The sequence below is a fragment of the Microcebus murinus genome, chromosome 2 (assembly GCF_040939455.1).
Source record: "Microcebus murinus isolate Inina chromosome 2, M.murinus_Inina_mat1.0, whole genome shotgun sequence".
Taxonomy (NCBI): Eukaryota; Metazoa; Chordata; class Mammalia; order Primates; family Cheirogaleidae; genus Microcebus; species Microcebus murinus.
In genome coordinates, this window is record NC_134105.1 from 61,004,040 (window position 1) to 61,148,218 (window position 144,179).

The following is a 144,179-nucleotide window of genomic DNA, read 5'->3' on the forward strand; positions in this document are numbered from 1 at the left end:
CTTTTTGTGTCTCAGAGCTACTGTGATCAGACTATTCAAATGTAAGTTTATTTTCTCTCCCTTTTATGTACACAAAGATTCTTCTATATATAATAAGTTTTCCTTCTTCATTTATATAGTATACTAATAAAAAGATCAATGAAAATAAAGATTCAGAGCTGGCAAAAGCTTCAATATAATTTAACTGGGGGGATAGTGCAGTCAATCCTTTGCCTGTGAAAGTATGTTTTTAAAGGATAATATTTTAAGTGCAAAAAGAAAAAACAAGTCGTAAGGAATATTAATTTTAGGAGGTTTTATTGTGAAGGAAGAATTGTCCTCTTAATGTTACAATTATAAACAAAATTATAAAACATATTTTTGCAATGAGTAAAGATAAACGTATACGTTATTAGATAAAACAGATAAAACACATAATGGTATCCCCTGGGACATAAATACTGAATTTTCAGGCTCCCACCATCCACCATCTGCAAGAGTTTAAAAAGAAAAACAATATTTGAGGTTGATCACAAAGCACAATCTCAATACTATTTCCAGGATAAAAAATCAATGATGGGGATATGAGCTCTTGTGTCTTATCAGAGACCAGAAAGGGGCTTCTACCCTATGGCATATATCAGTCAGACATGAAGGCAAGGCCAGAAACATAAATTTTCCAAGCAGGTCATACACTTTATGGGATTCTCCTTAGGGAAAATGTAGATCTAGCACTAAGAATGGGCAAGGTTTAACTTAAACAAAATGAAATAAAGTCCTTGTTGGCTGTCTCTTTCAGTTTCAGGTGGAAACTGAAAAGGTGATGACCAATTCTAGATAACAGAATGCTGAGGCATGAAAAATAATGGGGTACATTTCTCTTGAACAGTTAATATGTGAAATGCCCAAAGATCTAAAATCTCCCAGATAAATGATGCCAAATAAGTTCTCAAAAACTGTCAGCACAATAGATTAAGAAACCAATTTTTCATCTTTGCTTATAATTAAAGCTGCAGGATTTCATGAGTGACCAACAGTAAAATATTAATACCATTAATGAATAAACCAAAGGAAAACTATGGAAACAAAGTAAGTGGTCCAGCAATAGAAAACTGTCAAATAAATTACTATCCATTCATACAATGGATACTATGTAGTTATTCACAATGTATTCACAATATACAAAGACAGAAAAGGCTGATAACATATTGTTAAATGAAAACAGAAGTTAAAAAAATGGTATATTCTATTAGGTCATTAAATATTAAATGTCTAATTTCTAATCCAAAGTGTGGTTTATTATATCTCAAACAAGAAGCAGTACAATTAATCAAAGTATGGGCCTAAAAACTATGGACGCAGTTTTGCCATCTTAATGGTAGCCTGTTTATGCCAGCAGCAAAGAAGCCTAGAGAGCAAATGGCAATGAAATCTTGAAAGGCGTTTTCCACAGCTTGTTGAGAACTGAATATTTTTCCTTGCAAGAAGTGGTTGTCAGTTGGTGCAAGGTCTGGTGAATATGGTGGATGACGGAGAGTTTACAAGTCCAGCTTCTGTAGTTTCAGTAGTGTTGTTTCTGAGACATGTGGTCCAGCACTGTCTTGCAAGAAGATTAGCCTATCTCTATTGACCAATCTTGGCTGCTTAATTGCAAGCATCCCCATCATTTTGTCTAATTCAGCAGTCCCCAGTGTTTTTGGCACCAGGGACCGGTTTCATGGAAGACAATTTTTTCATGGGGCCTCAGGTGGTGATATCAGTGAGCAATGGGAGAGGAGCAGCTGTGAATACAGATGAAGCTTTGCTCACTCACTTGCTTCCCTAACCCCCGCCCGCTCACCTCCTGCTGTGTGCCTTCCCATCCCTACATTTCCTGGAATTTATGGAAGACAATTTTTCCACCAATGTGTCAGGAGACGATGCTGGAACTGTGCAGCCCAGGGGTTGGGGACCACAGCAATTGGTTGTAGTAGACATCCCCTGTAATCAGTTGACCAGGTTATATGAAGTTGTAGTGGATAATACCAGGTCTGGACCACCAAACAGACACCATTAGCTTTTTTTGATGACTATTCGGTTTTGGACTGTGTTTCGGCACTTATCTTTATCCAACCATTGTGCCAAATGCTTGTGATTGTCAAAAAGAATCCATTTTTCATCACACATAACAATACAATGTAGAAATGGTTCACCTTTATGTCATGACAGCAAAGAAGGGCAAGCTTCCAGATGACTTCTCTTTTGATGCTCATTTAATTCATGCAGAGCTCATTCATCTAGCTTCTTTACCTTGGCAATTTGTTTCAAATGGTCCAATATTGCTGGAATAGTAAGGTCAAAGTTTGCTGCTAATTCACATGTAGGTTGAGATGGATTCACTTCCACTACAGCTTTCAGCTCATCATTATCCACCTTGGTCTCAGGTTGCCACATGGCTCATTTTCAAGATTAAAATCACCAGAATGGAACTTCTCATATCATAGACGTACTTCTGCTTTCATTAACCACATTCTTCTCAAACACTTCGTTGATATTTTGAGCTGTCTGCACTGCACTGGTTCTATCTACAACAGAACTCATATTTGAAAATAACACAAATTTTTGATTTATCCATGGTTCCACAAAAATTGCTAAAATTTCACTAAAAAATTTTGAAAGATAATCAATCTCAAGCCAAAACACGCATTTACAAGACTAAGTATGTACATTCACAATAAAAATAAAACAAGAAGTGTCAAAGTAAAATGTCAGAGATATCAACTGTCGAACTTAGTACTTAGGGAAATTGGACATTTCATATTTAATAATCTAATATTATGATGCCTAGTTTGGGGAAAAATATGTGTATAGATAAAAAGATTGGGAGGACATATAGAAAATCATTAACAGAAGTTACCTCTGTTAGTGAGAATTTAATGTCTTCAGAATTTTTTCTTTTCCAAATGAAAAGGAGATAAGACAAAACTGTGATTTCAAAAATGAATCAAGCAGTATATTCTGATCTCATTGTACTACTTGTTTTATAACATACAAAATGAAAACCTGAAATATATTTAGTGCCATTAATTAATTATATTAATAATTATTTTTAAGTTATAAAATCAATAGTTTGTTCAAATTTAACCTCCTTATACTTTTTTTCCAATTCACATAGAGCAATGCATGTTTAAAACATATAATAACATAAATTTTTATCCAAGGCTGTAGTCTTCCATGCATTCTTCTTCATACATCAAGTCTAAAAAATGAACTTCATATGCTTGATTCCGTAAGTTTTGAAGAAAACCATGATAATGAGTGCCCACAATCCCAGAATAAAGCCCCCAGGAGGATGCCAATCTTTCGGCTTCGGTTTCTGCAAAACAAGGATAACACGGTAAATTTAACAATAGGCAACTAATTCAGCAATGGATAAAGCAAATATGATGGACAAGAGACATCTCACTGTGTTTTAAGGGGGAGTAATTTAGCCAAATAAAATGTGTTGGAATAGCAACCATGATAAAGACTTCAAACATGGTAAATACCCCAAGAGTAAACTAACTGGCTCATAAGAAAGATCAGTTTCAGCTCACATCTTGTTTCCTCAAAGGGTCCTCCCCTGACTACCCAATCCAAACATTTATCCTCATCCAAATCATTCAGTAGCCTAATAGTCCTTCTTGCTTTGAATTTATATATTTATTAGTCAGTTTCATCTGTCTCTCCTATCAGGCCGTAGATCTATTTTGTTATACTCCCAGCAATGACCTGTCACAGTGCCTGGCAAATAGGAAGCAGAAGCACTCACAGGCCATACAGAATAAATCAGTGGAAGAACAAATGCTATCCAACTCCATTCATTCAGATATTCAACAAACACTTGTTTGGGGGCCAGTGCCTTTGGTCATGTTTCTCCCTTGAGATAGAATGTTCCTCACCCTATGTGTCATGCCTGTACAAAACTCAGTTACTTGAATGCCAACTCATCCAGATTCTCTCAACTGATATATTTTCTTTGAATTCTCACAGTACCTAATCTATAACTCCTTCTACTGTTACTCCTATCTACTATTATAGTTATCTTTTTCATTTATTCCCCTGCATACTTCCTGGGGTCAAAGTCCATCTGAGCCCATTTTACATTCCCTTTCTCCATTGCCCACCCCAAAACACATAGCCAAGTGTCTTGTATATTTCTTTGTCCAACAAGGACCAGTCTTCCCTATTTAGATGTCATTTAAACAGATTGGTCTTCCCCATTTAGTCATCATTTTAACAGCTACATTATGGCCCTGTAATTGTACGTTTGTGACAATGACTTCTTTATGAGTCTACTTGCTGAATTACTGGCCAAAACTGTAAAAATAGTTATGATATGAGAATCATGTTTTAGAGTAGACCAGATGGAAAAGAAACTGTAAGCTAAAATTTGCTTTAGTCATCACATACAACTTTCATCAATTCAAAATTAACTTGTCAAACTAAAAGACAGAAAGCCACCTTAATATTTTAATTTAGATCACAATACTAGAGTTTTTGGAGCTTTTAATCAAATGCTTAATATGAACTGAAATGATAATATTGTTTAAAGTGGTTACATTCCATCTTCATTGCTATGTCTACTCTCGCCCTCTACCACTCCTTCCAGAAAACTCTGCAAAAATTTACCCAAAAATATCAAATCCAATTTTTCTCATGTTACTTTTCACTCAAGAACCTGCAATGGCTTCTGATCATATGTGTGATAATAATGATGACAAAAGTCCTTGTCCCCTAGTATTTTACAAGATAAGTTCAATGGTTCTCAAACCATGTCAAATAGCAGAGCTTTTGGAAGTCGCTGTGCTTTTTGTACAACACTGTGACAAATCTTTAATTCCAGTAGAAAATCCAGAATAATATAAAGCATAGTTATACTAAAAATAGGTAATATAAATATCACAAGCCTGTGTCAATGAAAAAATAAATGAGTGAACTAAACATGACTGACTCCTGCTCAGTCATGTTTTTATCCACTTTATACTTAGCTTTTTTGTCCACTTAGTGTTTTTGTCTACTTTGTCCAACTAAACATGACTGACTCCTGCTCAGTCATGTTTTTGTCCACTAGTTTTTTGTCTATTTTATTATCCACTAGTGAAACAATTGGTAATTCACAAAAAATGACTGAAAAAGCTTAAGACCAGAAATTATTTTTCTAGTACTTAGAAAGGATTACCATCATTCATTCTTAGTGGAAGCACACCTTTATACAACAGCCTGTACATGTTACAGGAGAGCTCAGTTTAAGAGCACTAACCTAGTTAGGGAGATAAGATTCTGATTATCCCTAACAACTATAGGAGTCTCTGATTTATGTGGCATTTGAAAACACACGCTTAGGTTACTACTGTAGAAAAGTTAAATAAATGTTGTCAAAATCTGGCACTAATGTAAACTCATATCTGAGGAGAACAGGCTATAGACAATTGTTCCATAAACTAAATTCATGAACTATGGTACTAATAAAGTTCGGGAGATGTTTATACCAAGTCATTTTTTAAAAAATCGTGAACATTGCTTAAGATCTATCATTCATCAGAGATTATAGAATAAATCACATAATTAATAGCAAACCTTATTTCTGCAGCTATAGAAACTCTAGATACTTTCCAATGAGATGGAATCCCTGAATTTGTAATTTTACCATTGGATCTCAAACTTACTGCCAGAAACAGTTACCAGAGAGATAAGGCAACTAAGGAAAAAACAGCATCTTTGGAAGTAACTACTGTTTCTCCAAAGATCTGACAATTAGCCCTGGAAGCTATTTTGGCCTATTATTCCAAAGGCTGGCTTGGAGAATTCTGGAGGTACTCCTTTCGGTCCTTCACCCTCCTTGACGGGCATATGTCCCACATTTAGACCACAGATGGCCAGGAGACGACCAGAGAAAAAAGCAAAGTGCTAGAGCTGTGGTTCCCCAACAGCAAACTTTAGAATTCATAACAGAGGATGATAGAGTTCCCTCTAAATCTCATGTTGAAACTGATCCTCAATGTTGTATGTAGGGCCTGGTGGGGGGTGTTTGGGTCATGGGAGCAGATCCTTTATGAGTGGCCTGGTGCCCTCCCTGTGGTAACGATTGGGTTCACACTGTTAGTTCATGTGACAGCTGGTTGTTTAAAAGAATGTCACACCCTTCCTTTCTCTCTCGCTCCCTCTCTCACCATGTGACACTCCTGTTCCTCCTTTGCCTTCCGCCTTGATTGGAAGCTGCCTGATGCCCTCACCAGAAGTAGATGTTGGTGTGATGCTTCCCATACAGCCTTTCTTTATAAATTACCCAGCCTCAAGTATTTTCTTTACTGCAATGCAAACAGACTAACACAGAGGACTAAGAAATATATGTAATTACTCTAAAATTATAATGGAATAGTTGTCCAGGATTGGTGGTTCAGTGGTAGAATTTTCACCTGCCAAAATTATAATGGAATAGTGTATTTATTCACATTATAACACTGCACAAGCTAGCAGAAGCAGTAAATCTTAGCCTCTCAAAACTGCTGTTTGCAGTTACTATGTTTTTTATTGTATATTCATGACAGCTTTTTGGTTAACAAAAAATGGAAAATGCATTATTAATTAAATGTATTTTGGACTCAGCTTAAGATGGCATCTAAATAGAATCCCCCAGTCCAGCCTGTCCCGCCTTCTCACCACAATCCATACAAAGGCACAGAAAAAGACAACAGCACAGCCTACCAAAATTAAGTTAACCTCTGATGAGAAACTTCAGATAGTTTCACCATCTGAAAGTCCCAGAAAACCAGGACTAGAAACAAATGAATGGTGATCCCAGTTTTCTGATTGGTACACACTATGAAAAGGATAGTTCTGCTCTGTGAAACACAATAATTCTGTCAGTTGAGAAAGGGACTTTAGCTTGCTCCCTTTTCCTGACTGCTGTTTAAGAGATACAGTGCTTATGTAGTGGAAGGATAGCTTTAAGGCAGCCAGAGTTGTGTAACTCATTCCCAACTCCCCAGTGGCCTACCACTTTAAATACAATTCCCAGTAAAGAACATGACAGAGGGGCACTGAAAATGGTTCACTGTATCCTAAAAGTTTCAGTATCACATGAAAAGCTATGCAGAGAAGGGAAAATAAAGGAAAAATCCTGTTAGTAGAGCATGTTAAAGAAATATGTTTTTTCCATATATTTCACCTTTTTAAAGTGCCCCAAAACCAGATGTAAGTGGCATGGTAGCAGATAATCCTAGTTTAGTTCAGCAAAGCCACATTTATGAATGTTTGCCACTCATGGGACCATATTACAACCTATTCCTCAGATACATACTTGAGAAGGCATTTAAACTTGAGTGGATAGTGAAAAGAACCCCACACTCTGTTGGCAAATACCAAAAATGTCCCAAGAAAAAAGAAAAACCACTGAGGGCTCTATGAGGAGAAACACTCTCACACATGAGAAAGAAATTACATCTTGAAAATTCAGATAAGATATCTCTGAGTAAAATTTAATAAAAAGCCAAAAGATTATTTTAGAAAATTTTTATTTGGCATAGATTTGAATAAAGATATATAAGTAACCAAAAATGAAAGAATGCTGTAAAAAGAATTAAAAAATACAAAGACAACAGGCTGAGATAAAAAGGGAGCTGGATGACACAATTTTATAATAGCAAATTAAAATCCACATTGACGAGGAACAGTGTTCTAAGCACATCTTTGAGTCCATCCTTTAACCAATTATGTTAGACTGCTGGCAAACATGGCCCAAATTCTTCATACTTCCCTGTGTCCATACTCTTTGCAATGTGACTTTATAGCAGCTCTCATCAAGAGGTAGAATCTATGTCCCTACCCTAGAATCAGCTGGTCTTGTGACTTCTTTTGGCCAACAGAAGGCAACACAAATAATAGTGTCCCAGGTCTGATTATAGCCTCAAGAGGCTTTGCTTGCTTCTGCCATCAACATGAGAAAAAGTCTAAACTTCTGGAGAAAGAAACATTAACTAGAGAAGAGCTAAGGTACCATCAGCCAATAACTAAACAGCTCCCAGAGGTAAAACTACCTAAGTAATCCAGAGTTGACCACAGACTCATGAGGGAGCCTAGCTAAGAACAGAAGAACTGCCTAGCTAAACTCGGCCTAAACTGCCAACCTACAGAATTATGAGCTAAATTAATGATTGATGTTTTAATAAAGTCACTAAGTCCTGGAGTGGTTCATTATGCATCAAAAGTTATGGAATATATCCACAGATGTGACAATTTAAAGGAAAAACCCTGATCCTTTATCATCGTAAGAAAACAGAAAAAGGTCCCATCTATATACATGTAACTTCAGGTTTCTGCAACAATGGCATAAGTCAGAACAGCATGAAGGGCAGCGAAACAATCTCTTGTCCACCATGAACTTTGCTGGGGTAGAGAAGGTCCATCAAGATAATCCCCTCTGACCCTCCTAGAATGAGAAATCTAGCCCTGTTATCCGAGAAGTCTGAGCTAAATTCCACAAAGTAGACTTCCACAGCCACCTGTCTCACTTGAACAGTGTTTACCACTGGACTCTGATAAGGCCATCTAAACAAAATACCTGCTCTGCTATCTTCTAGAAGTAAATTCCATAAATGTTGTCACTCTCCTACTTTAAGAGAGGCACAGCCCTGCTCACCTCTAGCTCTCCCTTATAGTCTTCCTAGAAACAGAGAGAACCCACCAGCATCATGCCAGAAATTGCTCTCAAGAAAATGAAGTGGGAGAACCTCCTAGAGACTAACTCATCTAGCTTCCCTCTAGTTTTCCTCCTCCCAATTGAAGTCTAAATCTGAAGTTTGGTTCCTTTCCTTTTGAAGTTACCATTTAATAGTCATTAGACATTGTCACCATGCTGGAGAAAGAACATTGCCCAAGATCTTTATACACCATATCTAAGGTAAATTTGCAAAGCAGTTAATCTAACCCAGGATAATCAAGGATGATTTGTTTTCAACTATGATTTTAGTTTTAAAGGAAAGTTGACCATAGTTTTCCCTTAACCATGATTTTAGCTTTCCTGTGACAAGAATATCCACTATTAACATTATTAGTTAATATTATTCTGGAATTTCTGGCTAATCCAGACATAAGTTTTAGGAAGGAAAAGTAAATTTTCATTTATTCATAGATATTATGATTAGATATCAACAAATTCTACAAAATCAAGTCTTCTAATTATTGAGAATAAAGTGCTCAGATTTCAGGTATATATTTTTTAAAAAATCAATATCCTTCACATATTTCAATAAAATGAGTCAGAAAATAGAAAAAAATTTCATTCACAACAGCAATAAAAAACATAAAGTAACTATAATTACCCATAACATGAAAGGTAAGGTAAATAATTTATATTACTCTAAAGGGAGAAGTAAACAATCAATAATATAAAAAAAAGATATGAAAATGCTAAACAATAATGTGGTTCTGATAAAAGATTAGAAAGATGAATAAAACAGAATAAAAAATAGGCAATCAGCCCAGTATCTCAGAATTTAGTATATGATAAAAGAGCCATGACAAATCAATGGGCAAGGAAATATTATTCTTACTGGTGCTCTAACAATGGATTAGATTTGAAAACAAAATTAGTTTTGTTCCTAACCCAACACTAAAACTAAAATACACTTTACATGGTTTAGAATAAATTTAAAAACAGAAAGAAAAACAAAAGAGAGAGAAAATGTAGGAGAATCTGCACAGTAAAGGGATTTTAAAGCCTAAAAGCAATGAATGAAAACAAAAAGGTAGAGAGATTTTAAAATGAATTTTTTGAAAGATCTCTATTTCACAAGGTATATAAATCAAATTAAAAGGCAAATAAATGGAAAAATATGACAGAAAAGGGGATGAATGCAGTACATGGTCTCCTAAAAATCAATAAAATACAAAGGTTTATCAATAAATGGGACATAGAAATGAAAAACATCACAAATTACAAATGGCTAGCACTTTAAAAATTCATTCTTCTTAATCACAAAAACTATTAACTATTTCTTCCTCTTTTTAAAATTAAATTAGTACATGTTAATAAGGATGGTCAACTTCTTGGGGATGTAATCCACTAACATGTTCAGAGGCCTTTAATGTTCATCTCATTCCTAGGACCTGTAACACTTCTAGAATCCCTATTAAGGAACTCAGAAATGCTAGCAAAGGTTTTGCACAAAGATTTTCTTCTCAGTGTTATCTATAATAAAAAATGAGAAACAATCTATATAAACATAACACAGGAAATATTGAATATCCACATATTAGTCAACAAAAATGTTTTCAGACAATTTTAATGATTTAGAAAGATGCTTACACTACAATAATAAGAAAAGGAAAGCAAGATACAAATTGAATATGAAATATGATCTTTTTCTATAAAAATATTCAAAGGAGGGAAATATACTAAAGTCTTAGTAGTACTTCTCTGGGGGAAGCAGGATTATAGTGGTTTTAAATCTCTTCTCTATACTTATCTATACTTTTGAAAATGTTTTCTACAATGTGTATTATTACTTTAGTTATTTTTGGGGGGAAGGAGAGTACACAGGAAAAAACTTGTATTGAAAGAGTCTACCTAGAAGAATCTTCATATATTCTTTTCCAAATCAGGAGAAGCACTGCAATAATACTGTTTAGCACTTGATATCCTTTTAAGAAAAAGTAATATGAATAGCATGACAGCAATATAATAAAGTGCTTTTTCAGTATGTGTTTAATGATATTGCTGCCATATAACAACATTACTGTTTTTAAAATAACTATACATAACATTTTAGACATTCTATAATAATTTTATGTACAATCAAGATCAAGTGACAGATTGGTATAATTATTACATTTTGTACTAGAGCTGCATTTGAGGTAAGTTCATACTAAAGCACATCTTGTAATTTCATTTGTGTCCATTAGAGCTTCTTTAAAAAATGACTGATTTTATGTAGTTAAGGTATTCTACTGACTGCTATTAAATACACTCCTCTTTTTTTCTTAAACTTTCACAATAACAGTTAAAATACAGAGGTGAAAGCATTCATAAAACACTGCAATGTGTTATGAGCAAATACATAAAGGCTTAAGGGCCACCCTATTATTGAAATGCCTAGTATTTAAAATTAAAAAGATAGGTAGCTAAGCAACATTGCACTTCCAATTGTGAACAGCATTCAGTTTCCCCTTTCATGTTGCTAAGAGAACATTACCATATCACTTCAAAATAGTTAATAGAGCACAGATCTAAGTATTAAAATTATGTAAAAAGAGGAAACTCAGGATTTTCAAAATTACACATATTTATTGGGAAGCAAATGGAAAATTCCCAAGGTTTCTTAATGTATAATGACCATATCAGTTCAGTTAAACTATATTTTAAGGAAATAAAAAAAGTAAAAACAATATACTACGGTTATAGTAATAATTACTTTAGAAAATAGCTGTTTTCAACTATTTAATCAGTGGTAGCTTATTAGTATTTCCAGTCTATCTAAATTCTTTATGTAAAGTATAATTTGCATTCTACAAATTATATTACCATATAAGTCAAACTGTGGTAGGCAGAATTCTAAGATAGCCCCTTAGAATCTAAATTCTAAGATTCTCTCGCCCTGGTGTATATGCCCTACATAATATTTATCCCTTGAGTGTGGATAAGACCTGTGAATATGATGGGATATCACTCCTGTGATTAGGCTGCATCATATGGCACAGATAAAGGGATTCTGAGGATATAATTAAGGTCCCTAATCAGTTGACTTTCAGTTTTTCAAAAAAGAGATTATGGGGCAGGAGGGAGTGCCAAGGTAGGAAGGAAGGTGTAACCTAATCAGGTGAGCTCTTTAAAAGAAGGCCTAGATATGAGAGACAGAAATCAGACAGATAAATATATTAGAAGCAGTTAAGATGCTCTCCTGTTGGTCTTAAAGAATCAAAGAGCCACATTGTGGAGTGGACCACAAAAAAGAATGGCAGACAGTCCCTAAAAGTTGAGGGCCTGAGTCCTATAATGACAAAGAACTGAATTCTGAGAATTAGTAAGCTTGGAAGAAAACCCTGAGCCTTAGATAAGACTGCAGTCCTGGTTGACACCTTGATTAAAGCCTTATGTAAGACCCTGAGCAGATGACCAGCTATGCCATGCCTGGAATCCTGACACATAGAAAGTGTGAGATAATAATGGTTTTAAATCACAAAGTTTGTTTGTTATACAGCAGTAGAAAACTAATTCACAAACTTGACAAGCTTGGATAAATAAACAATATATTAACAATACATAAAGCTATTTATTACATCTGATACCTATTCCTTCAGTGGAATAACCCCTGAAGTTATGATATTAACTTTATGTTTAAAAAAACAGAAATAAAGAGAATGAAATAGTCTAATTTGTCATACTATTTCATACCTATTTATTCTCTAAGAACTAGCTCAAATGTCACCTCCAAGTGAAGTCTGTTCTTATAACGTAGTAAGAAATAATTTCTTCTTATCTGGGCACCAGTGATACTTGGTTAGACTTCACATACTGATTAAGTTATGAGTGTAATTCTACTACATTTTGATCTGTTTGTGATACCTATTGCTGAACCTGATCAAGCTCTCACAAGTTTTCAATACAATATGGTAATCAATTTGTCTTAGTCATATATTATTTTCCTTTCCAAAAAAGAAATATAAAACATTCAAATACAAATATTGTATATTAAATGCTAATTTATTAGTTTATGTTCTTGGAAACAGTAAGAATTACAGTTATCGACATAATCTATTTTAGGAATCCATAGTGAGAAATCATAATTTTAAAAATGCACAAACAATTTGAAGTTTGAAATAAATAAATCTATTATTTAGCTCTTAACTATGAAAAATAACCCATAGCTCTCTCAAATAGTAATGAAGTTTCATTTAGCAATAGAGTCTATCTGCATCTGTTCAGTTATGCTTCCACCCATGAAAAAGTAAACACTACAGGAATTATCTGCTCATCCTGAACAATTAGAAAATGAAACGAACAGTAAGGGAGTTTCAGACAAGTAAGATGAGTCCTTTAAATTGCCCCAAGCTTATTGCCTGTAGCCAGTTTCCAAGCTGTAGCACAAGGAGGGAGATTCAAACAGGGCCTGGCAGTCTTGCTGAGTTGAAGAGACACAAATTAGAATTCAGGAAGGTTTAGATGGTTACAATTTGCAGGGTAGACTACTGGAGAAGAGGGAGCTACACAAAAAAAGAAACATAAAGGTGCTCCAGAGATCTGCAGAGAGGTCTTCTTGAATTTTTGGCAGAGTTCTAATATGTGCATGCATAACAAGAAACTTACTATAGCTAATAGAAGAAAAAAACAAAGCCAAACATAAAAAGGCCAAACAATTCCCAGTGCTCATTCAGGGATGGGGATAGTTCATATTCGTACTTACAGAAGTGGACAGAGCTTATACTATACAGAGAATCAGGTCACAACTTATAGTGAAGCTAAATCAAAATAAATCAGAGATAGTGGTGCTATCTCAAAAAAACAAAAAAAAAAAGACTACTATGGATCTGCCTAAAACAACTTAAATGCAATCCTTGAATAGATCAAACTGATCCTAAAACAAAATTTATCACTCACTATATAAATAAAATAAAAATCCAAAATCTAGCCGCTAACAATAATAAAAATAAAAATACAAAAAAACAAGGCATGCAAAGAAGGAAAAAAAAAATGACATAGCCAGGAGAAAAAGCTATTAATAGAAACAGACCCATAAATGAAAGAGATGACAGATTTAGTAGACAGAGATCTGAAAGCAGATATTTTAAATTGAATGTAAAAAAAAACAAACATGAACATATAAGGAGAGCATATAGAATATAAGTAAGATCCATATAAGATCTCAATAAATAAATAAATATAAGAAATGAAAAATACATTGAATGGAATTAGCAACAGATGGGACACTACAAAAGAAATATCAGAGAACTAATAAAATAGCAATAGAATTTACTCAAAATGAAGCACAGGCAAAAAAAAAAAAAGGCAGAGAAAGAATAAACAGAGTCTAAGTGAGCTACAGCACCACATCAAGCGGGATAACATTTGTGCAATCGGAGTCCCAAGTGATGAGGGAAAAAAACATCTAAAACAAATAACAGCTAAAATTTTTCCAAATTTCATGACAACTCTAAACCACCAGATCTACAAAGCTCAATACCAAGCAGAAGAAACACAGAAAACCACACACAGGGACATTGTAATCAAAACACTGACAAACAATGATAAAGAATATCTTAAAAGCAGTCACAAAAACAGAGATCTGTAAACTACAGGACATGTACTGGCCACCTGATTTTATAAATAAAGTTTCAATGAAACACAGGCATGCTCATTCATTTACATATTGGCTATTGCTGCTTTCATACTACTTCCAAAAGTTGAGTAGCTGCAACAAAGACCATGTGGTCTATACCCTACAGTATTTACTATTTGCCCCTTAAAGAAAAAGTTTATAGACTCCTGCTACAGAGGAACAAAAGAAAGACTGATTGATGATGGGCTGGTCAGAAACCATGGAGGCCAGAGACAATGCAAAGGCATCTTTAAAGTACTGAAAGAAAAACAACGATTAACCTTGAATTCTAGGGAATATGTACCAAGTGAAAATCCAAAAGGTATATTAAAACTATATCAATCTTATGGAGTATCAAAAGAAAAATCACCAACATAACAATAATGAATAATATTTGTTTTCAATTGTCCAACTATTCCTAAATGGGTAAGTAATTTTTAAAAAAATTTTTAAGTACTATAATGACCTTTTGTTACTTTGCTGTTTAAACAAAAGGTAAATTCCAACTCCTTGTTTTTATGGAGAATTTCTATAACTTCTTTAATGTGGTCTCCCAAGAGAATAATCACATGCTTTCCAGTGTTAAAGTCTGAAAACTGGCATCTTCTCTTTTGAGATAGTCTGAAGAACAAATCATTAAGCCTCTCCCACTGTGCTTAAATGAAATCATTCTTAGGAGAAAAAAAGTTAATTTTAGTCAAATTCATTTTTTTTTGGAACACTATTTGCTTATATCAAAGATCATGAACTAAATTCTTTTAAATTCTTTTACTAAATTATGTAAAGTTTGACAAAGTATTTTTAACAGAAGTAGTCCCTTTTAGACATGATAATCAACATAAAAATGTTGAAAATTGTACAAAAAAAAACAAATATTATAATTATTTTTCCCATACTCCACTTATAATGATCTTTCCCATGCATAAAGGCCTCTGTGGTTTAGTCAATGACAATGCTCTGAAACAGATCTTTTCTACTTCTATACTAGATGAAGACAGCAGGTTAAGGTTTATGGTCTATAACAATTATTATTTTACTTTATTTTTGGCCAAAACAGCCAACTAAGATGTAGAAGTAGTAAAATAAGAAGTGTGACAGCTCTAAAAATTAATTGTTCAAATATCAATTAAATCTACTACTCTATCATGGGCCTTAATAATTTTAGTTATAGTAGATAGAGCTATTTAGCAGGAGGAAAATTTTAATTAGTGCCTAATTTATCCACTTATAATTATTACATCTCTCTCTAGCAATGTTACAGACTGAATAACACTACTTAAAAGTGTACATGTTTAATTATTTCACAAGATTAAAATGTCTATTGGCACATTTTAAACTAGAAACCCCTTAATTAATCAAAATTAGGTAACATGGATACTATTCTGTTTTCACAAGGTATTAACCTTGGCTATAGAACTAGTAAAAAAAAAAAAAGACAAACAAGACCAGCCTGGTGGCTCACACCTGAAATCCTAGCACTCTGGGAGCCGAGGCGGGCAGATTGCTCAAGGTCAGGAGTTCGAAACCAACCTGAGCAAGAACGAGACCCCCCTCTCTACTATAAATAGAAAGAAATTAATTGGCCAACTAATATATATAGAAAAAATTAGCCGGGCATGGTGGCACAGGCCTGTAGTCCCAGCTACTCGGGAGGCTGAGGCAGTAGGATCGCTTGAGCCCAGGAGATTAAGGTTGCTGTGAGCTAGGCTGATGCCACGGCACTCACTCTAGCCTGGGCAACAAAGTGAGACTCTATCCCAAAAAAAAAAAAAAAAAAAAAAAAAGGACAAACAAAATCAAACAATTAAATACATTAGACACTGATAAATATATCTGAGTGTAGATTAAAGTAAAATAAATAATCTTTAAAAGAAAAATCTGTGCTTGTCTAAAAATGATCAGAAATTATAATCTGAGAAAATTAAAATAATAATACACAAATTACACACTAAACATGATTAGTGCAATGAAATGAAAGTTAATCCTCAATGTTAAAAATGTGTAACTAAAGATATTGATTCCTTTAATGTAAAAAATAACTTTTCTGGTCTATGTATACCAGTTTCACTGTGAATAATAAATTTTAAAGTGAATGATAATCCCAACTCTTAACAGGAAGCACATTAAGGTGATTTCAGGTCAATTTAGATGACAGATTAAATAACTCCTGGTTATACTATTTCGATCAGTTGCAAGTCAGTCTCTAACTATATTGCCAAGTATATTGCATGTAGCTGAAGGGAACTATGTTTAATATGTCTAATATCTAACAGTCAATTAATATCTAAACAGTCAATTTCTGCATCTATATAAAAAGAGATCCCCTGGGGCTTTATTTTCTTCTTTGTCCACTGGTATTTCTAGTACTGTTTTTGGTAGATCCCTAGGTTTGACTGATGACAAGTTTATTAAGACGGGCATATAAAAATGACAGTCATTTGATAAAAGCAACAGAGTATTTTCCTCAATTCCTTTTCTTTTCTTTTTAAATTAATATGTTAATTTACCTTATTACAATGTAAATTAAACCCTTCCCACTAGAAGCATAGGCTGCACTGAGCATGAGTGGTATGATTCTGTTTCCTTCACTGTGTAATGTACTTTTCCTTCCCTGTACAGTTTCTCTACATTAAAAGTAGGTAAAAATATGTAGCTAGTGAACTAACCAACGAGCATCACTTCTCCATTTCTTGAAGCTGGAAAAGGGTCCACTTCCTCACTTCTAGTACTGTTTACTTGAACCCCTAGAAAATTATTTATTAAAAACCAATAATCCGGCCAGGCAAGGTGGCTCACACCTGTAATCCTAGCACTCTGGGAGGCTGAGGCAGGAGGATCGCTCAAGGTCAGGAGTTAGAAACCAGCCTGAACAAGAGCGAGACCCTGTCTCTACTATAAATAGAAAGAAATTAATTGGCCAACTAAAAAAATATACAGAAAAAATTAGCCAGGCATGGTGGTGCATGTCTGTAGTACCAGCTACTCAGGAGGCTGAGACAAAAGGATTGCTAGAGCCCAGGAGTTTGAGGTTGCTGTGAACTAGGCTGATGCCACGGCACTCTAGCCCGGGCAACAGTGTGAGACTCTGTCTCAAAAAAAACAAAAACAAAAACAAAAAACCAATAATCCTCTACCAAAGCACATTTATGCCCCTAATATTATGGTCTATACTTTACCTTAAAACAAGTACAGCCAGAAAACCTAAGAATACATCAGAATGGAATACAGAAAAAGAAAACATTCTTCATATTTGGCATATTTATGAAATTGCAATGAATTTTAAAAGATCAAAACTCAATTTAGAACTGCCATTATGACTCAGTCATGGTACCTGCTAATAAAATGAAAATCTATTATAAAGTATATGTTAACAAGTGTTTACTATTCATAAAAAATATTTTAAAAGAAGAAAAAAATTTCTAATATATTCTTTGTGAAGAAGCACCAAAAACTTTTCTGAAAAAGCCTTTTGTCTTAGTAACTGTGATGAAGAAGCTGTAACACAAAGGGAGTAAAGTTAATTACTACCAAGTATCTTAATATTCAAAGCAATACAAAGGGTCAAATGTCTAATATTCATTAGGGATGTCTGCTTTCTAAATGTGATGAACTCTAAATTACTTTGACTTGTGAAATAAATGTGTACTTGTCTAGTTGTTTTTAATTACTGACTGCTTTAGCTGTGTATAGATAGCTAATTCTCAAGTATTCCAGGTCCACTTATAAGTTAATGATCATTAAGGCTCTTTGACACTCATTTTTTCTTACAACTTTGGACATTCCACTATTTATTAGGCTGCTCACAGTAGTGGGGAACAGATAAAAAATTAGTACATGCAATCTTCAACCACTGAGTGAGTTATATTCTAAACATTCTCTTTAGCATCATTTGTACAGAAATAAAAAATAATGTCCTTAAAGATCATGTTATAAATAGAGGCTAGATTATCTGGATTATTCACAAAAGCTTATTAAATCCTTAAGGTTGCTGAACAATCTGAACTAGATATGGTACACTTCCGAATAAGTAACCACATAGCAAAAACTTTTCTCTCTTTTCAAGTGAGTAATATGTAGGTAAAATTTTAAATAATCAAAGCTAATTTAAGGCACCCTCCCCTATCACTTTTTGTAACCATATCCCTTCAGATCTCTACTTTCTCAAATCCTCATTGGGAAGCCAAGTAAAATTGGGGTGAAGAAGGAAATCAGAAACAAAATTTTGAAGAGGATGACTCTTTTTTGGCCATTTTATAAAGAGATGGATACTCATCTACTAAAGAATATTGAACTAAATCTGTTGATATTTATTCTTCCAAAATATGTTTTCAATTAACCAGAACATACATTACACCTGTTGACACCTCATTCATAAAAGTTTCTGGGAACAAAATTCTTTGTAAGAAATTTTAAATGTTTGTAAGGAGAATGAATGGCACAGTAGTTAAGAGGATGGACTTTGAAGTCAAACAGACCTAGAATGAAATTCTGGCTTTACCATTTATGAGATAGACGACCACAGGCAAATTATTTAAACTCTTCTGAACTTCAGTTTATTCACGTGCAAAGTGGAAATGATAACTTCTTCAATGGTACTATTTTCTGATGACGATTATGATCAATTGTGAAATATGATGTTTTGTACCTGTTCACAGTTGCACAACAAAAATGGAAAAGAGCAGATGCCTCCTCGTCAACATCAACTACTACTCTCATTTTTAAAATCTTCATAAATTGGATGAAAACAAGTATCTGTTTTTGCTTTGGAATATCTATGATTAGTGACACACTTTTCATTTTTATCATAAAAATTTAATATATCAGAAATGATATAATGATAAATTTATAGATGGGCCAAAAATTTTCAAATTTACACCAAGTTGATGAAACATCATTATTGAAATATTGATTGTTATTTTCAAACAGCTTTCCACTTTCATTTATTCCTCAAGAAGTGACATTCTTAGAAGTGATTATCATAAGTTAGAACATGAAAGCTGAAGTTAATTTATATTAATTTAAAAACATATCCCAGTTGATGTACATGACCTTCAAGAAGTTTAATTTTCATTACTTGCCTTATAATTGGAATAAAAATAAATGAACAATATATTACTTTTCACTAGACATTAGTTTTAAAGTTGCTATGGTCAGGGAGAAAGGTCTATAAGATTTTGAAGCAATCTAAATCAGTTTCTAGGCAGAGAGAGTAATACGGATTCAGCACCCTTTTGATGAGTTTCCAGATATCAATAATTCAATAGGCTCATTTTTTAAAAAAGGTGTCAGAGATTTTCTACTTGATAGATATTTCAGTCAATCTTTAGTAAAGTTTAGCTATATTGGGGTAATCATTACTGCAATTTTAAAAAAACATTAAAATACCAAAATAGCTATAGAACAAAATGAAGAGTTAATGATAAACAAGGACAGAGAACTAAAAAATTAGCCTAATATATGTCTTTAATGACAGGAGCTAGAATTGCAGAGCTCAAGACAACTTTTCAGAATGCAGAAAAGTGAGAAGAGATTCTCCATTATACATATTTTGAAACATCACAATTATAACAGTAAGAGGCTAGATTATACAAATAACAGGTTCAATCGACAGACACTGCAAATAACAACCTGCAAATGGTCCTCATCCTGATGTGGTACTGTCTTCCACAGGAGGGGAGGAGTTCAGAAAAGGTGAAGACATTTTTTTGGTGTCACAATGGCAACCAATATTTGGAAGGGCCAGAGATACCAAACATCCTGCAATGCACTGCCCAGTACTGCACAATAATAGAACTAGAACTGTCCCACCCAAATACCAAGAGTGCCCCCAAAGAGAGACAATGAACACACCAGGATACCATATGAATTGGTTATACTGGAAAAAATTATGTCTAGGACTAAAAAGGAATAACAAAGAACAGATGAAACAAGACTTTGCAAGATAATCTATGTTTTAAGTGAAGGCCTAGCAGGAGATTCTAGTATTTCTCTCCAAGAAACTAAATCTGTAATGGATACATAGCTCTCGACTTTATGTGGCTTGTATAAATAAAAGAGAATAGTAAGGTTACACTCTACCATGATCACGTACAGTGTGCAGAGAAGCATTAATAAATAGAAACCTTGTAACCTACTAATCTTATCAAAATATTAAAGGATTTGTAAGAGGCCTTGTAGCTGAAATAAGGGATCTAAAGAAAGCCTGGAATATGGGTAAGAACACAGTGGGGGAGGGGAGAAGTAGATAATATTTCTTAGCCAAGGCAAAGTATTCATTGGTATACAACAGTTGAGTAAGTTGAAGTTTTTAAAGCATATGTGGGTTTGTGGCTTTGTTTACACAGACCCTTTGCTGTAGTAGAGGGACCTGAATTAATGAAGATAAAATTGTCTCGTGATGTTCAGTCCCAGAATTGAATCTCTCGCACATCTTAAACCCCAGGTGAGCATCTGCTAAAAGGTCTGTAATCCAGTTGCTTAAATCATACGTGTGTGTGTGTGTGTGTGTGTGTGTGTATGCTTGCTTATTTTAGGAACAGGCCCCAGATAATAAAGATAAATTTACTTTCATAAACAGAAAATAATCCTCAGAACCAAGAACAGAGAGGCTGCTGAGAGGTTTAAATTCAGTACTTTGTATTTACCAAGTTCATACCATGCCTTGTTGCTATCATAGCATAATGTAGTCACCATATTTATGTTGCAAATTTTTGTTAAATATTCAATTGTTTCATTATGTAACTATTCTTTGAGTTGAGCCACAAAATATACTCTGATAATATATCTTTTCTTGTACTTTTGTTCCTGAAATTAATAGTTACTTCATTATCCTGTTGAGTTAATTTTCTATATGGCTATAACTAAATCTCTTAAGTTTAAAACTTCTCTTTGCATGATCAAACACATCAAGTAATTCATCATCATTCCACTCATCACAGACATCTATCTTGAAGCTCTCCATTGTCCTGCTCCAATCTGTACTCTTTATCCTTTAAACTTCTACACAACTGTCACCCCAAAACTCACTTCACCATCAACCTGGAAATTTCACTAACATCTCACCTTGATGGAACAATCTCTGGTGTCCTGGATGAAATCTTTTCAGGTTTTTTAGTTTACTCTTTCGTTTAATGAATCGTATCTCCAGTAACTTCTTGAAAAAGATGAATAGGGAAAAGATAGCTACTGAGGCTTAGAATGTCTTTCCTATGTCATGATACTTAAAGGATAATTTGGCAGTGAACAGAACCTTAAATTGGAAATTATTTTCTCACATCGTTTTGAAGCCATCATTCCACTGCTTTCTTGTTTGAAGTGTTGCTATGGAGAAGTCTGATGACATTCCAATTCTTATTCTTTTGGTTGTGGGCTTTGGGTTTTTTTATTTTTATTCTTGAAGTTTTTGGAGTTTTCCATTTTTTACTATTCTAAAAATTTCAAAATTATGTTCCTTGGTGTATGGCATATTTGCTACTCATTGTTCACTTAATGAACCACTGAGTTCTGGAAAAGTTTTCTTGTTTTATTTCTTTAATATATTCTCTCCTCCATTTTCTCTGTTCTCTTTTTCTAGTACTTCCATTAGTCAGATGTTGCACCTCATCAGTTATTGTCTAAAACTGTGAAGTATCTGAAATTTTGCCCTATTTCCAAGCTCACAAGCTGGCCTAGCACAGTTTCATGGATACTGGCAGAAGACATGAGACTTTTGGGTCAAAGAAAAAGAACTTTATTATTCAAGGTAACTTGAATAATAGCTTCATATTTGTGTCAATAAGCTTCATATTTGTGTCAATTCCTCTTGCATTTCAAGTCCCATGGCGGCAATGCAGTGGTGGGCCCAGGTAGATGTTATGTACACAGTAGGTTTAAATAACAGACAAGGAATCCCAGATTAGAAAACCTCAAACCTTTTTATAAGAGCCTGCAACAAACCTGTCCAACTTTGCTCTGTAGAGATTATCTTCATTATATTGGAGAGCAGCCAAATCTACCCTTTACCTCAGACAGAGTCACTATCTCTATCTTTCAAGTCTGTTCACTATACAAACACCTTTGACAAGACAGTCCAGAACAAAAGGCTCTTAGTGACTCTGCTCACAAGATGTAAAGAAATGTGACAGACTCATGAAGAATTAGCTACCAACAATTACTCCTCTAATTTTCTTAACTTTTTCCTCCAATTTTCCTTCTGTTTGTCTTTCTGTTCTATCTTGTTGAGGAGGAATTTCCTCAACTTTGCCTTCAAACTTTTCTTCTATTGAAATTATTATTTCTACTCATTGTTTTAATTTTCAAGTTTTGCTTGTGTTCTGAATATTTCTTGTGGTAAGTATCCTGTTTCATAAATAAAATACCTTCTCATTTCTTTCTGAGATTATTATTGTTGTTGTTACTATTGTTTTTGTGTTCTGTTCCTACCATTGTCCATGTTTGCTAAGTCCCCTTTTTCCATTTGTTATTTTGATCTTTCCCTTTTGTAAGAATACATTCCCCAAAAGTCTGATGACTCTTGGTTGTATCTTCATAGTTAAGAGTGAGGCAATAAAAAGCTGATCATAAGCTCTTTGTACATTAACCAGTGGGCTTATCAACCAGTGGGCTTACAAATGGGGTAAACAGACTGGGACATGGCTATGAAACAGGGGTGCTGCAAATTTCAAAATGTACACAATTTTTATATTAGAATGGAAATTTCAGGGAGGAATTGTCCAGTCTTCTGCCTAATAAAATGTAAGCCTGAATGTCAGTGTTCTGAGAGTGAAATAGAAGGAGAACACTTGGGAGGACAAGAGGGAGCTCTACTTTGGACCCAATCTCTGAAGTGCCTAGTACCTACCCTTCCAAGGTTCTGTAGTACAAACTGGCTTTTTCTTACAGGGCTCTCCATGATGGAGGGTAGGGCTAAGCTTTTCCACTCTGCTAAATTGGTTATCATTTGTCCAATGGTAACTTTTTCTTCTTCCAAATTTTGTTGCTGCTCTCATCCACTATTTCTACTTTTCTATTTTTTTTGTCTTTTGGGGTTTATATATTTGATGTCTTTATTCTCATTTTAGTAGGGTTGTTAGGAAGGAAAAGAATTCACTGCATTTTCAGCCTGTCATGTTTAACTAGTTTATAAATGTATTTACATATTTTGGAACAAATTATCAAAATGACATCAATTTGTACCAATTTATACTCTCCTCCAGTAGTCACAACTGAATATTATTACTTTTCATATCTTTGCTAATCTAAGAGATGAAAAAATGGTACTTTCTGGGTGAAATAAACAATTCTTAGATCATTAATGAACACCAACATGTTTTTATCAGTTTACTAGCCATTTTTGTATTTCAACTTTTGAGGCATGTGTAAGTTCTTTGTGTAAGTTCATTGGGGTGTTCAATTTTTTCCTTATCTCTATAGCTTTCCTATATAGGTTTCCTTATAACTTTCCTATAAAAGCTCTTTATTATAAGGATATAAATTCTGTAAGAAAAATATTTTTCCACTTAAGTATCTGCCTTTGCATTTTGATGTAAACAAATTTTACATTTTTGCAAAGTCAAATATATCAATTTTCCTTTGTAGTTTTTGCTACAATTTTCATGCTTAGAAATCCTTACCTATAAATATTTGCCAGTACACTTTTCTAATGTCTTGCTTTTATTTTTCACATTAAGTTATAATCCAATTGGAATGTACTTTTTCCATGTGTTAGAAAGTAAGAAACTAGTATTCCTCCCTCTTTAATAGTTAATCAATTGTCTCAGCATCATTTATTGAATAATCCTTTAATTTCCCATTGATCTCCGATGCATCTTTATCATTTATATAAACCATATACATATTAGGGTTTCCAGGTTCCCTAGGTAATCTACCTATTCTGCTCATATATGTTCTGCTCTACCTACCTATATGATCTACCTATATTTTTGTATTAGTGTCACCTTCCATATCTAAATAGTACTGGTTTGAATATTTTAATATCTGCCAAGGATAGCTAAAACTGACTCTTGATGCAAAGTGAAATAAATAAAAAGACATGCCTTCTGCTGGTTTTGGGGTTGGTCTGTTCTTTTTTTTCCAGCTCTTTGAGATGATTCATTAGGTTGTCTATTTGTGATCTTTTTAACTTTTGGATATAGGCATTTATGGAAATGAACTTTCTTCTCAGGACTGCTTTAGCTGTGTCCCACAGGTTTTGATAACTTGTGTCCTTTGTCATTTAGTTCAAAGAATCTTTTGATTTCCATCTTGATATCCTCATTTATAAAGTGATCATTCAGCAGAAGGTTGTTTAGTTTCCATGACTTTGTGTAGAAATGAGAGTTCCTGTTACGGTTGATTTCTACTTTTATTCCATTGTGATCTGAAAAGATACATGGTATGATTTCTATTTTTTTAAAATGCTTGAGACATGCTTTGTGTCCTTGGATATGGTCAATCTTAGAGAATGACTCATGAGCTGATGAGACGAACATATATTCAGTGGTTTTGGGGTAGAATGTCCTGTAGTCAGGCCCATTTGTTCTAGAGTTCTGTTTAAGTCCATTATTTCATTATTGATTTTCTGTTTGGAGGAGCTGTCCTGTGCTGTCAGTGGGGTGTTAAAGTCTCTATTATGGTGTTGTTGTTTATCCATTTGTTTAGGTCAAGTAGAATTTGCTTTATGAATCTGGGTGCACATAGGTTAGGTGCATATATATTTAGAATTGTTAAGTCTTCTTGTTGAACTGTACTCTTCACCATTATATAGTTACCTTCTTTGTCTTTTATTACTTTTTTTATTTAAAAACGAAGTTATCTGTAATCAGCACCGCCACGCCAGCTTTCTTTTTGGCTTCCGTTTGCTTGAAACATTGTTCTCCACCCCTTTACCTTTAGTCTAACTGCATCCTTGCAGGTTAGATTTGTTTCCTGAAGGCAGCAGATACTTGGTTTGTATTTTTTCATCCATTCGGCCAGCCTATAGCATTTGAGTGGGGAGTTGAAGCCATTTACATGTATTGAGATAACTGACAGGTGGGACAGATTTCTGTTCATTATGTTGGGTTGAACTTTGTTGCTTTGTTTTGTCTCTTGAGCCATTGTGGTTTCTTGGCTTTGATCTTTAGCTTTTGAGTAGATTTACATTTGTGAGTGTTTACTGTACTGATCCGTGGGTAACACTGTTTTGAGTACTTCTTTTTTTTTATTTTGAGACAAAGTCTCGCTTTGTTGCCCAGGCTAGAGTGAGTGCCATGGCGTCAGCCTAGCTCACAGCAACCTCAAACTCCTGGGCTCAAGCAATCCTCCTGCCACAGCCTCCCAAGTAGCTGGGACTACAGGCATGCGCCACCATGCCCGGCTAATTTTTTCTATATATGTTAGTTGGCCAATTAATTTCTTTCTATTTATAGTAGAGACGGGGTCTTGCTCTTGCTCAGGGTGGTTTCGAACTCCTGACCTCAGCAATCCGCCCGCCTCGGCCTCCCAGAGTGCTAGGATTACAGGCGTGAGCCACCGCGCCCGGCCTGTTTTGAGTACTTCTTGAAGGGCTGGTCTTGTCTTGGTGAATTCCATCAGTCTTTGCTTATCTGACAATGTCTTGGTTTCTCCTTCATATACAAAACTTAGCTTTGCAGGGAATAAGATTCTAGGCTGGGCATTATTCCGTTTCAGAAAAGTGAGAATGGGGCCCCAGTCTCTCCTTGCTTGTAAAGTCTCAGTAGAGAAGTCTGGCATTATTCGGATTGGCTTTCCTTTGTATGTTACTTGCTTCTTTAGTCTTACAGCTCATAGAAGGGCCTCTTTGGTTGATATTTTGGTTAGTCTGATGACTGCATGTCGTGAGTCTTCCTGTTTGCATTGAATCTCCCGGGGATCCTTTGAGCTTCTTAAACTCAAGAAGGCCTGGGAAATTTTCCTCTATTATATCTTCAAATAGCTTATCCAACCCTTGAGTGTTTTCTTCTTCCCCTTCGGGTAACCCTATAACCCTCATGTTTGGATTCTTCACATAATCCCACATCTCTTGTAGGCTTTGCTCTTTTCATTAAGATCAAATCAGAACTAAACAAAATTGATAACAGGGAAACCATACGGAAGATTAACAAAACAAAAAGTTGGTTCTTTGAAAAAATAAACAAAACTGACACATCTTTCACTAGACTAACAAAAAGCAGAAAAGAAAATTCTCTAATAAGCTCCATCAGGAACAATAAGGGAGAAAGTACAACAGATGCCACGGACATACAAGATATAATTTATAAATACTACGAAAACCTCTATGCACACAAACTGGAAAATGTGGAGGAAATGGACAATTTCTTAGAAACACACAGCCTCCCTAGGCTCAATCAGGAAGCAATAGAACGCCTGAACAGACCAATATCAAGTACTGAAATTGAAACAGCAATAAAAAACCTTCCTAAAAAGAAAACTCCTGGACCAGATGGTTTCACACCTGAATTTTACCACACCTACAAAGAAAAACTGGTGCCCATCCTGCAGAAATTATTCCACAACATTGAGAAGAATGGAATCCTCCCCAACACATTTTATGATGCAAACATAACCCTGATACCAAAACCAGGAAAGGATGAAACAAAAAAACAAACAGACTAATATCCCTTATGAATATAGATGTAAAAATTCTCAACAAAATCCTAGCCAATCGAATCCAGGTGCTTGTCAAGAAAATAATTCATCACAATCAAGTGAGCTTCATCCCAGGGATGCAGGGATGGTTCAACAATGCAAATCTATAAATATAATTCACCATATAAACAGAAGCAAAAACAAAGACCATATGATCCTCTCAATAGATGCAGAAAAAGCATTTGACAAATTTCAACACCCTTTTATGATAAGAACGCTCAACAAAATAGGCATAGATGGGGCTTACCTAAAAATGATACAAGCCATATATGACAAACCCACAGCCAATATCATACTGAATGGGAAAAATTGAAAGCAATCCCACTTAGAACTGGAACAAGACAAGGTTGCTCACTATCTCCACTTCTATTCGATATAGTGCTGGAAGTCTGTGCTACAGCAATCAGAAAAGAGAGTGGAATTAAGGGCGTCCAAATGGGAACAGAAGAGATCAAACTCTCACTCTTTGCTGATGACATGATATTATACCTAGAAAACTCCAAGGATTCAACCAAGAGACTCCTTGAATTGATAAATAAATTTGGTAAAGTCTCAGTATACAAAATCAATACACAGAAATCAGAGGCATTCATATACGCCAACAGCAGTACAAGTGAGAAGCAAATCAAAGACTCGATTTCCTTTAAAATAGCAACAAAGAAAATAAAGTACCTAGGAATATATTTAACTAAGGAGGTAAAAGACCTCTACAGGGAGAACTATGAAACACTGAAGAATGAAATAGCAGAGGATGTAAACAGGTGGAAGAATATACCATGCTCATGGGTCGGCAGAATCAACATTGTTAAAATGTCTATACTACCCAAAGTGACCTACAGAGTCAATGCAATCCCTATCAAAATGCCACCATCATTTTTCACAGATATAGGAAAAATAATTTTATGCTTTGTATGGAACCAGAGAAGACTCCATATAGCAAAATCAATCTTAGGCAGTAAAAACAAAATAGGAGGTATCAATTTACCAGACTTCTACACTACAAGGCTATAGTAATTAAAACATTTTGAGACTGGCACAAGAACAGGGACATTGATCAGTGGAACAGAACAGAGAACTCAGATATAAAACCATCCTCATATAGCCAAGTAATCTTCAACAAAGCAGACAAAAACATACACTGGGGAAAAGAATCCTTATTCCATAAATGGTGCTGGGAAAACTGGATAGCCACATGTAGAAGACTGAAACAAGACCACACCTTTCACCTCTCACAAAAATCAACTCATACTGGGTAACAGACTTGAACCTTAGGTGTGAAACTATTAGAATTCTAGAGGAAAACGTTGGAAATACTCTTCTAGACATTGGCCTAGGCAAAGAATTTATGAAGAAGACCCCAAAGGCAATCACAGCAGCAACAAAAATAAATAAATGGTACCTGATAAAATTAAAAAGCTTCTGCACTGCCAAAGAAACTGTCAAAAGAGTAAACAGACAACCCACAGAATGGGAGAAAATTTTTGCAAGCTACACATCCGATAAAGGGCTGATAACTAGAATCTATTTAGAACTCAGGAAAATCAGCAAGAGAAAATCAAACGACCCTATCAAAAAATGGGCAAAGAACATGAACAGAAACTTCTCAAAAGAAGACAGAATAATGGCCAACAAACATAAGAAAAAATCCTCAACATCTCTAATCATCAGGGAAATGCAAATCAAAACTACAATGAGATATCACTTAACTCCAGTGAGAATGGCCTTTATCAAAAAGTCCCCAAACAATAAAAGTTGGCGTGGATATGGAGAGATGGGAACACTCCTACACTGCTGGTGGGACTGTAAACTAGTTCAACCTCTGTGGAAAGCAATATGGAGATACCTTAAAGCGATACAAGTAGATCTACCATTTGATCCAGCAATTCCACTACTGGGCATCTACCCGAAAGATCAAAAGTCACTTTATGAAAAAGACACATGCACTCAAAGACACCTGCAACACAATTTACAATTGCAAAGTTGTGGAAACAACCCAAGTGCCCATCAATTCATGAGTGGATTAATAAAATGTGGTATATGTATACCATGGAGTACTATTCAGCTTTAAGAAACAATGGTGATATAGCACCTCTTGTATTTTCCTGGTTAGAGTTGGAACCCATTCTACTAAGTGAAGTATCTCAAGAATGGAAAAACAAGCACCACATGTACTCACCAGCAAATTGGTATTAACGGATCAACACCTCAGTGGACATATAGGAATAACATTTATCGGGTGTCGGGAGGGTGGGGGGAGGAGGAGGGGATGGGTATCTACAAATACAATGAGTGAGATGTGCAACATTTGGGGGATGGTCACGCTTGAGGCTCTGACTTGAGGGGGGAGGGAGGGCATGGGCAATATACGTAGCCTTAACACTTGTACCCCCATAATACGCTAAAATAAAAAATAAAAATAAAAAAGACATGCCTGACTAGATGAGACTAAAGTGTTATAATAACAACAGCTAAATTATAAATATATTTATTACTGACATTTTCATTTTTTGTACATTTCTAAATATATCACTTCAAAGAAGTTTAAATGACATCTATGTTTGAAACTAATACACTACTAATACACTACTAATAACTACATACATATTTTCTCTTTTTAAAAGACTTTTGTGTCTATTTTTTAAGTCACTGTCATTTTATAATTCAATAAACACTACATGGTGCTAATCAACTTTTAATGTTTACAAATTAAAGGGAAATGAACCTACTAATTGTAAAAAAAGAAAAATGTTACCTGACTTATCTGCCAGTGATTCTTTTTACAAAAAAAGAAAAAAATACCAATTTTCCATAAATATATCAAATTATATTCAAAAGTTTCAAATCTTAATTCAAAATTCAAGTGCTTTTTTTAAAAGTATTTTAATTTTAAAATTTATATCTGTGAAGTAAATGTAAAGTTTACTTACATGGAAAAATCATCCACATGTCTCTATTTCTGTCTCAATAAGACAAACTAGTTCTACAGAACTAGTTTACCTCCCTATCTGTTTACTTCCCTTCCTAGTTTATTTTTATTTAATTGGATTTATTTTTGTTTACTTCCCTTCCTAGTAAACAGATCTAGAGAAAAAATAATTACCTTTAAAGGGAAATTATCAACATATTCATGCAAAGTCAACCAAACCACTTTCTTTGTATATATTTTTCTGCTATTTCTACATAATATTCTAAGTCCTAAGAACTTAATAAATCTTTAAAGGATTAGTTGTACTTTCATATATAGTAATGTCCTTTATAATAATAATTGCAGTTTATATTTCTCATGATTTGTACTTTTATACTTTGCTACAGGACCACTAGATTGCCTAAATAGTTATATAACGGATACTACAATTTGCATACCTTTTCAGGAATGTTTAATAAATTCTACCATTGTTGGCTATGAAAGGAGTCTGAGTACCATCATCAGGTTTGTCAATAAGCTCTTGGTGACCTTTATAGAGATCCCTTAACTCTTTGCTTCTCAAACAGTGTATGTCAAAAAAGCCTAAATTCAACATCAACAGTCATCATACTTATCCAGTGTCTACTATGCATTAAACACTCCATTTAATTTACTGTTCAACAAAAATACTAATAAAATTAACCAATATTTGGGAAGAATTCTATCACCTTGACTTACTAGAATGAAATAGAAGGAAATATGGAGGGAAAGGAGAAGAAAGAAAAGTGAGAGTCAGAAGACAGAAGGGAGGGGAAGCTAAGGAATGATACCAAATGACGAGCTGGTCTCTACCATTACCTACTTTGTTCTCTTCCTCTAATTTTGCCAGAGCTATGTAACCATGTATGGAGAAATGATGTGTCAAGTATTAACACATGTGCTGTGCACACTAGCCATCTCAGTGGTTACCCGAATAGATGCCAATCTAAAACTATACAATGTAACAATGTATCTCAGTGGAGGAAGACTGGATTTCTTAGTGCCATGAAGCCATGTCAACTATACCCTATACCTGAGCTGTGATTCCATCATCCCAGGAAGAAGCAGAAGAGGGAGAAAACCCTGGGTGTGAGTGACTTTATCTAAAAGTGACTTCATTAAATTTTCTGCTCTCAGGAGGGAAAGGAAAGAAGGTTAGTTGAAAAGAAAATAAATCCAATTTTAAAAAAATAAAGAAAAGCATGCATTTGCTCTATTGCATTACGGCTCCTGAAAAATCATACTCACTCTATCAAGTATGCTGAGGGGCATTTACATTGTTTCCAGTTTGTTGTATCCACAGTAAGGCTGCTATAAATATCACGTACTGAGATATTTACATATGACCACTTTTATTTATATATTAGAATCATGGGCTAGATTCTCATGAGTGCAACCATTGTGTAGAAGAGTGCATATATAGACACTCTTCTACATATGATGGGGTACCTGTAAACCCATTGCAAATTGAAAATATTGTAAGTCAAAAATGAATTTAATACATTTAACATATCAGACATCATAGCTTTGCCTAGTAACCTTAAATGTGCTCAGAACATTTATGTTAGCCTACAGTTGGGCAAAATCATCTAACACAAAGACTATTTTATAATAAAGTGTGGAATATCTCATGTAATTTATTGAATACTATCCATTACATCAAAACTGCTACCATTTCACACGACAGTAAAGTTGAAAAATTTTAAGTCAAACCATTATAAGTCAGGGAGCGTCTGTATATTAAATGTGAAGAGATGTTGCCAGTTGGCCTTCTAAAAAGGTAGGAATAATTCATATATCTGCCCACAATGTACACAAGCATTTTTTCCTAGCATCTCTGCCAGAAACGGGTGGTTTTAATTTTTAAAATATATTTATTGAGATAAAATTACATACCACAAAATTCACCCTTTTAAAGTGTATAATTTGATGGTTCTGGAATATTCACAGAACTATGCAATTATTACCACTAAGTTTAAAACATTTTCATTACTCCAAAAAAAGAAACCCTGTACCATCAGCAGTCGGTCCCCCCTCTCCTACCTCATCCCAGACCTCAACAACCATTAATCTATTTTCTAGATTTGGCTATTCTGGACATTTCATATAAATGTAACCATACAATTTGTGTTTCTTGTGATTTGCTTCTTTCAGTTAACATAATGGTTTCAAGGTTCATGCACATTGTAGCATGTATCTGTACTTCATTCCCTTTTATTGCTGAATAATATTCTGCTCTATGGATATATTAATACTGTATTTTCCTAATCTATTTACATAGTTGATGAACATTTGGGTTGTTTCTACTTTTTGGCACTTAAAAATAATGCTGCAGGCCAGGCGCAGTGGCTCACGCCTGTAATCCTAGCACTCTGGGAGGCCAAGGGGGGCAGATTGCTCGAGGTCAGGAGTTCAAAACCAGCCTGAGCAAGAGTGAGACCCCCGTCTCTACTAAAAATAGAAAGAAATTAATTGGCCAATTAATATATAGAGAAAAAATTAGCCAGGCATGGTGGCGCATGCCTGTAGTCCCAGCTACTCGGGAGGCTAAGATAGTAGGATCGCTTGAGCCCAGGAGTTTGAGGTTACTGTGAGCTAGGCTGATGACACGGCACTCAATCTAGCCTAGGCAACAAAGCGAGACTGTCTCAAAAAAAACAAAACAAAACAAAACAATAATGCTGCAATGAACATTCATGCACAAGTTTTTGTGTAGATGCATGTTTTTATTTCTCTTGGGTATATACCTAGATTGGAATACTGGGTTATATGGTAACTTTTGTAACCTTTTGAGAAACTGCCAAACTGTTTTTCAAGGTATGATATTATATCAGTTTGATGAGCATTAAATAATGTCATTGAATTTGTAATGTGTACTTCCTTACTGAGATTGAGGCTTTTCTCTCATTGATTGGCCTTTTCAGTTTTTTTTTTTCTAAATTGTTTTTCATCTCTTTTGTACTGTTTTCTACCGAGTTATTTTGTTTGCCTTTTATAAACTTCAAAGAGTTCTCTGTACATTATATTATACATATGAGCCAATTTACTGTTATCATCTTTGTAAATATATTTGTCTTGATTCTAACATTTGTCTTTTAACTTTGTGGTACCTTATATCATATAAAATATTCCATTTTTATGGAACTAAATATATCTTTGGGGTTTTAGTGTTCATTAAAGTTCTTCCCTACTTTCAGATTAAACATGTAGTTGTCTATATGTTGTTCTAAGATTTTTAGCTACTTATTTATTTTACATTAAATCTTTAACCTATACAAAATTTATTTTGTTCATAACATGAAATAGAGATTTAACTGTTTTCCTACTGAAATAAAATATCTTTATCATATATTAAATTATCAAATATAATAAAAATTTTTTTTAGATTCTCCAAAATTCTAATGCCTTTTGAACTACAGGTTAAGACTACCTATTGCTTGTAAAATCAATTCAGTAGGACTTACTTGCCATTTTAAAAAATACAAAACAGAATTGAAAAAGAAAATAAAGTATATCATGTAATAAGGGTAAATGAGTCTTGAAAACTTCTATTTCTGTCTTATAATACACACACATATTCATCAAGGATCATTATGTATGTACAAAGTATGTCTTATTGTGAATTAGAATCCAGCAAATTTGAAATCTACTCCTCCATTGTGTTCCATTGATCCCTTCATCTACTCCTCTGTCCACACCATAGTCACCTGATTATAGTTGCTTTAGGCTAATGTTCTGAAATCCAGCAAAGCAAGTACTTCTCTTACATACTTTCTTTGGTTATTCTTGGACACTTGTTCTTCCATATAAATCATATAGTTATTTTTTCCTAACATTAAAAAAAACTTGTTTCCATTGTAATTAGAATTGCTAATTTGGGAGAAATTATACTTTTATCATATTGTTTCTCCCTGTCCACCATCAAGTAACTTGGTATATCTTTCTGTTTCTGAAACATGGCACATTTGCATGATTCTTATTATATTGGTCCTATGGTTTCCTTGTTAAACTTAATTGTAATTATTTTATAGTTCTTTTCATTGTTGGACAGAAAATTTTTCCCATTACCATTTCTATGTGTTTATTGCAAATATAGAGAAGCTATCAATTTTATTTAGCTTATGTCTGGCTATCTCACCAGATTCTCTTATTAACTCTATTGTTTATAACTTGAGTCTCCTGCTCAGATGTACAATCATATTTGCCAGGGCTGCTAGAAAAATGGTAAATAATTTGACTGTACAAATGACAACAGTGAGTATCCTAACTAGCTCCTGATTATAAAAAGCAGTTTAAATATCATACACAAGAAATAAATTACTCAAATGATTGGGCCTCATTCCTCTCTCTTGTATTTCTCAAGTTTCTCCTCATATTTTGGCCTCTACCCCTTCTTCCCCTTCAGAAGCCTCCATCTCTCCTGCAGTTTCTAAATTGTACTACCAGTGAGAGTCCTTGGCTTCTGATGACTGGGTGGTAGGGATGAGAGGTGGTCCTGTGTTTCAAGGTACCCTAAAAATATATATGTATCCATTCAGATATATGCACACATGGTACAAGGCAAGATGATGAAAGAAATATTAACAAATCAACAATGTCCAGAAAGATAATCAAATAGGACATATAAAACATGTAAATAAATAACTTTATTTTAAATAAAAATGACACATGTTCCAAAAGAGGTATAGGTAAACTATAATGCAAATACTTTTCATAAAAATAGTAATAGGTGGAGGTTAGTTATTAATATATATTATACTAATGCTATAATTTAGACACATTATAGATCAAAAGATTTTATGGAATTGGCTGAACCTAATTATTACCTGCATTACTATTCTCTTAGGGGAAAAGTTGATTTCAAATAATGCACTTATCAGTGAACTTCTGGCAACATAATTCGTGTTTAGAGACCACTTGGACAGGCCAAGGGTAACAGTCCCTAAGTTGCAATACTATCAAAAAAGGGAAGGAAGCCAAAGAAATAGTCATGAAAGTAAACAGACAACCTACAGAATGGGAGAGAATTTTTGCATCCTATGCATCCGATAAGGGACTGATAACTAGAATATACTTAGAACTCACGAAAATTAGGAAGAAAAAATCAAATAACCCCATTAAAAAGTGGGCAAAGGACTTGAACAGAAACTTTTCTAAAGAAGACAGAAGAATGGCCAACAAACATATGAAAAAATGCTCAACATCCCTAATCATCAGGGAAATGCAAATCAAAACCACAATGAGATATCACTTAACCCCAGTGAGAATGGCCTTTATCAAAAAATCTCCAAACAATAAATGCTGGCGTGGTTGCGGAGAGAGAGGAACACTCCTACACTGCTGGTGGGACTGCAAACTAGTTCAACCTCTGTGGAAAGCAATATGGAGATACCTTAAAGCGATACAAGTGAATCTACCATTTGATCCAGCAATCCCATTGCTGGGCATCTACCCAAATGATCCAATGACACTCTACAAAAAAGACACCTGCACTCGAATGTTTATAGCAGCACAATTCATAATTGCAAGGCTGTGGAAACAGCCCAAGTGCCCATCAATCCAAGAATGGATTAATAAAATGTGGTATATGTATACCATGGAGTACTATTCAGCTCTAAGAAACAATGGTGATATAGCACATCTTATATTTTCCTGGTTAGAGCTGGAACCCATACTACTAAGTGAAGTATCCCAAGAATGGAAAAACAAGCACCAGATATATTCTCCAGCAAACTGGTATTAACTGAGTAGCACCTAAATGGACACATAGGTACTACAGTAATAGGGTATTGGGCAGGTGGGAGGGGGGAGGGGGGCGGGTATATACATACATAATGAGTGAGATGTGCACCATCTGGGGGATGGTCATGATGGAGACTCAGACTTTTGGGGGGAGGGGAGGAAATGGGCATTTATTGAAACCTTAAAATCTGTACCCCCATAATATGCCTAAATAAAAAAAAATAAAATAAAATAAAAAGAAAAAAAGAAAAAAGAAAAAAAAAGGGAAGGAAAAGGAATAGATGAAGAGCCTAATATTAACAATGACCTTTCCTGACTACTCTTTAATTGAAAACAATTAATTTTATTCAACAAAAATGAAAATAAAATAAATTACTATCATGCAAAATTTCTTAAAGATAGAAATTTAGTAATATCAGGTACTACTGAATTTTAATATAATGTTTACAGCTCAGGATTGAAATTAATACAGGCTTTTATAGTGTCAAAAAAAATCACAGTCTAAAATTTTCACCAGGGTCAAAAATTTTCATCTTTGAATTCACACAGTGTATAAGAGCAAAACACAGATGTTACATAAACTAGGTAGTTTATTGGTTCATTCATGCTATAAAAATATTACTGACATTTCATCTGGTCAACCATCTTATAGGTTAATTCTTGTTTCCCCTTTCTGATTTTATTCTAGGTGAACTGTTCTGGGCAGATTCTATTTACCTATTCTGAGCAAACCACAAACTGTTTCATTGCTCACTCTTACTGTTAAGAACATATTGACTTGCTGCCTGCTCTGCTGTTTAATTCATTTATGCTGAGAGTCAGGCATGAAGACAGAATTTTAAATGTGACATTTGCAGACTGTTAGGTCATTTAAGCTCTGACAACACTAGGGAATTCCTGACATATAAACTGGACCTGGTTACCAAACACAGATGAGCTTCCCAAAGGAGCAAATTTCTGACCATTTTTTGTAGTTTCTCACAGAATTTTAATACTAAATTTTAATGTCAATGAAAAAATATATATAGCTAACATTTTAAAGTAAAAGCCTCTGTTTCTTTTAGTAAAGCTCAAACTGGCACTTCTAATCAACATATATGAGCTAAATAAAAATTCTTTTGATTGAAAAAGACATATGAAAAGACTCACAATAACAATTAACATTCATAACAATTCTAAGGAACTCTGACATTTAAGGGCTTTTAAATTTTCCTATATTTATAAGGTCCTGAAAAATCTGTTTGGTCTCTAGTCAATAGATCATTTAAAATTATTAGATTCTGGACCAACAGGGCAGAGGTTATATGCTGTCAAAATTACAGTACAAAGTCTAAGCTTAAATACTTATAACACTGTCTTCTCTAAGATTTCAGTTATGCAGAAGGACTGCTAGAGTCATTATAATTGGAAATGAACCAATTGCCCACATGACATGTAGAATTATACTTTATAAGAGCTGATAATAGGGTGAGGTAGAGGATGCAGGACAAGATTTTCTCTTTTTGGCTACTCAAAAAAAAATTACACCATATGATATTTTTTCAGCTCTTTTTTCTTGTCACTTGTAACAAGTACTATATACAATGGTTCAAAATGAAAGTTTTCTGAAATTAAGTTTTATTGTTAAGTAATGCACAAAAGATAATTCTGATTTTACCCTGTATTTTACATAAGGAAGATTTCTAGTGTTACATAGCAAGTAGCCTTTTAATAGTGTGCTTTGAATGAGACTTTCAACTATAATAGGTGTAGTCTAAATAGGGACAGACGGCCTAGAATGCCTTTCAGCTATAGCATATTGATTCTGAAAAACCTAACAAAAGCAATTACTTTTCAGAGATTAAAAATCTTGTTTCTTTCAAAAGAATAAAATGGAAAACAAACCTGGTGTATTATCTGAGCTACAGGAAGTTGTTCAGCATATTTCAGAGGTTCCATTAGTTCTTCATCCATCTGATTGTCCTTAAAACTGGAAAAAAAAGAATTAAAAAACATAGAGATAAGGCCAATACTATTTTTAAATATGAGAAATATTTAAATATGCCAAATATATTAAAACATATATTTTGTGTAAGTTTTTTAAATAATCAGTATTTATCAATAATCTTTGAAAAACCACCTAATGAAAATTTTTAAATGACATGACTATAAATATATTCATACTGCATTAAATTACTATGTAATAAGGTTAGCTAACATCAGCCAATGTTCTCAGATCCTGTCTTTCTCTGAGACTTAAAATATTTCAGAACTCTCGGTTCGTAGACGGTGCTTTTTTATCATAGCCTTTAAAGGTCTTCATATGGCTCCAACCACATCAAGCCTCATCTCTAGCAACACTTTCTCTATGTAGCAGTCTATTGTTTCAGCCATTGGCCAACCCCGTAGGAGGCCTTGCACCTCTGGGACTTTCTTATGTTCCCCATGTTGTTATATCTGTTTGACCAACGACCAATTCTCTTCTTTGTTTATTCTTCTTTCAAATATATTAATTTGTTTATACACATCTATGTATATATATTTTTTACATCCTTGAAGACAAAAATCATGTCTTATTCTTCTTTGTATATCTATAAAATAATATTTACATATAATAAAGATTCAAATGTTTGTTGAGTGAATATAGGAATAAAATGAAATAAAAATTCAGAGAAGTTATTTTATCTGGAAAATATTTTTTAATATTTACATTTACAATGAGATGCTAAGTTGACATAATGCATACCTGATGCAAAATAAAATAGTAACTGCAGAAAACAGAATTAAAAATACAATCTTCTCAAATTAAGAAAATTGGATAAAATGTTTTTTTTAAATTATTGACCCTTTCAGAAATAGCAAATAAACATTAGATTTCAAGATAATAAGACTTGAAGGTATTTAAACTCCCTTTTTCCTTTTTTCTGTAAATTATACATCATCTTATCAACTTAAAAATTAAAATTTAAAAACCTAAACTTTGAATTATCTTTGAAAAATAAATGAAAAAAGACTGGTCTAAGACTCTAGGTTGCAGTTATGCAATCTGATGAGAACTTTGGAATCTTTCTCCAAGAGAAAGATGGATGTACAAATGAAGACAAAATTTTGCATATGATTTAAGAACATCAAGAATATCTTATCTAGGTAAAAGTTTGTAGATACCTTGCAGAATTAGCATAAAAATAATTAATTTGTGGGAATTTTGAAGATTCTCACTAATGATAAAAAAAATGTTTCAAAATACTATGTTTCATAAAGACAGACAGTAAAATGGTGGTTGTCAGGAGTTGCAGGGAGGGAACAATGGAGTTATTTTTTAATAGGTAAAGTTCCAGTTCACAAGATAAAAAAAGTTCTAGAAATGGATGGGGGTGATAGTTACACGATAATGCAAATATTTAATGCCACTGAACTGTATACTTAAAAATTGTTAGAATGGTAAACTTCATGTTGTATATTTGTTATGGGCTGAATGGAGTACCCCCACATAATCCTCAAAATTCACATTTTGAAGCTCATAACCCCTAGTACCTCAGAATAGGATTATATTTGTAGACAGGGTTTTTAAAATGATAATTAGGTTAAATGAGGTCATTAGATTTGGCCCTAGTCAAATATGACTAGTAGCCTTCTAAGAAAAGATTAGGACACAGAGACAAAGTAAAGACCACATGGAGACATCGGAGGAAGATAGCCACCTACAAGTCAAGGAGAGAGGCCTTAGAAGAAATCAATCCTGCCAACATCTTCTAGCCTCCAGACTGTGAGGAATACATTTCTGTTGTTTAAGCCACCCAGTCTGTGGTACTTTGGAATGGCAGCCCTAGCAAACTAATACAGTATATTTTTACTTCAATTAAAAATAAACTAAAATAAATATTCACTGACCAAAAAAATTCACATTGCTTTGAAATATTTTACAATGTATATTTAAAATGTTGATCTATATTATGTATAAAAATCACATATACAGCAAAATAAAAAAATAGACAATTGGACATCAAATTTTAGAACTTTGGTGTTTTCACTTTCAAGAAAGTGAAAAAACAATCTACAAAATGGGAGAAATATTTTCAAATCATATAACTGAAAAGGGATTTATATCAAAAATATATAAATATTATAACTCAATAATAAAAAGAAAAATAACTGAATTAATAGTTTTTTCTCCAAGAAAAATTCTTAAATGAAAGGATCTTCTGAAAGGACATTCTTAAGTGAAAGTGACATATTTTTATTTCTTCTTTACTGTGGTTTACAGTGGGGAGAATATAGTGACTATTCATGCAATTTTGTGCCACTACCTTTATTCCTGTTAAGGCACCAGCAGTTTACAATAAGTATCTGCTAGAAAAAGCAAAGATTAGATCATTGACAGTAATTCTAAGAGTATACAGAAGTATGAAAAAGTTACTCTTAGTTGGTTATTCCAAAGATCTAAAGTAACAATGTATAAGATGGAATACATTTTACTCACAAGAATATCTCTTGGTCAATATAAAAGATATATTTCTTTAGGTATGCAAAAATATTCAAAATTTGGCAATTTGTTTTGAGTAACTTTTTAAAATGCCAAGTAGTTGTTATGAAAAATTCCAAATACAGTTCTACATTTTTTATATTATTTTTTGCTGGCCTATCTGAAAGTAAGTTGCAGATATCATGACAGTTCATATCTAAATATTTCAGCATTTATCAACAGAGGGTATGTCTGAAAATTTTCTTAACTGTAGCATTTTTTCAAAGTCACTCAAAACGCAACTCACAAGTAATCTTGGGTATCACTATGGACACAACAGTTTTTTCCTTATTCAATGTTTCACACTCAGTTAAAATGATTAGTCATTTTTAATTTTTTAAAAATGTCTGTCCATTGATTTCTTGCTTTATGTTGCTATCAAGAAGCCAAGTTGATTTTCTTTGCATTTTAATTATTTTCATCTTAAATGTATTTTTCATTTTAAAATTACTTATTATTTTTTGGCTTAGAGGTTCAAAGGCCTTTTTCCCCCTTTTATTTTAAGGTCTAACATTCTTAACATATCTTCAGAGTTGGTTGTTCTAGATCAATTGTCTCAGGTATATAGGAGATAGGATTTGAATTTCCATATTGAAATTTGGATATTTCCATATTTGTAATTTCCATATTTCAATATAGAAATTCAAATCTCATTTTATTTCAAAAAAGGTTTTTAATTCTAATTTAAAATACTTTATCTGTTAATTTTCTGTTTGTTCCTTAATTCTAGGTGTTGAAGTAAATATGTAGGATCTTCCCTATTGCTTTCTTTTTCTCTCTCTTATTTCATTTTCATTTTCTTGACTCTTTCATTTCTATTCTTTACGTCTCTTACTGAATTTCTGGAATACCTATCTTCCTTTCAGTACCTGGTAATTCACTTTTCATTTCTGAGATGAGTTTTATGTTTTTTCATCATTTTCTTTTAAGAGTTCAGTCAGTTGCTGTGGCACACTTCTTCCTCTTGTTTTTCCATTTCAACTGTGAGTTTTTGCATGTCTGACTCATGGTGTCCTTTCATAATGCAATTGCTTGTTTAGTGTAGGTTATTCATGTTCCAGTATTACATTTCAGACTTCCTCGCTTTTTCAGTTTTCTTTTATTCCTTTCTTTTTATTTTTGCTTCCATTCTTTGTGTGTATTTGTATAATTTACTGAGAAAGTTTGATTTTAATTTTCTGTTTTATAGTAACTTTGTACAGATGCTGGCTTCTTTTTTCTATTGAGAATTATCTGCATTGGCTTTTTCAGCAATAGCAAGTTGTCTTGTGATGGAGAGAGAAAGACAAGTTGGCTTATTAGATTTCTCAGTTCAAGAGCACCCTCTTCTGTGGCTACTCTGAAGTGTAGTTTCTTTAATAAATGGTACTTTCTGAGGCAGTAGAGGGACAGGATTTCTCTTTAAAAAAAAAAATGCTATCTTGCTTCTATAGTGCCCTTATCTTCAGCTGCTTTCTTCTTTGCTTTCCCTACCAAGAATCCATGGGACACCTCACCCTCACCCCACCTCTTGCATTCTGTATTCCAGAATTAGTACTTTCCCAAGACTATCACCTAAGGTCACTCGTACCTTTCTAAGCCTCATCTTTCAAATCATCAATAGGCAGAGCTCTGATCAATCATAGTCCACGCTTATAGCATAATTCAGACAGAAAGAACTACAAGTGTTAATTTCAATTTACATGAGCAGCCATTCTAAGGTAACCTAGAATTTTTCTCTTAAAAAATAATAAAATCTCTTTCTTAAAGTCATCCTAGTATTCCTTTTATTTAACTGTTTGAGTCTTTTCAGGGACCCTCCTAAAAGAAATATTTTTTCCATTATATCTTTCCAAGGTCCTTCATTAAGAAGATTTATTTAAATAATTTAATTAGAGAGTAATTTCTGCATGGAAAAAATCTGTGAATTCCTTAATTTTCTGTAATATTTTTTAACACAGTTTTTTGTAGAAAACAATAAATGGAATTTGCTTACTCTATGAAAGGATTTTGGATCTAATACAGTGATGGTACCATCTCAAATGAAAAGAAAATTAAAATACTGTCCAAATCCTCTTCATAAATAAAATACTGCTGGCAAATTATGAAGCATATGAGTTTAGTCTTTACTATCCCCTATGTTTTGTGCATCCTTTTTCTCTTTCACAGATGTACAGTACCTCAAAAATCTTTTTTCTCTGTGCTACCCAAGCCCTCCTGAAATAACACTGTACAATTATTTACTGTGCTTATACAAAAGGTTATCTCTGATTCCAATAAAGTTTTTGTTCTATAATGCCATATTGAGATCAGATTATTTGTGTATAAAATGACATAGTTTACTGTGGGCTGAAGGCCAAAGTATGTCTCCAAACACTAGATAACCACCCCGCCCCAGAAAACAACAGGAAAGCAAAAACATTGTGCTATGTTAGATACAAACTAAACATTAAGAATATCAATAAATAATTCAAGAGGCCGGGCGTGGTGGCTCACGCCTGTAATCCTAGCACTAAGGGAGGCCGAGGCGGGCGGATTGCTCAAGGTCAGGAGTTCGAAACCAGCCTGAGCGAGACCCCGTCTCTACCAAAAATAGAAATAAATGAATTGACCAACTAAAAATATATATACAAAAAAATTAGCCGGGCATGGTGGCGCATGCCTGTAGTCCCAGCTACTCGGGAGGCTGAGGCAGTAGGATCGCTGAGCCCCGGAGATTGAGGTTGCTGTGAGCCAGGCTAATGCCACGGCACTCACTCTAGCCTGGGCAACAAAGTGAGACTCTGTCTCAAAAAAAAAAAAAAAAAATAATAATAATAATTCAAGATACATCATCTAGAGTAATCTAAAATCATTAGGAAGAAATTCCCTAAACACACCAAAAACAGGAAAGTAGCTCAATAGTTAATATAACCTCTTGAACATGATAGTGTAAAAGAATTACTTGAAACTAAAGGAAATATAATAGAGGAATCAAATTAATTTCTTATTACAATCTATGAAAAAAAGTTATTCCTTAATAACATTTTTTAAAATTTTCAAGTAGTCATGTAATTGATAAAACATGTGGTGAAGATATGACAAACCTGAATATTTAAAGATGCTCTAAGAGAGAAAAGAACTCAAGTTTATTGATCAAAAGGGACAAATACAAAATGCTATTACAAATCCAGAAAGGTCTCAAGAGTCACTAAAGATTATTTTTGTGAAGACAAGCTATACAGCATGAGGAAACAATCTAATGCACCATCTCCCTTGAAATGAGATCCCCCTCCAAAACTCCCTGCATCACTGTTCTTCTATTATAATTAAAAAACTTGTGAGAGAAGATATGAAAACATAACTTGGTTATAACCTACTTTAAAGAAGCACATGGAAGATGGTGAACCAGGAGAAAGAGATGTAATATGAGGTAGAGAATAGAAAGTTAACTCTCAAGAGAACTAAGGTTGCACTAATTTATGACCCGACTGTTGAAATGTATCTTATTTACTGTCAATTTGCAATGTAGTATAAAAAATGCACATACCAGTTTAAAAAAAAAAAACTTCCCAAGTAACTCAGTAAAGCTGATGTAATAAAATCACAGAAAAGCAGACTCTAGTCCTCATTTGAGACTACAGAAGTAACCTCGTCTGGTAGAAGCTATAGTCACACAACCAGCTAAATTCAATGCATAAGGAAGCTACCTTTGTACAGTCAAGACAATTCTAAAATAGTAGTATGTATTGGAGAGGAGGGGAATCAGAGCCTCTCTTTCAGGGTGGCATAATACGTTGCATATTTATTTACCTATAATGAACCAATATCACATTATTTCAATCACTAGATGTTTCACATAGAAAGTCCTGGTGTCAGAGTAAATGCCTCTCCACCAACACTACCCATACTCCTTAGTCATCTAAATGTCTTTAGCTATATTTGTTCCTTTACTAGTCCACATGAATTTGATAACTAGCTTGTTAAGTTCCATGAAAAATTCTGGAAGGGCAGAATACAGTGATGAATAAGACAGCATTTCTGGAGTCAGCTAGCACTTCCACTTATTAGGTGTGTGACAAGATACAAACCTCTGCATCTGTAGTCATATGTAAAATGACTATATACTTCACAGTTGTTTTGAGGATTAAATGAGCTAATATAATAAATTCAATTCCAGTAGTCTCATGGTAGAGTCTTTGAAGTTTTCTAGATATAAGATCATATTGTCAGCAAAGAGCGATAGTTTGACCTCTTTTGCCCACATTTGGATGCCCTTGATTTCCTTCTCTTATCTGCTTGCTCTGACTAGCACTTCCAATACTGTGTTGAATAGAAATGGTAATAGAAGGGAACCTTGTCTGGCTCCAGTTCTAAGCAGGAATGCTTTCAATTTTTCCCCGTTCAGCATGATATTGGCTGTGGGTTTGTCATATATAACTTTACCATTTTTAGGTAAGTCCCGTCTATGCCTATTTTGGTAAGTGTTCTTATCATAAAAGGGTGCTGAAATCTGTCAAATAACAGGAACACTCATACACTGCTGGTGGGACTGCTAACTAGTACAACCTCTGTGGAAAGTAATATGGAGATACCTCAAAGAGATACAAGTAGAATTACCATTTGATCCAGCAATCCCATTACTGGGCACCTACCCAAAGGAAAAAAAGACATTCATAAAAAAGGCATCTGCACTATAATATTTATAGAAGCACAATTCACAATTGCAAAGATGTGGAAACAATGCAAGTGACCATCAATCCATGAGTGGATTAATAAACTATGGTATATGTATACCATGGAGTTCTACTCAGTCACAAAAAACAATGGTGGCCTAGCACCTCTTGTATTATCCTGGATAGAGCTGGAACCCATTCTACTAAGTGATCCCAAGAATGGAAAAACAAGCACCACATGTACTCACCATCAAATTGGTATTAACTGATCAACACTTAAATGCACATACAGTAGTAACATTGATTGGGTGTCGGGCAGATAGGAAAGGGAAGGTGAGGATGGGTAAACACCTAATGGGTACAGTGAGCACCATCTTGGGGGATGGACACGCTTGAGGTTCTGACTCGGGTGGAGCAAAGGCAATATATGTAACCTAAACATTTGTACCCCATAATATGCTGAAATTAAAAAAAAATAAAATATATTTTTAAAAGGGAGGAGTTCCTGATTCTTATACCTCCTATTTCTTCTTCTTATCTTACTCCATTAGTTGGGATTATGCATTGATGATTAGATGGAATTATAGCATGTATTCTTATCTTGTCCCTGACTTTCACTGACATGCTTCTGTAGTTTCATCCTAGAGTATAAAGTTTGCTGCTAGCTTCAGATACATTCCCTTTATTAAGTTAAGGTAGGTCCCATTTACCTTTAGTTTCTAAGCCATGTTGCCTTTTAAAAAAATTTTTCCACTTATTAATTTTATTTAAATATTTTTCTATCTATTGAAATAATTACAAAATATTTTTAATTTAATGTATTGATATTATGAAACACATTAATATATTTTCTAATCCTAATTATTCCCACAATTTTAAGATAATTTCTATTTGGTCGTGAAGTTTACTTATACATTATGGGATCTGAATTTTATCTAAGATTTGTGACCTTAAATTAGGTTGGCTATATCGTTTTTTTTTTTTTCATTCTCTCCTTGTCTAGTTTTGGCTTCAAAATTATACTAGTTCAATTGAATAAGTTAGGTAGCGAGCTTTTTTTTTTTGATTCTATTCATATATGTCAGCCTCAAACATTTGATAAATGTCATATGTAAAAACCATCTAAGCCTACTGTTTTGTTTGCAGTTTGGGAGAAAAAGGCAAATATTTTTTACTGGAAGGCTTGATTTATTTATTTTAATTACTTTTTTCCTAAATCCCTGTAAGTATTACTTTAGCCAGATCCCAAATGATATTTATATTCTTATACTGAAGATGTCTCGTATAAATAGCACATTTTTCAGTTGTTTTTAATTTAAATTGATTATTTGATTCTCTCAAATATGGTACTTGGTCCAAGTATATTTAATGTAATAATTGCTATAGCTGGTTCTATAGCTATTATCAATTTTCTATTTCCCATCTGATTGAAGTTCCTTTTTCTTTCTTCTTTTGAATCAACCAAATATTTTATTGAATTTGTTTTCCTCCATTAACTTATAGACCTATTTTTACCATTATTGTAGCACTTACATTGGACATTAAAACACCCAACATTGACTTGTTAGTCTAATTGAACTGATCAACACTGTCATTTCTCCAGTAACATTAGTACTTTACAACACTTTAATTCCATTTATCCCATCTTTGACATTATTGTTGTCATATATTTTAATTCTACAAGTATTTTTAAACTCAACAAAGATAATTTTTATGTGTGTGTCCCATTAATATTCAATTATTTTAACTGATGTATTTATCTATTCTGGTAATCATCATTCCTTACTGAATTTTTTTGTTTCCCTTTTATTTCTGGCTGAAGAATTCCATTTAGTTTCATTTCTGGGGCACTGTTAACAAATGCTATCTTTTTTTGGTCTGAAAACATCTTTATTTCACCTTCATTTCTGGAGGATATTTTTGTTGTATATAGAATGATAGTTTAGAAGTTTTCCTTCCTTTGGCACTTTAAACATGTCATTTCATTGTTTTATGGTTCCCATGGTTTATGTCAGTATTAAAGATAATGTGCCTTTTCTTCTGTGGTGGGCTTTTAAGATTTTTCTTTGTCTATGATTTTTCAGCATTTCATTATGATGTGCCAAGTTGTGGTTTTCTTTCTATTCATTCTGCTTTGGATTAACAGAGTTTTATTAAATCTATAGTTTGATATATTTCATTCGTTTCAGAAAATTTTTACTTGTTATCTCTTTAAATATTACTCCTTCTTCCCTATTTTCAGTCTGTTCTCTAGTTTGGGATGCTGTTTATACACAAGTTGGACTGTTTCACTGAGTCTAATGTGTCTCTTATTCTGTTCTGTTTGTTTTCTGTGCTTCAGTTTAAGTATGTTCTATTGCATTATCTTCAAGTTCACTAATTCTATCTTCTTCTGTATCCAATTTGCTGATCAGCCATCCATTGAGTTCTTAATTTCAGATACCATATTTTTCATTTCTAGAATGTTCATTATTTTGGATATACTCATATTCTCTGGTGAAATTTCCCATCTTTTCAAGAGAATATAGAAAATACAGGAATATTTTTCCTATTTTCTTAAACAAATTAAATGTATTTATTTTAAAGTTCTTGTCTGTTAACACCACATTCTGGATCACTTCTGAGTCTGTGTGTGTGTGTGTGTGTGTGTGTGTGTGTATATATATATATATATATATATATATATATATATATATATATATATATATATAATTTTTCCCCTCTTGATATATGGTCATAGTGCAGTTCTAATTTTTGATTGATGTGTGTGGGACACTGTATACTTAAAAAAAAATTTTAAAGCTATAGACAATGTTATTTTCCACTTGAGAAGGTCAAGTGACCTTTGCTAAGCAGTTAAGAGTGGTGCTCTGGTCACTTTAATTCATTGAGGGACTGAGCTGAATTTAGACCACCTTACAATTTTGATAGGTCTCATTCATTACACCTTGAATTTGTCTCTATTCTAACTGTGGAGCCTTTCGAGGTTTTCAATTAAAAGCTTGGCAGGTCTTTTTCTCCTCAACACAGAGAGACTAAGACTACAGGAAATTCCACTATGCTTTTCAAAGGTCTCTGGCTTAGATTTTTGGCCTGTTGTCCTAAACTGCTTCAGAATCTGGCATTCCAACCTCAGTGAACTACCAAAAGCTGTACTGGTCACTCTGTTCCCATCAGTGACCGTTTATCAAAGGCCAAGCCCAGAGTTGCAGCCTTTGGCACAGAGTTGTGCAACTTTTTTCTGCAAAGGGCCAGAGAATAACTATTTTAGGCTTTCTAGGCCATACAGTCTCTGTCACAACTAATCACTCAGCCACAGTATGAAAGCAGCCACAGATAATATTTAAATGAATATGGCTATTTTCCAATAAAACTTTATGTTAAAAAACTCAGCAGGCCAAATTTGGCCCATGGGCCAGTCTGCTGACCTCTGCTTTTGCCACACCCAGAATCAGCAAGTACACCCAAGAAAAAAGTGGCTGTAAACTCTTAGCATCAGTTCACCACAATCTCCAGGCTGTCAACTCTCACCTAGTGTGTTCTTAGGGAACTGTCATCCTGAAGATCTTTATCTATTCTGTACCAAAAGACTAGTAAATTCAGCTCTGGCTTTCAGAAGTTGTTTGCTTAGCAGTTTAGTTTTCCTTTAGTTTTAGAATTTGATAAATATTTTGAAAAGGAAATTGGTTATATAATTGACGCAAACATCTTGAAACGGAAACTGTTTTTGTGATTGACAATTCTTTCAGGTTAGCCTGACACAACCACCAAAAATTGTGCTGGTTTCTCTATCCCCCAGCAATGGCCCACTGCATGGACCAAGCCCACGTTCTCAACCTTTAGCCTATTCCCAGAACAGGCAAATTACTACAGGAGAGAAGTGGTACAGATTTTCAGTCCATCTCTAAGAATTTTTCCCAACTTTGGATTTTTAGTTTCTCAGTCCTCATTGCTTCTGTGTTTCTCTGGTATCTTTTAAAATATGATTTTGTCTTGGTGAGATCTCATAAGCCTACTGCAAACTATTTTATCCCACTCAGAAGCAGAAATTGTGTCCCACTACTTTTGATATTTAATATTTTCATTATCACTCAGTTCCGAGTGTTCTTAAATTTCCATTAATTTTTTTATATTATTCTAAGAATTATTCAAAGTATGTTTTTAACTTTCTAAACCATGTGTTTTAAACATTTTTTTTTTGCTATTGATCATAACAATTATATTGTGATTAGAAAAAATATTCCTTAAGATCCCAGCATTTTACAGTTGTTAAGATTTGCTTTTTTAGCCTAATATGGGTCAATATTTGTAAATACTACATTTGGTCTTAAAGAGAATGTTTATTCTCTAATTGTTAAATCAGATTGAGTTTGTTAATTATGTTGCTCATACCTTCAATTTCAAAACTTTTGGGGGGATCGTTTAATATGATATTGAAATCTTCTATTACAATGGTGAATTTTTTTTTAAGAGACAGGGTCTCACTGTGTTGCTAAGGCTGGAGTGCAGTAACATAATCATAGCTCACTTCATCTTTGAACTCCTAGGCTTAAGCTATCCTCCCACCTCAGCCTCCAGAGTAGCTGGGACTATAGGTACGTGCCACCACATCAGGCTAATTTTTGGTTTCAGTTGTTTTGTAGAAACAAGGTCTGTCTATATTGCCCAGACCAGTCTCGAACTCCTGGCCTCAAGCAATCCTCTCACCTCAGCCTCCCAAAGTGCTGGGATTATAGGTATGAGCCACTGCACCCAGTTTAGTGAATTTATCCACCTCTTTTTTTAAGTGTATATAAATTTTTGTTTTAAATATTTTGTGGGTATATTACTATGTAACTAAAAGTTTAACATGCTTTTCTCTTCCTGATGAGATAAACCTTTACCATTAATCTCCCTGTTCATACTTGATCATGTTCTTTCCTTAAGTCTATTTTCTCTAATATTAATATAACTACATAGGCTTTCTTTTGGTTAGTAGTTGCCTGGTAATCCTTTTACTTTCAGCTATTTAATATCATTGGTTTTTTTGTCTATAGTTATATTTCTTTTTTATCCTAATATGATGACCTCTATTTTAAACTGCTCAGATTAGTTTATTTATTTTGATAAATAACATAATTATAATTATTTCTGCCTTCTCATTTTATAATTTCTATTTGTCCAGTTTTTTCTATATTTCATCTTTACTCCTTTACTGCCTTCTCATTGATTTTTTAATTCCATTTTTTCTCTTGTACTGTTTTGTCCTCTATTTCTATTCATTTATTGGTCATTTTCAAAATCTAAACAGCATACTTATCTGTAAAGCTATTAAAATTTACAACCCTTTTCCTAAAACAAAATGAAAGCTTCAGAATCCTTTAGCTGAAGAGGAAGCAATCACTTCCTCTTCAATTACATAACACTATTATTAAATACATTAATACTTTATCTTCCCCAAATATCACCATTGTCATCAACTTTTGGGACCCTTACCTCTGCTATGTGAACTTACCCAAGATAATTTCCTGGAGGATAAGGGACCACATGCCTTGCTTAGGGTTGCTATCAACCTAGTATCACTTCAGCTGAATTTCTCAACTTAAGATGTCTTGGATCAAGAAGGAAATTACAACCCTAAGTCATGTGAGAGCATGAGAGCATGATTGTGATTATATAGTCTCAAAAAAGCCTCTTCTCCATTTTCCCATCTGTAGCCAAAGCAAATCAGAGAAATTTCCACATTTTCTTCCTCTAAAAGCTGCTCGTTTTTATTTCAGCCTACTCTTTGATTAAGGGTAAAGCTTTTTACACAGAGGTCTTAAGCCCAACTATCCATAACAAAGAGATTCATAGTCTTTTGTTCCTATCCTCTGACAAAACATATTTTTACTCTAAACTCTATTTCTCTATCAGTAATTATCATTTAGGCAGCGTTGCCTTCCACATTCCCTTAGCACTTGAGATTTTGCTCCTTGCATATTTTTCCCCAATTTCCCTATTGCTAAGCAGAGCTTCCTATTGAGAGCCACTGTTCAGCAATGGGCTCCTGCAAATACTTTCTGCACACAGATAAATGGGCCAGTAGCAGGATAAGTCACATGGTCTCTTATATTTGAATCAAGGTACAGTTGGACCTATCATGGGTTAGACCAAGAAGGAAATTACAACCCTAAAGCATGTGAGAACCCTAACCAGGAAAGGAACTCCACCCATTGATACTCTTTTTTAACAGCAAATCTAAGCTGCCCTTGCAAAAGGAGACTAAGAATCTGAGTTTGTTGCCAACTCGGGAAGTTACATGTTTGCTACCAACCAAAAACACTACAGGAAGCTGAACCTGTGTAGTCCCTTCCACTGAATAAGGGTGTTCTACCCGTTCTAGTTCAATCTTTAAAGAGCTAGCAATACTATTCAACAAACCATGTTGTTTGTCTGTACACATCTACTTTCTTGGCAATTCAGCTAAGTATTTAAAAGTGCTTTTTTGATCATTTATAGAGTCTAGGTGTCTTAGAAGAGTTTTTAGAAAAGTCAAGTCAGCAACAATTGCAAACATGAAGTCAATTGATAATTCTTAATTATTAACTTCAAATCATCTCTTTAACTCATTTATATTAATTTCTTATTCTGGGAAAAGTGAAATATTACATTTCATTCTGAATATTACAGGATATTCTTTTATTGAGAAATGTTTCCTTCTGATGAAATTTGAACTATGAATATCAAAGGCCATTAAAGTCAGGTTGTATTTTTACATCTAAAGTAAAAATGGGATTTCTTATATTCAGTTTTAACTTGCTGGCACAGGGCCACCCTGGCACAAGGGAACACAGCACAGGGAAGAAATCTGCCGGTGCCCATGGAGGAAGCACTTAGACCAGCCCAGCCAGAGGGAAATCCTCCACCATGAAAACCAAGTTCAAGCTAGCCCCACCACCAGCTGACAGAAAGCAGCCTGGGGCCTAGACTAAATTCATCAGGCAGTCTGCTGCAGTCCTTGGGCAATTCCTGCAGCTGTGCTGGCTTGGAACTAGTGGACTTGGATGCACGTGACCCAGAGAGACACCAGCGGCTACCACCAAGCCAGTGCCTCTCACTCCTCCAGGCAGCATGGTCCAGGGAGAGTCTTCTTCCACTTGGGGAAAGGAAAACGAGGAGCTCAGAGGACTTTGTTTTTCAACTTGAGTACCAGCTCAGCCACAGTAAAATAAAGCACCAAGCAAACTCCTGAAGCCCTTGAGCCCAGGCCTTAGTTCCTGTATGGTATTTCTGGACCAACTCTAGGCCAGACGGAAACATGCTGCCCTGAAGGAAAGGACTCAGTCCTGGCAGGATTTACCACCTGCTGACTAAAGAGGATTTGGGCTTTGAATAAACCTCAGAGGTAGACAGGCAACAGCTACCACTGGCTTTGGGTGAAACCAGGCTGGCTTCAGGTGTGACCTAGCACTGGTGGGCCATGAGGAAGAGCCCATGTCACTCCTCCTGCAATTCCAACAGCCCGGCACAAAGAGTGAGGGAAGAGAGTGACAGACTTTGCTTGGTAATCCAGGGAGTTTTTCTGTATCTTACCTAAGTCCACCAAGGCAGTACCACCAGGAATCTACAAGAGTCACAGCATTACTGGGCCTGGGGCAACCCCCAGCGCTGATATGGCTGCAATGACCACAAAGACTTAGATCACAACACTCAATTCCCGCTGAATATCTGAAAAGTCCTCTCAAGAAGGATGGGTTCCAACAAGCCCAGACTGTGAAGATTAAAATAAATACCTCTTTAATGCCTAGATATTAACAAGCATCTACAAGCATCAAGAACATCCAGGAAGACATAACCTCACGAAACGAACCAAATAAAGTACCAATGCCCAATCCTGGAGTGATGGAGATAAGTGATCTTTCAAACAAAGAATTCAAAATAGCTGTTCCTGAAGAAGCGAAATGATCTTTAAGACAACACAGAGAAGGAATTCAGAAGCCTATCTGAGAAATTTAACAAAGAGATTGAAATAAAAAAAAAAAAGCAAGCAGAAATTCTAGAGCTTAAGAATTCAACTGATGAACTGAGAAATGCATCAGATTCTCTCAACAATAGAACTGACCAAGCAAAAGAAAGAATTAGTGAGTTGAAGACAAGCTATTTGAAAACACACAGTCAGAGGAGAATAAAGAAAAAATAATAAAAAAGAATGAAGGACACCTATAAGATTTAGAAAATAGCCTCAAAAGGACAATTCTAAAAGTTACTGGCCCTAAAGAGGAGGTAGAGAGAGAGATACTGAGATAGAAAGTTTATTGAAAGAAATAATAACAGCAAATTTTCCAAATCTAGAGAAAGATATCAATATTCAGGTACAAGAAGGTTCTGAAATGAATTACAGATTTATATTATTAATATAAACGTTGTCCTCCTTTTGTTTTACCTAACAGTTACAATCCTAAAGTGTTATATATAAATCACTCTTTTAAAAATTGAATTGACTTTTCCCCACTGATAAATTAGAAATAAAGGTTGCTTTATCTTCATTACTAATTAATAATATATAATCACCACACACTTTGTTTTTTGACCCTTCAATTTCTTAGTAAAGTATTTAGTAGTATGCAAACTAATATCTAAAAACATGCCAGAGAGTGGTAATTCAAAAGTATCCTATAGATTTCCCTCTTTCATGGGTAAAATTCCATACTGTTGGATTTCTTAAAGCAAAACAATTTACATATAATGAGAAATTTTTACCATTCTTTTTGAAACTGACAATTCAATATCAAAAGTCTTTTTCTCTTTTCAGTGTTCTGAAGATATAAATATCATGATTTATTTGAAGGTATAACCTACTGTAATCTCCAGCATTTAAAAAAAATTACTGTTTCACATGTACAAATATATAATGCTACTGCCATCTTCTGGTAATACACAATTTCCCAATTCTTTCTAGCATTTCTACAAATGAGAATCCTCTAGATATGAAATAACTAATTTATATTAACAAAAGTAGAATAGATAATTTAAGCAACTGCTAAAAATGTAGTACAAATAGTATTCTAGCAATAATCAATTTTTATCAGTGCATATGATAAGGTCTCTCAATAGTACTAAATACATTGTGTACTTTGAGGCACAGAATTAAGTGCTTCATAAAGAAAATAAAAATTATCTTAATAACTGCGTGAGGTGATAGACATGTTAACTAGCTTGATTGCAGTAATTATTTCACAATGTGTACATATATCAAAACATCACATTGTTCACCGTAAACATACATAATTTTTATTTGTCCATCACACTTCAATAAAGCTGGGGGGAAAAAGAAAGTAAATGAGAAAGAAAAGGTAAATAAGATCTCCAGAACAGTAGTATAAACACATTAAGTCCCTTTCATGGCTAGAGTAGCAGAAAAAGAAATAACTGAAACAACAGGAAGAGAGCACTGCCTGCATTTCTGGTTCCTGATTCTAGTCCCTTACTAGGACTTGCCCTTAGGTACCATAGAACATAGAGTATCTATATAACAAATATTGTTACGAGACTAATGCTAGATCACGTTGGATTCTATTATTTACAATCCAACTGTTTTAGCTAATGAATCATATAATACAAAGCATGAAGTTAATGGCTGTGGCAGCAATTGACTGATCTCTGACCTTCTGTGTGAGGTCAGCACTTCCTTACCAAGCCCTGAAAGAGGCCTACTCTAGTGTTTATAATGTAAACTGACCTTGATGAGGCCTTATTCACACCATGTTGGAGGTATATAAGAAATATGTAAGAAAAGAGCCAAGTCTCTAATTTCCTGCTTGAGTCACAGATTTTTACTGCTAAAGACTGCATTAAAAGAGAAGGAAATTCTAGTATTACAGAATAAAATTACAATGAAAAATTGAGAGTCTAGTACCTAAATTTAGGGTCTAACGCAAAATTTCTTCTAGCCCACTAAGAATAAAAACTAAGTGTTTATAGTTCATAATGTCCTAGATTCCATTTTTTTCCTAAGGTAATTCTATAGAATTTAGACTTCTACAAATTTGATAAAAGTAAAATATGCAATATTGTTACATTCACAACCTGAAGGATATCTTCCCAATACAAAAAAGACACAAAACTAGTAAGCTACATAGAATGATCACTAGCTTCTAGAGGATAGAGACTGTTTGCATACTTATCCAAAGCCAGCCTATGTATATGCCAAAAAAGCAATTTAGAATCACGTTATCTAAGCCAAGTGTATTGCAATAAGTCCTTATTTTACCTCATCTGCTCTTGCAAATAAATTATAACACAATTAGTAAGACATATGCAGAAATAAAGTATTGTTATTAACCATATGACTTTAACTTACTTAATATATCTAAGTTTCAAAAGACATAAAAAAACAATTCTTATTTCATATAGGTGCTCCCAGTTGGTTTTATATACAAACGTTATCCATCATATCTGATTATGGTCTAGTGTACTCTACTGCATAAAATATAAAACATGGACAATCTGAACCAATGGATTCCATTGTTTCCCTAGTATATGTAGAAAGTAATATTTTAAAAAGTATAATTGCTAATTTTAATAAAATTATATTGATATTTTTAACTTATAGATTTGAAAAAGTACAAATACACTCTAGCCTATAATTTCCTTAATAAAAGTTTTTTGTCATATCTCTTTATGATATACTTTTCTCTACATAAACTTCTGATTCCCATTCATATTTGTATGTAAATAGTACCTACATGTGATATAATATTTGTAGCATCCATGTAAAAATTCCTAGAGCACACTGGAAACTTAATTTTCATAAATTATTAACAATTGCATAAAGCTTGTTTGTCTTAGGAAACCATCTGGTAAATAGCAGTATCATAAATAAAATTTATTTACAAACACTAGAGGGTGCTCTAATTCAACAGTGCTTGGTATCTGGCTTTCATACCTAAAATAATTTTATCCTTGATTAAATTAAAACAATCTTTAGTGCTGAACATTTTTACTTTTAAATTAATATATGCAGATAATTTAACAGCCAAAATTCCATTTTTCCCAAACATACAATGAAACTTAGAATTCCACTGAAATTTTTTTTAGTATAATTATTAAATACTTAAACAAAAAATAAGTACAGCAGTATACAGATGGTCCTTGCCTACAAAGGAAATTGATGCAATGTTCAGATGACTAAGAGAAAGTGAATCTTATCTTTTGTAGGCTTAAGTTCAAGAAAAATTATAAAATGAATTTGGTAAAAAGACATAGTGACCCTAAGTATTCAGGTATAATTTACCATTTTACAAAGGTAATTTGAAAGCTGGTATTTAAACAAGGAGTAAAAGTGATATTGCTACAGGATCTCAGCTGCTGTCCTAAAATAATTTTTAAGGCAATAGCCATAGGAAATTGGAAAAGAAAAAACTGAAGGCTTTGAATATTGAGACAGAAAATAGTATCAATTCTAACTCTTCATTAGAAAAGTATTTTGTGCTAGTTTTCTAAATTTATTTCTACAACATTCATAAGCTCAATTACAATCTTTGAAATTTTCAAAACTGTGAAAAATTTGTATATTGCCATTTGGCAATCCATGACAGTTCCCTGAAGTATGAGTTTCTAATAGATAGCACTAGACAATCACAAATAACAAAATTTGATAGCTAGCAAAATATATTGTTACATATTTCAGGAAAGTGGCTATTAACAAAGCCATTATTTAATCTTAATAACATATTTTACCTTTAAAAATGGTGACAGAAAAAAAAACAGAACATTATAAATATTTCTAAAGTTATAATACTCAGTCAACAAACTTCTCTCAACCTCTTTCTCTCACAAACATGCACACTCATTCATTGCTCCCTCACATGCAATCCACTCCCCAAGAAGGGAGTACCTGGCTTATACCTCTCATCCCTAATGAAGTATCAAGAGGCTCAACAGAAAAATGGCTCGGAGATAGTCTGTTATGGAGAAAATTTTAAGCCATTTTAGCAAGTCTAAAGTTGCACTACTAACATTGTATTTTGGAGCGCTAACATAATCCTAATCATAATTTTAGCTTCCCACTAATATTTATAAGTTTTTGCCCATAAATCTTAAAAGCGTACAGCCTACATAAAGTGAAGATTGAGTGGAAATATGTAATTTTACTTATAAACACCAACTTCCATCTCTTAATATAGTGTTTCATACAAATTTACAAATTGTGAAACTAGAATATTCGATTCAAATAATAGTTTAAGATAAATACCTGCTTTCCATTTCTGAATGCTGTTGTAAACTAATAGTCTCTGTTGTAATTTCTACTTTCCGTACACTTCCAAAGAAATCAGTTATCAGGACATTTTTAGGATCCCTCTGAAAAAGATCAGTGCGATGTCCAGGAGTAGATACACACAAACTTTTAGGACATACCTGAAACTGAAAAAAAAAAAATAATACATACATGTTTACCTACACACAATTTTTATTAAATCCAGTAACACAATACAATAGACTATAGTGTGTTTATAAAGCTCTCCCAATCTAAAGAAGCTACTAGTTCTAAAGATTAAAGTTTCATTCCTATTGTAATGATTGGCATTCTAAGAAAACTACACAGTCATTAGAACAGTGATAAAAAAGAAAGGAAGCGGCCATGGAAGGAAAAAACAATCCCTTTCTTGAATCATATGCTACAAAGTGTATTCTGAACCCTTAAATCCTCCAAGAGCTCTCACTCAACACTAAGACAATAGAATTGCTTTTTTCTGTCTCTATATTCATCTCAGTGGGTACTCTAGTAGTTTTTAAACATTTTGTAATCATGACCCTTGATTTAAACTTTGAATTCAAATAAAAGATTATATGGTAGCCCAATATGTAAAATACATTAAAGTAGAGCTGCCTTGAATTGCAAAGTTGAAGTATAGCCTCCCTACTGTACATCACCCTTGCCCTCTGCTGTAAACTTATATGTCATTTTAAAACCAAATAACTTTCTTACTATATCCATGATGAAAATAAACTCAAACCACCTCAACACATACTCTAGAGCTCCAAAGAATACAGTTTAAAAACTACAACTTTACTGTAAAACAGATGTCTTAATAACTTTTGTGTTAACCTTATCCCTGATACTCCACATCAGTGAATTACCAAGGATGGACACATATTCATTCACTCAGGAAAGCATAAAAAGTGTCTATTACATATAGGTCACACTGCTACATCCCGTAGAGGATATAAGGATTAATACGATATGGTCCTGTCCTCAAGGATTTAAGCCTAGTTAGAGACGAATAAACATAACAAGGCAGAAAAAAGACGACAGGTTCCACTTCAGAAAAGGATAAACTTCTTATAGTTTAAGGATGGGGAAAAAGATAGTGGGATTTAAGCTATTTTTTGGAAGGAAAAGCAGGATTTACAGATGGAAAATAAGAACGTTCCTGATAAAGGAGCAGTTTCAGAGATGTGTAAAGCAAGTGACTTAATTTGGATGAAGCACAGGATATGTGAAGGATAAAACTGAAGTCTCAGGTATCTGAAGGCCTCTCTGGCATTCATTCATGTATGAGCCACTTGATGAGCTTTATTAGGTACCAGTAGAAGAAAACAGAAAAAGCAGAGTCAAACGAGCTTGGGAAACACTAAATAGTATTATCTTCTTCTTTACTGCTAAAAGAAATATACTTCTACTTATTATGAAATCATTCCTTCCTTTCTTGTTTATCATAACAATCTGATTTCCTTAGCCTAAGCAACACAATGACTCACAGGCCCTTCATTACTCACTTTAATTTTCAATAATTCCCTTCACATACAGAATGTCCACACTCTTGCCAGGGCATATGTTTATTACCAAAAATAAGAATCATCTATTAATCCAATTTCTGTGCGTCTGCAGTTCGTACTCTAAAAGTATCCTACATTTCTTTCTTCTCTTCCTTCAAGCCTGAAAACTTACCTCTTCCAATAAAAAATTTAATCACTAATCCCGATATATTTAAAGGAACCATACAAATGTGCATTGTTGTCATGTTCCTTATTTCACTCAGTAAACATTCAATGAGCATCTACAAGTATTACGTTCTGTGGATAGTAAGATATGGAAATATCACAGACATAAACAACTATAGTGGAATACTAAAAGTATAATAAAGGCACATGGCAAGAACATTACCTGGAGAATCCAGAGACTTCATATAACAGGTAATACTTTATAAATGTGCTCATCAACTGTTACCAATGACATTGTAAATTTTTAAGGGGCTAAGCACCAGGTTTTCTAATTTTGCTGCTCCTGAAGCACCTAATATAGTACTCTGAATATAGCTGATAGAATTTTACTATATACATATAATCCAATAGAAAATAGATATTATTACACAATTGATCTAGCGATATGTCAAATCATGTACTAGTAAACTGCAAGAAAATGGATCTTTCTTATTGACTAGGATTAAAACAGCCATCATTAAATTTTTAAACAGAGGTAATAGGAGAAGATATTAGTGAGGAATGTTTAATAAAAACTAATAGCACGTATGAGCAATTAAAAAAACATTACTTTTCTCAGTCCTTCCTGTATAATTTCAACGAAAAGTATTTTTTAAAACCCATTGACTACAAGTGTGAAGTGCATATACTTTAAACTTTTGAGACATCATGTCATACATTACATAATATACAACGTAAAATCTACATATGAGAATAAATTAAGTTAATTAAAATTTAGGTGATTATAATTTTCTTAGTTAAAATAACATCATAAATTTTGTTTTAATATTCAAATTCATATCAAGATTTATTAAGCATCAAAATATGTAATCTTCAAAACAAAGTAATTATATCAAATTTGAAAGACTACAGTAGTTTTCAGAATTTTGCAGTAGAACCCCTTTAATAAAACTTAAGTTTTTTAGGTAAAAACTTACTTAAAAGGTTTCTATGTAATAAAAGTAATCAATGCAAAGTAGCTTGGCTGAAGAACTAAAGCACAAAGCCCTTTTCTATTCAGTTTCCCCTTCATTCCTAAGCTCCATGAAGAAAGGAACAGTGCCTGCCACTTTCATTAGGGATAGCCAATGTTTGGCACTCAGCAAACACTCAAGAAATCTTTATGAATGAATGAACGTGGCATAAATTAATTGAAAAAAGAGTGAAAGTCATTGACGCATAATAATTATCCAGTATGGAATTGTTTCAAGTGTTTATTATGCCTACTTTCAATAATAGCAACTCCAAAGTAGATTTAATTTAAAAGATCAACACAGAAAACTCAGGGGAAAAATTTTGGACTAAATTCCAAAATCCATGTCAAAAGATTATACTAGAAGTTGTAGAGCTCACAAAAAAATGTAAAGAAAGAGACTTCTCTTCCAGAAGCTACAAATTAAGTGATGATTGACACAATTAGCAAGGTCAATAAAAGAGATACTGTGATAAAACTTATAAAGAGAAATATAGTTCAACGGAGCCTCTGAAAACATAAGAAATTACAACAGGGAAGAACTCAGGAAGACTTGCTGAAGGAGGTATGATCTTATTTGACCCCTAAAGAATAAGTAGAATTTCAAAAGGGGAATCTAAAAAAAATTACATTTCTGGTAAAGAAAAGAGAATGAGCAAATGAAGGAAAACAAGAAAGTACCTCAAGAATAGCAAGTTATTGGGCTAAAGCTTTAAGACTCTTGTGACAAAGGAAAATACTAATATAAAGGTAGATTCAAAACAATCTAAAAGGCCACAATTCAATATATAAAACAGTACCCTCTAGGAGTAAAGGGATTAATAGACTTCATTTTTCACATTATGGTTAGCATACCTATGTGCTATAATAAAATCAAGCGAATACTTACAAGGTCATTCATATTGGTTTGGCTAGCTGGATTAATTTCTTCCAAAAATTCCAAGACATAAAATGTGTATCTATCCATAAGATGGACTCCAATAGCAGGATCAGGCTGATGCTATGAAAAGAAAAAAAAAAAAGTATATGTCTAATAGCATCATTATAACAAAATGTTTAAAATGTAATCAAAATTTCCTTCTAATGTGTTAAAAAGTCTAAGAATATGAAATAACAGATTCATAAAACATATAAGTGATTTCTGAAATGTCTACACATTCCATAGATACTGCAGTTTACAAATGGAGAAAATGTACCTACCGAGAGTGAATCTTCTCCTACTTGGCTACTCGCTAGAGCCATTATGTTAGGAGAATAAAATCGCTCATACATGGATGCTCCTTGACAAGTATCAATAATAAATAGTAGCTCATTGTACCTGAAAGAAAAGTGATAATATCTCTGACAAGAATCACATTGTTAATCACACATTGACTAATATTTCTACAATACTTCCATAATATAAGATGTTTAAATCATATCTTAGCCATTTCATTAGCTAAAATTTGGAGAATTTTCAGTAGAATCTCCAATAGAAATTTGACATTAGAAAAGTTAAAAGTATAAATCTCTCCAAGGAAACCACCTCAACAGGGATTAGTTGTTATGCCACAAACTAGCTGCTCCACCTCTTTCTTCCTCCCTTGTCTATGCCACATGATTCAGAATCCAAATGAAAATTTAATTCAACACACACTTATTTGTCACCCATGCTGTCCTAGAAACTGATTAGGTTCAGGGGAAAAAAAATATGACTTAGTTACTATACTCAAAGAGCTTTAAATCTAATCGGAAGGCAGATAAAACATATAACTCAATTGGAATGTGATAAGTATTACAAATATATATTGAGTGCCTGCAATGTGCCTGATACTATGCTGGGTATACAATAATCTCCGCCCTCATGAACCTTACTGTCTTATAAAGTCAAAGTGCTACCAGCATTAAGAAAGGAATAGAGGAAACTGCAAAGAAAAGCAGGTCTGAGAAAGGTAATGCCTGACATAAGCAATGAAGAGCGAACATTATTTTATATAACAGAGAAAGGAAAGGAACATTCCAGTAGGAAATGTTCCAGTAGGAAAAAGCACCTAATCTTAAAAAGTATAAATGTTTTGGAATAGTTCTAAGTAGTTAGGATTGAGAGAATCAGAGGAAATTACTTTCAAAAACTTAGAGTAGGTAAATTTCTAAAGACTCCCATATGAAGTGTGGATCTTGTAAGTTTGGAGAAGCCACCAAAGCTTTTTGTTTTTTTAATGAAAGAATAACATAATCCAATATCTACTGTCTAATAAGCAGGCTAGCTGGTGAAGGTAAAAGTAGGGAGGAGACACATTTTCTGGGAAGATTTTTTTCAGACACTGGGTCTAGGTAAACAGCTAACATTGCACCTAGAAAAGAAAGCATTAATCTTGACCACAATATCCAAAAAGGTGATGGGAGTCACAATTAATATGACACATTTGTTCTGAGGCAATATCTGTGGAGGGCCCTAAGGCTCAGAAGTATCTAAAGTTATGAGAGGCAGTATAGTAAACAAGAAAGCAAGCTCTGGAATTGGACCACTTGGACCTGAATCCTAGCTCTGGCACCACAAGCTGCATAAAGTTTGGTAAATTACTTAATCTATCTGTGCCTCAGTTTACTCATTTGCAAAAATGAAGATAATGACAGAATCTACCTTATAGAGCTGCTTTCTCAACACTTCCATGCATTCTGCTTATGCTTGTATTTCAACATTTATAATATTTATTTTGTAACACAGTTGTACACATATATCTCTTTTCCACTAGATTTTAAATACTTTGAAGACAATAAGCATCATATTCCCCTTTGTGCCATATGTATAGAAGGCAGCCCATAAGTGTTTACTGAAGGTAATCAAGTTAAAAATAGTTCTATTGCTACTTTAAATTCACTTACATTCATATATATGAAAACTTCCAACTAAAGGAATGCTTACCAAGGATTACTAACAATTTATCATTCTTAATGTGAGTTAAGTTCCAAGTTTTATGCTAATCATTAATTGCAGTGATTTTTTTCCAAAAGAGAATGAGCTAGGAAGAACAGGTACAAGCTGAAAAATAATCAAATGTTCAGAATCTCCATAAATAATAGGAAATTTGGTTAGAGGGACTTATTTCCTCTAAAAAGGATGCTAATTAACATGAGATGTGATCTTTCTTCATGTTATATATTAATGCTTAGTTTTTCATTTAAAAATAACTCAGTTCATAGCCAGACATGGTGGCTCATGTCTGTAATCCTAGCACTCTGGGAGGCCGAGGCAGGAGGATAACTTAAGGTTAGGAGTTCAAGATCAGCTCGAACGACATAGTGAGACCCCATCTCTACAAAAAATAGAAAAAAAAAAATTGGCTGGGCATGGTGGTGCCCACCTGTAGTCCCAGCTACTCAAGAGGCTGAAGCAGGAGAATCACTTGAGCCCATTTCAGGTTGCAGCAAGCTATGATGAGGCCACTACACTCTAGCCTGGGCAACCAAGCAAGACCGTGTCTCAAAAAAAAAAAATTTTAATTTAATTTAAACAAAGAATCTCCGTTCAATGGTAATAACCAATATAAATTTAAAAGCATGGAAGAAATGATTAAAATAAGTTAAAATCTCATAAAATAAAAATCATAAATCTACTAACCATGCGAAAATCAGGTATCAATATATCTTATGAAAAGAAGCCATTTGCTAATTACCGTCTTTTCTGCCACATTTGTTCAAAAGCATCTGCAAGTTCTATGTTGGTAATTTCTTCAGAATCTTGAAATTTCAAGAAACCATTTCCACCATGTCCTTGTAAAAAAGTCAAAAAGTAAAATAGATACATTTTTAAATGTCAGCTTCATATGTCTAGATATAGTTATTTCATTCACTGCAATATTTCAACATCACTTATTATTTTATACTCTAAAATACTGTGAAACAAGTAAATTTAATTTTCTATTATACCAATTTAAAAAAGGATGAACTATATAAAAAATAGCAGATATAATATCTATAAGAGTGTTTCTATAATTCAATTCCAGAAACCCGCATTTACAATCTTTCATTGGCTCCATTATGACCTCAGAAATGAGTTTCCATGCATAAAAGCTTTGTAAATACCAAGCAAATATTTTTGGTGAAAAGAAGTTGAAGATACTAGCTAATCCCATGGTATGCTAATAGTCTTCACAGTATATACTTAGAATGCTATCACTACTAGAAAGCATAGTTCTCACCTAAAAATCAATGTTTTTACTACCACAGAGAAGACCAGAAGATTGTGATATTTAGTGTGCATGCGAGAGCCAATCTGCCGGATCCGAACACTAACTATGCCACTTACTGAATGTGTTACTTTAGGCAGATAATTTAATCTTTCTATGCCTCAGTTTCCTCAGCTGCAGAGTGAGAAATGTATTAGCAAGAACATTATTAGCTTGCTTACACAGCTCCTTTGTACAGATTTTTAAAAGGTATCTCCACTGGGCATCAAAGTAGAAAAAACTATCTATTTTAGTGTCCTTCCCCCCAGATATATGCAGCACTGTGAACTCACAAGTATTAATAGTGACTGTGCCTTTGTGGAAGGAAAGGGGGAAAAACTCCTTCCTCCAGTTAGATACAACCCTGTGCCGGGGCACACAGTTTAGTAAGTGTAAACACATACTAGATTTCAGCTCCCACTTAACCCCCTAGCCAGATGCTTATGTGCACTCTATAACCCGCACAACTATATGTGGCAGCCCTGAATATCAGCACCTAAGTCACTGGGCTGCTGTGAGAATGAAATGAGTTCAATATATACAATGATTTAGAATATTGCCTGATGTACAGTAAGCCTCAATAATCATTAGTTATTATCATTTTTATTAACATATTATCACAATTATTAACCTTCCTATTCTCTTCCAGATGTTAGTAACTTTCTTCTGTAATTTAAAAAAGGATCAGGTAGTAAATGTTTTAGGCTTGTGAGCCATATGATCTCTGTCACAATTGTAGTTTGAAAGCTGCCTGATGTGTAAATAAATTGATGCAATTGTGGTCCAATAAAATTTTATTTCCAAACAGGCAGCCACTTCATTGACCATAGTTTATCAAACTCTATCTTAAACTACTAGAATTTGTTCCATGCCTGAAATTATCCTAAAAGAATACCAAGAGAATATGAAAAAAAAATTAATTCTTTAATGTAGTACAACAAATAAAGCTAAGCTACAAAACTGCATTTCACTTTATTTGCCACAAAAGCTTGAAAATTTCTTGTAACTTTCAGATAAAGTAAAATGAAAACTTTCCTGACTTCCTTAAGTCTATTAATTTATAAAGTTTATAAATTGAGTTTTGAAAGTTATAAGTAAATGTAACATGATAGATTAAGAAAAGTCACTAAGTAGGGATCATTAACTGCCCTGCTATGTGACATTTAAGAATCATTCTCATCTGCTTTATTTATCATCAGGTGAATGGAAAGCCTTCTGAAAAATTTATTTTATATCTTTTTATCAATATCATATTTACTGACTACTTCTATAAGACAGGCAATGGTGATAAAAAGAGGAAAAACATAATCAATGATATCCTAGAATTCAAAGTATAGTGAAAGCAATAGATACCCAAACAAGAAAGGAATAATAAGTTAAATGCTATGATAGAAACTAACAATTAATATAAGAGTACAAGGAGAAGAGCTCACACTAGCCAAGAAGAAAAGTGTTTTTGTATAGAGCAATTACAGATGCATTATTCATACCAGGACACTTCTAAAGGAGAAAAGAGGAGATATTAATAATTATACTTGGATAATAGGCATAAACTATTATATTAATACAACTGTCCCAGGAAATTGGAGACTTAAGTCACCCTGAACTTAGAAAAGGAATCATTGAAGAAAGTGACTCCTGAGCTAACACTAAAAAGATAAGGAGTAATCAGATATGCAAAGCGGATTGAAAGGACACCATAAGCAAAGGCAACAGCTTAAATAAATGTCTGGAGGACAGAACAGTCAAGTGCTTAGAAGGGAATTAGGAAAAGTGTAAGAACTAAGACTGAAATTAAATAATATGACTAAATCGTAAAATATATTATATACTATTATGTATAATTTACATTATAACTATATTATATTATGGAGCACTTTATCTCCAATATTCCTCAAAGTATAGTTAAAAGACTACTATATCTCACATCTGGGGAGTATATTCAAAATACAATTTCATGAGCCCCACCCCAGACCAAAACTGAATAAGAATTTTAGAAAAAGGCCTAAGTATCTACATTCAGGCAATCTTTATGCACACTAAAATTTGAGACTCAATGGAAAACCATTATTATAAGGTTTTCAGGATAAGAGGGACAGATCTGTAATTTCTATTAAACACTTTAGTAGGATGATTCACAGGAAAACAAAACTATATGATGCTATAGCAGGATACTATGTAAAAGGTGATAAACTTTACCAGGGCAATAGTAAAAAATATAGAGATAAGAAAATAAGAAACAACACAAAATGATATACTGTTTGCAAATATCATTTCAAGTAGTTCTATATCATGGGAAAATAGACCTACATGACAAACTATTTTAACCAAAAATCATTTTATGTATTTAAATTTCTTTCCATGTGGATTTCTTTTCAAAAAGAGTTTCAATATATTCTACCATCAAAATTTCAAAAATTATGGAATTACCTGTCATATAAATTAGAATATTGCTTCTGTCATCAGAAAGAAGACGTTTTGACCGAGGAGTACTAGGTGGGATCCTGCCAGTTAATACCCGCAAAAAATTCTCCACAGTTACCTGAAAATAAATTTAAAAAATCAGATGAAATAGAACCTGGCGAAACTTAAAAATTATTTTTTACTTTCAAAAACATTCTTTCTTCTCTCTCTACATATTACTCAGCATAAATTGAAAATTAAAAGACAAAAAGAATTATAACTCAAAATTTGTGCATTTAAACATACAACTCAGATTAACTTTACTTCTATAAAAAAAAGTACTAAAAACTAACAAAGAAAAAACACCTTGGAGGAAAATAAGTTAATTCTAAATTAAAAATTTTAAATGCTATGCAAAGTATTGCCTTTAAAAATTACCCAAAAGCTTAAAAATTATTAATCTGTCTACATAGGCAATTCTTTGGGAGGATATAAATTAAAGGAATTTGTAAATAAAACCAGCTACATCATTGTAGCTAACCTGTGCATCTACTTACTCAACTATAGATTAACAGATTAACCATGAAAGAAAACAGTTCCATATATAATTCCCCACAATTATGTATCTTTAACTTTTGAATATCTTTTATTACTTAGATTTCATTGTATCTTTAACATATAAAAAAATTGTAGCACTTTAAACTAGATTTCCCAGTCTGGAATTTCTAACCCTCTGAGATTCTCTGAAGGCATATTTAAAGTTATGAGGGTAAAATACTTATGTAAAGTTAACAGCTAAGTCATATATTATGCATTTCTAAATTTAAAAAGTAGAAAATTATCCAGATTTCTTATTCATCTTTTTCCTAGATCACGGGTGTGTAAATGTGTAGGTATACGTATGTCTCTAAGCTGTTTTACATTCTTCCTAGAAAATAGCAAGATGCTAATTGTTTTAATAGAACTTTTTGTTAGCTAACAAAGAAGGGAAATTTTGGATCTACATTTTGAGATGACTAAATAAACAAGTAAAAAGTCAAACATTCATACACATTTAATTCATTGAACAAACATTTTTGAGCGCCTGACATAAGCTATAGGTACTTTCTAGGTATAAGTTATATAAGATGTAGGCCCTCAAGAAGCTTAGAGCCTAGGAGGAGATAGATGTGCTTTTAAAATTGTTTCAAAAGAGGTCTGGGAACACAGAGGAAACTGTGTCTTACTCTTGGTAGGCTTCATAAAAGGGGAAGGATTATCTAGGAAGACTTCATAAAGGAAGACTTCAAAAAACATTTTACCATCTATTATATTTAAAATAAATTTTCCAAAGCAGAAAATATACTATAATGTCATTTTTATACTTATATTTTAATTTTTAATCATATGCATAAAAACACTGGAAATTTATTAAAAGTGAGTTATCTCTAAGTAGTGGAAATATTGTGTGAGTTTTTTGTTAGTCCCTGTAATGTTTCCACAATTAATATAATTACTAAAAATACTAAACTTGAATTTATAGATCAAATATAAAAAATATATTCACTGTAAAATACATTTATTGTAAAAGAAAACTGATATATGAAACCTCACCAAAGTAATACAGAAGCCAATATAAAGTTTTTCTATCCTAGCTACATATATAAAATGTTCATGTTTGAATATTTCTACTCATACATTGTTTCCTTAATATGAACTCTAGAGACAGAATTATGTCAAGACTTCAGTGACAATTAAGTTTAAGGAAAAAGAATATGATAGTTCTGTTCTACCACTGGTTATAGAGCTTAAAAGTAATGACATTTCAAGAATGTGGCTAGATTAAACAATTTACCTCATAGCTTCTGTAATCCACTTCCACATCATCTCCATACACATTTAGTTCCATATTCTTGTGACTAAACACTGTAGCTGGTTTGGGATTTCTAGGATTGCATGCCATATCATCTGCAAGCATTAGGACAATGTGACTAGGAAAAAAAAAAAAATTCCAGTAAATATACTATGTAAATAAAACCAAAAGTCAAACACAAATTTTATTTATATAATGTAGCAATTATAGTCATTCTTTTCCTCATTAAAAAATAACTAAATTTCCAACTAAATATTTAGAAGGACTTTAATTATTTTTTTCATATTCTTATATAGTATATATTTTAAAGTAGAGAAATTACAGCAATTTGGTACAAACTTAACAGAACTTGAGGGTAATAACTTAATTTTTTCCCAGTAGAGTATACTTTTTACATCAGATAGGAAAGGAAAGCTAAAGAAGCTGTCTTCCCAAAGAGTTAAAAAAAAAAAAAATTAGTAATATTTGTCATTCTCAAGACTTATAGTCCACATTAAACTATGATATTGTAAATAATTTAATTTTCAGAATCCCAATGCTTAAGTAAGAAAACATGTCATTTATCAGCACGTGCAATCAGTGTAGCACAGGTATTATACAATTACTCCTCACCAGCTCTACTCTATCTCCCTAATGCCAGCCACCATCATATCTCTTGACTAGATGCTGAAATAGCTCCCTACCTGGCTTCCTGCTTCCATTCTCATCCTCTTTCAGTTTATTCTCCTAAAAGCCACCAGAGTGATATTGCTTAAATAAGTCAAATTACTAAATTTTCCCACTTAAAACCTTCCAAGGACTCCCCACTATAATTAGAGTGAAACAGAAACTCCTTCCATCATCTAAAAGGCTCAATTAATCTGGTCTCTCTCTCTCCAACTTCAACCCCTATCAACCACATTCACCATGCTCCCTCCACACTGGCCTTTTTGTTCCAGGAATATGCCAACCCTTTCCTGCTTCAGTGGCTACTAACCAAATTTAGACTTCTCTTCTTCCAGATCATAACATTCCAATCTTAGCTGAGATACTCTGTCTCATTATGTGTTTTATTTTCTACATCACAGCTATGAGTCTGAAATCCCCATCATCTCCTACCACCACCCCATTAGGATGTAAGTTCTCTGAGGGTAGAAGCTGTATGCCTCTTGTTTACCACTGTATGACTCAGGCTAAGTAATAGAGCCTGGCATGCAGTAGGTACTCAAAAAATAATTTTAAGAGAATGAAACATTTTCACTTTTACACATAATTTCTTTAAGAGGAAATTATAAAATCTATCTTAAATACTTCTCATCTTGATTCCACCATTAAAACTGGTGAACATGAATCAGGAAATTTTCTATTCTACCATACACTTGAGCTTCCCAAACAGAAGGGAAAAATTAATGTGGCATACGTAATTAGTTTGGCAGGAGACAGCAAGAAGAAAATGTTCTGCTGCATATGGTCCAAATACATTAAAGTTCAAAACTGAAACATTATGATTTTTCTTGAAAATTGGCTAGATTTCTCCTTTGAAAGCATTCCAACCCTGCCACATTCAAAGATCAGATCTTCAGCTGTTACTGATTCATTCTTACAGAATGGTGAAAGTTATTCCTCTTAAAATGACAAACATATCTTCTCTTTTTTATAGCTTAAGGAAATCATCAATTTACACTTAGTTATTATATTATTATCACTCATTTTTTTTTTTTTTTTGTAAAACAAGACTGAACTGACCTCCAAATGTTGATAAAAAATAAGCATCATTTTAGGCCAGGGGGCCTAAGTTCACTGTCTCTCAGATCGTTGGAGGGCCAGCCAGACTATAGTTTTAAAAAAACTATGAACAAATTCCTATGCACACTGCACATATCTTATTTTAAAGTAAAAAAACAAACCGGCAAAAACACCTGCATGTGGCCCACGGGCCACAGTTTGAGGATGCCTGCTTTAGGCCATATGTTTTGTTTAGGGTTAATTCCATTCTATGAAACTACTTATTCAATATCTATACAATGTCAATATCAATCATAAAGAAAGTAATTTCAGCTTAAAAATCATAAATTTGATCATTATTTTTCCCAGAGATAATTTTGAGCCTCAACATAAGTATTATGAACCTCAATTAACATAACCAATATATCATAAAAAATCATTATATTTGTAATAATGTGGATAAATGAGAAATAAGTAAGAAAAGCAGAATAGATTTCAAAGTTTTAAAAGTCCAACTATGTATTCTAATTCACTGTTTCTGAAACTTAAAAAATGTTTAGAACTCTTTTCTGGAGAAAAAAGATTGTCACTTGCTGCAAGTGTTAAGTTATTTTTATAATGGTACTTAAATATAGACTTACAAGTAAACTACTTAGGCTTATCGTTCTTATAAAATGACAGAATCAAGAGAAAATTATAAATTATGCTCTAACAAAACTACCAAACTAATAATACTCTAAAAGCATTAATTCCATTTGAAAGATGACGTTATTTTCCAAAAATGAAATGACTACTATGTTTAACAGAAGAGTTTCAGGTCTGGTTCTACATTTAATTTTTTTTTTTATTTTGAAATCCATACTACACATATAATTCAATGATATAGGAAATTTTTTTCACAAACGTATGTTGTACAATATTCAATTCATAATTTCTAGGCTCTGTTTACTGTTCAGGACAATCAGATTTTATATTTAAGTAAGCTTTTGCCAATAAACATTCGTTGAATAGCAGTTATCATGAGATCTCACTTGACTCCTTAAAGTGTCTTTTTCACTTGAATTATCAGACTAACATCATAGCAGTTATTTAAATCTGCAATGAATGGGTATTAAAGCAATCACGAGTAAAATCAAGACCAAAAAAATCTACATTAAAGATACACTACTATGTTCCTATAAATAAAAATAATAAGTTGCTTTGTATCTTACTATAATTAAGACAAACTCCCCAAAATATATCTCCCATCAATACAAGAATATGATATTCTTATAGTTTGGCAAGCCTATTCTACCATGCATAATGACTCAACTCTCACACTTTATTCTTTTCAAGCCCCTGCAAAACCTGCGTCATAGGGGGGCGGAGCAACATGGCGGACGAATAACATCGCTAGACAGAGTGTCTCTGCAGAAAAGACAGATACTAGCAGAAATTAGAGGAAAGAAGCAAGAAGACGAGCATACAGCGCACAAGGGCCGGAAGGAGGGGTACCTGAGACCCCGGGAGACTCCACAGGAGGAGGCTGCGGAGGAGAACTGGAGGCTGAGACCACCGGAGCAGCCCGGAGACCAGCGGCAAGGGTAGGTGGATTTGCTGTTTCTTCTCCCCTGCATTCGAGACTGCTGGTGGGCTGCCCAGCGGGTGGAGAGACCTGCGGACACCAGCCCAGAGACCGCCACCACCTGCCAACGGTGAGCCTGTAGCAGACATGGCACCAGGTTCCCAACTTCCTCCGGGCACCTCCGTGTGCACGGACCCGAGCCGTGCGGCAGGAACCATATTGCCTCCTCCTCCCCTCCGCCGACCCTACCCGCGGCTGCCCAGAGAGACAATACAGCCACCAGCCGGAGGCACCTCCAGGGAACGGGACCTTCCCGTTTGGGACCCTACACCTGACTCAGGGAAACTCAGACTGTGAGCTCCCTACCCACCCGCCCTCCCAGGTGCTGCTGGCACCATGTTACCAGGAGAACGGTGCCGACTCAGAGGCTGAGAGACATAGACCCAGCTTGGGCTCCCTGTGGGTGAATTGGGACCGGAAATCCTCTCCCTGGTGGGGATACAGTTGGAACTCTGGGACCCAGAGGTCGGACCTGCAGACCAGATCCCCTGCACCGAGGGCTAGCATTGCCCGGCGCACAGAAGGATTATACGTGAACAGCCTACTGAGGTGTGTGTGCCTCCAGGGGCGGATCCGCATCCTAGAGGGCCCAACCCAGGTGGCGTTCTTGTGCAGGGAACCTCCCCGCCGGCATCACAGTCCGGGGAGGCCTGATGGCTTGTGGTCTGGCCTGCTGGCAGAGGCCCAGGAGTAGCTGCAGAGTTGGGGAGGGTGGAAAGAAGCGAGGCCCGCTCCAGACTGCGGGTCTCAGACAGCCCCACCCCCACACACAGACTTTCTGGCTGAGCAGGACCATTCCAGCCCCGCCCTGACAGCTTTCCCTGGAAGCAGAGAACAGAACTTTGACCCCTGCTAACGGCCTGAGGGCAGGCTTACCCAACCCAGCTCCGCCCAGAACAAGAGCTGTTAACAGGACACAAAATCAGCAGTATAGCCTGTTCCTCCAAGCAAACACCACCTACTGACAGGGACGGCATCTTGCACAGCCTTTCCACGGCACCCACTGACTCAATATACAGGGAGTGGTCCAATTTCACCCACAGACACCACCTAACGCCTCAGAAACTAAACAAGGTGTGTGAATACCCAAACAATAACCTAAGGAAAGAAACAACAACTGATCGACATGGGAAGAAATCAGCGAAAGAACTCAGGAAATATGAAGAACCAAACGGAAAACACACCCCCAAAGAGGAGCACCAGCCCCCTAGAAACGGACACCGACCAAAATCAGGCAACCAATATGACAGAAGAGGAATTTCGTATGTGGATCATAAGAACACTCACCCAGCTGCAACAACAACTCAATAACCAACACCAAGAAACCACAAAAAGTCTCCAGGATATGGGAAAAGAAATAGACACAATGAAGAAAAGTGTAACCGAACTCCTGGAAATGAAGAATCAATTCAAGGAACTACAAAATACAGTGGAAAGTCTCAAGAACAGGGTAGATCAAACAGAAGAAAGAATCTCAGAGCTTGAAGATAACATCCTCCAATTAAATAAATCAGTCACAGAAATAGAGCAGAGAAACAAGAGAAAAGAGCAAAGCCTACAAGAGCTGTGGGATTATGTGAAGAAACTTAATGTGAGGGTCATAGGGTTACAAGAAGGGGAAGAAGACAACACTCAAGGGTTGGACAAGCTGTTTGAAGATATAATAGAGGAGAATTTCCCAGGCCTTGCTCAAAACCTTGATACACAAGTTCAAGAAGCTCAGAGGACCCCTGGAAGATTCAAAACAAACAGGAAGACGTCATGACATGCAGTCATCAGACTGAACAAAGTATCAACTAAAGAGGCCCTTCTAAGAGCTGTAAGACAAAACAAGCAAGTAACATACAAGGGAAAGCCAATTCGAATAACATCAGACTTCTCTAATGAGACTTTACAAGCAAGGAGAGACTCACTCTTTTGAAACAAAACAATGCCCAGCCTAGAATATTATTCCCTGCAAAACTAAGCTTCGTATATGAAGGAGAAATAAAAACATTCTCAGACAAGCAAAGGCTCAGAGAATTCACCAAGACAAGACCAGCCCTACAAGAAGTACTTAAAACAGCGTTACGCACGGAACATCATAATAATAACCCAGGAATATAAAAACAACCAAAACCCAAAGATATTAAAGGCCAGATATTACAATGGCTCAAGACAGAAATCATAGCAACAACATCCAACCCAACAGAATGATCAGTAATCTACCTTACCTATCAGTTCTCTCAATAAATGTGAATGGCTTAAACTCTCCACTCAAGAGACATAGGCTGGCTGAATGGATAAGAAAATACAGGCCAAGTATATGCTGTCTTCAGGAAACACATCTAACCTGCAAGGATGCATATAGACTAAAAATAAAAGGGTGGAGATTAATATTCCAAGCAAACAGAAGCCAAAAGAAGGCTGGTGTGGCAGTTCTAATTTCAGACGATTTAGTTTTTAAACCAACAAAAGTAGTAAAAGACAAAGAGGGTCATTATATAATGGTGAAGGGCACAGTCCAACAAGAAGAGATAACAATTTTAAATATATATGCACCCAACTTAGGTGCACCCAGATTCATAAAGCAAACCTTACTGGAGCTAAGCAAATGGATTAATAGCAACTCCATAATCGCTGGAGATTTCAACACCCCACTGACGGCAGGAGACAGATCCTCCAAACAGAAAATTAATAAAGAAATAATGGACTTAAACAAAACTCTAGAACAATTGGGTCTGACAGACATCTACAGAACATTCTACCCAAAATCCACTGAATATACGTTGTTCTCATCAGCTCACGGGACATTCTCTAAGATTGACCATATCCTAGGACACAAAGAAAATCTCAAGAAATTTAAAAAAATAGAAATCATACCATGTACCTTCTCAGATCACAGTGGAATAAAAGTAGAAATCAACCCTAACAGAAACTCACATTTCTACACAAAAACGTGGAAATTAAATAACCTCCTACTAAATGATTACTTCGTAAATGAAGAAATCAAGACGGAAATAAAAAAGTTCTATGAAGAAAACGACAATGGAGAGGCAAGTTATCAACTCCTCTGGGACACAGCTAAAGCAGTTCTGAGAGGAAAGTTTATCTCCATAAATGCCTATAACCAAAAGACAAGAAGATCACAAATAGACAATCTAATGAAACGACTCAAAGAGCTGGAAAAAGAAGAACAGACCAACCCCAAACCCAGCAGAAGAAGTGAAATCAACAAGATCAAATCAGAACTAAACGAAATTGAAAACAGGGATGCTATTCAGGAGATTAATAAAACAAAAAGTTGGTTCTTTGAAAAAATAAACAAAATTGTCACATCATTGGCTAACCTAACGAAAAGCAGAAAAGAGAAATCTCTAATAAGCTCCATCAGGAATAAAAAAGGAGATATCACAACTGATCCCAAAGAGATACAAGATACAATTTATGAATACTACAAAAATCTTTATGCACACAAACTAGAAAATGTGGAGGAAATGGACAAATTTCTAGAAACACACAGCCTCCCTAGGCTCAACCAGGAAGAAATAGATTCCCTGAACAGACCAATCTCAACAGCTGAAATAGAAACAGCAATTAAAAATCTCCCTAAAAAGAAAAGTCCCGGTCCAGATGGCTTCACACCTGAATTTTACCATACTTACAAAGAAGAACTAGTATCTATCTTGCAGAAACTATTCCACAACATCAAGAAGAACGGAAACCTCCCCCACACCTTTTATGAAGCGAATATTACTCTGATACCAAAACCAGGAAAGGATGCAACAAAAAAAGAAAACTACAGACCAATATCCCTAATGAATATAGATGCAAAAATTTTCAACAAAATCTTAGCTAACCGAATCCAGACACTTATCAAAAAAATAATCCACCACGACCAAGTGGGCTTCATCCCAGGGATGCAGGGATGGTTCAACATACGTAAATCTATAAATGCAATTCACCACATAAACAGAAGCAAAAACAAAGACCACATGATTCTTTCAATAGATGCAGATACATGTCTGCTGTAGCCAGAAAAAAAAAAAAATAGATGCAGAAAAAGCTTTTGACAAAATTCAACACCCTTTCATGATACGAACACTTAAGAAAATAGGCATAGAAGGGACATACCTAAAAATGATACAAGCCATATATGACAGACCCATAGCCAACATCATACTGAATGGGGAAAAATTGAAATCATTCCCACTTAGAACTGGAACCAGACAAGGCTGCCCACTATCTCCACTTCTGTTCAACATAGTGCTGGAAGTCTTGGCTACAGCAATCAGACAGGAAAATGGAATCAAAGGTATCCAAATAGGGGCAGAAGAGATCAAACTTTCACTGTTTGCTGATGATATGATATTGTATCTAGAAAACCCCAAAGATTCAACCAAGAAACTCCTGGAACTGATCAATGAATTTAGTAAAGTCTCAGGATACAAAATCAATACACAGAAATCAGAGGCATTCATATACGCCAACAACAATCTAATGGAGAACCAAATCAAAGACTCAATTCCCTTCACAATAGCAACAAAGAAATTAAAGTACCTAGGAATATACTTAACCAAGGACGTAAAAGACCTCTACAGGGAGAACTATGAAACACTGAGGAAGGAAATAGCAGAGGATGTAAACAGATGGAAATCCATACCATGCTCGTGGATCGGCAGACTCAATATCATCAAAATGTCTATACTACCCAAACTGATCTACAGATTCAATGCAATACCTATTAAAATCCCATCAGCAAGCCGGGTGCGGTGGCTCACACCTGTAATCCTAGCACTCTGGGAGGCTGAGGCGGGCGGATTGCTCGAGGTCAGGAGTTCGAAACCAGCCTGAGCAAGAGTGAGACCCCGTTTCTACTATAAATACAAAGAAATTAATTGGCCAACTAATATATATATAAAATTAGCCTGGCATGGTGGCGCATGCCTGTAGTCCCAGCTACTCAGGAGGCTGAGGCAGCAGGATTGCTTGAGCCCAGGAGTTTGAGGTTGCTGTGAGCTAGGCTGACGCCACGGCACTCACTCTAGCCTGGGCAACAAGCGAGACTCTGTCTCAAAAAAAAAAAAAAAAAATCCCATCAGCATACTTTACAGATATAGAAAAAATAATTTTATGCTTCGTATGGAACCAAAGAAGACCCCGAATATCAAGAGCAATTCTAGGCAACAAAAACAAAACGGGAGGCATTAATATGCCAGATATCAAACTATACTACAAAGCTGTAGTAATTAAAACAATATAGTATTGGCACAAAAATAGGAATATTGACCAGTGGAACAGATGTGAGAATCCTGATATAAAACCATCCTCATATAGCCATCTAATCTTTGACAAAGCAGACAAAAACATACGCTGGGGAAAAGAATCCCTTTTCAATAAATGGTGCTGGGAAAACTGGATAGCCATCTGCAGAAGGCTAAAACAGGACCCACACCTTTCACCTCTCACAAAAACCAACTCACGCTGGATAACAGACTTAAACCTAAGGTATGAAACTATTAGAACTCTAGAGGAAAAAGTTGGAAACACTCTCCTAGACATCAACCTGGGCAAAGAGTTTATGAAGAAGTCCCCAAAGGCAATCACAGCAGCAACAAAAATAAATAAATGGGACATGATCTAACTACAAAGCTTCTGCACAGCCAAAGAAATAGTCATGAAAGTAAACAGACAATCTACAGAATGGGAGAAAATTTTTGCATCCTATGCATCCGATAAGGGACTGATAACTAGAATATACTTAGAACTCATGAAAATCAGGAAGAAAAAATCAAATAACCCCATTAAAAAGTGGGCAAAGGACTTGAACAGAAACTTTTCTGAAGAAGACAGAAGAATGGCCAACAAACATATGAAAAAATGCTCAACATCCCTAATCATCAGGGAAATGCAAATCAAAACCACAATGAGATATCACTTAACCCCAGTGAGAATGGCCTTTATCAAAAAATCTCCAAACAATAAATGCTGGCGTGGTTGCGGAGAGAGAGGAACACTCCTACACTGCTGGTGGGACTGCAAACTAGTTCAACCTCTGTGGAAAGCAATATGGAGATACCTTAAAGCGATACAAGTGAATCTACCATTTGATCCAGCAATCCTATTGCTGGGCATCTACCCAAATGATCCAATGACACTCTACAAAAAAGACACCTGCACTCGAATGTTTATAGCAGCACAATTCATAATTGCAAGGCTGTGGAAACAGCCCAAGTGCCCATCAATCCAAGAATGGATTAATAAAATGTGGTATATGTATACCATGGAGTACTATTCAGCTCTAAGAAACAATGGTGATATAGCACATCTTATATTTTCCTGGTTAGAGCTGGAACCCATACTGCTAAGTGAAGTATCCCAAGAATGGAAAAACAAGCACCAGATATATTCTCCAGCAAACTGGTATTAACTGAGTAGCACCTAAGTGGACACATAGGTACTACAGTAATAGGGTATTGGGCAGGTGGGAGGGGGGAGGGGGGCGGGTATATACATACATAATGAGTGAGATGTGCACCATCTGGGGGATGGTCATGATGGAGACTCAGACTTTTGGGGGGAGGGGAGGAAATGGGCATTTATTGAAACCTTAAAATCTGTACCCCCATAATATGCCTAAATAAAAAAAAAGAAAATAAAAAGAAAAAAATAAAAAAGAAAAAATAAAAAAAAAAGGGAAGGAAAAGGAATAGATGAAGAGCCTAATATTAACAATGACCTTTCCTGACTACTCTTTAATTGAAAACAATTAATTTTATTCAACAAAAATGAAAATAAAATAAATTACTATCATGCAAAATTTCTTAAAGATAGAAATTTAGTAATATCAGGTACTACTGAATTTTAATATAATGTTTACAGCTCAGGATTGAAATTAATACAGGCTTTTATAGTGTCAAAAAAAATCATAGTCTAAAATTTTCACCAGGGTCAAAAATTTTCATCTTTGAATTCACACAGTGTATAAGAGCAAAACACAGATGTTACATAAACTAGGTAGTTTATTGGTTCATTCATGCTATAAAAATATTACTGACATTTCATCTGGTCAACCATCTTATAGGTTAATTCTTGTTTCCCCTTTCTGATTTTATTCTAGGTGAACTGTTCTGGGCAGATTCTATTTACCTATTCTATTTACCCCCATAATATGCCGAAATAAAAAAAAAAAAAAGGAAAAAAAAAAGTCAAAAACCACAGGCTGACAGGAAGAGTCATCAGTAATAGACATATCACACTGGCAAATTAAATGAGGGTAGAGCTAGCTAGCTATAGGCTCATATATTTAAAGTCACAAGTGCCTTAGTATAATAAGATAATAGTTAACATTTATTGAACACTTGGCATATCTCAGGCACTGTACTAAGAAAATAAGCATATTACAAGCTTTTTATGAGATATATATTATTGTCATCTCTATTTTACAGGTTATAAAACTGAAGCACAAGTTACATAATATGCCCCAGATCACGTAGCTAGCAGGTCGTGAAGTCTAATTTCAAACCCAGATTTATTTGACATGAACTTTTGCTTTTAACAACTCTGCACTACTCTGAAACTATGTAAACTGGCATTTGAAAGTATTTAATAGAGTACTTTGTCTTATATTGATAACTTAATTGACTGAGATGATTAAGTTATATATATGTGGCCTCATTATTGCTGTTTAATATTTTTGGCACATAACTAATGTAAAACAGGCTCTTGAAATGCTGAATGTAACCATCCAGAGACCTTAGCAAACTCTCAAAGAATAACACTGTAACATATAATTTCTCCTATAAATGTAGCAAAATATAACCAAAAACTTTCAGAGCCACTTCAGATATAAAAATAAGAGAACAGAACTTCAAAGAGATGCAGAGGCTAATATCCTAGTCAGCCTCCACTCAATTTCCCAAAGCACCTAAGTCCTTTCTACAGAAGGGCACTGGGGCTACAACCTGTTGCTGGCCCTTCTCTCATTAATAGTTCTTTTCAGCCACGAAGCCTGCCATTTCATTCTCAACCACCTGCACCAGTAGCCTACACCTTAAGTCTTCGCTGTTTCATCTCTACTTCCAAACAATCCCCAATATTAACCATTTTTCCTACAAATGGGGGAGGGGCAAGTAGCAGAGATGCCCCACTCACTACCTTCCCCTCTCCCCTCAGGGTTAAAATCAGTATTGTATAGACACCTTCTCCAACTCTTTCTTCCTTTTTTCATTGCTCAACTCCCCAATAACTAGAGTACTGACTTAATCAAGCACACCAGCCTCAAGACTTCAAATTCAAATATATGTATTACATTACCAAAATTACAATTTACTATATTTCCTGAACATTCTGGGTAGCTCACAAAAAGAATCAAAATCAGGAACATCACATTTTCATGAATGCCACTGTAAACAGGTTATATAGGAAATATATAGAAAAACATATAGGAAAAAGTTTTTTAAATCTTGATACATTGCAAATAGTCCATCATAATGAAAACTACCATGTGCAATCTTTCATATATTCTCATATTTAACAGAAATTTTACTCTTGTTATTTTTCCAGTAATGATCTGTACTGATCTAGTCACTCTCCCTAATTCAATTACTTTCATAAAATATATTTTGGATTCTTGCTTAGCACCAATAGATTTTAATAAAATCTTTGGAACATCTTTAGAGTGCTATAAGCAATTTCCTAGGACTTGACCACAATGCCTGAATTATACACTTTGCCTAAAAAATTATCTGCAAACATCATTAATATGCCTTCCCTGGTACATTCCTATCCTCAAATAGCAAGAAAATCAAAAGGTCTTCTCGGTTTTCTCTAGGCATTAAGCAAAACAGCTAAGATATTGTTTTCATTAAGAGAACTTAGGGCGGGGGCGGGGCTAGGACGCGGCGCGCGCTGGAGGACGTCGGGGGGAGCGCGCGCCGCCGCCCCCGCAGCCGCCCGGCCAGAGTTGCTGGTTGTGGGGTTGCAGGAGATGGTCTGACTGAAGGGCTCCAGGCGGCGTGTGCTGCTGTTTCTGCTGTCGCCGCCGAGGCCTCCGTCCGCTCCTGGTCATGAGAGGAGACAGAGCCCTGAAGCAAAGAAATCTGGATCAGAGAAAAAACATTTAAAAGCCATGCAAGGCAACCGTAGCCTGCTACACAGTCCCCCAGGACCCAGAAGCAGTGAGGATGCCTCGGCCTCCCAGTGTGTCCATACAAGATTGACAGGAGAAGGTTCTTGTCTTCATTCTGGAGATGTTCATATCCAGTTAAACTCTACACCTAAAGAATGTGCTGAAAATCCAAGCTCCAGAAATATAAGGTCAGGTGTCCATAGCTGTACCCATGGATGTGTACATAGTCGCTTACGGAGTCACTCCCATAGTGAAGGAAGGCAGCCTGATGATACTGCCACGGAGTCTGGAGAACATGGTAGTAGCTCCTTCTCAGAATTCCGCTATCTCTTCAAGTGGTTGCAAAAAAGTCTTCCATATATTTTGATTCTGGGTGTCAAACTTGTTATGCAGCATATAACAGGAATTTCTCTTGGAATTGGGCTGCTAACAACTTTTATGTATGCAAACAAAAGCATTGTAAATCAGGTTTTTCTAAGAGAAAGGTCCTCAAAGATTCAGTGTGCTTGGTTACTGGTATTCTTATCAGGATCTTCTGTTCTTTTATATTATTCCTTTCGTTCTCAGTCACTTTATTACAGCTTAATTTTTTTAAGTCCTACTTTGGACTATTTGAACTTCTGGGAAGTACTTTGGATTGTTGGAATTACAGACTTCATTCTGAAATTCCTCTTCATGGGCTTAAAATGCCTTATTTTATTGGTGCCTTCCTTCATCATGCCTTTTAAATCCAAAGGTTACTGGTATATGCTTTTAGAAGAATTATGTCAGTATTACCGAACTTTTGTTCCTATACCAGTTTGGTTTCGTTACCTCATAAGCTATGGGGAGTTTGGTAATGTAACTAGATGGAGTCTTGGGATATTGCTGGCTTTACTCTACCTGGTACTAAAACTTTTGGACTTTTTTGGACATCTGAGAACCTTCAGACAGGTTTTACAAGTATTTTTTACACGACCAAGTTATGGAGTAGCTGCCAGCAAGAGACAGTGTTCAGATGTGGATGATATTTGTTCAATATGTCAAGCTGAATTTCAGAAGCGAATTCTTCTCATCTGTCAGCATATATTTTGTGACGAGTGCATTACCTTATGGTTTAACAGAGAGAAAACATGTCCACTGTGCAGAACTGTAATTTCAGACCGTATAAACAAATGGAAAGATGGAGCCACTTCATCACACCTTCAAATATATTAAATGTATAAACTATTAAGGGCACAAAACACTAATTTCAGTTGGTTACAGTGACTACTGATAAAGGCATTAGTGTGAATTTTCAGGACTCGAAGGAAAATGTTACCAAACGGTTTTGGCATATAGTTAAGACTTCAGTGTGTAGTCCATTTCATCAAAAGATAAAATGAGAAAACTCTGTTTTCAAATGTATGTAATGTTGAACCTAATGTATATGCAACATTTATTCTATCCTAATTATTTGACAGGTAATTGCAGTGTTAAATTGTGTTTTCTTGTTGATGCTACCAAAAACAGCAATTTGAAACTAGAACTCATGGTTTTAGAGAACTCAGGTATTCTTTCCTGACATTGTTTTCAGAATAAAGAATATTTTTCATAATATTTTAAGATACATAGTATCTGAAAGTAGAATTTTATTTAGCATTTTTATAATTCCCATTCTAAAAATTCTTGAAATTTTCATAATTTGTATTTTTAAATGAAAATTCTAAATGTTATATTTTACCTGTAACAATCAGATTTTCTAAGATTTATGAGGATGATATATTTTAATATTGTATTATTCTCTGTAGTATTAGTGATCATTGAGAATAAATGATTTAAATTCAAAAAAAAAAAAAAAAGAGAACTTAAATGTCTATGCTTCTTCTAAGGTAACACTTTTATCATTTTTTAAATATCTATTTGGCAAAGGCTAAAATATAAGGACCCAACACTGGTAATGAAGAATACTTTGCCATTTGCTCTACTCTTTAATTTGATCATAAAAGTAAAGTAGGACAAAATCAATGGGGAAAAATGTAGAATGGGAACTGTCACAGACAAAAATCAAAGAGTAATTAACTGGAAAATATTAATAAATCTCAATTAAATGTAATTCAACAATGTATTTTTAAAAACACAATATAACGATATTGACTCACATGAATTTGATTTAACCATTCCATATTAAATTGTCCAGGTACTTAATATAAAATTTTATCCAAACTATCAATTTTGGATTCCACATTCCTATTAAAATTATGGAAAAATACGATTAAAGGTTAAGGAAAAATGGAAACAAGATTACAGAATTAACCACTGAACTTCATTTCCAGGGAGTAAAATAAAACATTGACTTAAATTGGTAAGATATATATCAAACAATATAGAACCTCTAAAAAAAAAACCTCCAAACATAGAATTTTAGTAGAGAATCAAAAACAAAAGAGAAGGCAGAGTTTGAGACTAGATAAGAAAATTTTAAAATTCATTTCAGTTCTAACATAGAAGTAGTGATTACTATTCTATGATTACTATTTATATTTAAAATTTAGCCACAATACACTAGAACTAATGGGATTAGAGTACAGGATGGTGGAAATAAATAAATACAGAATGAGTCCTAAAATATATTTAGGACCACAATACATTAGTCACAAAAAAAGCTTCCTAATAAGATCTTATCTGATTATCCTTTTTTTTTCTTCAGCAGTCCTATGTGATTAAAAATTGATAGGTTAGGTAAATTAAGCTCTGATTAATATGGGCTTTATTCTCTAAAATAACACATCTGAATTTCATGATTTGAAGCCTTAAAGATGGATACAACTTTAAATGCATAAGTTAATGTATGGGCATAAGGATTTAACATCAGGGTATCTTCTACTGAACTCAGTAATCTCCTACTTGTGCTCAGGCCAAATTCTTGGAAACCATTAATATGAAACTCTGTGAAATATCTTTTCTCCAAAGAAATCAAATTCTATTCACAAATGTTAATTTCACTCTTGAAAGAGGCAGATAGATGACAGAGAAAGAACATTGTTTCTATAAATTCTCCGTTAAAAGTCCTCAGAACTTTCTCAGAAATATTTATTATTATTACCACTTTCCATGGTGAAATGTCACGTTATCTCTGACTTATTGAGGCCACTCCCACTGCCACCCACTGAAGCACTTAAGTTTTTCCTGAGTGCTATAATTGACTCCCCTACCTTTTTCTCTGCCCTGTATCTGCACTCAGTTAAAATCACACAAATTGGCAAGTGTATACTCAATAGCATAGGCTCTTAACACACACAACTGTCCAGGACTTTCTCTTTCAAGTCAAACAGGTTGTCCTTAACAGTGTGGCATAAGCGTATATATGTGTGTATATGAGAGAGAGTGAGAGAGAGAGAGAGCTCCTCCTAAACTATTCTCTTCGGTCCTTCAAATGACAACTCAGATATGAGGGAATGAGACTTACATTGGGTGGGCAGAATATCCATTTTGTCTTAGAAAGCCTCAAGTCACACTGGAGTTGGGATCTTATGTAGCAACTCCATAGATACGGTTTTCAGGTTCCCTAAAAGGAATAAGCCCACTTACAAGAATCATCACATTCAGAAAAGCCAAAGATATGTCTTTCTCCTCAGGTTTTTATCAGTTATTTATCCTAGTCCAATTGCAGTCATGTACTCAATAAGGGAACGTTTTTACCATAAGCAACATTGCCTATCTTTATCAGACATTCATGGGAACAAAGTTATAAAGTGAACAGAAGTCAAATTCTTATGCAAAGCTTTGTTAATCCTTTATCACCTTAATTCCAGTTATTCTTTTTAATTGCAAGGCATCGTGAAAGCTAGTTCAAGAAAGAAAGATGAGTATTAAAATGGCAAACAATTTTATGGAAATTCAAGAGTAAGGCTTTACAGATTAGACCTCAAAAGTAGTTCTAGATATATCAACACACAATCTGTGGAACTTCACAGACTCCAGTGCTTTGCCACTATGTGAGACTCAGTTATTTCGCAAGCATCTGTTTCTTTCTCCTTCCCCTACTAAAGGCTTATTATTCTTGTCTAGTCTGTACACCACTCATCACTGAAAATGTCTCAACTTAACAAACATGTACCTATTTATGACCTTTCTTATGATAATTAAGATTCCACAATAATAATAAAACTAGCATTTAGTACCATTAAATTAATGCCAAGTCAGATAATGCTAGACCAATGCAATTAAAATAATTAGAAAGCATGATAGGCTGATTCAAGAGATTGTATAATGAAGCAAGGGAGAAGGGAGCTAGAAATTACTGTTGGGTCAGCCGATCAACAATATTCACCTCACTGAGGTATTACAGATAAGGGAAATAAGACCAAGAGAGATTAAGTAATTTTTTCAAGATTAAAAAAAAAACTAATAGTGATGTTTTCAGGCCATTTCCAAGTTTATTAAAGGCCTGGTGATATAGTAAGAAGTAAATATGAGCCTCAGACACAGCAAAGAATTGCCTTATGTGATGGTAGTCAGAACTGAGAGTGCCAATGTGGTCACTTCCCTATTCTGGATTCCTCTGACCTGTCTGCTTTCTCACTCTCTGCAGGCTGTGCCACTGCCAAACTTCAGTATCACCATAGTGAGAAGTAAGGAAGTAGACAGAGGGGAGCTGTAGTCAGTCACTCATGTCCTTATCTCATATATCCTTTGTATTGCTTCTTTGTTGGTTTGATAGTAACCTGTACCAAAAGCAACACAAGTAAAGTCATCTTTCTTGCCCATTTCTGAAATTAGGTCAGACTTCACTAACAGAGTCAGGATTTAAACTAAAATTGTCTGACTCTAAAGCCTATACTCTTAAAAACTTGTTAACTGCCTCCCATCTAAGTTGTAATATCCATATGTTTACACAATCCTTGAGAGCACCTAATTTTTTACTGGTTTATAATTTATTTTAAAACAACCATTAAACAAAGGTATTTAACAAAAGCATTACAAATACTGAGGAAACCAAGTTATTGCACATTCTGACATAAATACTAAATGTAAGATGCCAAAAGGTTCACTTTATTGGGGGTACCAAAGTGAAAATGTAAATAATTCACTGAGTTATCCTCAAATTGAAATAAATGGACAGCTCTAGAGAAAGCTTATCACAAGGGAAAGCTCTGAAGATAGGCTACTATAATTTTGGTAAAGTTATTAAATTATTATTCATAATAGTAAATCAAATATATTAAGTTACACAAACATCAACTTCATAAGGCATATGAGCATTTATCTTTAATAAATTGCTTTCACTTATCCTTTTTATTATTTCTTTTATTTATACTAATGAATTGGGGAACATAGTATAATATAATCACTATAACAGGATTCCAGTATTAGGTCTGTTGCTATGTAGTTGCTGACCTTAAATATCAATTAACTTCTGAGGAACAGATTTTTCTCATGCATAAAATAAAGTATTTTTCTAGACTACTAACGTTGAGGTATTTAAAGACTATTTTCATTGCAAAATTTTTAAACATTAAAAGTTTCTAAAGATTAAAAAGCATTCTAAAAGTACAAAGATATAAAAGGATGAAAACTGTCATTGTAGATTTTATGGTTATGAAAAAAAGAATATATAGTCAAATTACTAGAATTAATAAGAGTTTGGCAAGTTGCTAGAACAATAGATAAAAACCAACTGCATGCATAGCAATAAAAATTAGAAAATGTATTTTTGGAAAGATAGCATTTATAATATCAACAAAAAATAAAATAACTTTAAAAATCTACCAAAGATGTTTATGGAGAAAATTAATTATAAAACTTAATCGAATGCTATTAAACACATAATTAAATGGAGATATACCTTATTCATAAATTGAAAGATTTAATATGAAAAAGAAATCCCTTCTCACCAAATTAATCTGTAAACACACTGCAATGCAAATGAAAATCCCAACAGAAATTTTTAAGAACTTGACAAATTGATTCTAAAATTAATACGGAAGAACAAGACCACTCTAAAAAAGAACACAGTCAAGAAAATCAAGTTACTGGATATAAGAATAGTGACAGGAGTCAAGACACTGTGGTATTGGTGAATAAACAGTTTTCAACATCCCAAAACCTTCCTATGTATTGATAAATCAATAAAGAATTTCCCCTATCATCCATGGAGTGGTTACTCCATGGTCTTCTGTCTTGCAAATTGGTCCTACGTACTATCTAAACATAAGAGCATGAAAGTAGTGGCCAAAATGCTCCTTTTACTTTGTCACTAGTCTCCTCAGAACACATTTCAACTTCCTAACTAAATGTTTCCCTATTTAAGATATTATACACTTCTCCACCAGGATCATTATGTGGAGTGACAGACAGATCAGCTGCCAATGTGTGACTAAAATGACAGATTGTTCATGATACATAAGTATCCATATTCAAACATTATTATTTATATTTTTAAGGAGTATATGAGAAAAAACTGTTGGGAAGTGACAAGGAGACAAGAGAAAGAACATTCAAAGGCAAGAGTTAAAATTATCTTCATAATAACTACAACTATATATTGTAAATTATTTACAAAACACAGTTTCTATAGTTCCAGTCCTTTTGTTCATAAAAAAAAATGAGGCAAAAATCATAAAATATAACAATATATTAAAATAATATAAAAATCATAATAGAACAAGTTTAAAATTGTATATATTTAATTATTTGGAAAATTGTATAAACTAATTATAATGGCTTAAAAATAAAATCAGTGATCTCCCTGTACAGAGTAATCTATGAAGTTATACATAGTAAAACAAAGAAAAGAAAAAATATATCGCTAGGAAAGCAAAACACAGGACATGCTAGGTGTTCTAGGTTCCAGAGCATTTCTCTTATATCACAGCTATCTCCTCCTCTTGAAATTAAAACAGTTAATATTTATATAGTATTTAGAGAATTCTTTCAATATACATTACCTCATTTTATGAAAATCTATAGATACTGGTATAACATATACACTCATTTAAATATGTTATTAAATTCTAGCTGGGCTAAATGGTCAAAAATAGAAATGAGAGTGACCAAATATTGTGACACAGATGTCCCAACTAACTGACAAACGACATTGTGAGCTGGAATTAACAAAGCAATACTTAAAAGCCTGAAGCCTGGCTGAAAATTTTGGATTTGTTGGAAAGACAATAGAGAGTCACTGCACATTCTTGATGAGAGAAGTAAAGAGATGAAAGCAGTGTCTGAGAAAGATAATTCTAACAGTTGTGTGCAGGATGAGTTGGACGGAAAAAGAGACTAGAAGCAGAGAATAAACAGCCACAAAGCTGCTGAAGTACAGAAGCATGTACTATAGCTACAATGTATGCTGAAGGACAGAAGCATGAAATACATGAAGCATAAAATAATAAAGACTTAAACAACAGTAAAAACTTATAAAACAAAATAAGAAAATGGGAAAGTCGAGGGGGCATTCCTTCTATTTATTTAAATAATATTAACTATTTTCACAATCCCCCAATCACTACATTCAAGACACAGATACACATTTCAGAAATTAGTAAGATATTTAAATGACAAGTGTACATAAAATTATACCCATCTCCAAAGATTGTCCTAAGAATAAAATGAGATAATGTAGATTAAAAGAATTCTCTTTTGGTTGGTTTAAATTCAATTCCCTGCTTCCAAAAAACCATAATAGCCATGCCCTTTTCTATATTATTTTAATGAATTATTATACAATAAGATTGCTGAAATATCTTACAAATGCTCCTTAGACAATATATAATGTTAGCATGAAGAGCAACAGTCAAAAGCTACATTACCAATATGATTTCAAAAACAATAGTAACAATTACTGATATTTTTTTAATTTACAAAAATATTACCAGAATTCACATAACTAACCAAATAGCTCCCACTTCTAATATTTATTACTTGAGAAAGAAATTAAAAGGGACAAGAGATGAAAAGTAAAAAATGTATCCTGAGGGAACTTAAATGGTAGAAGGGTAGGAAATAACCATGGTTGAAGTTAACTTGTCTTGGGCAAGGCTCTTATGGACGTCTATCTCACAGAAAGAAAACAATTTGAGGTGCCCTGGTAAGACTGCCACACCCATGCATCCATAAGTATGAGTTAAGGAATAGTCTATAAAATGATTGTAGAGAACTTTTAGCTCAGTAGGGTTTAAGAAACGAGATTAAAAGAGAATACATATTGCCTTTGCCCCACCGGAGTCAGAGCTCCAACTGTGTCCATTGCCCAGACAGTGCACACCGCATACATTAGGTGTGTATATGCCCATCCATTCCTCTCTCCTCCCTTCTGCTCGACACCCGATGAATGTTATTACTATATGTGCACTGAAGTGCTGATCACTTAATACCAGTTTAATAGTGAGTACACGTGGTGCTTGTTTTTCCATTCTTGGGATACTTCCCTTACTAGAATGGGCTCTAGCTCTATCCAGAATAATACAAGAGGTGCTAGATCACTATTGTTTTTTGTGGCTGAGTAGAATATACCACATTTTATTAATCCACTCATGGATTGATGGGAACTTGGGTTGTTTCCACATCTTTGCAATTCTGAAATGTGCTGTTATAAACATTCTAGTGCAAATGTCTTTTTTATACAATGTCTTTTTTAACTTTGGGTAGATGCCCAGTAATGGGATTGCTGGATCAAATGGTAGTTCTGCTTGTAGCTCTCTGAGTTATCTCCATATTATTTTCCACAGAGGCTGTACTAGCTTGCAGTCATACCCACAGTGTATGAGTGTTTCTATCTCTCCACATCCATGTCAACATTTATTGTTTTGGGACTTTTTGATAAAGGCCATTCTCACTGATATAAGTGATATCTCACTACGGTTTTGATTTGTATTTCCCTGATGATTAGAGATGTTGAACATTTTTTCACATGTTTGTACGCCATTAGTCTATTTTATTTTGAAAAGTTTCTGTTCATATCATTTGCTCACTTTTTGATAGGGTTGTTTGATTTTATATTGCTGATTTTCCTGAGTTCTATATAGATTCTGGTTATCAGCCGTTTAACAGATGTATAGCATGTAAATATTTTCTCCCATTCTGTAGGTTGTCTGTTTGCTCTCATGGCAGTTTCCTTGGCTATGTAGAAGCCTTTTAATTTCATTAGGTCCCATTTATTTATTTTTGTTGTTGCTATGATTGCCTTTGGGTCTTCTTTATAAATTCTTTGCCTAGGCCAATGTCTATAAAAGATTTGCCAACATTTTCTTCTGGAATTCTTACAGTTTCAAGCCTTATATCTAAATCTGTTATCCACCTGAGTTAATTTTTTTTTGGGGGGGGGTTTAAAAAACTTTATTCCAAACAATTACCCAAAAGTATGTTAACTCTGAAACATTTAACAGATTTCACTTAACTCAGTCACAAAACTCAAAATATTAAACAAAAATAGCTTTATGTGCTTAACTACTTTTAAAAATGAAATTTTAAGAGGAAACATGTAGACACTCCCATATAATTTGGGAACCATTAGGCAACAATATTAAGCAAAAAGCACTAAAAACTAAAAATTCTCAAATTTCGAGAGAATGCCTGTTCAAGTCTTTGATATGCATTTATTTGCACATGAGAAAGCAAATATTTTAAAAGAAACCAGATTTGAGTGCTTACCCTTTCTTCACATAATCTGTCCACCCTTCATTTTATGACTGCATACCCCTCACTCTACCATACTTCTTAGTTCAACATGATTGGCTTCACTGAAGTAAGCCCTATAGATCCCATTTCATATATCCCATCTACTGCCATCATTCCCTTACATGTTTGCACAGCCTTATACCAAGTATCACCATTGTAATTGAGCTGGGGAACTTCAGGTATCCAAAGGCAACAATATATACACAATAGTGTTTATTGCACAGTTCATAATATGTAGCAGGTGATTACAGAGCCAACCATATTAAGATGTGTATCAATCAACTATTTAGACAAAAATATCAACTTCATCTCTAAGCACAAATGAAACAAAGACACAAATATGCCACCATATAAAGGTTGTATTTATTCTGTGGTGCAGTCCTGAAGGCTCATACCACTCTAAGCATGTCAAATACAGAATCTATAATATTTCTGGTAGCATCAGACAAAAAGTATGACACAGAAGTGTCTTGCGCTCATGAGCTGTTTGTGCCACATATGTAACAGAAAGGCCACTTTTAAAGCTTTTCAGATAGTTATTCAATCGTGTTTGCCTTTTCAAAATTATTACCACAGTAGTTCACACTGAAGGTAAAAACAATAGTTAGAATTTCTTAATAACACATTTTGACTTAAAGTTCAAAGTTGTTGGTTACAAGTTCTGTTCAATTGTTTTGTCAAATTTAAGAAGTCTATAGGACAACACAAAACCATCTCTGGTAATGTATTTGCAGTTTGGTCTTCAAAAGCTCGTAAGCTGTTTTTCTCTTGAGTTCTGCCCCTTTGTCATATGCTTGGGTTTTATGAAGACTATCCATTGTAACTGCTGAGAGCAGAGAAGCAAGACATGGAGTAAAGTAAGCTTGAGAAATCCCGGGGCTTAGGGGCCTTTTCCCTGGCTGGTCCTGGCCATTTATGTTCCAATACAGAAGGTTTAGACTGTTTCGAGAAAAGGAATCATATGTTGGGTATTAGGCTCCCTATCAAAGGCCATCAGATGGACAGCTATTTAGCAGGTAATTGGCCTACAGTTCTTGGATAATGATTTTAAAAAAGCAAAACAAAAAACCTTAAACTTTCCCACTGAAACCTTTTATTCTGTTTTTGTTTAAGGAAAACAGCTTTGCCCATAACTCACTGTGGCCTGGACTTAAGACACCAACTTGTAGTTGGCCAATTAGGAAAGAGGCCAAACTGCATTCTTCTTAGGCATTCAGTTGATAAATGGCACTTAACTGATGATTTTTTTCATATAATCTTTAACAAGAACTCATAAGTCGCATTGATTATGCCCCAAGAGATGAGGGACTGATGGTAATTCAGATGGGCACCCCTGAAAAGATTTGTCACTTTCCTGTCCCGTTCTAGCCAGATTTTTTTGAAAACCTTGGGGAAAGACTGAAATTCCCCACCAATCTGAGACTGTATGCGAGTTTTTACAACATTAACTGGAAAAAACAAGAATCCCAACATGGCACCCAAAAGACCTCCACAGATAAAATCGTTGACCAAATTAGCACTGTGAGACGCAGATTCTCCTTAATGGGACCTCGAAGGCCAAAAAAAAGGACATTGCTGATTCCATTGCGGAAAAGAATGGGCACCAAGCCTCGATAATACTCTCTAATTCCGTGGTATTTTAGGGCCTTGAAAGCCTGGTAAGTGTTTGTAAATTTGTCATGATGCTTGTGATCTTGAAGCAATGTCTGAACTCTTTCTAATGGAGTGAAAATTGCTTCTGTTGTCCCTGCCAGTACTGCTGCCACGCTGCGGGTTGCAAACTCCGGAGCACTGACATGTTGCGGAGAAGGCAGGATAAATCCTCATACAGACCAAACATAAGTGCCAGTGTGGTTGTTTTTTGCATTAACGGGGGAAGCATTCCACGATATAAGTTTCGAAATCCATCCCTCCTCAACTGAAGTATCGCATCCCGGGTTTTGATGCCATATAGTTGTTGCCGAAAAAGGACCTTCTGAACAGGAAATGTGATTGCTACATTGTTGAAAGCTGCACAGCAGCCACACAAGTAATGCTTCATTTCACCAAAATTTGTAATGTGAGGTGATACATCTTGTTTTGAAGATTTTAGAATTGGTGGCCTCTTGTCATGAGCTTCTGAATCCATCATGTTGCTTAAGATTTTTATTCTTCATGAAGAATTTTTTTTAACCTGTAATACCATCTGGGCTTGGTGTTTTGCCGGATGACAGCTTTTTGATAACTTTCCCAATTTCTTCCATTGTTATTGGTCTGTTAGGTTCTCTCTTCCGGAGTCAATATTGATAATTAGATTTCCGTTCTCCAGGCGTCCATTTCCCCAACCCATCGCCCCAGGCGTCCCTCAAGACCGGGAGCGAGCAAGCGAGCCCGCAAGCCGGCGCCCGTGCAGGCGCAGACCCTGAGTTAATTTTTGTGAGAGGTGAAAGGTGCAGATCCTGTCTCAGTCTTCTACATGTGGCTATCCAATTTTCTAGCATCATTTGTTGAATAAGGCTATTCTTTTCCCCAGCATACGTTTTTGTCTACTTTGTCAAAGATTAGATGGTTATATGAGGATGGTTTTAAATCTGGGTTCTCAGTTCTGTTCCATTGGGCTATGTCTCTGTTCTTATGCCAGTACCATGCTGTTTCAGTTACTATAGCCTTGTAGTATAGCTTGAAGTCTGATAAATTGATGCCTCCCAATTTGTTCTTTTTGCTTAAGATTGCTTTTGCTATCTTCTCTGGTTCCATACAAAGCATAGAATTATTTAACCTCAACATTTGTACCCCCATAATGTGTTGAAATAAAAAAAATTTTTTAAAGGAAAAAAAAAAGAAACTAATAATAGTAATGATGGTGATATCTTGGGAGGGACATATATATTGAAATTTTTCTATTATCAAACTTTGAGCATATAACCATGTCAATAAAAACAATAAATAATAAATATTTCAGCACCAGAAAAAATAAATAAATAAATAATATGCAAGTCTTAAAAAAATGAGACTATAAACAAACAGTATTCATAAATGTTTCCTTTCTAGTCTAGACCAATGAAGTTCCATTTAGCTATGGTTCTTTAGCACACTATTCATTCACTCATTCATTCTGCACAATATACCAAAGAATACACTGTAGATGAATACACAGTATTACATCCAGATCCAGCCTTGCAGCAATGAGATCAACACATACAAGTAAGTACCATAAGAGAAGTATAAATATTATTTCTTTAGAGAATACATAGACTGAATTTGAACATCAGAAAACTAGAAATGAGGGAGAAAGAAAAGAACTATAGGAGAAGAGACCAGAGTAAGGCAATGGACAGAGACCAATACAGGGATTAACAAAAAGAAATGACTAGAGCATAAAGGATTGAAATGAAAATATCAGAATGTCAGATTTGAAACTAGACTGCAAAAAGCCTTGAGGATAAGAGATCTGAACTTTATTCTGCATACATATTTTATCAGAAATAAAAATTTCTGAATAAGGAGAGATGAACAATAAAAGCTTTAAATTAGGAAAATTTGTCTTACATAATGATTGAAATATAGAAAAATAGTGTCAGGTAGATTCAGAAAAGCTACTGGATTTAACTATAGAAACAGTGTATCAGTTTCTATAGCTATGTAGATTCTATAGTACATAATAGTTTATGTAGTAAATAACTAACTATATAATAGTTTATGTAGTATAGGGATCACTACATAAATTCACAACCACTCCACCAGTAGTAGAGCTAAATCATATTTTAAGAAAAATTATATAGACATTTTACTCCATGAACTTAATCTTATGTACTCAGACACCCCTCCAAAAAGGAAGAAAAATCTCACACAACTTAATACTAAATGCATTTATTCCCCAGAGTAAACATGAAAGGGAGCTGATTCTACATTCCTTCAGTTCCCATGTGCCTCTCACAGCATGAAAGACACAATTCTAGTGTTATAGATATGTATATTTTTCATATAACATGGCTCCTAATCATAAGTAAGTCACTTTATCAAGTGCTCAAAGAAAATAGTAATCCGTTCTAACACTGCAGGAAAAACCTGGTGAGGAAAGACAATATTACACTATAATTTATGTGCTATTTAAGAAAATTTCTAGAGTTATTTTGGCTGTACTTTTGCTTCACATACTGACTTCAGAACCTAATCCCTGCTTAATGCCTTTCTCCTCCTCATCTTAATCATATTAAGCATATTGGAGGTAGCTAAACAGGGACTTAGTCCAAAACAATTATTTGAGGGCAGAAAATTGCCTAAAGATAGAGAAACATTTCAGGAAGCTAAAACCAGGCAAATAAAAACAAAATCTCCAAGGACTGGGTAAGGTTACAGAGAAAGTGTGGGCACAAAATGCAAAATACCTCTCCTGAATGGAGCTTAGGTATAAAATTGATAATAGTCAAGTTGGAGAGCACTTATGAAGGTCTTGTGTGTCTTTTCACCTTTCCCTAGAACCATTAATATCCCTTTTTCCTGAGCCAATATTTTGAAATAATATTATAAAATTCTGACACCTATTTATTAAAATGTCTTTAATTTAAATGTCAGATTAACATGCTTTAAAACTTAGACTAACAAAATTTAGGGGATATAAATATTTTTACTTTTAAAGTACAAAGTTTAGAAGTAATTTTAAAGTTTAAACGTTTAAGTGTTTGCTTTGAACAACTGATAAAATATTTCCAAGTCACGCATTTATTTATTTATCCAACACCTGCTGAGTAGAATCTTTTCTATTGATTTCTATTCATTCAATAGCAAATGGCTTAAATCACCAATTGCTTAAATCCCCAATTGACTCCCTTAACAATGACTTCATACACAGAGATATAGACAAGCAATCATTTGAAACAAAAATAAGCTTTTAATGAAGATTATTCAGAAACCTAGGAACAAATCTACTAAACCTAATATACAAAATACATCCTATTGCTACCTTCTATCTCTAAAAATTCCCTCCAAATCATACTCAAACCATTTAAATGTATCTTAATGATTCATAAAATAGACAAAGATTAATTTGCCAATGTAAAAACTATTGCCAAACCATGCATAGTCATTCTCTGGAGTTGTATACTGGATAGAAAAGCAAGAGTAGTTAAAAACTAAAAGACTAACCACATAGACCTATTTGAGAAGAACCAATTGACCAATAAGAATTATACCCATGTACTTAACAAATGAATCTTCTTCTCATACTTAATTTAATGTAATTTTGAAAATAGAAATATTAACTAGTTGCCTTAATTTTCAGATTAAATACAGAAATTATAGTATAGATTTATCAGTTTCTCAGGCTTAAATGATCTATTTACAAGGAATATAACTATGTTTCCTGAGTCATTCACTGCTTCCTTTCTGTTCCTGCAGCACTTTATATATATCTCTATTTGTTTTTGCTGTGAGTATAACACTTGAATCCTGCAAGTAAGGTACTGTTATCACTATGTAACAGATGAAAAGACAGGCTCAGTATGGTGAACCAAAATCATCACTAAAGTCAAATTTCAAACTCATATCTGATTACAAAGTTCTTTCCACATTGCTTCACAGGTACTAAATGAATCAGACCTAAATAATTGAATTGACTACAGTTTCTTGCTAAAGCTGCTTTGGTAGCAGCAAAAGCAAATCTATCACAGACAAACCAAATGTAGAAGAAATGGTCTGGATAAAAGTACAGAGGTGCTGCCTCACACTTGAACTCCCTCCCTACTAGCAGGAAATTTCCCACTTTATGAGTCTTCATATAAGGCAGAGCCCATCTTCCTACATAGAAGCTAACAATGCCACATACTCATTCTTCCAGTCACCCTGTGACACAGACATATTTGCTTAACCTAGACTCTGCCAATATGGCATTCTCACCTAGGACTCTGTAAGAGTTAGAGACAGTAAGAAGTTAGGACAGCAAAGTTGGATTTTGGCAGCAGGAGACAGTAGCAATATCAAATTTCCAAAGGCAACAGTAGCAGCTATGCAATGGTTGAGTCTAGCCTTTAGCAATATGCAACCGTATTATTGTCACCAGACTGGTTTTATGCCATGATTTTTAGCTATGTCTTTTCTGTTATCTAGTCTTCCTTGTTCCTAACTACTTAAGACTACATTCCTACCAATTTGGTGAACTAATCAATATGCTTTCAAAAATCACTTTTCTGCTTGAATCATAACTGTATTCTGTTCCCTGCAATTAAAAACCCTGAATGAGGTATCTAATAATGAAATAAATAACTCTAAACAGTTATTTTCTTTTTTGTTTTTTTATTTTTTTTTGAGACAGAGTCTCACTCTGTTGCCTGGGCTAAAGTGCCATGGCATCAGCCTAGCTCGCAGCAACCTCAAACTCCTGGGCTCAAGCAATCCTCCTGCCTCAGCCTCCTAAGTAGCTGGGACTACAGGCATGCACCACCATGCTCAGCTAATTTTTTTTATGTATATATTTTTTAGTTGTCCAACTAAATCCTTTCTATTTTTTTAGTAGAGACAGGGTCTCACTCTTGCTCAGGCAGGTCTCAAACTCCTGAATTCAAACCATACTCCTCCCTTGGCCTCCTAGAGTACTAGGATTATAAGCATGAGCTACCACGCCCAGCCAACAGTTATTTTTTTAAATCTTTTTTACCTCAGTATTTGATTGTTCTTTTATATAACTTGCCATTATGGTTTTAAGTTAACATATAATTTATACACAGTGGTATATTCTAACAACAACAACAAAAAAAACCTTCAAATCAGGTTTACCTTTTTCAAAAACAACATAAAAATACAAATATATAACAATCATCTAACAGTAATCTTTACTGAGTTTCAAAGTTAAGCTTCATTAAGGTTTCTTACCTGTCAGGAATACCGAGCCTCTTGACACTTCTATAAACAGAAAGAGTATTTGCAACATGTCGATAATTAAACCAGAATCGGGATGTACACACCTAAAGTATTAAAACAAAAATATTATTTTTATGCATCAAAATAAACCATGAACTTACAGAGTATTTTTCTTTAATTAAGATATAGAGATGTCTAAAGAAAGAACATGCCATAATTCAGGCTTAGAAATAGCAAAGAATATAGAGAATTGTCAATAAACCACTATCCCTAAAGAGAGGTCATTTATAACTAGTACTGAATTAATAAAGACCATTTTGCTTAAGAGAAAACAAATCTTTGGAGAATTTAATCAAATACTGAACCAATTCTGTTACTCTCAATTTCTGTGATTCTATAACATTCCTATTTCTAAAAATTAAATTCTTTAGAATCAAAGACAATGCTCATAATATCTTCATATAATAGAAAATAAAATTAGCCACACTGGGTTATATTTGTTTCACTATGGGTTGTTTCCTTAGTTGTAAGAAATTTAGGACACAGGCTAAAACATGACATACAATGCATTTTTATATGCACATAAGAGAATATATTATAAAGAAGCTATTGGCCAGGTGTGGTGGCTCATGCCTGTAATCTCAGCGCTTTTGGAAGCCAAGGCAGGAGGATTGAGAGAGCCCAGGAGTTCCAGAACAGCTTAAGCAACATAGGGAGACCCATTTTTATAAAACAATGGAAAAAATTAGCCAGGCAGAGAGGCCTGTGCCTGTAGTCTCAGCTATTAATACTTCAGAGGCTGAGCCATGAGGATCACTTAAGCCCGGAGATTGAGATTGCAGTGACCTATAATGCCACTGCACTCTAGCTCAGGCAACAGAGCAATACCCTGTCTCAAACAAAAACAAAAAAGAAGCCACTGAACTGAATAGGAAACTAGAAACAATTCAAAGAAGTTTTACACTTAAGAAAAATTTCCTAAAAATATATTAACAGTGCTAGGAAAATCTAACTCCATGACTGAAAAGTTAGTGTTCTTGGGGATCCATTTTAAGGTAGGTAAACGTTGGTAGCACACCAACCTGCGATATGCCTGTTGCTATAGTAGGTAGAGACAATTTTGAGAATATCATAAATGCTCTTGTCCTTGCCAAATACAAATGAACTACATAGTTGTTGTTTTTTTTATTAAAGTTAATTTTCAACCTGGAATCCAATAAAGAAAAGATTAAAATTTTTGACCACATAAAAAGGTAAAACTCCGTCTGTCAAAAATACCATAAAATCTTAACTTAAATAAAAAACTCAAAATAATATAAGAGATAATTTCCTTAATTATAACTCTATAAGAAAAAATGAACAATCTAACTTTAAAAATGGATAAAGAATAAGAGCAAGCGTGCCATAACAAAAGTACTAAAAATGGACAATGAAATTCTTAAAGATGCTCACTCAACTTCAGTCAATACAAACTAGATTGGTAAGTATCAAAACGTCTGAAAATTCACAATACTGGCAAAGGAAATAAGCTCACTGATGGGAATGTAAATTAATATAAACTTCTAAGAGGGTAATCTGCAACTTACATCGAGTTTAAAAACGTACATATCTTTTGATTTAGCTCAAACAAGTATGCAAAAATATGTATTTAAGACTTTTTACTATAGCATCGCCTATAATAGCAACAACCAAAATAAAATAGCTGGAAACCAAATTACTGCCCATAAGGAGCAAAACACCTATAGAGTTCCCTAACTTGAAGCAAAAATAGTTTAAACAATTTATATCTAACTTAGTCATAATAAAAACCTGTATTTTCAGTGCACATTACCATATACAAAAAGGCCTTTTTTTTGCATTTATCATATTATTTAATGAGCATAAGCCTGAAAAACTACCCTCATTTTCACCAGCAATTTACTAGACAGAAAATTAAGGTTGAAAAATAGAAGGGATCAGGATTACCACATATTCACTGAATGGAATACCAAAAAAAAGCGAGTTGTAAAATGCATGTGGTATGACCCATTCATCTTTTAAACTGGGAGGAGGAGTAGACACAAATGTGATTACACACACTGCATATTTCTGAAATTATACACAAGAAACTGTTAATAGAGATTATTACCACTAGAAAATAAACTGAGGGTCAAAGAGAGGTACAATAACTTTTCAGTTTATACTGTTCCTCACAATACTTTTCTTTACCATGACTATGGATTATCTTTATAATTTATTTTGTTAAACAGAGGCAAAATGTTTATACCAAGCAGATCCTGAGATGAAAATGGAATCCAAATTTCCTTATATCTATCTCTGATGGCAAGTTTTCTCAGTCATTTCACAAGAGCAAAGGGGCATTTCACTTACCTCTGGCCATCTAATCAAGACTAAAAATAAATTAATTCAAACTGGGGGGAAAACTAGATTTTTCAAAAATTTGAATTACATAACATTGAAAGAAATGCCTTTTTAGTGCTTTCAATGGGAACTGGGCAGATTTCATAATTTTCCAGTTAAGAAAGCACAATTTATTCAAGTTTCATTATGCTAATATGTAAAACATTGGGTGAAATATGAAAACTGCAGCTGTCATGAAACATTCAAGTTTCTCTTTTTCACCCTCTATTTGTCATCTGAAACCCAGGTTACTGAGATTGGAGAGGGGCTTGGTTAGAGGTCTCCCAGAGCAAGGAAGCCTTTAACGTGTGTGTAGGGATGAGCTCTTTGGCAACTGGTAGTCAGTGCACAGGCAGTTATTCCTTCTTCTAAGAATCCCCCATAGAGAGAATACTCACAGAAAAGCCCTTAGTTTCCTGTAAAGTAAGTTTATCCTCTCAGATTGGTGGATCATGGCCTGGCTCCTAACAGTTTTCCTCACTTAAAAATAGTCATCGAAAACCTCTCTCCTTATCTCGAGCAGCATTTGTTCAATTCCTTCAGAAAATCTCTCATGAGGGGTAGCATACAGAAGGTATTCTTTCTTGGAAAACAAGAAAATGAGCCCTGAACCCATGTTATGCTATTCTGTTTAAGCACAATACTATTATGTTTTGAACAAACATAAGAATAGCAACCCTGTTTACTTCTAGAAACCTATAGATAATTACGTGCTTTTACAAAATGATTCTCAATAAACTTACAAGACCGCAAACATTCAATCTACCTTTGGCTTTATAAAAGTTAATTATAGTTTTATATGTTTATTCTGCACTTTTAGTTGAATTCCTCTACCCACCTTCTTTATATTCCCACTATATTTTTACCATTTGTGTTCCCCAGTTGTCTTTCTTTTCCCACATGAGTTACTGGCTTTGAGATGCTGTACACTGCTCCCTTTCTTGCCTTCCTTTCCTGCCTCATTGAAACTATTCTTTATTTCTTCATCATTTCCTCCAGTGAACTCATGTACCCATTTTTTCCTTAAGTCAGACTTACTATATCTTCTAATCATATAAATGTCATTAAATGAAACTCTAATAGTGAAACTATTATCCAAATATTTTCTAAGTAGAGGAAAAATAATTGATTATATGTATTCTATTTGTGGAATTAAAAATACAAATTTATGAATCCAGACAGATTAAAGATGGTAATTAACACCAAGGGGGGGGAAGCAGAAGAAAAAAGTATGCCAATAGGCAAACCTTACTAAGAATCAAGACAATGCAAATTAAAACAAAATTTACTAATAATGTGTTTCCCAGCAGTCAAAAAGAAAAGATAAAAATTAATAATGCACAGTTGACTTAGATTTGGAAAAAAAGACACAGCCTTTCTGGAGGGCAGTCATGCTCCATGACTTCAGATTCTTATGCCTAGGAATTTGTCCTCAAGAGAAAATTAGTCAAGTTCACAAAGGTGTATAAATAAGCATGTTCAACACAGACTTCTTAACAATATTGAAAATTTTAGAATCTAAACACCCATGAACTAGGGGTTATGGTATATTCATAAAACAGAAAACAAGAAAGCCTTTGGAAAAGATTATATGTCACCATACCTACTGGCAGGGAAAGATCCCCAAGATATGGTAAGGAGTTATGAAATAGCAGGTATAATATAATCTCAGTTATGTAAAATCATATACCTTTGTATCTTTATGCTTGTATATGAAGAGAGAGAGGGCTAGAAGAATGCTTACCAAAATATCAACTCTGGGATATGGGACTTGAAGACATTTTCCTTGTCTTTTTTTTTTAATTGAGATGAAATTCACATAACATAAAATTAATCTGTCATCTTCTAAACTATTCTGTGGAATTTGAATTTTCTATAGTGGTCATTTGTTATTTTTGTAGATAGAAAAAACAACTGAAAAAATAAAAATAGCTTACATAGAGAATATCTATAAACTATTATAGATAAGAAATACAATTACTAGTTACAAACATTAAAATAATTCTTTTATAAAATGCTCCCTTTAACAATCGCACTCCTGATTTATTCTTATATTCATTCATAGATCACCGCCTGACAGATATATTAAAGGCAAAGAATATTACTAGAATATTATTAGCTGATACAGTCAATTTAAAATATAGCCAAAATGAAGAATTTCTGTTGTAAGATATATAAAAATAAATTTTGTTTTCAAAAACTTGATTCACAAATTTCTCAGACACATAGCCATGTGAACAGCAAGGTTTCTCTTCATAGAATATACGTACCAAAACGGCCCAGTTGTTTGTATGGCCACTTCTAAAGAATTGTTCTGCTTGATCCTATTAGTAAAATAAAAGCAAAATGATTAGAAGAAGTTGCCACAATTCCCAGATAAAGTCCAAAAGGACAGTTAAGACTCATGGAGTTTTTATGGTTGTAATAACAATTACCTAAGTTTATGAAGATTCTTGTATTTGATTTTGTGGACAAAATAAAGAATTAAAAGAGCTTATAGTTTAAAATACTATAAGGAAAAAAGCCTTGAACCGGAAATCTAGAGAGTTGGGTTTCAGTCTTACCTTAGACACTGGTTAAATTGAGTAACCTTGATTAAGATACTTAACTTCCTTGAGACTCATTCTTATGCACGAAAAGCAATGCCAACCCTACATCCCTGTGCTATTTTAAAGGACTCTAAAGATGTATGTGCAAGAGTTTCTGCTTTAAAAAATTGTTAAGCATGAAGCAAATGAAAGTGTATTCTATAAGTCACAACTTACTATTTCTCATCGCCTGAGATTTATTAAGAAAGTATTATATCAAAATGGTGATATAGCATATCTTGTATTATCCCGGATAGAGTGGGAATCCATTCTACTAAGTGAAGTATCCCAAGAATGGAAAACAAGCATCACATGTACTCACCATCAAATTGATATTAACAGATCAACACTTAAATGCACATATAATAATAACATTCATCAGGTGTCAAGAAAGTGGGAGGGATGGGGAGGGTATGGGTATATGCACACATAATGGGTGCAGTGCTCACGGTTTGGGGGATGATCATGCTTAAAGCTCTGACTTGGGTGGGGCAAAGGCAATTTATGTAACCTAAACATTTGTTTCCCCTGTAATATGTTGAAATAAAAAAATTAAAAAAGATATATACCCAGAAAAATAAAAAAAAAAGTATTATAGAAAGTATGTTCAATAGAGAATATACAATTTGTCTGTTCAATAGATTTAACAAGGCTAGTGATATAGTTTGGATATTTATCCCCTCCAAATCTCATATCAAAAGTTGATCCCTGATGCTGGAGGTAGGGACTTGAAGAAGGTGTTTAGGTCATAGGGATATATCCCTCATGATCAGCTTGGTGCTATCCTTTTAGTAATGAATGAGTTTTCACTCTATTAGTTCACATGAGAGTTGGTTGTTTGAAAGACTGTGGTACCACTCCCTGCTCTTTTGCTCCTACTCTTGTCATATGACACACCTGTTCCCCTTCCCATTTTGCCATGACTAGAAGCTCACTGAAGCCTTCACCAGAAGCAGATGCAGGTGCCACGTTTCTTGTACAGCCTGCAGATAAATAAACCTCTTTTCTAAATTACCCAGCCTCTGGTATTCCTGTTTGTATAACAATGCAAATGGGACTAAAAGAGTTACTATTTAAAATTGCAACCTCACCCCACTATTTTCCTTATTTATTTTCCTTATGATTTATTTTCTCCATTTTGTTCATCATCTTCTTACATTATGTATAATTAACTTATTTATTATTTATTATGTATTATGTATGTATTTATTATTTATTATGTATATTGTTAATTATCTGTCTCTCCCCTATTGGAGCTTACATCCTATTACATCCTTACATCCTAAAGAGGATGTAAGCTCCAACAGGACAGGGGTTTTCATTAGTTATATTCACTGATGTGCCCCAAGTAAGTATTATACATAGTAGATTTTGAATAAATTATTTTTGAATGAATGAATACATTATCCAAATGCCTTTACTAGAAGTGAACAAAGCAAGAATCTGTTGTAGAAAACTACATGGTGTAGAAAACTTTGAAACCAGGTTAAAAAAAAAAAAGAAAACTACATGGTGGATAGGTTCAGAATAAGGTAAGCTGGTATTACATAAAGTTTTTACTATAAAACTATAATAAAAACTTTTTTATTGTTTTATTTGTATAGTAAAATAGAATTTTACTATAAAATCTCCTTTTAGGGTATACTCTGATAATCTCTCTATTAAAGTGATCACTCACTTGAACTTTGCAAGATGAAAATGCTTATGCCAGAAACTTCTTAAAGATTAATATTTAATATCATATCTTTTATCCCCATGAGTTTCTTGTAAGAAACACCATTCTCCCTACATCCTCAACCATCCTCAATCCTTATTACTCCCTGAACTCCCACAGATGTCTTTTTAATCCTTTAATCGCTTAATAATCATTTCTGTTGATTCTCTAAAATCTCTGCAACTATGCTAACTCACTCCTTAATATTGGTCACAATATTAAACATTAATGATAAGGCAAATGTGCTAATACATCCATAAAGACTGTTGAGTTTTTGCTGGGGGTTATTATTAAGGGGACAGTTTTTAAACATTTCATCTCAAACACAGCCAGGTGTTCATCATATGCTTCTAATTTTCCATTCAGTCTTAAAATTGTGAATGACTTATTTCATGTCTTGATTGTACATATAACAACTAATATACTTCCTGCTAGAATCTCATTCAACATCCATTGCTACCATATGCCAGAAACCATATTTGAACACACCAACGTATCTGATTGAGGACATCCGCTAGCATTCTGCCATGTTTCACTAATCTGTCAAAGTAAGTCTGAATTATTAATGTATTTGTCATCTCAAGACATTAAAAAGTTCCAATACCATACTGACACCTAATGAATATCATTTTGATTATATATTAAAGTAATAGTGTATATAACCCACTCCCAAACATTTTAATTACTAGATCAGTCAGAATGCCTGAGTTCAAATCTGGTCTCTATTACTTACTAGCTGTATAAACTTAGGAAAGTTGCTTAATGTCTCTGTGCTTCCATATCCTCATCTATAAAACGGTAATAGTATTCTTTGACTCATAGAATGTAGGAATAGTTGACTAGTTAAAACTACCTAACAAATGTTAGCAGTTTTAATTTCTAGCCAACAGGAAAATTTCAGAGAAAAGGAAATAAAAAATTCCATGCAAATATGTTACCTGTGTGTGCGCACCTGCCTATGTGCACACAGTCACACAGAAACCCAACTATATGCTGCCTATAAGAAACTCACTTTACCTGTAAAGATACACACAGACTAAAGGTGAAGGGATTAAAAAAAAAAAGATATTCCACACATATGGAAAACAAAAATGAGCAGAAGTAGCTATACTTAAATAAAATAAACTTTAGACAAAAACTGTAAAGAGAGACAAGGAGAGTCATATAAGGATAAAGGAAGCAATTCAGCAAGAGGATATAACAATTATAAACACATATGCACCCAACACTGGAGCATCCAGATATATAAAGGAAATATTATTAGATCTAAAAGGAGAGATAGACACCAACATAAAAATGGGAACTTTAACACCCCATTCTCAGCACTGGAGAGATTACTTGAACAGAAAATCAACAAAGAAACATTGAATTAAAACTGTAGTATAGACCAAATGTACCTAACAGACATTTATGGAATATTTCATCCAACAGTGGCAGAATACATATTCTTCTCATCAGCATATGGAATATTCTCCAGGACAGACCATGTGCTAGGCCACAAAACTAATCATCAAATTTTTAAAAATTGAAATCATATCAAAAACCTTTTCTGACCACAATGGAATAAAACTAGAAATCAATTAACAAGAGGAACTTTGGAAACTGTTCAAATACATGGAAATTAAACAACATGTTCCTGAAAGACCAATGAGTCAAGACAGAAATTAAAAAGGAAATTTAAAAATTTCTTGAAACGAATGAAAATAGACACATAACATACCTAAACCTATATAATACATGTAGAGGGAAGTGTATAGTAATAAATGCCTGCATCAAAAAAGTAAAAGGATTTCAAATAAACACCCTAACAATGCATCTCAAGGAACTACAGAAGCAAGAACAAACCAAACCCAAAATTAGTAAAAGAAATAATACAGATCAGAGCAGAAACAAATGAAATAGAGACAAAAAAAATGAAAATACAAAAGATCAACAAAATGAAAAGTTTTTTTAAAAAAATAAGCAAAATCAACAAAACTTTAGCTAGACTAACAAAAAAACAAAGAAGATTCAAATAAGTAAAATCAGAAACAAAAAAGGAGACATTACAACCAATAGCACAGAAACACAAAGTGTCATTAAAAATTACAAACAACAATATGCCAACAAATTGGAAAAACCTAGAGGAAATAGATAAATTCCTGGACACACACCACCCACCAAGACTGACCCAGGAAGAAATAGAAACTTTAATCAACCAATAATGAGTAATGAGATTGAAGCCGTAATATAAAAAGTTTCCCAACAAAGAAAAGCCCAGGACCCAACCTCCCTAAATTAAGTAAAGTTGTGGGGTACAAAATCAACATACAAAAATTGGTAGTCTTCCTATACACCAATAACAAACTAGCTGAAGAAAAATCAAGAAAGCAATCCCTTTACAATAGCTACAAAAAAATAATAAAATATCTAGGAATAAATTTAACCAAAAAGTTAAAAGAACTCTATAATGAAAACTAAAAAACTGATGAAAGAAATTAAAGAAGATACAAAAAATTGGAAAAGATGTCCATGTTTATAGATTGGAATAATAAATACTGTATTGTTAAACCACACCACCTAAAGTGTGGTGTGTATGACCACACCACCTAAAGTGATCTATAGATTCAATGTAATCCCTATCAAAATACCAATGATATTCTTCACAGAAATAGAAAAAACAATCCTAAAATTCAAATGGAACCACAAAGACCTGAAATAGCTAAAGCAATCTTGAGCAAAAGGAACAAAGCTGGAGGCATCACATTACCTGACTTTAAAATATACTATAGAGCTATAGTAACCAAAACAGCAGGTACTGGCATAAAAACAAATGCATAAACCAATGAAGCAGAATAGAGAATTCAGAAATAAATCCACAATATTTACAGCCAATTTATTTTTGACAAAGGTATCAAGAAAATACATTGGGGAAATGATCAAGTCTCTTCAATAAATAGTGCTGGGGAAACTGGATATTTATATGCATAAGAATGAAATTAGACCTAGATCCCTATTTCTCACTATATACCAAAATAAACTCAAAATAGATTAAAGACTTAGTGTAAGACCTGAAACCATGAAACTACTAGAAGAAAATATAGGGAAAACACTTCAGGACACTGATCTGTGCAAAGATTCTATAATTAAGACCTCAAAATCATAGGCAACAAAAACAAAAATAGACAAACTGAATTATATCAAACTAAAAAGCTTCTGCATAGCAAAGGAAACAATAGAGTGAAGCGACAATCAGAAGAACAGGAGAAAATATATGCAAACTATTCATAAATAAAGAATTAATATCCAGGCCGGGCGCTGTGGCTCACGCCTGTAATCCTAGCTCTTGGGAGGCCGAGGCGGGCAGATTGCTCAAGGTCAGGAGTTCAAAACCAGCCTGAGCAAGAGCGAGACCCCGTCTCTACTATAAATAGAAAGAAATTAATTGGCCAACTGATATATATATAAAAAATTAGCTGGGCATGGTGGCGCATGCCTGTAGTCCCAGCTACTCGGGAGGCTGAGGCAGAAGGATCACTCAAGCCCAGGAGTTTGAGGTTGCTGTGAGCTAGGCTGACGCCACGGCACTCACTCTAGCCTGGACAACAAAGCGAGACTCTGTCTCAAAAAAAAAAAAAAAAAAAAAAGAATTAATATCCAGAATATACAAGGAACTCAACAGCAAAAAAATCAAGTAACCCAATTAAAAAGTGAGCAAACAAGTATATATAAAAATGCTCAACATCACTAATCATCAGGAAGCTGCAAATCAAAACCACAATGAGATATCATCTTACTCCAGTTAATATGGCTATTAACAAAAAGACAAAAAATAACAAATTCTGGTGAGGATGTAAAAAAAAAAGGAAGTCTTCTACACTGTTGGTAGGAATGCAAATTATTACAGGTATTACGGAAAATAGCATGGAAGTTCCTCAAAAAGCTAAAAATAGAAGTACCATATGATCCAGCAATCTCATTAATAGGTATATATATCCAAAGGAAAGGAAATCAGTATGTCAATAATATATCTGCACTCTCAGGTTTATTGTAGCACTATTCACAATAGCTAAGATATGGAATCAACCTATGTGCCCATCAACAGATGAATGCATAAAGTAAATGTGGTACACACACACACACACACACACACACACACACTGGAATACTATTTAGTCATTAAAAAAATGAAATCCTGTTATTCACGGCAACATGGAAAAGCCTGGAGGACATTATACTATTTATTTTTCAGAAAAAATAAATACTGCATGTTCTCACTCATATGTGAAAGCTAAAAAAGTTGATCTCATAGAAGTAGAGAGCAGAATTGGTGTTATTAATGGCTGGAAAGAGTAGAGTGGAAAGGAAAATAGGGAGAGGTTGGTTAACAGACACAAAATCATAGTTAGATAGGAGGAGTAAGTTCTAGTGTTCTATAGCACTTTAAGGTAACTATAGCTACTGAAAAAACACAATAAATTATTGCTTACTATAGTTCTAACATTTTGAATGTTACCAGCACCAAGAAATCATAAACGTTTGAGGTGACAGTATGTTAATATTACCAATTTGATCACTATACATTATATACACATATCAAAATATCACACACACAAAAGTATATACAATTATTGTGTTAATTTAAAACAATATATATATATATATGAGAGAGGCATTGCTTAAAAAGAATGCAACATTAGTCACAATGTATTTCTAGAGGCTTGTAAAATATCATTAACAGATTTTAGAGTACATAGGCATGTGACCCTCAAGGTCAATATTTGCTAGAATATGATTTGCTGTAGTGATCAAAAGTAACTCTTATTTTAACTACCAGCAGAGATGAAAAGAGACTGTGTGATCTCTTTGAAATTACTATGGTTAAGATAAAATACACTTAATATAGCAAGTTAATACCACAGTATTTCATATCAAATGAAGATATAATGGGTCTTTTATTGTTAGGCATTGTGCCTGGTAAACTGTTCACAGTATAAATATAGAATAATAACCTGAAAAAAGTATGTGTAGCATATATCAATGTGTGTGTGTGTGTGTGTGTGTATACATGAGGGTTGTCTGGAAAGTATACAGCCATGTAATATGAACACATTTTGTGTGTATGTGTGTGTGTGTATGTATATTTTACCCCACACACACAACCCTTCTAAACAGCTGCCTACTTGCTGAAGAAAGCAAGGTGCTATAGTGGATAAAGCACTGGTTTGGGGATTTGAAGACCTGAGCTAAAACCTGGTCCTATTCCCCAGCTGGCTGTAAGACTGGGGTAAGTCATTTAGCTCTTTAGACTTGACTTTCTTCATGTAGAAAATGAGAATTGACACAAATAATCTCTAATATACCTCCACCTCCAAAATGCTTACTTCATTAAGACTTCAGTGAAAAATTTGAAATGGCAAAACTTTCTTGTGATTGTCCAGACAAGATAGTTACTTTAAAGTTATTCATTCTACATACAGTAAATGGAGTACCTATAATACGCAAGGTACCATGTAATGTACAATGATATAAAAATCACTAAAAAGCATGCTGTTTTTTCTGAAGAATTCCAGAGTTCAATAAAGACAAGCATGCAAACACATTACACTACAACGTAACATTCACAAATTTATCACAATCATTGGGCATCTGAGTGCTCAGAATACAATGAAGGGCAAAAACTGTCATAGTGCTTACCTTCAAAGAGGTTATTACCCAGTTGGATAAACATGCATTAAGCAGATAAGGGCAAACTATAAACCCTATAAAGCTGCAGTCCCCAACTCCATACACCCGTTAGGGAGCTCCGCCATCCCTTCTCCCTCAGCTCACACCCGTGGAAAAACTGTCTTCCATGAAACCAGTCCCTGGTGTCAAAAAAGTTGGGGACCACTGCTATAAAGGAAAGACAAAACCATATAATAAAAGAGTATAATAAGGGGGCCTGATCTGGTCAGGAAAGTTTCCCTAAAGAAGTGATTTTGGGTTAAGATCCAAAAGTTGAAGAGAAAAGAGAAGACAATTCCATACAGAGGGAATTCGGGCCCTTAACGGCAGAAGGCAGCTTAAAGATTTTGAGAAACTGAAAAAAGACTAGCATAACTAGAAGTATGAAGAGAAAGAATTGGAACTGTAGTCAGGGGCCAAGGTATGCAGAGCTTTGTTTGTGCATCATGATGAAGAGTCCCTTCTTTATCTTTAGGACAACAGGAAGATGCATACGAATGAGTGACATGATGAGATTTGCATTTTAAAAAGTTACTCTGGTTGCAGCTTGGAGAACAGATTGGAAGAAAAAAAAAGAATGAGTCAAAGCAAACCAGTTAGAGGACTTCTGATCTCACCTTTAAGTAAGAGATGGTGGAATAAGAAATAGCACAAAGCATACATAGTGAGTGAGTGCTACAGTAGCAATATACATTATACAATATACAATTAAAACATTAAGGTAAAGGTAAGAAAAAAGAAAAGGCTCTACAGAGGTTATGCTTTTACTACATCTTATTGAATGAACAGAGGAAACAGGATGCATAAAATATGGTAATGTGAAAAAGCACAGCAATTGTGTACCTACAAAAAAGAGTAATGGTATCCAAAATGAAGCATACAAGATAACACACTATAATAAAGGGTGAAAACAGTAGAACTTCTATTTATTCATATTATGTAAAAGATATGCTATATATAAACATTGAATCTATAAATTAACAGTAATCATGAATATTTATAAAGGGTATGCGTAGTATCTTTTTTTAACTGACAAGGTGTGTATTCAAAAAGTTTGAGTTCCACTGGTCTAAACTCAAGGTGCTGGAGACAAGAAGGTCCAAAATGGAATACTAGAAAAGTAGCCAGGGATAAGATCATAATGCTTAGACTTTATTCTGTATGCGATGGAGAAACATTTAAAAGATTTAACCAGAAGAAGAATCTGATCAGGCTTACATTTTATTAAGACTAATATAGCATTAAAATGAGGGAATATGGAAGCCTAGAGGAAACAAGATATAAGAATTGCAATAGTCTAGGCAAGAAATGATCAGGGCCTGAATTAAGCCAGTGTAACTGGAGTGCTGAAATCAATTTTAAGAGTTCAGAGTTCAGATCACAGAATTTAATGAATTAAAATTGGCATTAGTGAACTAGAATTAGAAAGTGGAATAAAGAGAGGAGTTTATTAAAACTCCCAGGTTTCAAGTTTAGGAGCAACATTTCTGGGTTAAGAAATGCAGGAGAAAGGGGTTATTTAGCTTTTCACAGTCTCTTTAAGAGAAGGTGGGATAAGCATAAGATAAAACAAATGTCTGTTAACTATCCTGGCCCCTTAGCCAGATGGAAATGGAGACCTGAAAATGATATTAGAGATAGTAGAAGTAGACTTAAGAATTATCAGAGAAGAGGGGATAGTAAAAGCAGACCAGAATGTTCTGTGCCCATGTTAAAAAAAAAAAAAAAATAGGAGGGGGACGCTGTAGATAAGTCCAGGATAAAACACCGTTCCTCATTTGACACCTATCAAATGAGAGTGTTGCAGTTCGTAGTAAGAAAGTATATGCTAACTCCTGTGCTGACATTTCACCTGCTAAGGACTGCCCACAAGCAGGGGCAAAGGATCAAGTCCTCTGCTGTTTCTGAGGATTTCGTTCTTTTAATTTATCGTTTTAAAAAGCTGAAACAGACCGACACAGTCCTATTCGATTCCACTGACACCAGCCCCACAGCCCAGCCTGGGTCTGACGACTCCAGGTTTCCCTCAGCTGCTGTGTATCTGACGTCTTCTGAGGCGCTCACAGCCACGACACAGCCGGCCTCCCAGGGTTTTGTCATCAAAGAGCCTGACTCCTACCTCGATCTGACTAGCTGCAAAGCTGCCGAAGGACAAGAGCAACAACGCTGCCAGGGCAGTGAAAGCCCGGCCGAGGCAGTAGGTGGCGGCCATGTTTGCCGGCTTCAGGCTTCCCGCACCTGGAGGGGCGGAGCAAGTGCCGTAAAGCAGAGCGGCGGGTTTTTTGTGTGTTTTATTTTTTGCGACGTCGCCCCACCTCCTAGAGGCCGCCCCTCGCTAGACTTTAGAAGCCAGCGCTTCTGGTTAACTGGTTTCCTGCGTGGCTGGGACAAAGTATGCGTACTGTATTGACCTTTTATCTTTAACTGCATTTTCAATTTTTGTATTGTAAAATAGATATAACGTTTAAGAAAAAAATTTGAAAGGTGAGGGGGAAAGCATATGATCCCATAAACTTTTAAAAGTTATTTTTTCCTTTATCCCTTCCCTTCCCTTTTTTTTCTTTTGCATAATGCTGCCAGTTCTCGGCATACATAAAGCTGGTGTGGGGAAAACAAGAGTTTTTAAAAGGTGATTGATTAGATAAGTTTCAAATGGTAATCTGGGTGAGTGCTGCAACTCTTAGGCTTGGGGCCTACTACATCTTAAAAGGTGGAACACGGGAAAGTTAGTTAAATTTTTGTTTCTTATGTAATTATGGAGCTAAACCTATCTCAAAGAAACAAGGATCATGTATATATGTTCCACCATTATATTGAATATATGCGTTCAATTTAAAATCTGCTTTTCATCTAGTGTGACATAAAGGTTTCCATGCTGCTTCATAATCCTCATAGTTTTAACGTTTAATGGTAACGTGAAATGCCGCCCGTTATTGATGCCCCAGCCAAAGCAATTGTGCCTGAACTGGACAATGCGAAGTTTTTAAGTTTTACTATGAAAATTATATTGTGAAGAGTACCTTTGTGCATTTGGCTTTTTACATCTGTTAAATTATTTTCTTTGAATAATTTTCCTGGAATAGGAATCTGGGTCAAAAGAATGAAAAATATTTTAATAGCTATCCATGATGTTGCTTTCCAAAGTATATAAACTTACAGTGCTATCAGAATTCACAATCTGACACCAAATTATGCCACTTTTTTCCTTTAAATTCCTTGGTATAAAATGTTACCTCAAGGTTGTTATATTTGTTCTTTGGTTACTTTCAAGATCTGATGTTTTTCTTGTGTTTCTAAACATATATGTATGTCCTCTGGTGTAAATGTTCTGTTCGTATATTTAGTTTTATGTATGAATTTGATACTTTTATAAAGAGACATTAAGCCCTGCCATATTTCATCCTATTGCCCTCTTCTTTTGTTTCTATTGCATTTTGAGAGAGGTTTAATGATAGATCAAGGGTGGGGAACTCTAAGGCCGCAGGCTCCCCCACCCCTGTGCTAGGTAATCAAATTTTCCATTCTGTGAAGCCTAGAAACTTAACACACTACCAGAATGTCTTCCATTTATTCATTAATTCAACAAATATCTGTAGGATGATAATGTACCAGGATATTGCAGCAAGTAATACTTAGAAGGTTCTTGCTCTCATGAACCTTACATTCCAATAACGAAAGCAGACAATAAGATAAACAAAGGCAATAAATTCACAGTGATACAAATAAGGTAAAATAATGAAACTGAAAGGAGAAGGAGACACTACTTTAGTGGGGTCATCATGGAAAAACCTTTTATAGAGACCTTTGTAATCTGAGACCTGAATGACAAGAAAGGGCTAACCATGCCAACATCTGAGGATAACACATTTCTAATACTTATTTTAGTTTTTATATTTTTAATGTTATCTTTAACTCTTCAACTATCTGGAATATATTTTGGTACAGGAATCTCCATTTTATCTACAGGGGATACTTTCTAAGACCCCCAGTGGATGCCTGAAATCTTGAATAGTACTGAACCATATTATATACTATATTTTTTCTATATATACAATACCTTTGATAAAGTTTAATTTGTAAGTTAGGGATAGTAAGAGATTACCAACAATAATATAACAGAACAATTATAACAATATACTGTAATAAAAGTTATGTGATTGTGGTCTCTCTCCTCCCCTCCCCAAAAAAATATCTTATTGTATTGTACTCACCTATTTTCGGAACAGGGTTGACCATGGGTAACTGAAACCATGGAGAGCGAAACATCAGATAAAGGAGACTGCTGTATATGCTATAAGATATTGTGTGAGTTCCCTATTACTGCGTGAGAAACCTCCCAAAACTTTGTGGTATGTTCAAGTCCAGAGATGCAAGGCAGAAGATTCAGGGAGACCTGTTTCTGTAGGGGTCATTTCTTACCACCAGTTTTACCAAATTGGTATTCTGTTATGCAACAAAATTGTCTACATAATCCTTACCTTTCACATTGCCTCATAATACTCCTTTATTAAATTATTGTAAGAAATGCAGTATTTCTGGGCATTCTGTTCTCATCTGTTAAAATACATGTCTATTTTGATGCCAGCACCATATTGTTTTAATTGTTGCTTTTAATATGTCTTTTTATTTGGTAATTAGGGCTAACCATTTCACTGTATTTCATTCTTCAAAAAATTCTTTGATTTTACCTGGTAATTTACCAACCAGATACACAAAATTTTTCAACTTAAAAGAAATGCTACTTGGATTTTTTATTGGGATTATATAAAATCTATTAATAAAGAGAAACTGACATCTTTATAATATTTACTTATCTGAGAACATGGAAGTCTCTTACTTATTTGTGAGGGTTTTTAAAAATTTCTTAGTAAAACTTTAAGCCACAGATATCTATTATTAAACAACTTTGCAAATATCTTTAACATTTGTTAAAATAATGGATTTTCATATTATGAGGGAAATATATATAAATTATTACATGTGTGTGTAATATCTGTAATCATTTATTCTACTGAGTTAATGTGCAGGTCATGTTTTATGTCCAACTGTTCTTTCATTATTTTAATAAGAATTATTTTGTTATTTTAATGATGAAAATTATTAGTTTTTATTTGATAAATTGTCTTGGCTATTTTAGTTTTAAAATAATATCTGTGAATTATCTGTCTCTTCCTTTACAGTATTATTTCTTGTATTTCTTTGTCACAGCTTATGTTATGGCTCAATATTAATTAATAATTTTGATAGCAAATAGCTCTTCTTATTTTGTTTTTTGTTTTAAATTTGAATGGCTTTAGCACCTTTCTGTTAAGTCTTTCTTTAGCTCTTGGATTAAAATAAATACTCATTGTCATGTTAAAGAAGTAGATTTCTATTTCTCTTTGCTTTTTCTTTAACATTTAATGGTATCATGAAATGCCATTTATTATTGATGCCTCAGCCAAAGTAATTGTCTCTCTATTGGGCAATGCAAAGTTTTTAAGTTTTACTATAAAAATAATATTAATATAATAAGGGTACTTAAAGGTTTTTTATTAATAACAATAGGATACAGCCAGCTTCATACCTAAATGAAGGACACATGAACAGATTTAAACACCATTCAATATCAGAAATAGTTCTTTTTAATCTGTTTATATATGAGATAGTATTGTTTATAATTTGTTTAGTTGGAATTATTAACCATAGTCTGGTTATACTATAATTCAATTTATTCATTAACTTAAGTTATTAAGTTAATTAATTAAGGCAATTTGGCAACTAAAAGAAAAGGAAGTATTTGATTAATCAAAATTACACACACACAAGCAGCTGTACATATATCTGTCTTCTTTAATAAAGGTTTTTTAACTGATCCTCACGGTAAGTTACACTGCAAAGTCTATTCATGCTGTTTTTACTGTTGTTCTTCAATCAAATGATAACTAAAATTGACCCTGCTGACTTTAGAATCAAAACTAGATCACTGTTTATCCTTGCCCCTTCTTCTTACCTATTCCCCTTCTATATCTTCTTCTTTCCTCCCTTTTTCTCTCTCCTCTTTCTGCAGCAAAAACACAATTGTGTTATTCATTCACTCAACAGATATTTATTAAGCACCAACTATGTGCCAGGTATTGTGCGAGGCACAGACAATGCAAGAGAGAGCAAAAACTAAACAAGTTCCTGCCCTCACAGAGCTCACAGTCTAGGGGAGCCAGACATTAATACTAGAAGCATTTAAACAAATGTAAAAGTTTAGCGGGAGAGTTCCTAGCAGGAGATCCAATCATTTAAGACAAACCAAAGAAGGTTTCTCTGAGAAATTGGAGTGAGCTGAAATTCATGAGTTAATGAGGAAAAGATGGAGAATAGCTTTCAGGGCAGAGGAAACAGCCCTTGCAAAGACCCTGTGCAGAATGTAGCTTGGCTTATTAGAGGAACTTTTAGTATAGCATTGATCTTGCAGTTCAAAGAAAAGAGTATGACAAGATAAGGCTGAATTACTAAGCAGATGCCACCCCTCTTCAGGGCCTTGTGGGTCAGGTTATGGATTTTGGTCTGTATCCTAAGAGATGGAAAGCCTTACAGTGGGATAGATCATGCTGGCTCCAATGAGAAGAATGGCTGTAGGTACAGTGTTTGAAAGGCCATTGCTGTAATCCAGGCAATGGTAGCACAGACCAGTGTTGAGAGACCAGTGTTGAAATGATGAAAAATGTGGAGAACCAATAGGGATTTTAAAATTATTACTGAAAGAGCATGGTGATGGGTTATATCTGGGAAGTAAGAGGACAATATCAAGAATGACTTTTGGATATCTGGCTTGTATAACTGAATGCATAGTAGTACCATTTTTTTTTTAAACTTAGGAACCACAGGAAGTGGAGCAGGTTTAGGATTTATATACACATGAAGTTTAGTTTAAATATTTACCCAGAGCAATTTGGAAGACAAACTTGTATAAACCTATTATAAATACTTTTGTGACTACTAAATAAATGTTACAAAATAAAATGAGTAGAAAGGATAAATTTAATCAGGATGAGAACATCACCCTGAGAGAGATTTTACAATGTGCTTTGTACTATGTAGTCTAATTGCTACAGGTGAGTCTGTTTGCTACAACAATCAGTGCCCAAAAGTGATGGCAGCCTTTCATAGCTGACAGTCAAAAATGTTTCTTTAGACAAGATGAAATTAAATAAAAAGAAATTAGATATAGAATAAAATATAAATAGAAAAAAAATCAATTAAAACAAAGCAAAAGGGCTGTCATTCCAGTGTATTTGTATCACTTCCTACTTCTGATTTTGATATTGGATCACCTTGAATTCCATTTCAGTTTGGCCTGAAATCCTTTTTTCCCTCCTTCCAGAGAGCCACTTAACTATCGTTTGTTATTTTGCTATAATCCATTTCCATCTCATGACCTTCTCATTAGCTTCAGACTAACCCATAATAACATTGCTTCAATGCAAGACTAGAGCAACTGCCCTTCAAAGTCTCATTTTTGGATATCCTGTGCCATTATAAAATGCCATAATGACCTAGACATAAAGTCATGTCAAATGCTTTAGCAATGTAAAACTTGCTGTCTCATTGATAGTGTAGTCCTCCACTGTCAATCAAGAAGCCCCTGGTTCTATTGGTACAAAGCTAATTGATGGAAAGTTCAGTTCCCCGTGAGCTGAGAATCTCGTACAAATGCAATGGATTTTATTCAGTTGTACATTGATTTTATTCATTAATCATGTTGTAAGATTCTCTGAAATCCTAGGGACATTTAGTAGATTAATTAATTATGCCATGTAATTTAAAGTGTGGGACATCCTGAAAGACCACTCTTAGGAAGATACTGGAGTAGTGGAAAGGGGAAGAAGTGTGTGCGTTTTATAGAACATGCTAGAAGGGAACCATGGTAGACAGAAAAGATGTGTATGTCCTAATCCCTAGAACCTGTGAATATGTTACCTTACTTGGCAAAAGGGATTTTGCAAATGTGATTAAATAAGGAAATTGAGATGGGGAGATTATGCTGAATTATCTGGGTAAGCCCAAGATAATCACAGGAGTCCTTATACAGGAAGGCCAGAGGGACAAACAAGAGAAAGAGAGTTGAAGACAGCCGCAGTGGTCAGGGTGATGAAGTGCCACCAGCCAAGGAATGTGATAGCTTCTAGGAGCTGAAAAAGACAAGGAAATGAACTCTCACCTGGAGCCACCAGAAGGAATACAGCTCTACCAACCCGTTTTGGACTTCAGATTTCCAGAAGTGTCAGATAATATATTTGTTTTAAACCACTAAATTTGTGGTTATTTGTTATGGCAGCAATAGGAAATGAATACAGATACTTAAACTATTAGCAGTGGTTATCCCTTGGAGATTAGGCAGTGAAGATTAGGGTCTACAAGGACTTTTACTCTTCATTCTTTAGTGTTATTTGAACTTTTTTGTTTTATCATGGACTTACATTGCTTCTTAAGTAAAAATAATAATTTAAAGAAAAACTAAGTAATAAGGGAAATGACAGTGTAGAAAATTATATACAGAGTAATTTCCCAATCATGAAGAAAAATAGAAAAAAATAAGAAGGAAGATTACCAAAATGTTATCAGGTTTTTTCCTGAAGTATTAAGGGTGTGAGCATTCTATTTTCATTTATCCTGTCAGTCACTCAAAGTATTCATTGAACATCTCTGTGCTAGAGAATGTGCTCGGAACTGAGAACACAGTAGGGAATAAAGTAGGTGCCATTTTTACCTTCATATAGTAGAGAGGGCAGATGTTAAACAGATAACTACACAAATTCTCCATGTACTGGAGAGTATAACCTAGTCAGAGAATGCTTTTCTAAGGAACCTCAGCTTGGAACTAAAGGATAAATGGGAATTTGCCAGGCAGAGAGAGGAAATGCCTTTTTTTTTTACAAAGAGCAGATATCACTTTTTATCAGGAAAAAATGAACACTTTTAATGTGTTTTCTTCTAAAGAAATAACTAACACTCCTCCCTCCCCTTATATCTGGTAACAGCAGCTGCTCAGTGCTGGAAATGATCTGCTCTTTCTGCTTAATTTAACCAAATTCAGTTTAATGTTCAGACATTTTCTCTCTTGTTCAAGTACTTCAGTAAAAATGAAATATTTCAGTTGATAAATTGAACTCAATAGACAAAAAAGTAAAAAAAAAAAAAAAATGGTTACATTGCCTCCTTGTCCAGATCTTACATTAAGAAAATATTATGTTTATTACATTTTGGTAGTCCACCTATGAAAAAGAACTGTGATATGTCCTTAATGTTGACCTTGAGGGAACTAAGACCTAGCTTCTTTGCCACTTGAAGTTCTATTTTTATTGGATAAAAATTAAGGAACACAAGTGAAGAAATAAAGAACGAGAATTATTTTGAAATCACAAAATATCACTAATGGAATTTTTCTCAAAAGAATTTCATAAATGAAGTAGGTATCACTAGATATTAAAAAGTAAGGATTCCATATTTCTCAACATTAGAATCTTCTAATTCTTATAATTTCCAGATGAGTAGTAATTTTCCAGACTGCTTTGAGCTTACTTTGGGCAGTGGAGGGGGAAGAATAATATCTCTATAATAAACATACACTAATGATTTTTTTTTGAGACAGTCTCACCCTGTTGCCCAGGCTAGAGTGCCATGGCGTCAGCCTAGCTCACAGCAACCTCAAACTCCTGGGCTCAAGCATTCCTTCTGCCTCAGCCTCCTGAGTAGCTGGGACTACATACAGGCATGCGCCACTATGCCCAGCTAATTTTTTCTATATATTTTTAGCTGTCCAAGTAATTTCTTTCTATTTTTAGTAGAGACAGGGTCTCGCTCTTGCTCAGGCTGGTCTCGAACTCCTGAGCTCAAACAATCCACCCACCTTGGACTCCCAGAGTGCTAGGATTCCAATGCATGAGCTACTGCGTCCGGCCCACTAATGATTTTTGAGTTAAGGATTCACATCTCTAGGAAAACCAAAAGAAAAATATAAAGAGCCTATTAATAAATACCATACCATCAAAAGTCACTAAATAAAGTGATGTCAATTTTATTTAATTGATCCTTTTTGGTTGTTATTTCCTTGCTTTCCAGTACACTTTGTGTCTATAAAACTTTGAGCCATAATGTCCTTTAATAAGAATCAGCATAAATGGGCCTGTGTTTAACAAAAAATATATCATAATGTAAAATTAGCTTATAATGATAAGGCCACGAGAAGTTATATGCTGTTTATGACAGATATCAGCTAACCCCATAAATAAAGATATCAATGAAAGTGTCATAAAAATGGGATATTAGAAGTTCAGATATCCTTGCTACAAATGCAATAAAATGTTTAGGGTCTGTAGTTGGTTGAATAGTGTTCCCCCCAAATTTATGTGTGCCCAGAACTTCAGAATGTGACCTAATTTAGAAATGGGGTCTACTTTGAAGATGTCATCAAAGTAAGGATCAAGATGAGATCATTGTGGATTAGGTGGGCCCTAAATCCAATATCTGGTGCTCTTTTAAGGAGAGGAAAGGGGACAGAGAGATATAAGTAGAAAAGAAGTCCATGTAAAGATGAAGGAAAATATTAGAGTAATGCAATTACTAGCCAAAGATTGCCAGAAGCTACCAGAAGCTGGGAAGAAGGAAGGGTTTTTCCCTAGAGCCTTTAGAGGTAGCATAGCCCTTAAACACCTTGATTTCAAACTTCTAGCTTCCAGAACTGTGAGACAATAAATTTGTGTTGTTTTAAGCCACATAGATTGTAATAATTTGTTACAGTAGCCCCAAGAAACTAATATAGAACATAACATAGCTATTTTCATAAACGATGAATATTTTTTAGTAGTATGCTATCCGTATTCATTATTTCCTCCACTTCTTTAACTTCCTTTATGGTAGAAATAAAGACAGACAAAGAGAACAGACTGTACTGTGATGTTTATAACTATCAGTATTTGTTTATTCAACAAAAATTTGAACACTAGATCAGTTAGGATGAATTTGCCTACAAGTAATAGAAAACCCCACTAAAGGTAACTTAAGCCATAAGGATATTTAATTACATGGCAGAACTAACAGTCCCCTGAAAGGTTGTTTCAAAGTTGTGCAAACTTGATGATTTCTCCAAAGGCCAAAGGTCCTTCTGCTTTGCCATCTTGATATATTGGCTTTGGAATTCTGATATGTTTGTCGTGGTAGCAGAATGGCTGCTAAAGCTCCAAGTATCATACACTTACCGTTTATTAGGGAACACAATCTTAGTAGCCTCTTAGAACACTTCTTATGTTTGATTGTTCAAGTCTTGGTCATATGCCCATTTCTGGACCAATCACTGACAAGGGTCCAGGATTGGTAAGAGTAGTCAAGATCAATCACTATTTTTCCAAAGGGCTTGTAATATTGCTTCAGAAAAAGAGGGTTTTGGCCGGGCGCTGTGGCTCACGCCTGTAATCCTAGCTCTTGGGAGGCCGAGGCGGGCGGATTGCTCAAGGTCAGGAGTTCAAAACCAGCCTGAGCAAGAGCGAGACCCCGTCTCTACTATAAATAGAAAGAAATTAATTGGCCAACTGATATATATATATAAAAAAAATAAGCCGGGCATGGTGGCTCATGCCTGTAGTCCCAGCTACTCGGGAGGCTGAGGCAGGAGGATCGCTTGAGCCCAGGAGTTTGAGGTTGCTGTGAGCTAGGCTGACGCCACGGCACTCACTCTAGCCTGGACAACAAAGTGAGACTCTGTCTCAAAAAAAAAAAAAAAAAAGAAAAAGAGGGTTTTGAGAGCAAGGAAGGAAAAAGAGAATCGATGGGTCAAAATATTTGCATATATAATATGTCTAGCTAAACTCCCACAAGCAGTGCAGGAGGATTCCTATATTCCCACACTTGGCATTTCTCATCTTTTTTCCATTCTAATAGGGAAGTGATAGTTCATTGTTTTAATATGCATTTCTCAGGTTACTGATACTTTTGAGCATATCTTCATATTCTTGTTAACCTTTTGAATTTCCTCTTTTATAAATTACCCATTCATATTCTACCACTTTTTAAGTTGTGCTTCCTATCCTTTTATTGTCAATTTGCAGAGGTTCCTTACATAGTCTGGATATTTAATCCTTTTTGTTGATTTTAGACATTTCAAATATGTTTTCCCCATTCAGTCATTGGTCTTTCAACTTTTTCCATCTTACTCTTCACTGAACAGAAATTGTTAAATTAATAAAATTAAAGTATACTTACCTCATGAAGTTATCATTAACTTTAAATATGATAATGTATGTAAAACTCTTGGCTGCAGTACCAGGTACAAAGTTAAGAACTCAATAAGTAAATCTCAGATATTATTAAGTGTTATGGTTGTATTCATTTGACACTATCTATGCCAGAAGATTTGCAACTCTCTTTTGCTCCCATGACACCCTATATGTATTTGTTTTGTAGCACCTGTTGTATTGTCCCCTGTGGTAGTCATATTGAATTCTTTCAGGCCAAGGACATCAAAAGCCTTTTATTCCAATGACCTAAGACAATGCTAAAAGGTGCTTAATATGTGTTAGCTAAGTAAATATATAAATAAATGATTTTCCAAAGAAATTTAATTAATGAAAACTACTAAATAAGGAAAAGAATAACTCTAGAAACCATAAAAAAAATTAGGTTAAAAGATGAAATAGGAGAAAATATTTGCAAAAGACACATCTGGTGAAAGACTCATCTAAAGTATACAAAGAACACTTAAAAGTCAACAATAAGAAAACAAGCTGATTAATAAGTAAGCAAAAGAACATACACCTCACCAAAGATGTACAGATGGTAGATAAGCATATGAAAAGATGTTCAACATCATATGTCATTAGAGAATTGCAAATTAAAACAACAATGAGATACTACTGCATACCTGTTGAATGGCCAAAATCCTAAACATTGAAAACACCAAATGCTGGTGAGGATTGGGAGCAACGGCAACTCTTATTCATTGCTGGTAGGAATGCAAAATACTATAGCCACTTTGAAAGACAGTTTGACGGTTTCTCACAAAACTAAACATTTTACTATACAATCTAGGGGTCATGCTCCTTGATTTTTACCCCAATGAACTTATGAAACTAATGAACATAAGAAAACTTATGTCCACATGAAACCTGTACATGAATATTTAGAACAATTTATTCATAATTGCCAAGAGTTGGAAGCAACCAAGATGTCCCTCAATAGGTAAATGGATAAACTGTGGTACATCCAGACAATGAAATATTATTCAGTGCTAAAAAGAAATGAACTGTTAAGCCATGAAAAAACATGGACAAGCCTTAAATGCTTAATAAGTAAAAAAAGCCAATTTGAAAAGGGTACATATTGTATGGTTCTAACTGTATGACAGTCTGGAAAAGTCAAAGCTGTGGAGACAGTAATAAGATCAATGGTTGCCAAGAGTTAGGAGAAAGGGGAGGGAAAATAGGCAGAGCACAAAGGGGTTTTAGAGCAGTGAAACAATTATATATGATACTACAATACACATCATTATCCATTTGTCTAAACCCATAGAATGTATAATAGCAAGAGTGAACCCTAATGTAAATTGTGGACTTTGGGTTATGATGATCTGTTAGTGTAGGTTCATAGACTGTAACTAATCTCCCACTGTGATGAGGAATGTTGATAGTGAGGGAGGTTGTATGTGTGACAGGGGAGGAGGGCATATGGTAACTCTATACTTTCTGCTCAGTTTTTCTGTGAACATAAAACTGCTCTAGAAATAAAGTCTATTTTCTAAAATGAAATAACATCAATAAAAAGTATAGGTCATGTTATTCTCACACAAGAATAGACAATTAGCAAGGACCAAATTCAGGGAATTAATCTTAAAAAAGTGACATGGTATATTGAAGAAGGCAAAACAAGGCAATTATTAGTAAGAAAAAGTGGGGACATTTTAAAAGATGACTCTGTATAATATATAATTTTATTTTGACTAAGTGTTTTGTTAACCCCTAAAAAATAGTTTTAAACATAGCTGTTAACAAATAGCAAAATGGATGGATTGTAATTGCCGATAAACAGAGCAATTGTATAGGGCAGTCAGCCCAAGGGAGGAGAAAAGTTAAAGGGCATGGATCACCCTAAGCACATAATCATTACCAAGACCTTTAGTGTTGGCTATATATCAACACTTGACAGATTCATCAACTACTGGGAAATTCTCTGAGACTAATAAAATTTTTTAACAGATTAAAAACTTTACCCAATAATGTTCCTGAATTTACCCAAATTTCACAATTTTCCTGCAGAGTTATGCTCACCATTTTGTATAAACATTTTTTAACATATGTAGATAAATATCATTTATGCATAGGGAAACTAGGGGCTTAAATTTTAGTTTGATAGATTTACGTTAGCCATCAGAAAGAAATTCATGACCTTAACGTCTTTTTCAGGAAGTTGTAAACTACCCTCTCTGGAAGATTTTTGAGACTGCTGTAAAGACTGTATCCCTGTAATGGTTTTGGCAGTATGGTCTCTTCAGTAGTCACCTAAAATTATGTGATTCTGTGTGTATGTCTTAATCTCCCTATTTGTGCATTTGGTGCTCTCATTGTCTAAGGAGCATACCTAAAATGTGGAGCCCTTTCCAAAGCCCCCAAAACCAACAGTGATCAGTCTTGACTAGAAATGTTCTCAATTTCCTATTTGTTGAACTTCTAAGGTTGAACCTAACAATCTTACACATAATCACCATAAACTACTATTTATGGGGGCTAATGTCGAACACAGAACCCTAGACGCCCCCTCCAGGTCTCTTGAATCTGTTATGGCATAGGAGTTAAAAGGCAGCCACTAGCATAAGGACTGCATTGGCTTTGGTGTCAGCGGGACATTACTAGCTGTATCTCCTTTGACAAGTTATATAATTTTTCTAAGCTTTGGTTTTTCTCATATATATATATAATGAGAATAATAAAAATGCCTGTGCTGTGGTTTAAATGTGTCCCCCAAAGTTCATGGGTTGGAAACTTGATCCCCAATGTGGCAATATTGAGACCTCGAGCCTAATGGGACGTATTTGGATTATGGGGGTACCACCCTCATAAATGGATTAATGCTATTATTCCAGGAGTGGGTTCATTATCATGGGAGTAGCTTCCTTATATAAAACAAGGATGAGTTTAGCCCCTCTTGTTCTCTCTCTTGCCCTCTCTTTGCCCTTCTGCCATGGACAATGCAGCCAGAAGGCCCTTACCAGAAATGGCCCCTCAATCTTGGACTTTCCATCCTCCAGAATCATGAGCCAATACATTTCTATTCATTACAAATCACCCAGTCTGTGTTATTCTATTATAGTAGCACAAAACTAAGACAGCCTACTTTATTGAGTTATTATGGGCTTAAATGAGATAACACATATATACATGCTAAAGCCCTTAGCTCAGTGTCCGATACATAATGAGCACTTGATTAATGTTAGTTATTAATATTTCCTCTTTCCATCCCCTACCATCAGGCCCATTCCCTGTCTCTAGCAAGTTCAACATCTTGTTCTCTGCCTGCCCCAATAGCACATCACATTGCATGTCTATGGGGGCAAAAATTATTCTGGTAGTCTGACTTGTATCTGGACTATAAAATTTGCTTTAACTGGCTTCCTGAGTTCCACTTAGTTAATTAATAAAAACACTTATTTTCAATGTTCTTGTTTTTCCCACAACATTAAGGAATTCTTTGTAAAACTTATATTAGTATTCCTAAAATTTATATTAATGGAAATAGTAAACTAAATAGAGTTAAGATATATTTCACATGGTTAAACATCTCTTACTGTTGTAGCATATTCTGGCAAAAAAGTAAACAAAATTTTCATGAAAACTACATCTTTCATAGAATTTCTATTTATAACGTCAGTTCTGATGAAAAAGCCTAATCTTTTCATGTGTGATTTCAAAAGCTTTACTAATAAGAAATATTTTGTTTTGAATAGAGAAGTACCCATCAGTGAAAGATATCAGTTAATTTCTTTAGCTACAGCCTTATTGTTTCAATAAAATACAAAACAAAATTAGTTTTTAGGGGCATCATTGGGTATAGAGGTTTTAGAACACATTTAATCAAAATAAAATGCACTTTTACTCCTTTTGTGTCAGTACCACAAAATGAGTATGAATGAGTTGTTCCACACTTTATTTCTTTCTATAGTTATAGCTTTTTATCATTTGAGATCAAAGTCAATTTTTCAAATAAGTAAAACAAATTCTAATATCCCCATGTGGCTCTCTCTTATTTTCTCTATTCCTTCTTCAAAGAAGATTTATAATTATTTCCAATAAAAAAAGCTAATGATCCAATTTTAAACAAGGCTCAAAGATTCAAAGGAAATTTTAGACATAATTGTTAGGGTGTGAAGTCCATGCACGGGGCAGAAAGAATTCTCAGATGGTGATTAGGATATACAGAAGTAAAAGTTTATTTGTTTTCCTGGGAAAGAAAAAGAGAAAGAGTGGCCAGGACTCACAGAGGGAGGAAAGAAATGTTGGGCTATGAGGAAAGTTGCTTGTTTCTTTTAAAGGGTAAAAATGCGTCTTTTTTTCTTGTCTGTTTGAGAGACTGATAACAAAAGCAGTTGTGAAGCTGCTGTATTGGATTTTTCTGTTTCTCACATAGCAGAGTGATAGTTGAAATTAGTTTCTTTCTTCTTGATAATAGAAAGTATCTGGTACTGTCTCTTTTTAAGGAAGCAGGGGAAGCTCGCCATCCTACTATCCGCCCAGGTACTTCTCTTTTTTTTTATTTATTATTATTATTTTTTTTTGAGACAGAGTCTCACTTTGTTTTCCAGGCTAGAGTGAGTGCCGTAGCGTCAGCCTAGCTCACGGCAACCTCAAACTCCTGGGCTCAAGCAATCCTCCTGCCTCAGCCTCCCAAGTAGCTAGGACTACAGGCATGCGCCACCATGCCTGGCTAATTTTTTCTATATATATTAGTTGGCCAATTAACTTCTTTCTATTTATAGTAGAGAAGACGTCTCATTCTTGCTCAAGCTCCTTTGGAACTCCTGACCTGGAGCAATCCTCCCACCTTGGCCTCCCACAGTGCTAAGATTATAGGCACGAGCCACCGCACCCGGCCACGCCCAGGTACTTCTTTAAGGCTAAGAAAGAACTCAGAGATAAGTTAGGCCACAAGTGTTTTAATTAAACAAAGGGTAGTTGTGTTGTAAATTTATTTCTCTTACTTTCTGTTTGATAGCTTATTTTCCTGTTAGGTTATTTAGTAAGACCACCTTTGAATAATTACAAAAAGTTATCTAAAATTGACTTTGGACACCTTAGTGAAGACACAATTCAGGCAAGAGTAAGCACTTTCTGACTAACTACTACATTCCAGCCATCACAGTGAGCCCCAGCGATAGGGAGCAGAATAGCATGGTTCTTAGTTGCAAGTGTTCATTCTGCCGGAAGGGAGGCAGAGAGCAGCCACTTGAGTGAGTAAGTGTGCAATGGGGTTATAGAGCAATAATGGAGGTATTTCTAAGTACTACTGGAGTTCAGAGAAATTGCTAATTCTAGTTAACCTCTCTAACCTGTTTCTCCATTTCTATAATGGAGACTAATATTAGTCCTATCTCACAGGGTCATTAAAGAGATTAAATGAAATAATAAATGTGAAATGTGTAGCACAGTGTCTGGCATGTGATAAGTGCTCAATACATATAGCTGCTGTCACTTTTTTTTAGTATTGCTATAATTATTGTTATTAGAAGCCAGTGAAGGCATACTTAAGAAAATAATGGCTGAAAATCTCCTAAATCTGGAGAAAGATGATGCCATCTAGACACAGGAAGCTCAGGGATCATCAATCAAATTCAATCCAAAGAAAAAATCTCCAAGGCACATCATAATTAATTTAGCAAAAATCAAAGACAAAGGCAGAATACTCAATGTAGCAAGAGAAAATAAATATATCATGTTCCACTGAGCACCAATACAATATACACTGGATTTCTCAGCAGTAACCCTACAGATCAGGAGACAGTGGGATGCTTGAAAGTGCTGAAGGAAAAAAACCTTCCAACTAAGAATAATGTACCTAGCAAAACTATCCTTCAAATAAGAAAGAGAAATAAAGAATTTCTCAGATAAACAAAACCTCAGGGAATTTATCAACACCAGACATGTCATACATATAAGAAATGCTAAAGAGAGTTCTTCAAACTGAAAGAAATGAACTCTAACATGTAACAAGAAAACATCTGAAAGTATTATACTCACTGGTAAAAGAAAGAAAACAGACAAATTCAGAATACTTTAATATTAACATTAGCTTAAGTAAACCACTTATATCTTAAGTATGAAGATTAAGAGACAAAACAATTAAAAACAATAATGACTACAACAATTGGTTAGGAGATAGGCAGTATAAAAGATGTAAATTTAAACATCAGTAAGTAAAAATGTGGAAAGGGGATCATGTTGAAGAATAGAGTTTGGTTTTATTACTTTTCTTTGGGATCGAAGTTAAGTTGCTATCAGTTTAAAATAACCTGTTATCAACCTAGCACTCTGGGTGCACCAAGGCAGGTGGATTGCTCAAGGTCAGGAGTTCAAAACCAGCTTGAGCAAGAGCGAGACCCCATCTCTACTATAAATAGAAAGAAATTAATTGGTCAACTAACATATATATAGAAAAAATTAGCCGGGCATGGTGGCACATGGCTGTAGTCTCAGCTACTCAGGAGGCTGAGACAGCAGGATTGCTTGAGTCCAGGAGTTTGAGGTTGCTGTGAGCTAGGCTGACGCCATGGCACTCACTCTAGCCTGGGCAACAAAGCAAGACTCTGTCTCAAAAAATAAAATAAAATAAAATAAAATAAAATAAAATAAAATAAAATAACCTGTTATCATTATGAGATGTGTTTGTAAGCCTCGTGGTAACTACAAAGCAAAACCTATGGAATATGGTAAAAGCAGTACTAAGGGGGAAAGTTATAGCAATAAACACCTACCTCAAAAAGTGGAAAGACTTCAAATAAACAACCTAATCATGTACCTCAAATAACTGGAAAAACAAGAACAAAACAAACCCAAAATTAGTAGAAAGAAAGAAATAATAAAGATGAGAGCACAAATAAATCAAATTGAGACTAAAAAAAATACAAAAGATCAACACAGTGAAAAGTTGGCTTTTTGAAAGATAAATAAAATGGATAAAACTTCAGCTACACTAAGAAAAAAAGACAATCCAAATAAATAACATAGGAAAGCAAAAAGGAAACATTACAACTGATACTGCAGAAATACAACGGATCATTGGACACTATTAGGAACAACTATGTACCAATACATTGGAATACTTAGAAGAAATGGATTGCTTCTTTGACACATACAACCTACCAACATTGAACCAGGATGAAATAGAAAACATGTACATACCAGTAACAGGTAATAAGATTGACACAGTAATAAAAAATCTCCCATCAAAAAAAAAGCCTAGGATCTGATTGGATTCACTACTGAATTCCACCAAGTATTTAGAGGAAAAGTAAAGCCAATTTGTAGTCAAACTCATCCAAAAAATTAAATAGGAAAAAATTCTTCAAAACTCATTTTATGAAGCCAGCATTACCTTAATACCAAAACCAGAGGGAAATAAAAGGAAAACTATAGGCCAACATCCCTGATGAACACAGATGCAAAATTTACCAAAAAAATCCTAGCAAACTGAATTCAACAACACATTAAAAAGATCATCATGATCAAGTGGGATTTATCTCAGAGATGCAAAGATGGTTCAATATATGCAAAGAATAATCTTGATACATCACATTGAAAGAATCAAGAACAAAAGCCAAATAATTATTTCAATAGATGCTTAAAAAGCATTTGATGAAATTCAACATCACCTAACAATAAAACCTCTTTAGAAACTGGGTATAGAAGGAACATAACTCAACATGATAAAATCCATGTGTGACACATGGATTTTATCACAGCTAGTATTATACGGAATAGGAAAAAACTAAAAGCCTTTCCTCTAATATCTGGAATAAGACAAGAATATCCACTTTAAGTATTTTTATTCAACATAGTACTGGAAGTCCTAGCCAGAACATTTAGGCAAGAAAAAGAAATAAAAGCCATCCAAATTGGAAAGGAAGAAATCAAATTAGCCTTGTCCACAGATGACATAAGTCTATATTTAGAAAAACCTAAAGATTCTACCAAAAACTTTTTACAACTAATAAACAAATTCAGTAAAGTTGAAGGATACAAAATGAACACACAAAAATCAGTAGCATTTCTATACACCAAGAAATCAAGAAAGTAATTTCATTTATAGGAGCTACAAAAATATATATAATATATAGGAGTAAATTTAACCTAACAAAGCTCTCTACAATGAAAACTATAAAACACTAATGAAAAAAATTGAAAAGGACACAAAAAATTGGAAAGATATCCATGCTCATTGATTGGAAGAATTAACATTGTTAAAATGTACATACTACCCAAAGCAATCTACAGATTTCATGAAATCCCTATCAAAATATCAGTGATGGCCAGGTGCAATGGCTCATGCCTGTAGCACCAGCACTTTGGGAGGCTAAGGCAGGAGGATAGCTTGAGGTCAGGAGTTCAAGACCAGTTGAACAATATAACAAGTCCCTGCATCTACAAAAAATAGAAAAATTAGCCAGGCCTGTTGGTACACACCTGTAGTCCTAGCTACTTGGGAGGTTGAGCCAGGAGGATCGCTTAAGCCAGGAATTTGAGGTTGCAGTGAGCTATGATCATGCCACTGCCCTGATGCAAGACCCTGTCTTCTAAAAAACAACAACAACAATGACATTATTCATAGAAATAGAAAAAAAAAGTCCTAAAATTTGTATGAAACCACAAAGACCTTAAATACCCAAAGCAAACCTGAGCAAAAACAACAAAGCCAGAAGAATTACACTAACTGAATTCAAAATATAATAACCATGCCCAAACAGCATGGTACTGGCATAAAAGCATACACATAGATCAATGTAACAGAAATAAATCCACACATTTACAGCCAACTCATTTTTGACAAAGGTGCCCAAGAACATACACTGGGGAAAGGACAGTCTCTTCAATAACTGGTGCTGGAAAAACTGAATATCCATATGCAGAAGAATGCAACTAGATCCCTCTCTCTCACTATATTCCAAAATCAATTCAAAATTGATTAAGACTTAAATGTAAGACCTGAAACTATGAAATGACTAGGAGAAAACTTTGGAAAATTACTTCAATTACTTTATTGGTCTGAGCAATGACTTTTTGGGTAAAACCTCAAGATCACAGGCAGCCAAAGTGAAAATAGACAAATGAGATTACATCAAGATAAAAAGCTTTTGCACAGCAAAGGAAACAACCAACAAAATGAAGAGATAACCTACAGATGAGAGAAAATATTTTCAAACTATCCATCTGACAAGGGATTAATAATCAGAATACATAAGGAACTCATACAACTCAATAGAAAATGAACAAATAATCCAATTTAAAAATGGGCAAATACTCTAAATAGTCCTTTCACAAAAGAAGACATATACATAACCTTAACATTTGTACCCCCATAATATGCTGAAATAAAAAAAATAAATAAAATAAATAAAAGTGGGACACCACAAAAAATAAAAAAAGAAGACATAAATGCCCAACAGGTATATGAAAAAATGCTCAATATCACAAATCATCAGGGCAATACAAATCAAAATCACTTGAGATATCATCTCACCCAAGTTAGAATGGCTATTATCAAAGAGACAAAACATAAATGCTGATGAGGATAAAGAGAACAGGAAATGTTCATACACTGTTGGTGGAAATGTAAATTAGGATAGCCACTATGGAAAACACTATGGTTCTTCAAAAAACTAAAAATAAATCAATCATATGATCTTCTGAGCATATATCCAAAAGAAAAGAAAGCAGTATATCAAAGAGATATTTGCACTTCCATGTTTATTGCAATAAGAATGAAACAGAATCAACCTAAGTGTCCAACAGTGGATGGATAAAGAGAATGTGGTACATATACACAATGGAATATTATTCAGCCATAAAAAATAATGAAATCTTGTCATGTCCAGCAACTCGGACGGAACTGGAGGGTATTATGTTAAGTGAAATAAGCCAGACACAGAAAGACAAATATTGCACATTCTCACTCAAATGTTGAAGCTAAAAAAAGTTGATCTCATGCAAGTAGAGAGTAGAATAACGGTTGCCAGAGGCTGGAAAGGGGAGTACTCGGGGGGATGAAAAGAAATTGGTTAAAGGGGACAAAAATACAGATAGATGAAATAAGTTCTAGTGCTCGATAGCACAGGAGGCTGACAGTAGTTAAACAAAAATTTGTTGTATATTTCAAAACAGCTAGAAGAGAAGATTTGGAATATTCCCAACACAAAGAAATGACAAATGTTTGAGGTGATGGATATCCTAATTAGCGTGATTTAATCATTACACATTGTATGCATTTATCAAAATATCACATGTATCTCATAAATATGTACAATTATTATGTATCAATAAGAATAATAAATAAAATTTGAAACAAAGGTTTGTTTTCCAAGGGGAAATGGAAGAGGGGATACAGGGGGATGGGATAGGTACTTCAGATATCTGAAAAGACAGACATCCAAAAACAAACAGTGGTTCGGAGATGGTAAGAAAGCCAAATCAGTGGTCTGGCTTAGGGTTCTTTTTATGATTGTCATTAGCAGTAAAGCTAGAAATCTGGTTGGTAATAGAACATAGAGGAGCTTAAACGAAAGACTCAGTGTATTTGAGTCTTTCTGCAAATAATGAGGACTCCCTGAGGACTAGAATGTAGGCACTATTTGTATGGCTATACCAGGTGAAAGTATAGAAATGCATAAACTTTCAAAGAGGCAGAGGGTACAAACAAGAAAGAAATCAAGAGCCAAAACCAAACCTCACTCTTTAGGACAAAAATAGGAACAGAGAAAAAGGAACTGATTGAAGAGGTAGGAAAAAAAATGAAAATAGACTGATGAAAGAGGAAGAAAATTAAAACAGACTAATGTTACAGAACCTAGAGAGGAATATGCAAATGGTGATGTTCACCCCAAGTCAGAACAGACGCTGTGGGACGATGTCTTCACCAGGTACTCACCAGTGCGTCTTCCAGCCCCTTCCACATCTTCCTCCTTTGGCAATTCCCCAGCACTTCCTCATGTTAGTAGCTCACTCTACTTGGTCAAGGCATCCATTGCCTCTAGGGATAGCAGGGTTGTGTTAATAAAAAGAAGTGGTCAGCACTCATATTTTGAATTACAAAGGGGACCCTTGAACTTAGTAGATTTTTTTTTTTTTTTGAGACAGAGTCTCACTTTGTTGCCCAGGCTAGAGTGAGTGCCATGGCATCAGCCTAGCTCACAGCAACCTCAAACTCCTAGGCTCAAGCAATCCTACTGCCTCAGCCTCCCGAGTAGCTGGGACTACAGGCATGTGCCACCATGCCCAGCTAATTTTTTCTCTATATTAGTTAGCCAATTTCTTTCTATTTATAGTAGAGACGGGGTCTCACTCTTGCTCAGGCTGGTTTTGAACTCCTGACCTCGAGCAATCCGCCTGCCTAAGCCTCCCAGAGTGCTAGGATTATAGGCGTGAGCCACCGCGCCCGGCATGTAGACTTTCTTTTTGAGACAAAGTCTCACTCTGTTGCCCCAGCTAGAGTGCAATTGTATCATCACAGCTCATTGCAACCTCAAACTCCTGGGCTCAGGTGATCCTCCTTCTCAGCCTCCTCCTGCTCAGGCTCCTGAGTAGCTGGGACTACAGGTGGGTGCCACCACGCTTGGCTAATTTTTCTATATTTTTGTAGAGATGGGGTCTCACTCTTGCTCAGGCTGGTCTCAAACTCCTGACCTGAAGCAATCTTCCCACCTTGGCTTCGCAGAGTGCTAGGATTACAGGTGTAAGCCACTGTACCAATCCAAACTTAGTAGGTTTTTGTGGCTTAAAAACGCTGAGTTCTAGAAGAATTGAGATCTAAGATTTCTTCCCAAAAAGAGCCAGAGCAACACCGATTTGCCATCCTCTGAGGAGAAGAGTTCAAGAGTAGAAGGGGAAAGCTTCATTCCTGGAAGGTCCTTTTGAAAAGCCTTTTCCCTGACCTCTCCAAGAACTGGTCCTCAGGTGGTATTGGATAACAGGGCCGCCATATAAACTTTGGAAGATTCTATAGAGGGAACGTTTGTCTGCTTCATACCTACAGCTCTGAAAGTGAAGCCCAAATGACCTCAAAAAAGTGCCTTGGCCACATGAGATGAAGGTAGTAGAACAGAGAGCCTGATGGCGACTCTGGGTTGCTCGCAGCCCCACACAGGTGAGGGGAAATGACCAAACTTTCCTTTTGCTTCAGAGAACAAACACAAAGGAAACCACCGGAGGCCCAAAAGTCTTAAAAATATCAATGCGGGCTGTGCAAACAGGAAACCAGATGCAGACCTGGTGTACGTGAGCATGAGCAATTAGCAGCCACCTCAGTGAATGCCAGAGCAGAATTCTTTGCTTATCCAATGTCACAACGTCCTATGTGACCCCACCAGCCCCTGCCCCTGCCCCCAAAGGAGATGCCATCCTGAGGGAGGAGAAGAAAGGAGAGTACTCTGAACTGGACTACATTTAAACTTAAATGACTGAGAAATTATTGTATTCACCTGAGTTTCCCCCAAGTAACAAGATTAAAGCTTTCTGCCATCAAGTGAGAACAGGCACTAGAGGTAGAAATTAAATTTAGTTATGTGAAAGTAAAGTGAGGTACAATCTTTTGCACACATGAATTTGTGTCCGTGAAACTTGTATCTGCCACATAGATAAGCCTAACAACTATTTTGATCTTTGAATAATCACAATGTTCTGTTTCTGATACAGACCAAAAAAGGCACAAAAATGCTAAAAATTAAAGATAAAATTGTGCTTAAGCAATATGTAACAGCGCTGCGGGATTATATATGAGATTATGGGTGTCAGAGAAAAACAAATTTTATGTTCTCTTGTATATAATTAAGTGCTAGCTACATCCATTCAATTTTCTGCTTTTCTAATGATGGCCATAAAGGGTACAAAATATGATCTGTTCAGTTTAAGTATGTCAAATATCATTCAATTTTCATTCTAAGAATGTGTAAGTAGATTCTTCCAGAAACAAGTCAATGAAATGCTTTTGAAATTATTTGGGCAAAAGATCAATTTTTATCCCAAAATATCATATCAGGGAAGAAAGTGCTTTTAAAAACTCATTACCTTATTCTTTCTGAGGGATGTCAGTGAAATGTCATGACTTAGTCTAATAAAAAAAAGCTTTATAAAGAAAATCTAACTCCATTTACAACTATGAATTAATATCATAGAATACTTACTAAGAAAAAAAGAGCACTTTGCTACTTCAGTGCCAAGCATTGCTGGATCTAATCAATGTCAGATACATGCAAGCCTGGTTTTGTCAGGCACCCCGTGCCAGAGTTTCAAGGGGCTGAGCATAACAAAAGCTAGATAAGGAATACAGTCTTTGACTCTGACTGTTATCCAGAAGAATTTCTAGAATTCATCAATGTTGTACCACTAAGTGTCCCAGGAACCTTAACTCTCTTCTGTGTTAGTGTGAGATGTTCAGGAAGTCTCTGTCCCCCATTGTTTGCTCAATAGTTCTAGTACTAGGGGACCATCATCAAATGGATCTCTTCTTTGTTTCTGATTAATCTCTTCATGTGCCTATTACAGAAAACCTGTGATGGGTAAAAGGATTAGTTCCACTTCTAGGTGCTTTGCATAGTAGACAAAGTGTATTAACTCTAAAATGCAAAAGGCATTTCCACTATAGAAATTCCAAAGCATGTATATTCTGCTAATACACATTCGTGATTTATCAAAACCTATAAAGCTTATGCCTATTGAAGGGGCTCTTGAAATAAGACCACCATGCAACCAGTCTCTATTTATCCAATGGAAGGAATAGGAAGAGAATTTATACCCTCTGGAACTCACAAAGCAGCAAACTCTCTTATTTTCTAATCTCAGTAGTATTCCATGGTATACATATACCATTGTTATCTTAATTCTTAGTGATTCAAAATCCACATAGATGATTCTCCCAATACTGTAGCCTCTAAGTTCCTTTACCTCTTCTCCTCCATGATCTTGTTCATCGCCAAACATTCCTAGGATATATTTTAGACCTTTGGTAATAACATAACAAAAATTACAAGCCTTTCATAATCTAAATTTCTAGCATCCATCTTCCAACCACTACCTATTTTTCTTAGAATTCTATCTTAATAGATAAGATAGCTTACTGTATCAAAACCTACTATCCATTGATTCTACCACCTTTTCACTTTCCCTCACCTCATCTAAGGTCCTCTCATTCTCTTTGTCCAACTTACCTTCCATTTTCAATTATTATGATTGGTTCTCTTGTATTCATGCTCACTTCTTCATACTTCAGCACTTAGTGTACATGCTGTTAAAGCCAACTCTCTATTGACAACATGCTCACACTCCACATCTAATCCATCATTGAACATATCCTCAGAAGATATCCTGAATTCAACTGATTTTTATTACCTTCACCATCAACACCATGATCTAAGACACCATCATTTCTCTCTAGATTACTGTAACAGCCTCCTAAATGGTTTCTCTGCCCTTGCTCCCTAGACTCTGTGCTCTGAATAGTAGCCATAGTAAATCTGTTAACATGCAAGTCAGATCATGTCACTCCTGCTCAAAACACTCCAATCACTTCCATCTCACCCAGAGTCAAAGCCAAAGTCCTCACAGTGACCTACTAAAGGCCTACCAACAAAATATTTGTACTAAGTAAATATCTGTTGAATGAATGAATATTTATCAACAAAGGACCATTCAAAAACTCATCCATAGTATCTAAGGATGCCCTGTCTATCCTCTCCTCCCCTCAAGGTTAAGAACTTTAGACTCAAAGTCAATCTGACAGGCTTAAAGTGGACATCTGAAATATCCTCCATACCATTAATGGAATATCTTTCTTAATTTGACTTGAACTCTGTGAGGTCAAGAACCAAGTGTTGGTTATTTTTATAACCCTATCACTTAACATGGTGCCTGGCTCAGGGTAGACACTCATATATTTGTTGTGTATACTGTAAAATATTAAAAGGGGGAGGACCTACATAGAATTAGCAAACCTGCTCAGAGTGGTTTGAGAAATTCATTAACCAATATTAAATAAATAAATCCCTGTTGTTACTCATATTAAAAGATACTGCAAAAATTATCACCTGAGAAAGAGCTTCATCAGAAAATAGCACTTGCAACTTCACCTGCCTACTCCTATGAATTTCCAGTTGGGATCCAGTTTTGAAATTCTACTTTGGTTTCTCTGTGTTGGATCTTTTAATCTATATGGAACTTCTTTTCCAGTTGGCAGCACAACACAGACTTCCTGTACTTCAGTGTCAGTTGCTTTAGAGGATGGACTGCCTACTTCTTTGGAATGGCCCATACAACTCTCCAAAATGAATGTCACCTCTGTCATAAAGTCTGTATTTTAAGTCAAACCATCCTAAATGAATTTCTCTCAAGAGTGATGGAGTATCATCCATATAGTCACAGAGACAGACAGAAACTTCATTTTATTTACATAAACTAAAAACATATATGCTTCTATATTTATAGATACTTTCTAGAAAGAAAAATAAGGCACTATTAATACTGTCCCTTTCACAATGGGCTAAACTGATGGCACAGAGGGTGAAAAAGTAAGATTTTCCTTTTCACTTCTGTGGCTTTTGAAGTTTTAAATCCTTGAGTCTATGTCCTTGATTTGTATGTTTTGCATTCAACAAACATTTATCAAGTATCTAATGCGGGCAAGGTCTAGTCTACTTGGCTAGACCAAAGGATAACTATCATTCAGCAGAAAAGATAATTTAATTTCATGTGTTTCGATAAAAAAAAAAGTTGTTTCATATGCAGGGACGCTGGAATGTACAAGGAGGAGGAAGAGATCCCAGGAAGAATTTCAGCTGATGGAGACAAAGAACAAGATCCTAAATTCAGTTTAACAAATGTTCCTGATGCCAACAGATGTTAGTAAGCCTTTCTCCAGTGCCATTCAATGTGAGACTTTAGCTGGATTTTCTTCATCCAACCCTCTTAGTGACCTGGAAGGTCAGGCTAGCATCAAGCCTGTGCTAGATCACATGCCGGCTTCTTCTGACCAGGCCAAAGTGGAGCAGGGGACACCTGCCGCTCTAAGGAAGCAGCAGCACTCATAGTTCTTCTCCAACCAAGCCCTGCTATTGTGCTGCCTTTGGCTCTAGTGGGAGTTGTTACCTCCTGCAGATTCCCAGCACACGGGCCATACATATGTCAGCTGGATTTGTGCTTTTCTTTGCCCATAGAATAACATAGGCAGGGAGAAAAAAAGTCAAACTCTCATTTAGTGGTGACTTTTCCCTTTAAATCCTCCCAGCAAGTGTGCAGATGAGCTCAAAATCATCTTCTCCAGCTAGGGTTAGTGGTCCCTTCTGCTCGCGAGCCTGCATGTCCTTGTAACCTGAGCTCCTCTCCTCCTGTTAAAAGCCTCTTCCTGGAATTCTCTTCATTTTGGGGAGAAAGTTCTATTATTTGTACATTTTGAAAATAGCTTGAATTAAGAAAAAAACAGTATTGGTCTTTGTAGAAATTCTGCAGAGGTAATTTATTTATATGTGCCAACAGAGAATGAGGCATGCCCAGTGGCCTCATTCAAGCCACTCCACAAGAATAATAACAATAACAGCTAACATTTAATGAGCCCTGATCCAAGTGCTTTACAGGCATTAACTCATTGAGCACTCACAACGACTCTCTAAGGTAGTACTAATTTTATCCCCATTGTTCACATGAGGAAATGAAGGCACTGAGCTTGAGTAACTTACCAAAGAGCTTAGGTAACTTGCTACAAAGGGCAGAACCAGGATTGAAACCCGAACAGTCAGACTCTAGAGCCTTCCCTCTTAACTACTAAGCCACACTGCCTCTTTTTGACCCCAAATTAAAAACGGATTTTTCTGTGAATAAAAATAAAAATGAAGAAGTGGACTTTAGTTCATTGTAAGTTTTTCAAAGTAAAATTTTGTGTAGTTTTTATTCCACATTGGTCACAAGGTACAAATATAATGATGTACATAAAATTTTTTTTTTTTTTTTTTTTTTTTGAGACAGAGTCTTGCTTTGTTGTCCAGGCTACAGTGAGTGCCATGGCGTCAGCCTAGCTCACAGCAACCTCAAACTCCTGGGCTCAAGTGATCCTTCTGCCTCAGCCTCCCGAGTAGCTAGGACTATAGGCATGCGCCACCATGCCCGGCTAATTTTATATATATATATCAGTTGGCCAATTAATTTCTTTCTATTTATAGTAGAGACGGGGTCTCGCTCTTGCTCAGGCTGGTTTTGAACTCCTGACCTTGAGCAATCCGCCCGCCTCGGCCTCCCAGAGAGCTAGGATTACAGGCGTGAGCCACCGCGCCCGGCCCATAAAATTTTTAATAGAAAGAGGTCCCAGTATCCCACATGGGGGTGCAAGACAGCTCTCTCCGTGAACCTGCTTTGCAAAATTGGCACAGTGAGCAGGGTCTGGTCTGACAGAATCATGGCTTCTTGGCAAAAGCAGGAAAGGACAATGCCCCCCAGGACCCAGCCCAGGGCACAGACATCAGCCTGGAGGTACAAGAACTGTACACGCAGCTGGATGATTTGTGCATAAGGAAAGGTGATAAGTGGGACATAGATCATCCCCCACGAATGTGAATGAGATGCCTACATGGGTTGAGGCAGAGAGAAGGAAATGTGGAGACAGAGGAGCCAGGCGCAGGATTCCCCAGTTGTTGGGCACTTATGTGATCATGCATTCCAGGGCCAGAGAGCTCAGGAAATGGGTACTCAGATGGTCCCTGAGGCACGAGAGAGGGGACCAGTGCTCCCAGTGCAGGCCTTCACAGAAAGGAAGCTCACTATCTAGTGGACAGATGTGGAGAAAAGCCAAAGAAGTCTCAGGTAGACTGGTAGGTATGTTAGTTTGACAAAAGGACATTGCAGACCTGTCTTGAGCTGACTGGCAGTTAGGGATGAGGCCAAGGCCTCCAGGTTTCCACCAGTGGCCTCACACTCCTGTCAAAATAAAAAGAGAAGAGAGAGGAATTCAGATTTTTTCTGGGGTTCTGAGATACTGGAGCCCACATGAAAATATTTCTAGATCCCCTTAGAGAAAAAATTAAACTGATAACATCATGGTAACCCATGGTGCTTATCTGCTTGTGGGTGGAGCCTTTTGGGCCATTTCTAGTGCCAGTGACTGAGGTTTCCACCACTGAATGTATTATAAGCATTGATGTTTCATCTGCTTGTGGCACAGAACATCACCACCACCTAAGGGCCTAAGGGCCACCCCTCACAGCTAAGACTTTGAGCCATAACAGTGGGGCATATCCACTCCTATTGACCATCTCAGTTACTTAAGCCCCAACGGGTAATTCAACTAAAGCAGTACTGCATGCTAAATGGACAAAAGGACATTACTTTGTTAATTCAGGACTTGCTACAGACAGAATGTTACAAACCATTCTTTCACAATGTAACAGCTCAGTTTGGTCAAAAAGGCCTATGAAAATTGACAATGAACTCTTGGAGGCTGAATGCCAAGGCCACTTGGGCAAGAAGCCAAAGAAATATCCCAGATATAGTCAAGTAAATATTGTTGGCTCTTGTGGCACCCACTAATAAAAAATAGGCCCAAAGCTGTTCAGCCTCTTTGGGTACTAGAGAGCATGTACCCCACCTGGGTGTTCTTTTGGCCCCCTTAGACAAGATAACCTGAAAAGCCACCAACTTTGAGTGGGGCCCTTTGCATCATCAAGCCTCTGAAGCTGTTCAACAAGCTGTGGCTCAGGAACTACTTTTAGAACACTTAGAGCCTGCTAACCCAATGAAATTACAGGTGTTTGTAACCTTCATGCATGTTGATTGGAGTCTCTAGCAACAGGAAACTGCCACTGGGTTATGCCAGCCTCTTGGATTTTGGATTCATAAGTTGCCTGAGGCAGCCACCAATACATACCCTTTTGAATGGTGACTCCTTGTTTGTTGAGCACTGGTGGGGACTGAGCATCTTACAGATGGGGGGTACTGCATGTGATTCTGTGACCTGAACTGCCCATTCTCTCTTGGGCTTCACAAATTCCACCAATAATGTTGGACAGGCTCAACAGAGCTCTATTATCAAATGAAAATAAGACATTTATGATCAGGTCCAGGTGGGACCCTAAGGCACAATTAGACTACATAAACAAATGGCTAGCTTACTAGAAGGGACCAAGAAACCCACAGAGGAGCTTTGGTTCCTCCTATGGCTACCTGGAGCCCAAGACTCAGAGATGTGCCTACCGACACTATGGCATGGGGGCTCTGAGAAACAACAAGCAGATGGGTTGACTGGGGTGTAGCCACCAGCCAACCAGTGGGTAGCCATGTTTTGACTAAGACTGGACATGAATGTTCCACAGGTTGGGTCAAACTTCATGTAGTGGTGATGGCCTTGTAGACCACCCCTGCCACCACATCTTGCTACATTTTCACTGACTTATGGGCCATGGCCAACAGCTTAGCCATCCGGCCAGGAGAATGGTAACTGAGTGACTGGACTGTTAAAGGATCCACTGTGTGGGGACAAGAATTGTGACAATAGCTTCTTACCTAGAGGAGACGAATGAATATATGTGATTCATTTGGCCATGGAGACCATCATAGTCACCTTTGAGAGAAACTTACATCATGAATTTAGATACCTCATGGGACCTCACTCAACCAAGGAACATTCTTCACTGCCTCATCAATACGACAATGGGTGGTATTGTCATCAAATATGATGGACTTTCCATGTACTCTGTCATCGAAGGGCCAATGAAGCCATTGAATGATGGAATAACTGACCTACATGGCTCCTGAAGCCAGAATATAAAGACAGCCTGCTAATGGGGTGGGACCCCCATCTGACAAGGGTAGTGTGGACACCAAACTCTGCACGCCAATGCAAGGAAAATGCAGCACCACAGTGCATGTTGGGAAATACTGAGCTTGGTAGGAGGTGAAGAACCACCTCCCAATCTCAGTGTTCCCAACTATTCCTTTTCCTTTATCCTTTTACAGTGCATGTCCTGGGGGCTGGTTTGCAATTCAGACCATCATAGTACCGCAAACAGGGCCCCCTAACTCTAATCTAGAGATGATGCTTCCCCCAGGTGACTTCCTTTTATGAGATCCCACAGTGGTGAGGGGCAAGACCAAGGAGTATCAGGGTGCTAAGTTCCCTCTAGTGGCACGAGGGACATCTAATCCTTCCAGCAGAGTGGACGATGACATGTCAAGTTTGTACAGGATATGACCTCCCTTCCTGGACCAGATGACTACAGTTGACAGGTTAGGGTCAAACGATAAGGGCAATGGGTTCCCGCAGAGGCAGTAGCCTCAGGACAGGACAGACAGACTGAGTCACTGCACCAACTCAGTCCAACCTCTACTATGCAATAGGTAGAGAACACCTGGGACCCCAGAAGGGGTGGGGGTGAGACTCTAACCTGTCAATCTGCTTTTTTCCACAAGGAGTAGACAGCTGAGGCGTGGAAGTATAATGCCTTCCTTCATCTCTCCCAAGCTATGGACACCACTGGTAACCTAATGAAGTGTTGTACCTCGTTCTGTCACAGACCACAGAGTCTCTTATTCTGCCAGTGGTGAACTACGCCAGCATTTCTAGCACCACAGCGTACACCAACAGAGCCTGAGCACTGGCCTACCAAGTGAGAATCCAGTACCCCCACATGAGAGGGAGCAAGAAATGCCCTGTTTTAACTTAACTGGCCTAAGGTGGCAAAATGTCACAACCACAAGTAAAAACCTTGATGGGCTGGTATTTTGATGCACAGTGCTCCTTTGATTACATGGATGAGAAGTGTCCCAGCAGCAACAAGGAAAGCAAGGACTGGACTGTTGCCAGCCCTCTGTGTAGGGGTTTTATGAACAATATTGGGGGTGGGGAGACTGAGTTCATGAAACTGACTTTAGACTTGCCTGGCAAACGCCAGTCCCTCCATACCCATGAATGGGTCACTGAACAATAAAATGAGGGAAGGAGTGATGTGTGCACCCGAAGGTGTGACCTAAATAGGGGATAGGCAATGTCATGCCTGGAAAGCTGGCGGATGGTGGGATCCATGTTGGGTGTGCTGGGAATACTCCTGGATATTACCTTTGGGAAGGAGGTGCACTGCTGGGCCAGCACCCTAAAACTGTATACCAGGTGTACTAGAGGCCTGCCCGGAGGTGCAGCTTATGACTCTGAGCTTATGTCTTTTATGAGATCTTTGGTACCATACATAGGAGTCAGTGCTCAAAACAAATTGTAGTAAACCTATCCCTGACCATGGCAGATGTTGCTTCCTCCACTGCCACTGCCTTGGCAGCCCAGCAGACATCCCCAAACTCCCTTAAAAAGATTGTTTTAGACAGCAGAATTGATCTAGACCTTCTTTTAGCCTAAATGGGAGAAATATGTGCCATTGCCAACACCTCCTGCTGTCCCTGGATAGACACTGCTGGCATTGTAGAGACACAGGTAGAAGAGATCTGGAAGAGGACCCACTGGCTGCAGAGAGCAGGGCTTCCTGAAGGATCCTTCTTTTACCTCTTTATCAACTTGTTACCTGGATCACTGGGACCCTCAGGTAGGTCACTGCTCCAGGCAGGCCTTACCATCCTGTTTGTGGCAGTGGTCCTTCCACGCCCAGTGAAATACTGTCTGGCTGTGGCTAAATGATGTTGCACTGAGATTGTGTCTGTCAAGGTGCTACATCAGTTTGATGAGACCAACCTCCATCTCTGGATCTGGGGATGTAGTGGGTATGTGAAATGGACCAACTTTGCTAAGGTGACTGTCTAGCTCAGGGGTGGACTGCAAGGGAGTTCTCTGGTGACTTTGGACTGACCCAGTTTTACTTCTTCTTATATTAATAGTTCTCAAGAATAACTATACAATGTGCTGGTATGCAACATCCTGAGGTAAGGAGGAACTGGCCAGAATAGCCCAGGCTCTGTTCCTGTCCCTCCTAGAACAGAATGTCCTGCAACACTTTAGCCCAGTGAGTTCCATGCCCCAGGGTATAAAACATAGGTTAGGCTGCTTTTCGGGGTCCCTTAGCTGCGGTGCAAGTGGGGCACACACATAAGACTCCATCTGTCCTGGTAAGGTTTCTCAGCCTTTGGTGACCAACTAGGCTTCTGTCACCCCTTGATGCCTATCTGTGAGTAATAAAGCTGCCTCATGTCACTTGTGTGTGAGTATTCTGTTTCACTAAACTCATGCAAGTAATAGAAATTGGTTATGATATTCTAAATGGAAGGCAGTAAAAAAAAAAAAAATAGAAAGCCAAGCTTCAGTGGGTGAGATGTTTAGAGTCCTCCTCCTGGGATTGATTGATACGAGTGTAAAGTGAACCTGCTTCAGAAGGGGCATGATAGCTGTAGCATTCAACTGTAGCTAAGAAGCAGTAGCTAGGGAGTGGCCTGGAAGTAAATTGAGTCATAGGGACACAGGGAGAAGAACAAGCAGCATCAGTATCTCTGCTATTCTTGCTTGGTTGGGACCATTTGATTCCATGAACA

General features: G+C 35.0%; 1 protein-coding gene and 2 pseudogenes across 1 annotated transcript; 1 reads left to right on the forward strand and 2 right to left on the reverse strand.

Moving 5' to 3' along the window:
• Window positions 1-271: 271 nt before the first annotated feature.
• On the reverse strand, window positions 272-111,708 carry PIGK (phosphatidylinositol glycan anchor biosynthesis class K). Its single transcript, XM_012787798.3, has 11 exons — window positions 111,578-111,708; window positions 101,721-101,774; window positions 97,063-97,154; window positions 68,123-68,258; window positions 66,316-66,427; window positions 63,334-63,430; window positions 60,878-60,995; window positions 60,567-60,677; window positions 56,975-57,144; window positions 37,510-37,594; window positions 272-3,334 (listed from the first exon to the last, which is right to left on the reverse strand). Exons 1-11 carry the CDS (start codon window positions 111,668-111,670, stop codon window positions 3,218-3,220), a joined length of 1,185 nt encoding a protein of 394 aa, XP_012643252.1. The 5' UTR covers window positions 111,671-111,708; the 3' UTR covers window positions 272-3,217.
• Window positions 80,376-82,375, forward strand: LOC142865911 (E3 ubiquitin-protein ligase RNFT1 pseudogene; annotated as a pseudogene).
• LOC105884212 (mitochondrial nicotinamide adenine dinucleotide transporter SLC25A51-like) lies at window positions 87,241-97,049 on the reverse strand (annotated as a pseudogene).
• Window positions 111,709-144,179: the final 32,471 nt, after the last annotated feature.

What these genes read in the sequence shown, in the direction of transcription:
- PIGK (XM_012787798.3), bottom strand. Translation starts at nt 111,670, where the DNA reads ATGGCCGCCACCTACTGCCTCGGCCGGGCTTTCACTGCCCTGGCAGCG. An exon ending in TTGCAGCTAGTCAGATCGAG is followed by an intron (nt 101,775 to 111,577) that starts GTAGGAGTCAGG and finishes TTTTACTAATAG; the next exon opens with GATCAAGCAGAACAATTCTT. An exon ending in TAGGAGAAGATTCACTCTCG is followed by an intron (nt 60,678 to 60,877) that starts GTAGGTACATTT and finishes TTCTTTTCATAG; the next exon opens with CATCAGCCTGATCCTGCTAT.